Below are 144179 nucleotides of genomic sequence, written 5' to 3' on the forward strand. Positions count from 1 at the left end.
ATGGACAACTCAGAAAAACAGGATTAAGTCTCCAGCAAAGAGAGTGATGTTGGGGCTGTGCTTTGATCCTTGAGAAGAAAGGGTGGGGGTAGGGAGAGGAGATACTGGTGAAAGCAGGTAATATGTGCGTTGAGACTGGATTGCCTTGCTTATAAAAAAGCAATGAAAACCTCAGTTCCTCAGTTACGCTAGCCACACTTAAAGCACTTAATAGGCCCGTGTGGGTAGTACTTACAGTATTGGACAATACAGTGTAGAACATTCCATCATCACAGAAGGTTCTACTGGTCCAGACAGTACTTGGAACACAGTGGTTGCTCAATAAATATTAGCTGACTGGAAGAGTTGATGGAACAAAAGCTCTTTTCAGTTGGCGAGTGATCTGGGTATATTGGAGAGCTTCCATTTTCGTGATGGCTTCTAAACAAATACTTCCGTGGAGGACCCTTTGTTCTAAGGGTGCACAATGAATTTGTATTGTTGGTCATGTTGTAGGAATTTGTGTTTCCTTGTGGCCACTGTTACTGCAATTAAATAAACCTTTCTTTTTGACTATAGTAAATAGGGTGACTTTATATAATTCTATGATCCTGTTTGTTCTTTCTTTTTCCCAACAGACCCCTCAACCTTTTAATTTCCCATTCAAAACCAATATGGGACTACACCTAGGAACATTTTGTGAAATGAGTATGTGTTAGGGAAACAATGTGAGGGGTGTGTGTGTGTGTGTGTGTGTGTGTGTGTGTGTGTGAGAGAGAGAGAGAGAGAGAGAGAGAGAGAGAGAGAGAGAGAGAGTATGGGTTGGTTGTGAGCAGATTTGGCAGTCAAAAGATTTGTAATTCACTTGCAGTGGTTTCCCAAGCAACCTGTGTGGATGACAAAAAGCTGCTTTTAAGGAGTAAACGTCACTTTTCTTCTTCTTCTTCTTCTTTTTTTTATTTGCCTTTAGTTTGTATACTGTGTTTCTTATTTTTAAACTTCACTGCTAATTGATTCATTTATTAGTCTCTAAACTAATAATCACATTATTTAAATCAGTGCCTTACATTTGAATCCTTCTCCTCAGGTTACCCACAGTGTTTATCGATGTTTATTTGTGTTGTCTCACATGCCCTACAATGTTCTCGGAGGGCTAATAGGACAGATATAATTCTGCCAACTTCGTGGGAAAACTTCAGAGCAGAATATTTTGTGTGAGTGGCTCATTTCCAGTTACATAGCTTATAAGCAGGAAAATAGTGCTAGAACACGGGGCTTCTGACTCTGACTCTTTTACACTCTGCTGCCTAATTTGAAGGGAGACACAAGATCAATAGGTAGTAGCAGATATAGACATTAATAAAAGCCAGTTTCCTCAATGGCCTTTTCCAACTAGGTCATGAAGACTTATAAGAACATTAATATCATGATCTGTGGTCTAATATATACTTTTTGTAGTATGAACTGCAAGGCAGCTGACAGAGCACGGCTCTGCTCCTTGGACTTAGAAACTGCCTGAGGGATGAACATTCTCTCTGTGCTGATGATTTCTATTGATAAGTAACCCAAAGCTTTTGTTCTACAAGCCTGGACTAGAACTAGGACTTTCATAAATGCCTAGTCATAGGTCACCCATTGTTCTTGTAGCACAGTCCCACTTGCTGATCACTGAGTCAGCCTACCATTGCTGAATTTTTCAGTTGCCCCCATCAATCAGAAATTGGATTTTTATTGCTAGGGCCCAACAGAAAAGGTTGTTCTTATAAATGAAAACTACCCATTTGCTTACCTTCTGGAAGGAGATATGTCTATGGCTAAATCCATGTTAAAGGAACTTGAGAAACAGTGAATTTTGAGATTTGTGTTGCTAGCCTCTTAAATATATTTTATTATTCAACTAGTATAATATTATGAATATATTCAAATAAGAAATATTCATAAACAGACTAATCACCGATATATTCGATATGATTCCTCCATCTTTTTTCTTTTTCTTAAGTAAAGCTCTTTCATGTAACTTTAATATAAGAATTGAAATATAATTATTTGCTCTCTAAAGATACATTTATGATGCTATTAAATCACAAAACTCTAGACTAGGTCCTATGAGGTTAGCTTTAATTACTAAGTTAAAACCCAGTTTTGCATAGAGGTTTTCAAATGTTCTGGCTTCTCAAAGCTCTTAGTGTCTCAGTAACTTTTTTATGGCACTCCAAAAGAAATACCTAACATTCTGCTCATTACATAGTTAAATCCAAATGGCATAATACATATCTTTGTTCTAACAGCCCAGTGTCTTTGGACATTACAGAACTTTTTAAATGTTGGAATCGGATTGGACACAGTCATTATCATTTTGTGTTCTACATTAATTTTTGCATGGTACTTGCATTTTAACAACAACTGGTAAAACTTAGCTTTTTAAGATGTCATGGAAAGGAATGTAGTGATCTAATGCTGAAATTGTGAACTACCTCAAAGTAGTAGTTCACAGTGTCCAATAGATACAAATGGCATTTGGAATCTGACCCCTATTCTCATGTAAACTTGGCTGTCATTTAACATTATCATTTTCCTCACCTGCAAAATAGGATAATCAACTCTACACACAGAATATTGTAGGAACTAATTAGTGGAATCACTTGCATAATAAAAACTTGGCACATGGTCAGTATTATTCAAGAAACATTTTGGCCTACTAATTAATAGTAAGAGTTACTGAGTAGTTGAAGATTTTATTTGCACTCAAACTTGATAACTAAGTTGCATGACAGTGGTTGTATTTGAAATAAAAGTTTAAGTTATTCAGAATATTTCAGAAGTTATCAGAAACCAAAATTTAAGTGGAGGAACTATTAGGTTTAGATTTCAGTTTGAGTTTTACTACTCACTAGAAAAGTAATGTGGTCTCCCTTTCCTCATCTTCAAAATGGCGCAAACAGTATCATGACAGGTGTAATATTAGATATAATTTCCACTTTTCTGTAAAAGTAAAGGACACTCGATAAATGTGAGTTTTCTTTCTTCCTGTGCTTTAGAGATTGTTTTTCCAATGAGACTGAATTTTATGAGATGCTCAACCATTGAGCTACACTAGCTGGGCCAATCAACTTACTTTAAAAATAAGTACTTATTAACAGTTGTATTTGTTTTAATACAATTGAATTCTTTTCTTAAAACAGATTTATTTGTTTATAGATGGTGCACAGTTTTGTAGATTCCCCAATTGGGTAGCTCTAGTTCTTAGAAAACAGGTTCCTTAATTTTTTCAATAAGAATTTTTTTCAAAATGAGTTACTCCTTCTTGCCTGACTCAAATCTCCCTGGTTTTAATTTAAGTTTCTTAATCTCACATTCCATTCTTGAACTTGAAAAGCAGCTCTTCAGCCTTCTTGGTATAATCTTAGCAATGATTGTACAGAGTGTGTCAATCTTGGTATAATGGTATTGGTAGAATGTTATTTTAGTAAGATCTGCCTCTCTCTCTTCTTAACACCGTATTGATCTATAGAGCTCAGTGCTCAGAATGGGATCCTGCAACGGGAGGTGAGGCACACCAAATGGCAAGACTTACTCATGGAAAATAAATGGAAAGTAGGCAATGAGGGATTGGCAAGGGTAGGAAGTAGATATTTGGGGAATTCTCTTAAATTTGGACTCTTTACTAAGTCTAAAACTTAGTACTTGTTCAGTAATTTTCTGCATTTTTAAAAGAAATAGATAACTAGCTTTCTTTATGGAATTATGTTCACGTTCCATGCCTAGAGATAAAAAAAACAATGGACTAATGTTTATGTACAGTCACATATTCCATGTTATTCTCAGCATCGTTGTTTCTCTATCTTGAGATTTCTAGTTCTATTTAGGAATTATCCACAAATAAATAATGATTACATTAAAATCCATGGGGCAGGTGAGGAAGGAATGATGGAAAAGACAAATATCCATATCTTAATAGTAGTTGAACTTAGATGAGCTCTGTATGACTTTACTTTATAATTTCCACTTTTCTGTAGTTTTAGATTATCTTTGAAAAGTAAATGAGTATTTGTAAATCGAAACATGAGTTTGTTATATTTTATGTAATCAAAGAAATCAGATGGATGCATCAAGTACTATGGTCAGTCTGTTTCTTCAAACTATTTTTAGTCAAACACAATGCTGATCATATTAATACAATGATATGTAATACTTCTGAGCACAAATAGACACCTTAATAAAGATATAGAATAAAATCTTTTGTCAATCTCCTTTTTTCAATATGTAGCACAGAGGAGAATAATAATAAAAGCAACAACAAAAGTGCTTAAAATATATTACTATCTGAATGCTAATCATTTAATATTTTCTCTCTCTTTCTTTTCAGTCAGGTGATTGCAAAGTGCTTAAATATAATTAAGGAGAAGAGACAACAAATTATATAACCCTCCAACAGTATCCCACACTTTGATTTTAAGTAGAAATTTTATTTTATGCTTTGTTTTTCAAAAAATTACTAGTACAATCAATACTATATATGATTGTTTTGTTGTTATATAAGCTTTTAATAGATAATCTCTAACATATTATTTGGTGGCATGCCCTCTGTTGATTAAAGATAGGTTTCCTCATTAAAAAAAACACAACAGAAATAGTAGTAATTGCCTATATTAAGCAGAAATGTTAAAGTTCATAAAGCTTGAAAATCTTTTAGCAATAACATATATGCAATTACAATGATTACTCTTAAATGATTGTCCCTGGTTTGAAAGAGTTTGGTTTGCCATTTAATAATGAAGCCTTTTTGCACAATACCACCTTGACTCAGCAGAGCTGCAATCAGGTGTAGAACACTTTGGCTTTTAAATGTTAAAATATATTGGAGCAGATAGATGCATAAAATACACTTTTATAATAGGAATAAAAAACAGGTTAATAAATCCACATTCATTTTATATTTGATTGCTAACTATATAAAGAGATTTTTAGTTATGATCTGTCTCACATAGAAATTCTTATTTTCTAAATATAGACTTGATTTTAGAAGTAATTGCTTGCTCAACTCTGTTCTTTCTGGAAAACATTGCAAAATAGTGTGTGTCTGCAAGTTAAAACCATCTAATACAGCCGGCTGAAACTGAACAGAATTTGATTGCAGACCTGACTATATTTTTCTTGTTTTTTTTCATCAGAAACATATCTTGGTAGAATGTGTTCAGGATTTTTTGAACAGTCCATGAAAGGTGACAGGGATGTTAATCTCCACTTCAGCCCTGGCAACTTCACTCAAGTCCTTGGCGTTCAGAATCAGGAGATAAGCAGGCTTTTGTCCTGTTCCAGGGCTTACCACCACACTCAGAACTACACCTGTTAATCAGAAGTAAATAAAGTAATGTTGAATTTGTAAAAAATGCCCAGGGACATAGATTAAATGTAACTGAAATAATATTGGTCGTATTACATTGACATATAAAAAGAAAATGACAGCCTGGCCTGTAGGGCGTGGCTATAGGGTTAAACCTTGGACTGACCTGTTGGCAAAGCCACAAACAAGTCCCAGCTTAGAGGGCACAGTCCTATTAGCATAATTAAGCTTGACCTTATGATGCTCCCTAGATCTTATCTGGGTAGCTAATGGGCTGAGGGAGATGCAGCAAGTGCTTCCAAAACAAGTGAAACTCACAAGAACATTGTAACTATGGTGACCACTACCTTGTTTACCTGTGGCTATAAAATAAAGGCTCAGCTTGCCTCTGGATCTCTCTCTGTGGCCTCAGCCAGGCACAGGAAGATCCACCTAGACCCAGCTTATTCTCTTTGTCATTTCTTCATCCCTTCACCTCCCTCACTCAGGCTTTCAAACCCTTGGCTGAGCTGGCTGAGCACACTGGCCGGTGTGGGTCAGTGGTTGAGCATCAACCTATGAACCAGGAGGTCATGGTTCAATTCCCAGTCAGGGCACATGTGTGGAAGAGGCAGCCAATCAATGATTCTCTCTCATCATTGATGTTTCTATCCCTTTCTCTCTCTCTCCCTTCCTCTCTCTCTCTGAAATCATTAAAAACATATTTTTTAAAAAAGAAAGAAAATGACAATATTTTGTTTTGACTCTTCCACCACCTCACTATGTGTCCACCCTGAAGGGGCCTTTTAAACTCCTCATGTTTCCTAGATTATAAACTCTAGGAAGGGAGTAACCATATCTGCCTTGCCTACTGTCATATCCTGATAGCCTGCTACAATGATTAGATCGTAGGAAGTGTTCATTAAATTTTTATTGAATGAATTGATCTGTATTCTTATCTGTAACATAAGATATACCATCTGTTCTACCTACTACAAAAAAAGTGTTGCGACAAAAGAGAAATGTGTACTAAAAGACTTTGACAACAGTAACGTATATTATTTCTATAATTTCCAAGACCTAGCGGAAAACTTATCTCCTTAAAACAGAAGGAAAGCAAACCTTTTGCAGTTTTGACTGGATGGACTGTCTGTGTAAACTCATTTCACATGAAATGGCTCCACAGCTCTTTATTTTTTCATTTCTCTGTGGTTTTCCATAATTTCATCCCAGGTAACTAATAGTTAACTCAGACTGATGTTTGTAGTTGAGTTGCTGTTTTATAGGCTGTATATCTGGTCTCTTTCTAGCCCCAGCTTACTAAAAGAAATAAACAAAACTAGAGCCACAAAGCCACAGTCTCATTCTCTTTGATCTGGTAGAATACTCAATTTCCTTTCTCAGAACTTCTTTTTTCCCCTATAAATGTATGTAGGTCAAGAAAGGCAAAAGCCTAGAATTCATGCTGCTCGTTCCTCCCCCCCACTCCCTCATCTAGAACAGTATTGGTGTCCATCATGACACCAGATGGTGCCTTAGCATTTTTTCCAGTAGTAATCAAGGCAAACTGACCACAAGATTACACTTATTTTCAAAGACGTTTGCATTCAGTAGTATTAAGGATCATTTCTGAACATTAGGGAAAAATTACTATGACTCCCCTCTTAGTGAACTAACTACATGAACTCCAGTAAGAAGAGAATGTTCAGACACATCCAATGCTTTCATTACCATCATCTTCCTCCAAGGCCTCTGGGTGAGAAACAAAGATGGGTTCTGATGGATAGGAATCAGGCTCTTGCCATACCCAAGTTTCTTTAGTTTTGACATTCAACTTACAAAGCTGTTCGTTAAGAAAGAAAAAACCAATCAGTCAGTATGCTTTACTTGACTAGCATGTGACTTAAAGTACTGCTCTAATACCAGTAAGATGGATTCATTACCCTGTCTGGAACAAAGTGGTTCAAGCCAAGTCCATATGTGTAAGTATAAGGTTTCCCACCATACTTCTGGTAATTGATTTGAGGAAACTCAAACGCTACAAAATAGAGCACATGCTTAAGAAAACCCAGTTAATCTCTTTGAAATGAACATTTGTTCCCTCTCATGTGAGGTTTTCTTCTACATTATCTCACCTTGACGAGGCCCTGCAAAGAGAACCTCAGGTTCCAGCCAGATGGTCTCATCACTGCACAGAATTGCAGTGGCAGTGGTGTTGGGGAGTGTAACTAAATTCTTGCCTGTGTCAGCCTAAGAGAGAGGATAACAGAAATCTCAGCAAGCAAGAAAGAAAAACCAAGGAGCCATAAATCAAGGAAGGAGTCTTCCTGAGTTTTGTCTCCTGAGCTCTTTACTTAAGTTAACATGTAGGGAGGAACAGTGCAGAAACTCTGGAAGCAGAGCCCAGGAACATGACTGAGAAAGCTGTCTGGGCCTGTGTCAATGGGAAAGCCACATGACCTCTTAGGTCTTCAATCTTCTCAACTGTGAAATGAGACTGTTCTCAAATAAAAAGGCCTCTGAGGAGGGGCCTCTGGAAAAAAAATAAGCAAGTATTTCTCTGCAGAACGACAAAGACGTCACCTCTTAGGGATCCACTTACAGTGTTCATCTCATTTATAGTTAGGGCATATTTTGATTTTGTTAAAAAGAAGAAAATAGGAAAACTACTAGACCAGATGTTTTCTAAGATTTTTTTTCATTCCCCAACCCCCAATGCATATGATATTTATGAAAGGAATGGATACCACAAGCCCTTTCTAAGAATATATTCATTTAGTAATATCTGTATCAAATGCTTGAGTACATGTATTGTGCTAGGCTCTATTCTAGGCATTCGGGATATTTCAGAGAATTAAGTCCCTGTCCTCATGAAGCTTACATTCCAGTTTGGGGACATAGACAATAAATATAATTAATAGACAAGTGTATAATATGTCATAAATATGGGGAGAAAAAAATAGAGCAGAGTAAGGGGGAATCAGAAGTGTGAAAGGCAGGTGAGTTGCAATTTTAATAGGTAGTCAGGGTGGGCCTCATTGAAAAGGTGACATTTGAGACAAAACTGGTAGGAGGTGAGGAAGTTAGCAGTCATCTGGCTGTTCTGTTGAGACTTGGGAGGAGGGGGGCTGCAAGAGTGGACTCAGGGAAACCAGTTTGTTTTGTAGTAGTCTGGTCAAAAGAAAACAATGGTTCAAGCTAGGCTAGTAACACTGGAGTCAGTGAGAAATGGAAAATTGAGCCGAGAGGATTTCCTAATATATAGGACTAGAGGCCCGGTGCACAAAAATTTGTGCACTCGGGGGGAAGGGGGGTCCCTCAGCCCGGCCTGTGCCCCCTCGCAGTCTGGGACCCCTCGGGAGATAACGACCTGCTGGCTTAGGCCTGCTCCCGGGTGGCAGAGGGCAGGCCCAATCCCTAGGTGCAGGCCCTGGTCGGGCTCAGAGCAGGGCCGATTGGGGAGTTGGGGTGCCGCCCCCTGTCATGCACAGAGCAGGGCAGATTGGGAGGTTGTGATGCCACCCTCAGTCACGCTCAGGGTAGGGCCAATTGGGGGGTTGGGGCACCGTCCCCTGTCACACTCAAGGCAGGGTCGATGGGGAGGTTGTGGCGCCACCCCCGTCACGCACAGAGCAGGGCCAATCTGGGGGTTGGGGCACTGCCCCCTGTCATGCACAGAGCAGAGCCCATCAGGGGGTTGGGGCACTGCCCTCTATCACCCACAGAGCAGGGCCGATCAGGGGATTGGGGTGCCGCCACTCTCACACTCAGGGCAGGGCCGATGGGGAGGTTATGGCTCTACCCCGTCACACACAGAGCAGGGCCCGTGGGGGGAGGGGGTTTGGGGAGCTCCCCCCTATCAGGCACAGAGCAGGGCTGCTCAGGGGGTTGGGGCCCCGCCCCCTGTCACACACAGAGCCGCAGGGCAATCAGGGGGTTTGGGCGCTGCCTCCTGTCACGCTGATCCCGGTGTTGGGAGGCATATTACCCTTTTACTATATAGGGTAGAGGCCTGGTGCATGGGTGGGACCGGCTGGTTTGCCCTGAAGGGTGTCCTGGATCAGGGTGGGGGTCCCCACTGGGGTGCCTGGCCAGTCTGGGTGAGGGGCTGAGGGTTGTTTTCAGGCTGGGAGTGACTGAAGTTCCCAACTGCTCCTTTTTTTCTTTTTCTTTTTTATTCTGGGCCAGCTTTACCTTGAGGCTTGGCTCCAGCTCTTAGGCCTCCCGCAGCTGAAAGTAGGTTTCTGGCCTTTGCTTACAATGTTGCGAATCTGCTGGCTGAAGTCCAGCGGTATTTGTCACAATGTTTCTTAAACTGCCCGCTCAGAGGCCTGCAGCCTCAGGCAGGGAACGTTGGTTTCCTCCGTCACTGAGGCAAGCAAGCCTCATGTTAGTTTCAAGCTGCCTGGCTGCCGGCCGCCATCTTTGCTGACAGTTAATTTGCATATCTCGCTGATTAGTCAATGAAAAGGGTAGCGGTCGTACGCCAATTACCATGTTTCTCTTTTATTAGTGTAGATATGGGGTGGAAGAGACATGAAATTAATAGCATGACTCCAACATATTTGGCCTGAACAATTAAAGGTTGTCACAAAAGAGATTGGGCTTCTGAAGGTGGGGTGAATTTTTTGGTGGGGAAGAGGAGAAATGTAGGCTTTATCCTGTTAAGTTTGCTATGTCTGTTGGACATTCAAATGGAAGCATGGAGTTGGCAGTAGCATATATGAGTTGAAAGGAAAGTTGAGTTGAAAGGAAAGTTAAAAAAATAATTTTGGGCTGCTTTAAAGCATGAGTCTTTACAAAGGGAGTGAATGTACAAATAAAAGGTAGAACAGAAGGCTGAGTTCTGATGCCCTCCAACATTAAGAGGTCTACAAGAAGAGAAATGAGGGAATAGCTGGTGGGGGCAAGAGAAGTCAAGAGAAAGATTTTGTAAGAGGGAAAAATAATAGCATGATAGAGTGATCCAATGAAGAGGGGAGAAGAGTGATGCTATAGGAAAGAGGGGGAGTGATGTCCTTGAGTGGGTGAGGGAGGATGGGAACAACTAGTTCTGGATAAGATGATGGATAACTTCAGTATGAGTTACAGATGCTGGTGGGTGGATAGATGTGGTGGCAGAAGTCTACGTTCTTTTCTGATTTCCTTCACTCATTTCAGTGAAATAGGAAGCAGAGCCATCAGCTGAGTATGAGTGTGAAGGTGGGAGGTGTTAGAAGTTTGAAGCGCGGAGGGTGTGAAATATTTAACTATGAAAGTGGGAGAGTAAATGAAGTTGGGAAATGTTGTGGTAAGATTTGTGGTCATGTATTTTAAAACGAGCCAATTAACACGATTGTGTGTTTTCAACACTTAATTTCAGCCTCAGAGGCATAAGCACGGAGTGGGTGGGGTGTTTAATTTAACACGTTAACTAGGGTTGTGGTTCTGACAAATGAGTTTGATAAAATAAGAAAGAGACACAAGAAATAATGATCTATACAAGAGGATGCTTATAATTACTGACCATGGAATATTAATTGAATGAGAATACTTGTCTTTCTCTGACTGGCTTACTTCACTTAGCATAAGGATAAGTCCTCAAGGGAGTTAAGGATTATAAGAAGGTAGGAGATTGAAGGTTCCTGGTGAGAATTGCAGTAGAACAGGTGATTTTGAAAGAGGTGGTAGTCAGAATGTGCCACGCATGAATTTAAGATTATGGATGAAGCACGCAGAAGTCATAGGTAATGCCAATGTCAAAGCCATAAGAACAAGTGGCTGAGACAGAATAGAAGACAGGATCTATGGAAGAGGTCAAGGAACTGAAAGGCTAGATTGTTGGAGGAATCACTTCTGATGTGTATCTTGAAATTCCTGAGAGTCAGGAGTAGATCTGTAGATCTGGGAAGTGTGACATTAAATCAGAAGGGAGAGAGAGTGGTGGTTAGTAGATGACAACAATAATGAGAAATACATATATATACACAACACACATACCACTTGGCCACATAATGAGCTAAAATGAAATTTAAAAAGAGGATATTTTAGCCTGGCCAGTGTGGCTCAGAGTTTGAGCATGGACCTGTGAACCAGAGGTCCCAGTTTGATTCCCTGGTAGGGGGCATGCAGGAGGCAGATGATCAATTATTCCCTCTCATTATTGATAGTTTCTGTATTTCTCCCCCTATTTCTCCCTCTCTGAAATCAATAAAAACGTATTTTTTTAAAAATTGGGAGATTTTAAGGGTAGATGGAAGAAACAATGGTTTGAAAGCAACAAAGTGGAACAAAGGGGACCCCTTACCCCAATTTCAGACCTCATGGTGCAAGGGTTGTAGGAGAAACCACCTCCCCTGGAAATTGCTGCTGATGAGAACAAGGTTTTTGGGAATCAGATTTTTCTAAAGATAGAAGGTGGAGGGAACATTTGAGAAGAGGATGGTGATATATTATGAATTAAGAGGAAATGGTGGAGGATTTTCAGGATAGGGAAGGGGATGAGAGATAAGGAGCAAATAGAGGAATGGATTTTGTGTAATATTCTGGTTCTATCTGAAATCTATGTAGAGGATAGTTACCTTGTCAATATTCAAAGGAAGTACATATCTTCTAACTTCAGGCTGGGGAGCCTTGCTGGCGTTTTTCTTCACTTCTTCCCAGTTCTCACGTAAATTGGCTAAGTATAAGTAATTATAAACAAATTCAAACCTGCCAAGATAAGGAGTCAAACATGAGCACACATAATTACAAATAATTTCAGAGAGACATTCAATCTATTTAAAAGCCTGCCTGTTCTTTATTTCCCAACCTGGATACTGCTAGTGACCCAGGTATATTAAAGCCATTTTTTTTTCTGCCCACACAAGATGGGGTAAAAAAGAAACCTGCCTCCTGGATATACTTAAATAACATCAGCTTGACACTTTCTGTTCTGCTTCTCAATTCCCATCTGTCTGTGACTTTAGGCACTACTGTCTTTAGTGATCTGGCTAATTTGAAGAAAGAGTGCCTCTTTCTCCCAAACCCAGGATAGGTGGAGTTCAAGGTCCCTTAAGGAATCTTGTCAAGTTTAAGTGAAGTTGAGTTTAAGTTCACATATCAGTTCACAGAGCCTTATCTTTTCAGGTCTGGTTCATGGACCTGATGCGTTTTAAATCAGTAACCATGGTTTTAATGTTCAGTTTGTGTTTCTGGTTACCTAAACTATCTAAAGCTTTTTTCAATGATGTCTTGAAACTTAAAGCATACTTCTTACTTTTTAGAATGTAATTTAGGTTAACCATTAAGAGAAGCATCTTTGATAAAAAAAAAAAAAAAAGAAAAAGGCCCCTAATTTCCAGGAGTAACTAGAGATGTAACATTTATCCACTGTCCTTTCTTACCCTTTCCAACAACAGAGATCCACAATCAGAAACTCATTGTCTTCATAGGTATTGATGTGGTGGAAAAGGTTAAAAGGAGAGGTCCTGTATTTGTTACTGAGATACTTTCTTCTTTTTTTGTCAGCGACATGAAGCCAAACCTTGAACATGAGAAAAATATTTTGATGCATTTAATAAGGAAAAAAGAGTACATTATGAAGCACACCTTCTTCAGCATCATAAACCTGACAAATAAATGTAAGACTTACTCCCATGGTTTCATTGGACTCAAAACAATCCATGTAGTTGGCTCCCCAAAGACTCCATGAAGAGAGGAACTTGAACAGGTTAATTTTGACTGGTGTCTCCACAAAAACAATGTAGTTGGGAGTCAAGCCAAAACTGTTCAGAAACACAAATGGACTTGTGAGTGGGACAGACATATTCTCAAACCACAAAGAAATGTGTATACATGAGTGTGCTCAGTTACTGGAATAGACAGTAGCTATGTGACATTAATTATGTTTAAATTTAGGTTTCTTCAAGATAATGTAATCAGGATTGGTATAAAAGATAGGCAAAGCAGATATTTAAAATTAAGTTTTCCTGAAGATCCAGAGCAGCCCTTTAAGTTACCTATGGACGTAAGATGGCTTGAATCGTTCACTGCAGGGGAATTGTACAACGACTTCTGACTTGCTTATTGGATCTTCCTTGTCTGAAATAAAGTGGTTTTAAAAGGCTTTGGAACAGCCAGCCTTTCTTTTTTCTTGTTTAAAAATACAAAGCACGTAGAACATCTTATGCAAGTAAAGAAATACATTTTAAGATCTTGATTTTTCAGAGCTTATGTTCATTTCCTTAGTCATTGGCATTTCTTAGAGAAATTTCATGTGAAGCTGCAATCGCTCAGGAAAATCCAAATAGCAGCGGATTTGGGAAAGTGCACTTCCACAGTGTGGCAGGCAGAGCACAGTGTAGTCACATCTTACACCTGGAGGTGGGTTCTAAGTCAGGGGACTTACCACAACGTTAGCATGGTCACAGCCTTTCACAATACTGCCTACGGCAGTGGTTCTCAACCTTCCTAATGCCGCGACCCTTTAATACAGTTCCTCATGTTGTGGTGACCCCCAATTTCATTGTTACAAATTGAACATAATTAAAGCATAGTGATTAATCACAAAAACAATATGTAATTATATATGTGTTTTTCGATGGTCTTAGGCGACCCCTGTGAAAGGGTCATTCGACCCCCAAAGGGGTCTCGACCCTCAGGTTGAGAACCACTGGCCTATGGAGTAAAGAATATCTTGGATTGTGTCAATAGCCTGGCACAGTAATTATTATGCACATTAAAGTTCACTTACTACTGAGTAGTCTTCAAAACCTTACTGTATATCAAAATCCTATAAAGGACTTCTTAAAAATGTTATTGGGGCCCCACTCCCAGAATTATTCAGTTGGTTTGAGTGAGACTCAAGATTCATATTTCTAACAGGTTCCCAGGTGCTGCTGCTGGTGGGATTACACTTTGAGAACTATCTAAGCAATACTAAACAAAAATCCATATATATTCAAATAATTCTGTCATCAAGATGGTTATCAAATTTCTGACAATGAATGGAAGATGAATAGAAAATTCTAAAGAGTACTCTCTCTTCTCTTTTAATATTCTTTAGCTATTATATTAATATGAGTCAATAGGTTTGTTTGTAGTCTTGTGAGTTAAACATACACAAAATAGTACATTCTCATAAATGGGTGTATGTTATGCAGATGCATACGTTTGAATAAAAATTTAATTTCAGTTGGCACATGAATAAATGCCTAATAAATGTTTGTTACACTTGATTCCAAATCTTATGTAACCAAGTCTGCATATACACTACATCTTTGACACAGTGCAGAAATAGAACTTGGCCATTTGCTTTCTGTATTTTCAAGTTGTCATTCCCTGCTATTGTGCCCTTGGCCATTGGTAGGGTAGGGGTGAGGGCAGTTGTCCTGAAATCAGAGAGTAATTTAACTGCATATTGTGCTATTCTGACATTTTGATCTGGCATCCAGTATTTCCAGTAACTTTCATACAAGATAGATACTTGTTTCAAGAGGAATCAAATTGGTAAACTGACCTGCTTGTAGTGGAGGGATCTTTACAATATTGTAGGCAATTGAGAAATTTTTCCCGAAGCAGTTACCAATGTTGTACACAGTGCCATCACTTTCAATGTGGGGGTGAGCTGTGGCTCCATTGACGGAGACATAGTTGCAAAGGTCAACCTATGGAGGGAGAGCAAATGCCATCCATGTTAAGAGAAAGATTGTGTTACACCTTTGGTCCCTAGTTCTGACCTCATCATTACTTCTTGCACCCTCACCCTAAGTGCACTTCCTCTTTCCTTCTGTCTCTCTGGGTCCTACCCTCTCTGAAGTCTGCTTGAATTCCCATCTTCAGTGCAGAGCGCTCCTCTGACCCCATGCTGACCCCATGTGCCTCTGAAGTCTTGGGGTTCCCCCTGGCTGTGCTCTTTAATTGGCATGTACCGTACACTGCTCCAGTTAGTTATTTTCTTCTTGCACAGGCAGGTTGTCCTCAAACAATGATCAATTTGAATCCTGGGATTGCTTTATAGTCCCCTTTCTTGTATTAGAAGAATTGTGTGAAATTGCTGATATTTAATAATTTTAATTTTATAAAAATAGCAATTTTGTATGTTATAACCTAAATATCAAATACAGGTTATAGCACAGAGTATGAAACTGGAATTGGAAGGAACCCCAGGATTCATCTAGTATAGAAAGTCTTAACCTAACTAGATTTCAGGGAAACCATGAACCTCCTGGAATGAAATGCAAATATTTTTAGAGAGAGGATTTACACTTTAATTCAATTTGGAGTCTCATAAGAAATCCAGAACCACAAATCCTGCACAAAACTCTCAATTTACAGGAGAGACAGAGGTCCCAGAGAGGTTAAGCAACTTGTTCAAGGACCCAGAGCCACATGTTGGCAAAATCAGCACTAGAATTTCTACCTGGGACCTCCTCAGTGAAAATTTATTGAATGAATAGTTGATGGAGTGTATATTTATCTAACCAATTTTTTTCTATTTGATTAGGAGAATATCTTTTAAAACATAGGGAGTTTTTAGCATCTTTACTTCACTAATAGCCAATTCATTCATTCATTCATTCATTCATTCATTCACCATTCATTAAATACTCTTTGAGCTTCTCTTATATACCAGGCACCGTGCCAGGATCTAAAAAAAACAGAGGTGGTCCATGCTTTCAAGGATTTCAGTCTAGACTTTTGCTGTTCAATATTGTAGCCACATGTAATAATGTAAATATAAATTAATTATAAGTAGATAAAACTTCAAATTCAGTTCCTCAGTCACATTAGCCACATTTCAAGTGCACAGTAGCACTTGGACAATGCAGACACAGAATTCGCCTTCACTGTAGAAAGTTCTATTTGACAGCACTGTGTTGGGACAATAAGCTGGCATACAGACAGTGCTGTAAGTCTAAAATGGCACCTGTGGAGAAAGGCCATCTGGCCCAGCCAGACCAGGAGGTTAGGCAGGGCTTCCAACTAATTCTTGAAAAATGAATACAAGTGATTCAGGTGGACAAGGATGACAGTGTGTTCCATGGAGCAGGAACCCCAATGTGCAGGCCCAGAGGTGTGAAACAGCATGTGATTTTTGGGGACTTCTAATCATTCAAAACACAGTCATGAAGGGCATGAATGGAGGAGGGGAAATCAGCATGGGCCAGCCACAAAGGCCCTTGTTTGGATTTTATCTTGGAAACTATGGGTGCCCTAGATGGAGTAACACATTCATACTTGAATTTTAGAAAAAAAAATTGCTTCTACTGAAGTAAGGAAGTTGTATTACCATAAGAAATCCGGCAGGAAGCAAAGGCACTGATTAGGAGGCTATTTCAGTAATAGTAAACAAAACTTCAACTCCTAAAACTTAAATTTTTACATGAAGTCAGGATACAACACTATTCACAGTGGAACCTGACCTCTAATAAAGTCTATTCTGGAGCCATATCATGAACTTTATATTTCCAGTTAAATGACCATGACAGTTGGAATACAGATTCACTATCAGAGTCCCCTCCAGTTCTTCTCTAAGTGATCTACACACAGGTGATTACAAACATACATCAAAAACAAGAAAGAGCCATAGAGAGTATGTTAAGCCTTTGTAAATAGTCTGTTGGGAGTTATTAATCAGCTTGTGACAATGAGATCCAGGGTTGGAACTATTTTTCCCACTAAATTTCTGGTCTTGAATTCCACCTAACTGGTCTCCTAGCTCCCTTATCTTTCTTGCCCTCCCATATACATGGCAGATTAAATGTCCCAAAACACAGGTCTGCATATATCACTTCTCTGTGTGAAAACTTTCAGTAGCTTCATAACTTACTACATATTTTTGTCCATTATTCAAACTTTTAGTTTCACCCTACCCTTGACATTGCATGCTCTTCACTAGTTCTTAACTGAAAGTGATATTGCCCCCAGGGGGAGAATGCAAATGTTGAGGTACATTTGGGTTTTCCCATTGATTCAGGACATGACTGTTATTCAGTGGATGGGACCAGGAATGCCAAACCTTTTGCATGTGTGGGGACAATCCCCACAACAATGAATTATCTCCCACTCAATGCCACTAGCTTCTCCATTGAGAAATACTGCCAATCTAGTCAAATTAATTATTCTTTCATTTCCATGAACATATCTTTTCTTTTCCCACCACTATGCCTTTGATTATGTTACTCCCTTTACCTGAAATGTTCTTTTCCCAAATTCATTGAAGTTTCTCCCTTTTAACTTCTAGCTCAAATGCAAGCCTTTTTAATCTTCCTTAATCTGCATCACCTTATATCCTCCAACTACTGCCAGAAGTAATCTCTTTCTTCTTCCTGCTTTCATGGAAGGTTTTCCTTCTCCTAAAGGACTCATCACATTATGTGTCCCTATTAGAGTTAAGTTGCATATTTGTTTGATTTCTCCAACAAGATGTTAAACTTTCTAAAGACAAGTACAATGCCTTCAAATAGTTACATCTTAATAAATATTGGTTGAAAATGTGTATCCATTTCATTGAATGCTGCATGGAGATTGTCTAAGTTGTCAGCAAAATTTGTCTCTACTATTGCTGATCATTTTCTCTACGCTATTTCATTTAAAAAATATCTTAATTTCTAATAAGAAGTATCTATAAGGGGCAAATAGATGCAACATACTTGTCTAGAATCATGAATAGCAGGGTTTTCAACATTAATAGCTATAATTTTTTTGAACACCCAATACCCAATATTGGGTGCCAGGTTCATGCTAGCCTATAAAAGCCAGTAAGGGCAGGGACCATGCTGTTTCACACATTGATGTATCTGCACCCAGCATATGTTCTGGTACATGTCAGGGACTGAAAAATAGTGTCCCACAAATGAATGAGTGAATGCTTGGCATTTTATACAGTTTTATTTCAACCCATATAGTAAGTTTTTCAAATGTCATAGATGAAGAAATAAAAGTTTGCCCTATGTCACATAGCTAGTAGTTGATGACAAAGCAAGAATTTGAAAATTTGTCTGACTTTCTTTCTTTAAAAAAATTTTTTTTATTGATTTCAGAGAGGGAGAGAGAGATAGAAACATCAATGATGAGAGAGAATCATTGATTGGCTGCCTCCTACACAGCCCCTACTGGGGATCGAGCCCAAAGCCCAGGCATATGCTCTGACCAGGAATTGAACCATGACCTCCTGGTTCATAGGTCGACACCCAACCACCGAGCCACACCAGCCAGGCAAGCTCTCAAGTTCTTTCTACCAAATTGATTTAATTTTAATTCTAAGCTGCAATTCTAAATTCTTGGGCAGTGTTGCCTGAACACTGTATCCTACCTGCTTAATTGTCTCCAAGGTCTCAGGATTAATCTTTGTGATGAAGTTGGTCTCTGTGCAGGCATAGTAATCTTCCCCCACTGGGTAGATATTAACCAGGGCATTGTCAGTTATCTCTACTCCTCGAAAGTAAGAAAAAAACCTGCAGAAGCAAATGATATTTTTGGTCTAGTAACTTTTAAACAATGAGAGAAAAGGGGCTAGTGTAAAGTCTTTAATAACATGCAGTTAGGTGTCACTAACCTGGAAAATATATTCTTGCAGGGATCTGGGAAAGCACAGGTGCCAAATTCTGTTATGACGATCCTTTTCTCAGTCATTGCCCGCACATAAGCATCAGTGCGGATGAACCTGAAGGACATTAAAACATGGGAAAGGGTCATAGACAGGGACAGTGTGGTCCAGGTGGATCTTAGAATGGTCATTCTGTCCTTATGGAGTCAGAATAATAAATCCACAACATAAAGAATGAAGAGTATTGTCAGGTCACTTTCTCCTAGGGACCAAAGGGTGCCATGAGCTTACGTGTATGCCTTACAAATCTCACAGTGACAGATGCAGAACTCACAGTTCAGAGAAGTTAAGTGATTGGCATTTGTGGCAGAGCTGGGTTACAATTCAAGTTGGCCAGATATGAAAAACATGCATTTTCCTTATCACATCACGCAGCCCCCATGGTAGTTGACATAAGACCTATGATGTCCTGTAGCCTATAACCCATCAACCTACACTCAGTGGGAAAGACAGGGCATGGTATGCTGAATTATATTCCTTTCAAACTATTTCTTGTCCCGCTTGTGTTTTTCTTTGATTTTAAAGTTTATTTTGCTACTTTTAAAATTTGGGATCTCTTCAATCCAGTCTCTTGCACAGGCAGACTACCTGAACCATATCCCAGACTAGATGGCATACAGTGCCTAGGATTTCCCATGTGGAGAGCCAATGGAAATCTAATTTTACCCTTCCTCCAATCCATATAGTAAGTGTTTAGAATTGCATAGATGAAGAAACACAGTCATGAAGAGGAAAAAAATACCAAGGTCTTTAGAAGGCACATGAAAGCTTTGTCTACCTCCAAAGCAGGCTTTTTCATAGATAAATTTTGCTTGACCTGATCAGTTTCTCTTTTATTATAGTCCAAGTCATCCTGACTACTTAAAACCTCCATTTACTCTCCCTTTTGATGTCTCTTTAGAATGCCTGATGTCTGTGATTATCAACAAAGCCACTAACAGGTGAGAATATTAAAGCATAAGACAAATTACTTGTTGTGGTGTTAATGGGTGCTTCCTGGAGTGATGGCTTAGGCCAGGGGTGGGAACGTCTGGCCCATGGGCTATATAAGCTCCATGAAGTCATTTGGTCTGGTTCTGCCAAGGCATTAGGGATGAGTTAATTAAATGTTTGTCCAAAAATAGCAGGTTAATTTTAAAAAATATACTTTTTAAATTGATTTCAGAGAGGAAAGGAGAGGGAGAGAGAGAGAGAAACATCAATGAGAGAGAATTATTGATCAGCTGCCTCTGCAGGCTAATTTTTAAATTGATGGTTTTTGTATAGGCTATAAATGATGTTATAAATATCTAAATGGCCCTTGGCAGGAAAAAGGTTCCCCACCCCTGGCTTAGGCCATCAAGCCTTTTAAGCAACAATCTCCTAATTTTAGAAAACTTATCTTTTTTGTATCATCACCAGATATTTGGTCCTTACCTCCTTTGTGAAACCCCTCTCTCCTTCCCTGTGGCCTTTTTGATGATAAAAAAGGGGGGAGTAAAGAGAGCCGATGTTCTAATAATAATAACTATAATAATATTATTACTGAATATTCCTATGTGCTAGGCACTGTGTTCTTCTTTACTCCTTGTAATGAACCCTGAAGTAGATTCCATGATCTCCCATTTTAGAGATGACAAAACCAAGAGTTAGATATTAACATCTTTCCAATGTCTGTAAAAGGTAGATATAGGATTTGAAGCCAGACATGTTGAACCCCAAAGGCTAGTTCTTAGTTTCTTCTTTATCCTATCGCAGAGCTCCCAGGTGTCCATGCAGATGCATTGGCCCAAGTGGAGTCTGAGAGAAAGTGAGTATAGAAGTCCCCTTTTGGGTTTAGGAGGTTGAAAAGCCCAAGGAAGGGGGAGCTGAGCTAGGCCCCACCCTTAGTAGGGGGAGTGGGGCCTAGCATTTCTTTACCTTCTGTGGTACGTGACATGTCCCTCTTTAAAGTCAAACTTGTGCAGGAGGGCTTGCCCATCAAACAGGTGGTAAAATGGCTCAGATCCAACTTCAAAGAGTCCAGGCCCGCATCGAAGGAGGCTGCCGGTGAGCCAGAAGGGGATCCTGCCTGTGACAAATGTGAGACACAGAACATTGCTTCTTTCTCCTGCCCTTGGTTGGATTGTCCCTGGTCAGGCACAGGGATTATATTAGCAGCCTCATTGGGCAGTGATTGTTTATAAAGCTGGCAGTGATTTTCATTCCCAGCTCTACAGCTGGGCAGCACGTAGGAAATGCCTGTGGATCAATTCTTTTTTCTCTAGGAGATCAAGTAGGAGAGAATGTGGCAACACCTCAGAGTTTGGGTAACTGGTTGGAAGGAGACCTGGAAAAGCATCTTGAGGGAAATGGGAATCTCTACCTAACAGATTTCCCCAGATACCAATACATTTACCTTTTTCCAACATCTTATTTTTAAGAATTTCAAATTTCTTGATATAATTTGATATAGTGGGGGTAGGAAAGATGGATTAAGAGCAGAGATCAAAACACTAAAAATGATGGGCCTATAGAAAAAAATCATTTAAATGCTACAACAAGAATATTGGCCTTTTAAAACCTAGAGCTATATTCTTTCGAGGGTATGTGCTACTGTCTAGGTGAAGGCCAACCTGTTGTAGCAGAAATTGCACAAGGCTGGGGGTTAGGGACCTGGATTCTGGTTCAGGATTTGCCAGGTGACATCTCCAGGCCTTGGTGTTCTCCTCTGCACACCAGGGGCACACAACAAAGACCTTAAGGCCTTTCAGTTTAACCAATTACACTTGTGCCCTTTTAGCCCTTGAAAAGTGCAGTGTTTGGAAATGCTTGCTTAATCCTTACCAATGCTTTTATTTTTTATTTTTTATTTTTTAGCAAACAAATTATTTTCTGCAGCTCAGTCTTAGCAACCTATTTGATAAAGATTTATATTTCTGGTAAAATTTTTAAGAAGGTGTAGCTCAACTAAAAGGCACAGCATTAATATAATTGCCAGAACCTAGATTGTTAGCATCAGAATCTAGTTTAGAGTGTTTGGCTCATTCCTTCTAATTTACAGAAGAGGAAACTGGGAGAAAAGAGACTTGCCCAAGCTTTGGCCCTTCCCATGACACCATGTCCAAGCAAGTATGCTCTATGGGTTATATAATATCTTTAGATAGTGATAACAACAGTACTACCTACCACCTGTTGATCACTCTGTCTCAGATACTGGGTGGATCTTTCTATTTACATTAGCTCATTTCATCTTTACAACATCCCCATGAGGTAAAATTTGGTCTTTGGTCAGTGAGAGAATTGAGGCTCAGAAAGTTTAAGTAACCTGTAGGATCCACAGCTACTAAAATGAAAGCGCTGCCATTAGTGCCTATATTTGCCTGACTCCAGAACCAAGACTCTTCTGATATAATATACATAAAACCTACCACCTGTTAATGTAGTATTTCCGGATGCTGGTCAGCAGGTCCTCATTTATCCAGACACTGACAGAGCAGATATTTCAGGGCCTTTACTATCTGCCAGGCACTGAGCTAGGCACTGATGATTTAAAAATGACAAAGGTGTAGTCCTAATCCTCAAGGAATTCCAGTTAGGTAGCATTTTTTCTACATTAGAGAAATAACTAAAAGGTAAATGAGAAGAACTGGATTCTGGGTAAAGAATTCTTGAACCTCCAGATTCCCTTCTGTAGCCCTGAGGGGAGCCAGTAAGGAGAGGTGCCAATGAATAAGAAGGAAGAGAAGAGAGATCTTGAAGACAAAGAGAGGACGTCTCCAAGATCAGTGAGACCCACCTGTAACATGAGCTGTGACTGGCGAGGAGAGTTCCTCCACAGTTTCATACAGTTTCTTGTAACCACCAGCAGGATGCTCGACTCTGAAATGTGGAATCCCAAGGGAGAAGCCCATGTGAATACTCACAGGAGTCCATGGAGGCAGTACCAGGGTTAGGGACAAACGATACTTTCTGGCTCAAGGCCAAGTCACCCTACCAGTCCAGCTTCTGCCAAGGGAGCACATGGTGCTTGGGGGTTAAAAACATGCTCAGGTTTGCAAGAGGGGCCCAGGTCAGCACTCCTTCTTTAATGTCAGGAGAATTGACCTTTTTAATGTCACAGTGGACTTAGTCCTGCCCCCTGCAGTTTTCCCATAGTTCTGAAGATAAATCAACCAAACCTGCTGCTGTCACTTCTCTTCCTAACAGAGTCTATCCCATGCAATTACACTGACCAGTTGATACTCTCAGCTTACTCTATCAGGTACTCCTGCCTTACAGACAGTCTCATCCCTCTCCCTCCTATAAGTTTAGAGAAGACAGCTTTTTGGGTCAGTACCTCATCCTTTGTTCTTCACCTGTATTATACTAACATCTCTTACTGTCATCTCAGAGCCTCACTCCTCTCCAAAAACATTAAAAAAAATACTCAAGTACTTTTAAATAAATAGTCAGTTTTATATTTTTGCTTATTTTCTGCCTCCTCACTTTGGCTCCATTGTATAACTTCTTAGAGTGGGAGATCTGACCAGCTCCCTAATAACTAATGATAGTTATCTTTTATTAAGCACTTACTATATGCCATGCATCATTAAAAACAACTTTGTATGTTATTAACACATTTAAATCTTAGAACAACACAATGGGGTAAGTACTATTATTACATTCATCTTATATATGGAGAAACCTAGACTTTAAAATGTTAAGTAATTTGCCCCAAATCATACAGATGGGAAGTGGTTGAGTGAGATGTGGAACCCAGGTCTGCCTTATTGAAGTCCTCATGCTCACAGCTGCTTCTGAGGTCCATTCTAAGTCACATAGATTCCACTTGAATTCTCGATATTTGCTTCAATATATAAATAGGAACAAACTCCCTCAACAAGACCCAGGCCTTCCCTAAACAGGACATCAATCCTCTTCAGGAGCTCGTGAAATAGCCTATTTACCATCAACCCACCAAGGCATTTAAAAGAAATCTCCCAGAGATACTCACTGGATGGACATTTCCTCTCAGTGGAGGACTGAGAGTTCTGGCACCAACTGTGGAATGAGGAAGCGAGTCCTCAGCCAGGGCCCTTTATATGTCTTCTCAATCCTCCTAAAAGGAGTTGCGGCTTTGAGAACCCTCTTCTGCCCCCCGTAGCCGAGGGAAGGAAAACAGAGGTGGCTTTCAGCACTCAGATCCTCCTAATGCGTGAGCGTTACTTGGGCTTGCTGTTCCCATAACAGGTTTTTGGGCAATTTTCCAGAGACCTCAATCCTTCCCGAAGAGAATGAGAAGTGGATTAGAAAGAAAGGAGCTGCGTGGGAGTGGCTAGCATCAGGCCAGAGCTGATCCAGGTCACCCCAGTGGAACCTGGCACCATTCTCTGGTACACAGCTTCCTCTACCCCTTCTGTGCTCTCATCTTCACCCTGTTAGTGCTCCTTGTGGACATGCGCTCCTGGAAGCTTTCCAGCTGACTTACCTCTACCCTGTGCCTTCAACCGCAATGTCAATCCTCTTCAAGGCAAATCAGACCACATCCCTTCTACACTTGGGATCTTTCAAGAGGGCTGCATTCCTTATGGATAAAGTGCACTTTGGCACGGCTGTAAGATGCATACTTCTCAGTGTCATCATCTGCCACTCTCCCCTTTCATTTGCATGCCAGCACGACCACGCTGTTCACTGCTTCCCATTGATTTCATACCATTTCATGCTGCCCTTTCCTTAGAGTGTAGGCCCTTTGTTTTCTTCTTCCCCTTGTCCATCTGGGAAATGCCCAGTTTCCATCACAACCCTGATAGAGCATCACTTCCCCATTATGCTCCAGACAGGATGCTTTCCTTTGTAATTTTTTTTGAAACTTATATATGTTTATTTTTGTCTGTATCACAACATGCTGTTTGATTTGTTAGCATGTCTCTCTCTACTTATTGTAGCAACACAGAATTAATCACACCAGCACAATGGCACTTGGCTAAATCTTTCAACACCTGTCAAGATGGAGACTGGCAACCACCCCAGCAGCTCCCCCAAGGTGAAAATCAGACTAGCAAAAGCTCTACATTCACTTCTGCTCACCCCCATAATTACATGTGAGGTAACACATCCAGCCCCTCTGTCCCTCTGTCTTCCCACCACCCCCAGAACTTAGTTTGCTGGGCATCATTCAAAAATATCATGGGAAAGAAGAAATACATATAAACACTTATGCCCACGTATACTCTCTCTCTTCTCCTCCAGGGGACATCAGTGACATCTTGCTAGTGGGTCCTACCTTTCACTCAGGGAATCCCGCTTGCTTTGTACATACCAGTGTGTAACAAACATTTAAATTATGTGTGGTCTCAGGTTTGGGTGTGATGTATTTTGATATCTGATAGCTTTAAAAGGTAGAGCCTGACAGAAACTTTACTGTAATACTTATGCATCATTATGCTCAAGGTTTCAGTAAAAAGCTCAATAAAACTAATTTGTTCAGCCAAGTTAGTAGAAACCTTTAGAAAAACTGCCTTAACTGAGCACAAGAATAATTCCAAAATTGTGCTTATAAATGAGTGTTAAAGATTTGGGGTTGTTCCCCCCCTCCCCCCGCCAAAGAATTTGAAATATTTTACTTACAAACTTGATTGGATTCTGGGCCAGCACTATTGGATTAATGGCGTCTCAGCTATTGAGGGGCTCAGTATACTTTTAAGTTCTCAGCTTCTGCCAGTTGGTACACATGCAGAGAGGAATGGGCAGCTGAAATCTTTTAGAACAGACATTTTACCCCCTCTCTGGGCCAGAGAACTGGTGTATTAGACAAATACAAATTAGGAATGACTTATCCTCTTAACTACAAGGCACATGGACATCAGGAAAAGTGCTGTTCTAATAGCATTAGGAATCCTGCTTGTGCTGATCTAGTTTACAGAATTTTTAGATTATTTATGGGTCCTTCTCAGACAAGGGGAGAACAGGTTTTCTAACAGGAGAAAGTTAATAATAATTGGCTGAATTTCCTCTTCTGTTCCTCTACTTATCAGAGTGTATTACCTGTTGTTATGTTTGTTTTGTGAAAGCCATGGCCCTGTTTGTCACTATAACATAGAGCCCAACACCTATTAAGTAGTTATTAAATATTCTAGGCTATTGTATATTGCATTGCTTTTCTAAAAATTTGAACTTCTGCTTGCTGGGCACTAGTGTATATAAATACATTTGATAGTTGTATATTGATCTTTTATCCTGCAATCTTTCTAAACTCATTTATTAGTTCTAGTAGCCTTTTTATAGTTTCCGTCATATTCTATCTACATAGGTCATATTGTCTGTGAATAAACAGTTTACTTCTTCCTTTCCAATATTTTATTTCCTTGCCTATTGCACTAGCTAGAGCCTTCAATGTAATGTTGAATGAAAGAAGACCTTGTGTTCCTGCTCTAAGTAGAAAGTATTGAGTTGCTCACTAGTATGTTAGTAGTGAGTTTTTCACCATGATGTTAGCCTGGTATTCCAGCAGCCTCTGTCTCACTCAGTCATACTCCCTGCCGGCTTTTACAGCCTGACAGTATGGGGACTTCACTTGCAGGCACTGGAACTCTGAACCGGGGGCCTTGTGTGAGCCTGGAGCCCCTCACTCCTCAGAGGGGACCTCCAGAGCCAAGATATCCCTCCTGATTTTTACCCACCACACATGGGTGTGAGACCAGCCCATTCAGCATCCCTGCTCCTACCACCAGTCTCAGTGTGGCTTCTTTAATTCCCTGGCTGTAGAACTTCTATTCAGCTTGGGTTCAGGTGTTTCTGAATGATGGTTGTTTTGTAATTTAGTTGTAATTTTGATGTGGTTGTGGGAGGAGGCGAGTACCGTAATATGTGTTTTTAATTGGAATATGTAGACCGTTTACATTTTATGTGATTATTGATGTGATCGAACTTTGAGTTTATCATCTTATTTGTTTTCTGTGCATTTCTTCTGTACTTTGCTCTCCTTTCCTCTTATTTTTCTGCCTTCTTTGGATTACTCTTACTTTTTTGTTGTTGTTAATCCTATCTAATATATTTTTCAAATCAGACTTTGTGGTTTTTATACCTTGAATTTCTATTTGCGTTTTCTTTTAATATTGCCCATATCTCTACTTCTTGAATGTTTTAATGTACCTGTCTGATAATTATAATATATGTGTTAGTTCTGGGTTAGTGTCCATTGATTGGTCTTAATTATGGCTTATATCTTTTCTACTGCTTTACATGCCTGGTAATTTTTGATTGGATGCCAGAAATTTTAAATTTTATCTCACTGGCTGCTGGGGTTATTCGCATTCCTTTAAATATTCTTGAGCTTTGTTCTGGAACTCAGTGTTATCAGAAATAGTTTGATCCTTTTGGGTTTTGCTTTTAAGATTTGTTAGTGGGATTGAAGCAGGGCTCAATGTAAGGCCAATTTTTCCCAACACTGTATTATACAAGGATTACTACTCAATACTGAGTCAAGATTCTTCTGTGTTCTACCAAATTCTTCGTGAATCATGAAGTTTTCTACTGGTAGAATATTTTGGGCAGTGGGAAGGGGCACTAGTCTCAGCTCTGTGGGGGTGCTAGCACTGTTACCTCTAATCCATTTAAGCGGTTCTCTTGGCTTTGGGTAATTTCCTCATACAGAAGAACTGGTAAGTATTTCAACTGAATAATCAAGGGGAACACTCTGCAGTACTTCAGAGTTATCGCTCTAGATTTTCCCCTCTATAGGGCTCAGTGTGAACGCTAGTCACTTCATTCTCTTCACATTCTCAGCTCTATATCCTCAACTCAGGGAGTCTTTCCAACTCTATCTAGGTTCATTTACTGGGCATCACACTTAGAAGCTTTTCATAACATTAAGTTGGTGCAATCAGATGGCTTGCCTTATTTAGGGATCATTATTCTTTAATGGCTGATGTCCAGTATCTTGAACGCTTTTAAAAATTGTTTTTAATTATTTTTTTTTAATTATTTCAGGCAAGAAGGTAAATCTGGTCCTGCATGCTTAATTTAGATTGGGAGCTGAAGTTCACCAATTGATAAATACTTGTTTTGAGGTAAATTTCAGAGAACTTCCTGAGCATCATATAGAACAGCCCAGGGCACTTGCATTGTGTGTCTTTGGAAGTTGAAACATGAGATTATGGAATTTCATGACTGAAGGCATTAGGTGTGATATGGTGGTTGGGTAAAGCAAGAAGCAGGAAACTTAAGAAAAACTACTGTTAAGATGAAGAAGAAGTAAATAGTGTCATATACAATGTAAATGAAAGTAAATAAAAAGACAGGGTCCCTTTCTTCAGCAAAATTCATCCAATGGAGAGATAGGCAATATAACCCCTGAAATACACAACATATGATATGTTACTTTATAGCTTTATACTTCTATCATAGCACTTGTTACATTATATTATAATTGACAATTTATTCATCTCTTTCTCTAACAAGTCTGTGAGCTTCTCTGCATCAGGAGTAGAGTGCCTTATTTAGACTTCTCTCCTCATTGTCTAGCACCATACAGAGCACACAGCAAATATTACTGAATGAATAAATAAATGGATGTATGAGTGAATGAGTGATATAAAAGTTTTGTACTAGGGTTGACTGTTAAAGGAGTTATTTTGGATAAATGGGTTTTTTGGTTACTTTTAGATCACTGCCCTGGCACATATCAATCAAAATGGCCAACATATTTATTCTCAAGCCCAACTGAAAGTGGTATGTAATAATAATAGGTTAAGTGCTCAGTATATGTTTTGTAAAGTTTAAGTACTAATCTTCTATTGAGAACTTCAAGTTTTTTGCTTTTAAATTTAAAAGAAAAGAGAACAATAGCACTTTCTAAATTTAGAGCACTGAGATGCTAATTATGCGTCCACTTGAGTGTTACTCAGTACGTCACAATGTGGGAAAGGTAGCTCTGTGATCTTCCCATGTAAAGGGGGAAAGCAAGAGCAGTAGTTACCTGTGGACCATGTCTACGGAAGAAGAATCTTTGAACGTGTTTCTAGTATCTAGAACAATACCTAGAAGTGAATGAATAAATAGATGAACAACTCATCCTCTCAAGTTTAATTCACCATCAGCAAAATGACTCTGAGATAATAGCTGAAAAAAAAGAAAGAAAAGATAAACCCATTTCCAAAAATAATATCTATATCTGATGAGGGTGCTATTATGGTTTATGAAAAGAATTCTCATTTCCCAAAGGATTTCTTCTAAAACTGTCTATTCAATAAAGTAGATATTTTATAACCAAATGGGCTTGGGCCTCTGCACAAATGGGCAATCAGATCGTTTGTAGAATATCTGTGGAATCTAATGCTTTAGCTCCGGCCAACCTATTTAAGCCATGATTCAATACCCTGAATTCCAATCAAGTTTGTAAAATGAGGTCAGATTGAAAATCTCTGTCAGAGTTAAATTGCTTCTCAGAAGGTCCTTCTGTGTAATCAGCAGACTAGGACCAGGGCACAAAGGGCAAGAGAAGGAGAAAAGCCTCCCACAAAAGCAAACGTGGTACAGTTATGCATAAGTTATAATGCTTTAATGATATTTTATAATTAAACATTTGGCCAAATATTTGATAAGACATCAAATATAATTATGAAAAGGAGATACATCAGAAAAGAAACCATTTAAGATGCCTAAATAAGACTTGTTGAATTACTTATTTCCAGTCTCTGCTTATCTTGCATACAGGGAAAAATAAAAAGCTGAGGGAGTCAAAAAGCAGATGATTAGATTCTAATAGCTCTTCTTGCAAGCTGTGTCAATTCGTTTGCAACTGCTGATAATGGCACAAAATATGCATTAGAGTTGTGAGATATTCCATGAAGCTGCCATGATGTCTTTTCTTGGCATCAATCATAAATGCAGAAATCCACAGTCAGATTTGCTAGTGATTTTTCCCCCACTGTAAATCTCTCATAATCTTTCTTTAGTTTTAGCTAAGTGAACCATATCTGCCACAGTTGTGTGTTGTTGAAACAATTATCTGAAGAATCTTGGTCTACTGGTAAAAATTTTAATCTCTAATGTTTATAATTTCATTTTTTACTTTTTTATTTTCAATTACAGTTGACATACAACATCATATAGTTTCAGGTGTAACACCCAGTAATTAGACACAATATAACTGACAAAGTGATCACTCTGATAACTCTGGTACCCAGCTGACACCATACCAGGTATATATTACAATATTGACTATATTCCCTGTACTGTACTTTACACCCCTGTGACTATTCTGTAACTACCAATTTGTACTTCTTGATCTCTCCGCCTTTTTTACCCATCCTCCCAACCCCCCTCCCATCTGAAAAACATCAAATTGTTTTCTGTATTTATGAGTTTGTTTCAGTTCTGCTGATTTGCTTGTTTTGGCCTTTAGATTCCACATATAAATGAAATCATTTGTTTTTCTCTGTCTGACTTATTTCACTCAGCAAAATACTCTCTAAGTCCATTCATGTTGTTGTAGATGGTAAGATTTCATTCTTTGTTAAGGCTGATAGATATTCCCTTTTATTCATGCACCACTTTATTATCCATTCATCCATTGATGAACACTTAGGTTGCTTCCGTATCTTGGCTATTGTAAATAATGCTACAATGAACATATAGATGTATATGTCTTTTTCAATTTAGTATTTTGGGTTTCTTCAGATAAATACCCAGAAGTGGACTTGCTGGGTCCTTCTTTGTCTCTTGTTATGTAGCCTTAGTTTTAAAGTCTATTTTGTCTAGTATAAGTATTGCTGTTTTGTCTGGTATAAGTATTGCTGTTCAGCTGTTTTTGTTTGTTTGTTTACTTTTTCATGAAATATCTTTTTCTGTCCCTTTACTTTCAGTCTCTGTGTGTGTCTTTTTTAAAAAATATATTTTATTGAATTTTTACAGAGAGGAAGGGAGAGGGATAGAGAGTTAGAAACATCAATGAGAGAGAAACATCGATCAGCTGCCTCCTGCACACCCCCCACTGGGGATGTGCCCACAACCAAGGTACATGCCCTTGACTAGAATCGAACCTGGGACCCTTGAGTCCGCAGGCCGACACTCTATCCACTGAGCCAAACTGGTTAGGGCTGTGTGTGTCTTTTGATCTGAAATGAGTCTTATGTAGTCAGCATATGTAAGGGTCTTGTTTTGTTATCTACCCAGCCTGCATATGTCTTTTAGTTGGAGCATTTCATCCATTTGTATTTAAAGTAATTATTGATAAATATGTGTTTATTGCCATTTTGTTATTCATATTTTAGTTCCTTTTTTCCCTTCTTCTTATAGAAGACCCTTTAACATTTCTTATAATATTGGTTTGATGGTGATGAACTCCTTTAGCTTTTTCTTGTCCAAAAAGAAATGCACTTTACATGTCTTTTCAGTCTGAAGATAGCTTTGCTGGGTAGAGTAATCTTAGTTGTAGTTCCTTGCTTTTCATCACTTCGAATATTTCTTGTCAATCCTTTGTAGCCTGCAGAGTTTCTGTTGAGAAATCAGTTCACAGTCTGATGAAGTTGAGCCTTGACTGTTGTTGGCATGTCAGTGGGAAGGATTTCCATCCAGTCCAACTGGCTGTGACCACTGTGGAGGATCAGTTGTGCAGGGGTCCACCCCATGGAGCAGGACTTACTTCAGTGGGGTTCTGGCACTCATTGAGTTCATCCCTTGAGTGTGTCTCTTGTGAAGTGGTTGGTGGTGCTTCAACATGGTCTGAAGCTGTCGACTGGGTGCACTATTTCTGGGGCCTCCTGGAAGGTACAGGCCAAGGTTAGCCACCACCTGTGCCCTGCTTGAGGCCACCTGGCATTAGCTACAAAGTGATTTGTAGATGGTTGCTTCTTGTGCTGGGCTTAGCGGTACCCAGGAGATGCCAAGCTGAGAACAAAGGCTGGCTTCCCCAGGACACTTAGCAAGGAGTATGCAGCATGCTGAGGCCAGATGCTGCTTGTTTGAGAGATTTTAGGAAAGTCTGAAGCATGAGCCAAGATAGGCTGTTTGTATGGAAAAGCCACTGGAAATGTCTTGGATTGGGCCTATAGCTGGGATGGTGCAGAGTTTCAGGGAATCACCAGAGTGGGGCGAACAGTGTTAGCCTGGTTGATGGACACTCAGATTTGGCACCCATCTGCTGGGGGAGGGATCAGAAAAAGAATAATGGCTTCTGCCAGCACTTCCGTCAGGGAGAAAGCTGCTACTCTAGCTCTCACCCCAATGTGAGACAACTCAGTTCTTCCCCATATGAGCCTGGTGCCCCAGGGCTGGAACTCACAGTGAGTGATTCCAAGTAAATCCGTGCACAGGCACTTTAAGATAAATGCAGCCCTTGGTCTCACTCAGCCATAATTTCCCCTGGTTTTTACAGCCAGAAGCGGTATGGTGACTTCTCTTCCTGACACTGAACCCCTGGGCTGGGGAGCCTGGTGTGAGGCTGGGACTCCTTGTTCCTTAGGGAGAACTTCTGCCTTTAGTATATTATATTATAATGATGTGTTTATGTGTTTGCTGTCTTGCAAAGTCCTTGAGAATAGGGAGTGTGCCATGCATTTGTCCAGCATAGTACCAAGCACACAGTAAGGGCTTAAAAAATGTCAGATGAATGAGTATCACTGAAATTATTTATTGATTAGCTAATTATAGGCAGGAGAAAGGAGGCAAGTGAATTTAAAGGAGTTTTTATCTTGAGTTGTTAAGAAAGTTTGGTAAAGAACAGATTTCTTTGCTGAGCCTGGAGGAGGAACAGCAGACAGGGCAGAGATGAGATGAGATGTACATAATGCACAGGCAGTGATGATAAGAGCCAAAAGCACTGAAAGCTTCAGGGCTGCTCCTCCTGGTTGGGGTGCTTTTGATGTGTGCCTGCTTTGATCCCTGCTGAGTCGCTGCGGCCCAGGATGTTCTGGAATGAAGAAAAACTACTTACTGTTCCCTGTTCCCAAGATTCAGGTGTGTTAGAGAAGAAGCACTTGGGGGAAGAGGTTGGCTTTTCTGATGGCAAAATAATATCATTTCCCAAATGTAAAACATGCCTCCAGCATGTCAGAGCGGAGGCAGAAGAACAGGATGCAGAGAGAGACACTGCAGTGTGCAGGAGAGAAAAGCAGAATGCAAAGTAAAAGGAGAGAGAAGAGAAATCACAAAGTGCAGGAAGGCAGCAGCCATGGGTGTGGTCAGCAGAGCTGTACTGGGAATGGCAGCAATGAGACACTAGGCCATATGTGGAGGGATTTTGTCAGACTCTTGGACAACACATGGGAACATAGGTAGTGACATTCATGCATCTTCACACTAGGAAAAAGACAACACTGTTGACAGGTCACGACTGGGAAAAAGAGACACAGAAACACACTGCCCCTCCTCTCTGGATGGAAGGCCAAGAGGAACTCCCATTGGTGTAGTTTATTTTTAGAAGCATAAAACCTGTCATGGATCTGTCCAAGTTAAATCATCCTTTCTAAAGTGACCCGAAATGTGGACTCAGCTCTTTCCCAAAACTGCTTTTTGAAACAGAGCTTCCGTTTTGGGAATTTTCTAAGTGTGTGAAATAGTCAGATCCTATTAACCATCTCAGGCTATATATATATACGAGGGAAAGTGAACTATTATTAGTTGGGGCATATTATATGCAGACTCTGTGCTTAGGCACTTTATACATGTTATCAAATTTGAGCTCTCAAAGTTGCCATGAATTAAGTATTATCCCCATTTTATAAATAAGAAAACTGCATCTCAGAGAGGTTAAGCAAATTTTTTTAATGTCACAGAGCTAATAAGTTACAAAGACACAATTAGAATCCAGTTCTGCATGATTCTGGTATTCATGTTCATTCCATATATATTGTGCATCCTATACATTATGTTTAATATTTTGATTACAAATGTGGATATGATAGTTGATATTAGCTCAATGGTTTAAAAATTCCTTATGGGGATCTGTACCTGTGAATTCACCCTTAAAATTGTGTTTACTAGTATTGCATACTTGACATTATACTAGTAAAGCCATAAATATTCAGTAGATTCAAATCCCTTTTTAAAGTTAAATTTATTGGAGTGACATTGGTTAATAAAATTATGTAGGTTTCAGGTGTACAATTCTATAATATGTCATCTGTATATTGTATTCTGTGTTCATTACTCAAAGTCAAGTCTCCTTCTATTCAAATCCCCTTTAAGAAGGAACCTGGACACTAAAAAGAGCTGCATCAAATGAGGCCTGCAGATGGCAGTGCTGCCCAGGAGTCACTGGAATCTAACTTCAGTTTTCTTACAAAATAAATATACAGGGTCACTTTAGGAATTTTACAACACTGATTCCAAAAGTTAATTTTCAACCAACATTTGAGTGATTTTTGAATTGTGTAATAATTCCTTCCAATTTATGGTGTGATGTTAAAATTTAATTTTCAACTTAATGAACAATGAGTTTGTAATGCTTAATAGCATTCCAGCCTAGCAACAGGCAGACCACAAATCTGGATGGAGAGGACACATGACTATCAAGCTTGGGAAGAGAAAGAGATGTGGACTCTTTCCTTGAGCATAAGGTATTGCCTGACAAATCAGATCACTTAAGTCAGGAGATGGATTGGGGATGCTAAAATCCAAGTAGTCTTTAGAATTTCCAAGTTGTAAATCAGAAAGCTGATGAAAACCCACAAATACTGAAGTCTGACACATTGTACATAATGAACAAAAATGCAGGTCTTTTTACTGTATTTTAGCTTTATTACACATTTTTAAGAAAAATTTTTGCTAATCTCTAATCCTAGCTAATCACACATGCTTTGGAAGACAAAACAAGAGCTACTTTTTCTTAGGTCTTTAAGAGGCATACAGTTCTGGAGACAGAATATGCCAAGATTTTCATATGATTTGATTGTATGTGATTGATAAGATTATAGGTGATTTAAATGTTCACTTCCAAGTCATCCTATATAATAAAAGAGAAACCTGGTAATTAGCCGTAACTTCGCTACCCTTCCCATTGGCTAATCAGGGCGATATGCAAATTAACTGCCAACCAAGATGGCGGCCGGCAGCCAGGCTACTGACGCAAACAGGAGGCTTGCTTGCTCTAGTGACTGAGGAAGCCAACGTTCCCCGCCTGACTCCTGCCGCAGCCCAGGTCTGAGCTGCTCTCTAAGAAACATTGTTACAAATATAGAAGCTAAACAAAACCCCAGAAACCTGCTTTCAGCCAGCCGGGATCTCAGGGTTGGAGTCACAACAAAGTTTCAAATACAGAAGGTAAACAAAGCACAGAAACCTGCTTTCAGCAGCCGAGGTCTGAGCTAAAGCCGGCTCTCAGCTCCAGTGACAGCCATAGAATGTAAATAAATCCCAGAATAAAAAAAAAAGGAAAAAAGGAGAGGTTGGGAGCTTCAGTCACCCACCAGCCTGAAAACGGCCCTCAGCCGCTCACCCAGACTGGCCAGGCACCCCAGTGGGGACCCCCACCCTGAAGGGGGTGTGACCAGCTGCAAACAGCCATCATCCCCTCACCCAGGCTGTCCAGGCACCCAATTGGGACCCCTACCCTGATCCAGTACACCCTTCAGGGCAAACCAGCTGGCCCCTACCCATGCACCAGGCCTCTATCCTATATAGCAAAAGGGTAATATGCCTCCCAGCACTGGGATCAGCGGAGCTGGGAGGCCTCCTAGCACTGGTATCAGTGGAGCCGCGAGGCCTCCTGGCCCCTGGAGCAGCATGACAGGGAGCAGCGCCCAAACCCCCTGATCGCCCTGCGGCTCTGTGTGTGACAGGGGGCGGGGCCACAACCTCCCTATCCGCCCTTCTGTTCTTGACAGGGGAAGGCGCCCCAACCCCCTGATCAGCCCTGCTCTGTGCCTGATAGGGGGGAGCTCCCCAACCCCCTGATTGGCCTTGCTCTGTGTGTGACAAGGTACGGTGCCCCAACCCCCCATGGGCCCTGCTCTGTGTGTGACGGGGTGGAGCCGCAACCTCCCCATTGCCTCTGCCCTGAGTGTGACAAGGGGGAGTGCCCCAACCCCCCAATCGGCCCTACCCTGAGCGTGACTGAGGATGGCATCACAACCTCCTGATCAGCCCTGCTCTGTGTATGACAGGGGGGAGCTCCCCAACCCCCTGATCGGCCCTGCTCTGTGTGTAACAGGGTACGGAGCCCCAACCCCCCTGATGGGCCCTGCTCTGTGCGTGACAGGGGGGATCTCCCCAACCCCCTGATGGGCCCTGCTCTGTGCGTGACAGGGGGGAGCTCCCCAACCCCCTTATCAGCCTTGCTCTGTGTGTGACAGGGTACGGAGCCCCAACCTTTTGTCTGGAAGGTCATCTGGTTTAATTAGCATATTATACTTTTATTATTATGGATATTAAAAATCCTGGTTATGGGTTATATATATATTTTTTTTTCTTTGCATGTCTGGTAACTTTTGGTTGGATATTGAACACTGTTTCTTACATTGTTGAATGCTGGCTCTTGTATTTCTTTCAAGTATTAGACTTTGTTCTGGCACACAGTAAGTTATAATATGAACATTTTGAGGCTTGTTTTTTAATATTTACTAGGCTGAATCCATAGCAGTTTGTACTCTTGTGGTGGGGATAATTTGGCCCCACTACAAGAGTACAACTCAACTCTTCTGAAGATGCTACCCAATGCCTCAGCTATTAGCTCTCTCAGTTCTGGCTGGTGGAAACATGAGCTATTTCCAGCTCTGTGAGGTCCAGCAATTGTTTTGTTTTCTGCTTTCCAGTTATTCTTTCCTTGGCCTTGCTGATTAGTACTCAACGGACTTCCTTCACCCTGCCCTATCCCAATTAGCACTCAACAGAAATCTCTAGATTACACTGCAGACCTCTGGGGCTTTTTTTGTTGTTGATTTGCAGTTCCCTCAGTGATTCGGACTCTGATCTCTATCTAGCTCTTTAACGAAGTCAGACCCTGGGCTTTATTTTTGTTTTTCTTCCCTGCACTGTGGCCTGGCAATTGCCTCCGGGCAGTAATCTCAGGGCAGTCACAAGGCTCACTACTTTGATTGTAGTCTAAGGTCTAAAAACAGTTGTTTCATGTACACTGGTTTTCCAGCTGCTTATGGAAGAAAAGGAAATTCAGAAATCATCTGATATATTTGAGGCTAGGTTTTGATACAAAAATTGTTTTTATAATGAGCAAGAGTCAACACTACTTAAACTTCTGTTATATATTCAGTGTTTCTTCTATACGCATTGTGAGGTTTTCAGGGAAAGAAAAAAAACCAGCTATTTTGTACATTTTTTTCAAGACTTAAAAATATGTATATACTAGAGGCCCAGTGCACGAATTCGTGTACATTGAAAGGAAATTAATTAGAAAAAATATTTTAATATCGCTATTCGCCCTTTTTCTATAATATAAATGTCAACCAAATTCACTATCAACAATGACAGATCGAAACACATGCATGAGATTGGACCCAGCAAGAGCTTTATATGTATCATGCATGCACAAGTCAACTAGCCCTTTATAGATATAGAACAAACTTTCTTAATTAGACCTGCTTTCTGATTTAGCTAAACTTTTTCCAGCCCAGTGAAGCACCCCAACTTCTCTTTCAGGTAATTGTCAGCAGCACAGCAGTAAATGTCAACACGAAGCACATTATGATTGTAGATCACACAGGGAGAGCAAAGAGTAAAATATTTAACTGCAGCAGTGTTTAAATATATTCTGCGCAGTGAGAAAACCTGAAGTCATTTTCAAGGTCCACCGTTTCTTACTTCTTTTCAGTCGGGTCAAGTTTCTAAGCTTTCTAAATCTCCGTTTTCTGGCTAATGAAAAGAAAATACGATTCCACTGAGTATCCTATCTACCTACTCCAGGACTTCTGTGAGGATCAAATGAGATGAGGCATGGGGAAGTGCTTCACAGACATTTGGTTAAAGTGTGAAATGTTTTCACCTGGGTATAAAGCAAGTAGAGTTCCTGGGCTGAAGAAACTGCAAGGAGGCTAGTCGTTGCTAGGGAGAGCAAGCTGGGCATTGGTATGTGATGTCATTCCCGGATGGACACTTAGCATATTAGCCTTTTATATATATGTATTTTATTGATTTCAGAGAGGAAGGGAAAGGGAGAAATAGAAACATCAATGATGAGAGAATCATTGATTGGCTGCCACAATGGGGATTGAGCCCACAACCCTGGCATGTGCCTCCTGGTTGATAGTCTACACTCAACCACTGAGACATGCCGATAGGGTAGAAAACAAAATTTTTAATTAATAGAAAAGATTCTTAGTTGGTGTGCCTTATCACATTTAGAACTGTTTATTTAGAGAAATGACATTTTGTTTCATTCGATTTTAAGTTTAATATTAAACTTAAAATCCTTCATTTCTCTCCTAGGAATGCTTCATTTCAACAATAAGACTACATACATACACAAGCACACAAGCACACACACACACACACACACACACACACACTAAGTGGTATTGAATGTCAGTAGAAAATTTTCAAATCTGTTCTCCAGCCGTGCCCCAGTTAGAGTTCTCTGTAAACTGACAAGAGATCAAGGATGGGGTCAAGGATGGGTAACAAGGCATAACACCAAGTTTCCTACTTCCTGACATCTGTGAATCAAGGCCCTGATTAGACCCTTGTAACTGTGATCAAGGACGTTTGTGGTTTCTGTGAATAAAAGCTTGCCTAGCACCAAGGTCAGGGCTGCTGCAGGAGGAGAGCTCCCTGTGTGGAGACGCCTGTGGCAGTCGCTGGCCAGCTCAATAAGTCCTCGCTTGCTGCTTAAGACCTAATTGGAGTCGGTGGTCTTACTCTCGCGAATGTTGGCCCATAACAAAAGCAATTGAGAGCATTATGTTTTTGCAAGACCTCATCTAGTCCTTTGATTCTAGGTGGTTTTAATAATAACTACTAACATTTATAGGGTGCTTATTCTACACTAGATACTCTGCTAAATGCTAAATACTTCACATGCATTATTCTATTTAATCCTCACAACAATCCTAAAAGGTACAATATCTTACAGATAAGAAAAAACTAGGACTTAGAAAGTAACTTGTCTGAGGTTACATAGTAATTGCACAATAGGATTCCAAACTGACTTCAGAGCTCACATTATTAAAGTGTTACACCATATTTATTTTGTAATCTCAAGACTAATGCAGATGAAAGTTTACTGTGTCTTTAGAATATTTATTTAATATCAATAAATACAAAGACAAAAATTGTTACAAAACCCATAATTTTTATCTCAATATGCAACGTAATTCACATTATTACACACCTTTAAACAGAAAAACTTTTAGCACACAAACACCTTGGAAAGAATTATAATCTGATCCAATACTTTTCATAACTATTCTGGGCAAAATATATTTATTATTTTCTGTCCAAATTTTTAATAAAAAGACAGTAACTTCAAATAGAACATTATCATTTTATAGTACATTACATTGAGAAATCAAAAACAGTCATTGAATAAGTGTTTACTACATCCCAGGCATTATGTATATCTTTACACTTAAGAAATGGATATTAAACAATCTTGCAATAAAATGGGGAAGGAAAACTGCTTCGAGTTTGTGCCAAATCAAACCTATATTTGAGAATTTTGTATTAACACATTGCGTACCGCATAGAAATCTCTAAGACATATGCCAGGGACCGCACGTTTATGGGCAAACTGCACGTTATTTAAATCATCATAATGCACTTTAGGTGTTGTTTTTCAATAATTATAACATTTTTATTTACAAAAACAATTAAACAATTAAAGTTCCTAGTACTTTTTTAATGTATGGTAATGCATAAAACATTTTCCTCTATGAAGAGGGACCAAACAAAATTTACACAAGTATCTAGATTTGCTCCTTTTTCCATGGGCGTGAAAAACGAGGACACTCGTGAGCGGTCTGTAACAGATGGCGCGCGAAACACGAGAAAACTCCTGAGCGGTCCGAAATGTGTTAAGATGAGAGGCATTTATATTGGTACTAGAGGCCTGATGCACGAAATTCGTGCAAGGGCGTTGGCCCTGGCCCCTGCCCACCACCGCACTGTGGCTGGGGGTCTCTACTGTGGCCCTGCCCATCACCACAGTGGCTTTGTCTGGAAGGAAGGACATCTGGTCTAATTAGAATATTACCCTTTTATTATAGATTTTCTTCTAATAAAAAGCCAGTGGGCCCCAGCATGACATTTATTTTACAAAGTGTTTTGGGCACTGATTCTCAAAGTTGGCTGAATACTGGAATCACACAGAAACTTGAAAAATACTGATACCTATACTATATACCACCTATTTTCAACCGGTATGCCATAAGAACTCTTAAAACATGCACTATATGACTATTTAGTCAGGGGCACTGACCTCTCTTCCCTTAGGTTGTCAAATAAAAAAACAACAGCCAACACAGCAATAGCTGTCCAGAGACTGAATCAGAATTATACCCTTCTTTTTGTCAGTTTGGCAAAAATATAATAAGATTTTTCAGTGTGCCACAGAATATTATAATTAGTTTATGTGTGCCATGAGATGAAAAAGGTTGAAAATTGCTGCTATATACCATCCCTCAAAATTTGGATTTAATTGTTATAAGGTAGGGCCTAAGAATATATTACTAAAAGCTCTCCAAGTGATTCTAATATGTAACAGTTTGAAAAATACAAAATACTAGCTTAGAGAACTGTCTCATAATCAAAGAGGTCAGTCTTCAGCTGAAGGACTCCCCATGACTTGATTTTTGGGGGGTGGGTGTATTGTTATTTTTAAGTATCTGTTAGGTGTATCTCCCTTAATTAGAAAATACTTTAAGGGAAGAGGTTTTATGTTATTCATCATTGTCTCTCCATACCTAAAATAATGAAAGGCTCATAGTAGTTGCTAAATAAATATCTTATGAATGAATACATGATTGTCTTACATATTTACTGAAAAAAATGATGACTGAAGCAATTAGGATACATTTTTAAGGCAAACCAAAGTCTATATATACACATTTTAAAAACACATACATATATAAATAGATCAAAAATAAAAATAATGAGTGCAATATTTAGCAGTTGAGAATTCATTGAGTTTTCAAATATTCTTCACATTCTTAAAAACAAAAGTAACCCTACACAACTAATTCTTTAAGCTAATATCCATATGTACACATGCTGAGTTTTCTTTTGAAAATAGAATTAGAACTTAATTTTACTGAACATGTCAGTTTTAAAATTCAAGTAAATATAATTTTAGTACACACGATGATAGCTTTTCCAGATAGTTCTATAAAAAAACAAAGATTGATTTCTATTAAAATATCTGGTATCATCTATTATTATTTTCTCTCAGTTGGGATCCACTAGTTTCTTAGCAATTTCACATTGATAAAAACTATTTTGGCACTTCCTTGTACAATGTGCTTTGTTTAGGAAAAAACTAAATAATAAACAGGCTTCCTTTTTAAAAAGTAGCTGGATTCTTAGATATGGCTTTATTTACTTAAGTTTCATAAGTATTATATAATTTTTAATTCAGTTATTATCTCATACTACGAAACTTTGGTTTTCTTAAAATTAGCATTGGTTGCTTGATTGTAGGTTTGTCACCAAAAAGTGCTGCTTCACTTTCCGTGGTTGGAAATCTTTTCTGATATATCTGTGGATATTCCTTCTGAAACTTAAAAATGACATAAGGACTTAGAGAGTTATTTAACATTATTATTCTAGCTGAAGCCAGTATATATTTTAAATTAATTCTGTGCTTTCCTCAAAGATGTAGAGTGGAACCTCATTTCTTGAACTTAATTCAGTCAAGGTTTCAGAAGCCTATTTGAGAAGTGATTTGTTTGAAAACCGAATCATTTTTTCCCATTAGAAATAATGTAAATTGAATTAATCCATCCCAGACCCCCAATTGATTCCGTTTTAACCTTTCTTATATACAGTACATGTCTAAGTCTAAAGTACTGTTAACCTATAAATAAACACTTATTTTCTTAAATTTATGGAACCACGCCTACTAGCCTTAAAGGAATTTGTTATATACCACTGCCTCTAAAATGCTGTCACCTGCTAACTGCTTTTCCTTTATCCAATCAACAACAGCTTTTCTACCTATTCATTTGCTTGTGGTTGTTGTTTAGTGAGCACTTTCACACCCTTAGCAACATTAGCACTCTTGATGGCCACTTTATGTTTTAAAATTGTGCTAATCATCATCGCAACAAAAGCATTCTCTCCTTTGTTGCCTGAGAGACACTTTTTGTCATGCTGAGTTGTCAGCATGAAAGGGCTGTCAGGGCAAAAACTGAAGTTTTGGTTGACAATTGAGACAGTTTTCCTGTGTTCAACTTGGTCCAGAACCCAACTGTTGGAGATGGGAGACATTCAAGAAATAAGGTTTGACTGTATTACAGAGATGAATACCTTTCAACTTATCCTTGTTCTCCCTCTGCTTTGTCATATATAAAAGGTACACTGTAAGATTTCTTAAGATTTCAGTATTAACTTTCTAGGATTCTCTTCTGCTAAATCTCCCTCTAATCTCCAGATCTTCTTCCTTCCCACTGATAAAGCCTATGAAGGTTACAGGTGTCTATTATATTTCAGGGACTTGAAATTGAACTTATCAGAATCATGTGGCGACTGGTTCTTGATGTAGAGCTAAAAATTCTAAATGGTAATGATGAGTCACTAAAAGTTATGTAATATAATCCAAATTTTGTAATTGTTTTACCATCCTAATCCAAACTATAATCATACAGAACACTAGAAGTAAAGGAGTGTAACTGTTATTATTATTATTAAAATTTAAGAGCAAAGAGTAAAACCAGGCAGGTAGTCATATGCAGCTTATATATCCAATATTAAAAAAAAATATTAAAGCGAGAAATTAAATGCTAAGTGTTATTAAGTAATAATCAGCAACAGCATTTTAAAAATTATTTACATGATTGAGAACTTGCTCATCCTCTTACCTGTTTTAGTTTTTTCCTTTTCTCCTTTAAAGGCAAACTCTTGCTTTTAATAATATTCTCCAAAAGTTCTGCAATTGCATCTTGAGAGGTAGAAACTTTTTGTTCATCAAACTCCTGAGCACTAATCTGCATACAGTATGAATATGTTGGCAAAGGAGCAATCAGTCCATCTCCAGGATTTTTAATCTGTAGTGAACAAAATGATGGTCTATTAATTCTGGTCATGTTCCTATTTGATAAAGTGTTCTTTTGATGGCTTTTAGTACCTATTATTTTGCCACCAAACATTCAACACTTTAAGGTTTAAATTTCAGCTTCATAACCTACCAGTTTTGATTCAGTATTTTAACTTTTCTTGGTGTGTGAAGTGTCCCTGATTCCATGAAATAATATATAAAAAGTGTTTAGCACACAAGAAGTATTAAATAAAAGTAGCTACCATCATTATAACTATTAATCATGGATTTTATTATTTTAACTACAAAACATTAACTGAAGTGGTATTTTAATGCATCTTAAAACATGAGTATTTGACACAGTAACAGTTAAAAGTACTCTTCTACTGTTTTTGAGGTGCAATGACGGGTTGAGCCCATAACATCCTGTTGGAAAAAAAAAGAAAGTATAGGGGATAGTTGTAATTGTAAGCAGGGCAATGTTAGAATGGTATGTATGGGAAGAAACATGAATATATGTGCTGGGCAGCCAAAGACTGAATGTAGTAGACATCTGTTGTTTTTGGCTGCTCAGTACGTCTTCTCTCCTCCTTGGAAACAGTTCCTCCCCATTGTACACTCACAATCCTGACCTTTTTTGAAGAACAAGGTCCTTTCTCCAAGCTACTCACTCTCAATCACCCAAAGGTTATGCATTTAGATATCCTAGATTGGGCCAGAGTCCATACTAAGAACTTTCAAATTGGAGATGGAGGATTGCTCTTTTTTCCTTTGGATTGCAAACATAAGTTTGTAACTCAAGAGCTTTAATCAGTCATATTCCCATCAGATTGTTGAAGGGCCATTTGTCAAATACAGGACCAAAATGGAAATAAGAAACAGAAGGATGAAAAGAGAGTCCTATTGCTATTTGACTCCCCAGATTCTGTCTACAGTCCTGACTTTTAGAGGTTATTAATGTAAGCTGATAAAGTGTTCCATTCTGACTAGGCTAGTTTGAGATGAGTTTGCCACTTGCAACTGACTTAATGCAGAGAATATTTTTGTTTGTTTCAAACTATAAGAGATAATTTCTTTGAAAAACCACAGAGGTAGAAGTAATTCGTATAAGAAGTGGGCTTAGGAACCACGTTATAGAAGCAAAGGAAGGGCCCTTGGAGCTTAGAAGTGTGGAAGGTAAAGGTGAGGCACCTAGGGGAGAAGGGAGGGGTTGGAGGAAGGGAGAGGCGGCGCAGGGTATGCACCTGGGAAGGAGAGCACCTAATGCAGATAAGTTTGACTTATATAATACATACAAGGCCCCTTTTTAAGTAGTCAAGATGTTTCTCCACTGCAGCCTGTAAGTAAGAGGGTACTTGAAGAATTTCCTGATGATGATCCATTAAGAAAGAAACTAATCTTGCAGCAAGAAGCTCATCAAGATCCACTTCTTCGGCACAGCATAGCACACATCGAGAAAACGTGTGTATCATCTAAAAACATATTAAGAGATGTGAATTTAAAAACCTAAGGTTTTATATGCTATAATAACAGTAATTTCTGGGTAGCACATGATAAACAGGCTTCAGATTAAAAATGAGAAAAATAATTTTATTAGAAAGGTAAGAATGTCTATTCTTCTTTTTAAAGTATTTGTTATGTATTTCCTTAATATTATTCCACTATGAAAGGCTTAACTTTTAACTTTGTTACAATTTTGTCAGCAAAGACCATAGGTCCCATTAATACCATATAGATATGGTGCTTAAAGACTATTAGAGAGCAACGACTTATTACATTAATCTCACAAAAACACAAACCAGGAGACTATCTATAATAATAAAAGTGTAATATGCTAATTAGACCGGATGACCTTCCAGATGAAGCCCAGACTGTGAGGGAAGCCCGGGTCCTGGAGGGGAGCCCGGATCCTGGGTGCCAGAGGGAAGCCGGTGCCAACATCTGGGGGGAGGAAAGCCTACTCTTGCACAAATTTCATGCATCAGGCCTCTAATATAACATAAATGTTAATGGTTACAAAGAGTCTTCAAATTCTGGAATACATTTTATATTTCAGAGCTCATTTACTCTTATTCATATCTGAAAGGGCGAGGGCTACGCCCTCCATCTTGCCCCAGGGTAAGGGCTACGCCCTCCATCTTACTTTGGCCATGTGCTCGGCAAGGCTTCTTCCCGGAAGCCCAAGCCTCTGCTAGCCACACCCAGGACTTCTTTAAACTAACCAATGACAATCAAGGGACGTGTGTGTTATAGATATGACCACATCCTGTGTAACAAGACCCGACTTGCACCTGGCCAATCGGCAGGGCCCACAGTCATCTCTCCTCCCCTCACTCCACCCCCCTATTAAAACCCCTTTTTTCCCACGGGGCTGGCACTCTCGTCTCGCCGTTGCGTCGGTAGAGGCTGGGAGCCAGACCCGGGTCTGTAATAATAATAAAGACTCTCTGCTTTTGCATCGGACTCGGCTGGCTCCCCGTTGGTCAATTGGGGATCTTGAAATCTGGGCATAACAATATCCATATAATCCACTAGCTTATATAACTCACACACATGCATACCTCATTCTAAAATAATTAGAATATCAGAATTCTGTTTTAAGTATTTTTCACATAATATATGATGAGCATACTGAATTGGAATACTTTTGGTTTTATTCCTGCATATCAGGCAGGTTTCCTATCTCCCTCCAAAGCTTAGTACTCAGTGTTTTCTTCTTCTTTCTCAGCTTTGTAGAGCTCATTTACTCTCATAGCTTCAACTACTACCTCTTCCAAAAATCTGCCTTCTGCCCTGAACTTTCTTCACCAGACTCACATTTCCAACATTCTGCTAGATAAATTTCACTCAGATGTCCCATAACCTCGCACTCAAAAAGTGTAAAAACAAAATTATCTCCTTCCTACTCATGTCTCTCAAATTATTTTCATAAAATACTTTTTTCAAAAGGTGGTGCTACAATTACTCAAGAATAATTCTTCCTCCTTATATTAGGTCTATCATTGTAAAAGAACTGTCCCTGATGAGTGGAAAAATAGAGATTAGCTCCAAATCCCTTGGTACAAAAACCTCTTGTAAATTGAAACTCCATTGTGAGGAGAGTTAGCTCTGGGGAGGAGGAGAAGAGAGGGGAGGGGAAGAGAGGGAAGGACAAGAGAAGGGAAGGGAAGGGACGAGAGGAGACTACATTCAAGAGTTCATACTGCAATCAATATCTGCACATAAATACCTCTGCCCTCATCCTCATATAGAACCTGAGATGGCTACATAGTAGTCTCTTTCAACTCCTTGACCACAATGATGTGCCATTCTAATTCACATAATTCATCAAATACAGCTTACCACAATCTCTGAAACATTAAGATTTACTATACATGCATTTCCATTAACTTTCTGCTTCAGAGTTAGTACCCTTAAGCTTCCAACAACACCTACATCTCCTCTTCCTTCCCACCAAACAGAAATGCCACATAATATGGTCCGACTATGAAGTGATACAGGATGAGTGAAGAGGCAAAATTTTCAGACTAAAGATCAAGATGTTAAAGTATAACAGACTGGGCACAAAGGATTAATATGTCAACATTTTATTTCTAGGAAATGTTAGACTTTTAAGAGCATTTCTAACCTAAGAAACGAGGATGTCAAGACCATGACAACACTCAAGTAGTATTTTTAGATGGTTTGGTTTCCTTTTTTTTGTTTTGTTTATGAACCAGGGCTTATTCTTTCCTTAAGAAATCAACTTACCAGTGATCTTGTACCCATTGCATCGTGAAGTTGGGGCATATCAACATTTTGACTCATCCGAGAAATCATGCGCATCAGAAGTTGAAGCTTTCTACGATTTGGTGGGGGAAGTAACAAGCAACATAACTGTAGTGCATTGATGGCAACCCTCTCTAAATGAGGTTGCAGCAAACCTAGAAAGCAAAGTCCCCAACCCCGAAAAAAATAATCAATAACATTAGTTGCTTTCATACTATTAGCATATGGAGTTACTTAAAGAAAGTAAAATAATATTTCTATATTTCATTTCTTTTAACTAGAAATTTCCACATTCCTCAAAAGCATGATTAAGATTCTCATTAATTTCTTCATAACTTATTTGAGTATTAACATCCTATAGTTATTACAACTAAAATGAGTCAGAATAAGTGAAATTGAAAAAAAAGGAACTTAAGTGCTTTAGGTAAGTAGAATAAATCTTGGTTATATCATGACAAGTCTTTTACAGTAAGAAACTTTCTTTTTGGAGGGAGAAAAAAGCAATTTCAGAGAAGAAAAGCCAGGCAAGCAAAAATAGTTAGTAAATAGTAACAGTTAATATTACGTGCAATGAAAGCATCAACCTTACTTTGTGTGCCAGTCAACATAGAAGAGGCTGAAGGTAAAGAATTTCCTGAAAGTTCTATTGTACTTTTGCAGAGTCTTTTATTGATTGTGGCACTAAACTCTCCATGTTCACCTTCCATAGCTGTTTGCACACTTGTGCTGCCTTGTCCAAGATTTGGTTTCATGATAATTTCAGCCACTGGCATATTGATATAACTATTCCTCTTCGTACTACTTCTTAAAAGTAAACTCTGAGATCTACAAAGCTGTCTTGACTTGCTTTTCCCATTATATAACTCCTCTTGGTCTTGAACAGTCATAGTAGAGGTTCTCTTAAAACCAACACAGAGTGGCTTTTGAATACTTTCCTCTGAATGAAGATTCATTATGGATTCCTGTTTGATCTCAGACTCTAAAAATTGTTTATTATTTTGTCCTTCTATATTCAGAATAGATTGATGGATGACATTGGAGACCTCTTTACATGAACTCCCTGGCAAATCTATAATTCCTTCTAAAGAATAGCACCTTGGTTTGATGTTAGAGGATAAAGCATGCATACTACTTAAGCCTATTAAACTATGACAGCTTCCTCCTATTATGTCATTAGCACTGGCTCTTCTGTTTTTTAAATCAACTAGCTGCACTTTCTTAACACATTTTTCTTGAAATCCGTGATCGCTTATCTGCAGTCTCTCAGTAGTATTTGATTCTTCTTTGTTTTTGTCTTTGCGAAGCAGACTGAGAAGAAGACACTCAGTTGATTTGAAGGAATTCAAACTGTTTAAGTGAAGGATTTTTGAAGACTGTAGATCATCTTGGATTTTATGTATCCCACTGGGTCTATCTGAAACTGTGATGTAGCCACAAACAACTATCAGGAAATGAAACAAAAATTAAGATGCAACTGTATGACAGTGGACAAAAATAAAACAAAAACAACAGTAAAGTTAAAAAAATAAAGCATCACTATAGTACATATTGTTAGTATAATACAAATAGCAGTTGCTGAATTCAGAAGCCACTTAAACAGGACACATGCAACATTCAGTTACAAAGTGCAAGACTGACTAGAGGTTTTCAATTTGTGATACCAATAACTAAAATTTATTTCAACAATTGAATTAAATGGATTGAGTCAAATACATTAAAATATCTGCTCAAAGTCTAAAAGTATTAAAAAGCTCTAATTATAACTAACATATAGTATAATAAAATATGTATTTGGTCTTTGTTTCTGGTTCTTGGCAGAGAGCTCCTAAAATCCTTGGAATTTCTGGAGTGAAAGGAATCTTCTGTTATTCATAATAAGCCTATTAGAGCAATCTGAGTTTATGCTAATGAGGGGACTTAGGGCTGACCTTGTTTAGAAGGTTGGAATCCTCAGCCCTAACTCTGACCTCCCTGAAGGTGTTGGAGAAGTAATGTAATCACCAACAACCAATGAATGAATCAATCAATCATGCCTATGTAATGAAACTTCGGTTAAAACTCTGAAACAATAAGTTTAAGGAAGCTTACGGGTTGGTGAGCACTTGGATGTGCTTAGGAGGGTGGCACTCTTGGAGAGGGTGTGGAAGCTTCGCACAGCCCATAACTTACCCTATGTCTCTCCTTCCATTTGGCTCTTTCAGACTTGCATCCTTTATAACACACGGTAATCATTAAGTAAAGCACTTCCCAGAGCTCTGAGTCCCTGTAGTGAATTATTCAACCTGAGGGGTTTCATGCTAATTCCTGAATTGGCAGTTAGCCAGAGGTGGGGAGGGGTGGAGAGTGAGTAAACCTGAGGACCTCATTTGCAGATAGAGCCTGAAGTTAGAGCAGCCTTGTGGAACTCAGCCCTTAATCTGTGGAGTCTGCACTAACAATGGGTAGTCTGTAACAGACTTTTTCTTTAACTTGTGGGGTCTTGGCTAGTATCAAAAATAAATTGAATTGTAGGACACCTGATTGATGTGGAGAATTGGTGTTGGATTGATATATATAAATTATTGGAAAACAATACAACAGCAATCAGAATATTTCTGAATTTAAAAATAGGTTATAGCTTGCTGCCTTCATATTTACCTATATTTTTTGATATTGTAAATTATGGGAGACTTGAAAACTTTAATGAAATAAATTTAAACAATAAGTAAAATCCATACATACCCAAAATGTTCACAAATAATTCATAATATTCAAAGGTAAGTAGAGGTTCAGGGAGATCTAGAAAATAATCTGCAATTGTTCTAAATACATCTCGTTCAAATCCAACGTAGGTTGGATTATTCATATCATTACTTCTTGGCCCTAAGAAGTAAAAGGCAAAAAAATATAAGTGATATTTATAAACAGATTTTTAAATATAAAATATGAAACCTGTGTTTCATGAAGGAACTATGTTTAACAACAAATTCTGTCACAGTTCAAACATTTAAAGGGTTGTGCACACCTCATTCCTTCTCATCATCTTTTCAGCAGAAGTCACTGCAATTACTATCATTTTTTAAATATCTATAAGCCCGAAAAACTGCATATAAAGCAAAATTTGAAATATATATTAAAAGCATTAGGGACATTTATTTTAATGGAATTTTACCACAATTCATTTTAAAAAGCAAAGAATATTTGGATAATACAAATAATTCCTACAAATTGTCTTTGCAAATTTACATCTTCATGAATAAATTTTGCCTGATTTTATTTGTGTTACACTTATTAATCTGTGCAGTTATTCAATGTCTGGTAAGTTAATGCTCAAGAAAAAAATATTAATTTTCATTAAAATTTCTATTATTTTACGTTAACGATTATTCATTTATTTCAGCCCTTTGTATTCAGCATGTCTCTATCGAAATAAACCTACATTTCTATGAAAATTGAAACTTTTGGTTTTTTTGCAGCCCACATAAACTTAAGCCTTGTTTATTTGGCCCATGTTAGTCTTTGAGTTTGACATGCTTGCCTTAGCTTAGAGCAATGTAAAGTGAGAGCAGCACCCAGGACCTTGAGGTCCAACATTTCAAGTGTGGTCCATGGACTATATAATGGAAATCATCCCATGTGCCTATTAAAAATAAAAATTCCTCTATACAGATGAGAATCTATGGAGGGGGAGCTTGGAATTACTGACCTAGAAATGTTTGTTTCTGCTTTACTAATCTAGTAGTTTCTAAACACTGATCTGGGCTTGCCTTAAGGATCTGGAGGCATAGTTACAAAAAAAAAAAAAAAAAAAAAAGATTCCTGAGAGGTTAAATCTTGCCTAGTAATTGAGAGTCAACGTGCTATCTTTCAAGTTAAAATCCTTCTCTTCCTAAATCCAAATGATTTATTATTTCTGCTTCTAAACTTCTGTATGGCTCCACATGTGTGTGTACACACACTAAAAAAAGGATTAAAGAAAACAAATCATATATTACACACACATTTAATAGCAAAGGCTAATATGGGTTTTATTAGCAAAATAAACTTTTTTCTAAGGAGGATATAAGAAATATTCTTAATATGTAGAATAAAAAATTAATAGAAATTTTCTAAGATGAAACATTTTACTGGAATTAAAACTATATAACTTATAGTTATAGAATCTATGCATTAGAATACTTTTCTAAGCCTAGGTTTTCTTTCTAGAAAAAAAAATGTAATAGTATACTGACCACTAATTCTTATATGTGACAGGATAACTGTGGGAGATTAAATAACAAGTAAAAGTCTTAATACTTGGCTACATATACTCTCATTTAAGTGGAATTCAGTAAATTACATTTTTGGTATCATTTAGGTATAACATGGACTCTGAAGAAAGGGAAGACACAAATCTCTCAAGATGGGGCATCAGAGAAATACCTGGAAGTATGCTTATCTGACCTGCAAACCATGAGCCAAGGTATGAGAGTGGAGGGCAGTGAGGTAGGGGGAAGGTAGAAAGAAAAACTCAAAAATTTTAAGATTATGACCAAGATCTTTACCTTGATTTAATAAATAAAATCTTTCTATAATATACATTATTGTTCTGTTATTTTGTCATATTGACACCCAGTGGACAACAAGGGAATATATACTTATATTGAACATTAGTAAAATAATTTTATAAAGACTAGAAAAATACCTTTGTAACAAAATATTAAAATATTAAACAACTTTTGATGATTTAGACTCACACACCTCTGTAAATTTTTCAAATTGCTCTTGAAAGCAATTAGGTTTTTGTACCTGATTGGAATCTTAAATTATAAAAATCAGTTATCATTGATCACTGTGAAAAAAGCTTGATGACAATGTTAAAAAATAATTTGCTGATTAGTAACAGATTTTTTTTCACAAGTCTCATTAGTATATCCCGGCAATTTTCAACCCTTTTCATCTACACATAAACTAATCATTAAAATTCTGCGGCATACCATAAAATATATTTTTTGCCGATCTCACAAAAATATATGTATACTTTTGATTGACTTACAAAAAAATAATAATAATTACCCATCCTTTTTGCTCCAAAGTAACTTTTAAAAAAATTAAGTGCCTATACTTGTATATAAGGATTTCTGATACCAAGAATTAACCAATCAGACACAACCTTATTATGAGATGTGCCCAATAAGATACAACACTACTAAATGATCTATATATTTACAGTTCAAGAGAGGGCATTCACATCAAATAGCTATTCCTGTGTTGACTATTATCATTTTTTTATTTGACAGTTTAAGGGAAAAGAGGTCAGTGCCTCTGACTAAATAGTCAGGTATTGCATGTTTTAAAAATTCTTGCAGCACACCTGTTGACCATCCCTGGTATATCCTATAGAGTAGAAGCTTGTTCATGGAACATCTGAATGTTATAGCTGTGTACAATGGCAAGGGGTTTGAAGTGGATTTAATGAGACTTCATTTCTGATTGAAACTTTCCATTTATAGCTGCTTTACCTACAAGTTGCTATTTGAACTCTGGTTCTTACTGAGACAACTGATGTAGATTATACCAAAAAATCATTTGAGATCTTCTAGCCTATGATTTTATGATTTATGAAAATTGAACTATAAATTATGAGCTTGAATTATAAAATCACCATCTGCAAAGAAAAAATTAAGGGCTCTATAACATACTCCACATGGAAAGAAATGTAACCAGTTCTACTAGATTTTCATTTAAACATCAAAATAAATTATATACTTTAATTTTATCAGAAATTTAATATATTATTTAAAAAAAATTTCTCTGTTCTTATTAAACACTATCAATATAAAACATATATACATATTGTATAACTTACAATTTGCTAGACACTTCATGGCAGATAATACCCAATGAGGAAGATCATCTACACATAAAAAAATTATGAACATTGTTTAGTAATTCACGTTTTTGATAGTATATTTAAAACTTAACACTTACCCCCAAATCAAGGATTAATTATTTTATGGGAGGTGGTTAGGAATAAATTAACATTAATCTCTACCCATTACCACCATCTTTACTTTATCCTCATTTCTGTTCTGACTATAGCTATATTACATTAATATTACTGACTAGAGAGAGACCTATAATTGAAACAAGGTATATTTGAATATTAGTGTGCTTTCACAGTGAGGCCTGCTTCAAATCTTTTCATTATCACTAATTGAAATATGCTGCATAAAATCCAGCAGTTTTTTGATACAAACATAAAAACCATACAAACACTTGACTTCAAAAGTTTATAGATATAAAGAATAGAAAGCTTGGATGAGAGCATATACAGTTATTTTACAGTTATTTTGGACCACTGGAATGGTCCAAAGCCAAATGCATATGTAACATAACTCTTAAGTTTTGACATTTACTATTTGTTCCTACAATTAAAACCTCAAAGTTCTTGCATACAAAAAGAAACTCAAAGTAATACATTTCAATTAATTCTATAAATAGCAATTGATTATTAAAAAATTACTCAAGCCCTGGCTGGATGGCTCAGTTGATTGGAACGCCATCCTGTGCACCAGAAGGTCACAGGTTCGATTCCCGATAAGGGCACATACCTAAGTTTGGGGTTTGATCCCCCATCAGGGTGCATATGGGAGGCAACTGACTGATGTTTCTCTCTCCTCCTTTCCTCTCTCTCAAAAATCAATAAACATATCTTCCCATGAGGATGAAAAACAAAAAAGACAACATTTTGAGTGCATTTATTGATATACTTTTTGTAATATTTTCTAATGTATCTGCCTTGAATTATTTCCGATTTTCCTATCTTATATCTGAAATCAATACATTATATAAATGTATATAATAATATAAAAAACATATACATAATACAAAGCCAGTGCTCTTTAGAGTACTGGTGTTAAGAGGTTGGGCTTATTTTATTGTGTTACTTCAGTTTTGCATATGTCTTGACCCCTTTAAATTTATATGCTCATGTAAGCTCCAGGAAGGCATGGCCATTCCCTCTTGTTCATCACTAAATCTTGGGGACAATGCCTGGCATATTATAGGTCTTCAATAAAATGTGACTAATCAATGGTTTTAATTATATTTGTATTAGAGGCCTGGTGCACTGATTCATGCACTGGTGGGGTCCCTCGCCTGGCAAATACCCTCTCACAATCCAGGACCCCGTGGGGATGTCAGAGAGCCAGTTTCGGCCCCATCCTCACAGGTCTGATCCAGAAGGGAGGGAGCCTGATCCCCACAGGCCTGATCCAGACAGGAGGGAGCCCAATCCTGTGCATTGAGCGTCTGTCCCGATGGTCAGTGCTTGTCATAGTGACCGCTTGACGGGTTGTTCGGTTGCTTAGGCTTTTATATATATAGATACCTTTTTTTGGATGTTTAACCATGCCATTAAAAAAAATCATGAATCTATCCTAAGAGCTAAAATAATATGATATTGACTTAAAAAATATTCCACTGTGATTGCTAAAGCACCTGTGATAAAGCAATAGTGTCCCTGATGCTCTTTCAATTAAACTATTCTGCCTTCTACACTGTGGTCTCTGTGCACCCCCACAAAAGCTATCACCTTTGTTTGCAAATTTAAAAAGAGTCCAACTTCTTTTATTGATACGAACCTGATTTGTCTTGTAGTACAACTACTCCATGTTTACTTGTATTGGTCATGTTGTACATTATATATTGAGGAATCACTTGTTTTGGGTTTATGACTTCTTCTAGGGATGACACCCCTAGAATGGTTTGAAGGCTAAAGAGAAGAAAGAACACAAACATTTTTCCTCCATAAAATAAGTACAATAGAATATAAATATGAAAGGGTATGGCAAACAAATAAAGCCCTCAGAGTATACTGTTTTTGTTTTTCCTGAAACCAGACTTCGAAGGCTTATATTTAGTATCTAATTTTAAAAATATTTATTTTTATAATTTTTAAGGATTCCAATATATATTCTAATATACAGCTACAATTAAAAAACACCACCACACCAAATCATACTGAAAACATTCTATTTCTACTATCCTAGAATTACAGCAAAAACACTAAGAAACACATATACAGGTTAAGTTCTAAGCTTTGAGAATTAAACTGCTCTTTTGCTTTAGCATATATGGATGAAAAAAGAAAAATTAAAATTCTAAACATCTGTGGAACTTGGTTTGTTTTAGCTTACTAGTTCAGAATAATGTATCTCCAAACTTCTTCAATATCTTTCTGACTTATTTCTCTATTATCAACTGAGTTTTCTTGATCTTCATTGATTATTTCACAGTTCATGTTTTCAATATTTTCCTGAAAAGAGAATTACTTTGGGTTAATATGTTATGCTCAAATTAAGGATATTTTGAACTGACCCCACTCCATGTGGATCTCTGAGGTAAGTGTTACCTGATGAAATAATGTAACATAAAGCTTTTGGTTTTGCAGTTGGGCAAATCACACTCAAATAAATTTAAAATAAAACACACTTAAATCATATAATTACTATTTCAAGTATCTCTCACTACCACTTTTTATTACTGTTTCTATGAGTTCCACACATTTTTAAAGTATAATGAAAGTTAAGAATGTCAAATACTGGCTACAAATATTAAAAAAAATCATTTACCTTTAATGATTTTATTATTAAACACATAGTAGTTATATTTAAACTAGTGATTAGTAAAAAAGATGTCTTACCTGAGAGAATTGCAATCCATGCTTTTTAGGAGTTCTACGAGATAAGTTTCGTAATTTAAAAATACTGTCTTTATCCTTGGAAAAGTTCTCTATGCTGTTTTTTCTCAATTCTGGATGCCTTCGTGGAAGAGTTTTAAGTGGAGAATTTGCAGGAAATCTGATTTAAGAATAATATGCAATTTAATAATGTAGATCAGAAACAAACTTACTGCTTGTTTATCTTAAAAATCACATAAAAAACTGATTTACATTATCAAGAAATGAAAAGTCTACATAGATTTTCCCATTAAACCTTTAAAGTTACTTTAATAGTTTCCTGCTTTCTTTAGTACACTGGCTATTTTAAATTTATTTCTGGATAATTCAAGATAATTATTAAATCAATTATGTTGGGGAGGTATCATTTACATATAAAATAGTTTAGAATGTTACATTTTCTAATATTTTCCCCAAGTTATCTAATTTGTATATATTTTCTGCTCTAATTTCCAGAAGTTGGTCTCTGTTACTTTTTTTTTAAATGCTTTTATTGATTTTAGAGAGCGAGGGAGTGATAGAAACATCAATGAGAAAGAAACATTGATTGGTTGCCTCCTGCACACTCCCTACTGGGGATTGTGCCCAAAACCTAGGCATGTGACCCCACTGGGAATTGAACTGGAGACCTTTTGGCTCATGGGTTGACGATCAACCACACCAACCAGGCCACTTATTATATAGCTTTTTCCTTTTATTTTAATATAAATATTTCAAATATACAAAAACATATATACAGAAAATAATATAAAACATCTATGTATGTAACCATCAACTAATGCAATTAACATTTAACCAAATATTTCATTATGTGTTTTTTTTTTAATCCTCACTTGAGGATATTTTTTCCATTGCTTTTCAAAGAGAGTAGAAGGTAGAAGGGATGGAGGGAGAGGGAAAAAGAGAGAGAAACATGATCTGAGAGAGATGTGACTGGTTGCATCCCTAACAGGGGCAGGGAGCGAACCTGAAGTCCAGGTACTTGCCCTTGATGGGAATCAAATGCACAGCCTTTTGGTGCATGGGCCCACCCTCTAACCATTGAAAAACACCGGCCAGGGCATCTTTTTTTTTTTAATGAAAGAAATTATTTGCTTCTTCTAGTTTTCTCTTCCTAAGGGAAATCATTAACCTATAGTTAGCTTATTTCTTTCTTGTTCATGTTTTATACTTTTAATAAACATACAAAAACAGTATATGGTTTGGTATTTTTTTCACTCAGTGGTATCTTTTATCATACATTTAATTTATGCATAAGTTTTTAAGTCACCTTAAAAGTTCTTTCTTATTCCTCCATCCTAAAATATTTTCTTATATTATCTCATAAGAGTTGTATTTTCATATATAGTTATTTAATTCATATATGTTATGCCAATTTCTCATATATGTATATGTATGGGTTTGTATTCTCAGTTAATTGTTTCAATTTAGGCCCAGATACCAGGTTAAGGCAATTCTTCCCTCCTTGTTCTTCAAAATTGCCTTGGACCTTTACATTATTAAGTAAATTTTAGAATCTGCTTGTCAAATTCAACAAAAACAATTATATAGATAGAGGTCTTGAATAAAAATGCACTGAATTTATCAATTTATGAAAAAGCGACTGTGATACTAAGTCTTCTCATTCATGAAGAGGATATCCTTCTCCATTTATTATCTTCAATTTTATAATTTCCCCCAGAAAGGTCTTATACATTTTTGGAAAACTTTATTATGTACTTTATAGTTGCTATTGTAAAATACTAACGCAGAGGGTCTAGTTGAAGAGTTATGTAGAATTCCAGTTAAGAGAGAATAATGGTCTAACCAAAAGAACATTCTTAGTGGAGAGAAAAATGGACAGAACAGAGAACTATTGAGGAAGCACAATAGAAATCGTTTTATAATTAATCATATTTAAAGAGGAGAAGGAGGGAGTCAAGGTATCTAAAGGGAAGACAGTGCCATTCTTTCGATGATAGTGATTTTCTATTTGCTATATTTGAAGTGCCTAATAGGCAAAAAAAAAAAAAAAAAAAAAAAAAAGTGGCTAAAATTCAGGAGAGATATTTTGGCTGGAGTTTTGCAAGTCTTAAGCAGGTGAAGGCATAGCATAAGATTACTTAGGGAGAGAGGTGGAGAAAAGTCTAGGACCTTGCAAACCAGTAACAACTAAAGGATGAGCAGCAGCCAAGGAGCCCACCAAGGTGACTAAGGAGTCCTTAGAGAGGAAAGATTTCTAGGGTGTTATACAAAATGAACTGTTCATATAGCCCTTATTGCAGTTTATTTGTACGGCATAAGTCATCTTTGATAACATAGGCAAGAATCCATTTCTAAGATATTTCATTTGAAAAGTACCAATTCTGCCGAAACCGGTTTGGCTCAGTGGATAGAGCGTCGGCCTGCGGACTGAAAGGTCCCAGGTTCGATTCCGGTCAAGGGCATGTACCTCGGTTGCGGGCACATCCCCAGTAGGAGATGTGCAGGAGGCGGCTGATCGATGTTTCTCTCCCATCGATGTTTCTAACTCTCTATCTCTCTCTTCCTTCCTCTCTGTAAAAAATCAATAAAATATATTTAAAAAAAAAAAAAAGTACCAATTCTGCAGAGGAAAAAAAACATGGATATTAGAATCCAAAGACCTACTTTAAGGGAAATATAACAAAGAATCCTGGGTGCATGAGAGAAAAAGCAATTATGTGCCTGAGAGACTCAGCAAGGCTCCATGGAAAAGGCTACAATAGAGCTGACATGAGAAATGTATTTAGTAGTTTGATAAGTGGGTACAGTGTTTCAAGGTGGAAGAACATACTCAGACAGAGGTAACATGATTTGTTAGAGCACAGTCTCAGCTTCCGCATCTATAAAAAGGAGCTAACACCTACCCTTCTTAACTATTACAGTGACAAATAAGAAAACATGTAAGTCATAAAGCAGGGTCTCTGATACACAATAAACACTTAATTATTCTCTTTAATCAGTGGTATGTTTCTTCTGTTATTTATTATATAAAGTTTGCTAATATTTATCTTATCACATGCATTCTTAAATTATATAAGATCATGGTACTTGAAAACAAGGATCTGTGACAATTTCTCTTGTAATTCTTAAATCTATGAAATTAAAGGTTAATAATGATCTGTCCTTAAAATGTTATAGAGCTTTCAGAAGTGCTAATATCTCACTTTCCTCCCAATTCCCTATTTTATTATATATACTAACTAACATTTTAAAAGTTTGAATTGTGCAGCTATTAACTTTAACTTCTCTAAATGGTCTTAATCAGACTAAGCACAGTTTCTCTACAGAAAAGAAGCTGCTGTTTTAGTAACAGTGTACTAGAAGTGGAGTTAAACTTTAAGTAATTCAGTTTTCCAGTTATTTCTTTATTCAGTACCTGAATAGATGACCGTTGTCATAAAGATTTTCTGATCCCCATCTCCCTTTGATATCTTCAATGACATGATTCTTAAGAAATTTTCTCAATAATTGGATAGTCTGTTGCCTTGTTACTTCGGGACCAAAATTATTATTATTTCTTAATAGGTCATAAAGCCAATCCACTGCTTCTCCTGCTGTGAAACAATTGCCATATTTTTTAAAGTGTTGCCTGTGTTTTCTTAGAGGCATTCCTGCTCGAAAAGATGTCGTAACTTCATTCCACTGCAAAAGAAGTAAAATATTTTTAAAAATCAACAAAAAATGAAATCTCTTACTGATTTAAAATAAATTAGACAAAGGAAATTCTTTCACTTACATCTGATTACATCATAAAATTTCATAAAGAAATCATTCACCTTATTACTGAAAATTTGGTATCTCATACAGATTTATTTTAATTAATTCTACTGTTGTGATAATATTTTCATATTAGTTTTTTGAATAAAAACACTTCATTGGCTGGTTGGCTTATTTAGGAAACCTAGGAATAATAAAGAGCTGCAATGAACCTATCCTTTAGTTCTCTAAAAAGAGGAAGTATTTATTCCTGTGGTTTTTTAAAAAACCACCTCAATTAATACTAATAATATGGTGGTAGCATTTGTGTTGGACGCTACGCTTTACATTACTCATTTCACTTTAATTCTTGCAATTCTATGAACATTATTATCCCAGTTTTAGATGAGAAGCACAGAGAGATTGATAATTTGAGGAATGTCACACAACTCAGTGATGAACCCAGGTATTCTAACCCAGGTTTGATGGACTCTAGCACCTGAGCTTGTAACTACTAGGCTGGCCACAAACGAAACTCATGGCAGGCAGTAGTTTCACTGGTGAAACACCTTTAATATTAAAATAGCTTATATATTTATTATAGCATCTCTTATGTGAAGATTCCAATATTGAACATGGAACAGATGGGGTGAATTAAGTAAATTTTAAGTCCATTGTGTATTTAATGACACTGTGATATATCTACAGTTTTAAAAGGCACATTTTCCAAATGGCCCTCAAATCACCCAAACTTTTAGGTTTGTGGGGCATGAACGTGGTGGGAGGGGTGGGCTAAACACCCACTTTTTATTTGAACAACCTTACAGAGGTCAAGAAATCTTATTTGTAAGCCCGACCTAGCCACTGCTGGCTATGTGATCACGGATCTAACCTATGCGGCCCCAACAGCACCACGCAAAATCTCACCCACCGCTCAAAACACAAGGTCCGCATTCCCTGCTTCCCACACCTCCACATTTCACTTACTTAATTCAGCAAACATCATGAGCTGCAACCGATCCTCTGGATACGATGTTTCTTATTCTACATATCGTAACACACTTCCACATGCACGTCCTCTCCAGAGCCATCATAGGGTGGACATGCATTATCAGCCCCACATTTTACCTGGAAACCGAGGCTCCAGAAGTCAGGCGACTCCCCTAAGGTCACAGAACCAGGCGATGCCCCCGCAGTGTTCCGGATGGAACCTCAAATGTGCCGGGCATATTCGTTTTGACAGGGTCAGCTGCTACCTACTGGCATTCGGCTGGTCCGTCTGCATTAAATTCTACAGAGCCCGCCACAGAACGAACCTGCCAGGTTCGGGCCCGCGCCCCGTCTGACCCCGCAAAGCAGCGGAACTCCTAGGGATTCTTCTCGGAGCCCGTGGGTGCAGGAAACCAGGCGTGGGGGGCGGCTGCCCGGGCAGGAGCCCTAACAAGGCGGGAGTAGGATGCGCCTTCGCGGGGTACTCGCAGCAACCGAGGGGGACAGACTTGCCCCGCGGCGGTTCCGCGATCCCCCTTAATGCTGTTTCCATCTCCCTCCAGCGCACCCAGCGGCTCTGGGCGCCCTCCCTCCGCCCAGGTAAAACTACCAACACTCTCCCGTAAAGATGGTGGCGGCCATCACGCCGGCGGGCTCTGCTTACCAGCTTGGTGGCCCGATAAGGCCCCGGAGGCACACTCCGATTCTCCATGCCTTCCCCCTCCGGCCCGGAGGTCCGTCAGCGCGGGGCGCGGTGCATGGCGGTGGAAGGTGACACTACGGCCGAGTCCAGCCGACTGTGTGGCCAGGGTTCCGCCGGCCGCGCCGCCGATTTGAATAACGCAGTGGCTGCGCTGATTGGCTACGCCTCGGGTCACGTGACGCGCCGCGGCCCCGGCGCAGCGGGCGTGGGCGGCGGAGGCGTTTCGGACCTTGGAGCGGCGCGGGTGCCTGGTGCCTGGCACTCACCGCTCTGCGGGGGCCGGGCTGCTGGGACGGCTTCCCGGCCTCGCCCGCCTTCCTTGGAGCTGTTCCTTTCTCCCTCTCCAGGTCGTGGGCGAGGCGGAGTCAAGTTCCCACACTCAGGAAGGGTGAGGCGGGATTCTTCCCAGACCAGATTGTTTGAAGCCCAGCCTTTTTGGTTTAAGGGAATTTGAAAATTGAAAAGAAAAAGCAAACCTTGGCTATTCAAGGATCTTGAGTCGTGGTTAGCATGCAAAACACCGCATCCCAGAGGCATAGCTTTCACCCGAAAAACCGCTTGGTTTTGCTTCTAAAAATCTTCCGTGGTATTTGTTGCAGTACTGTCAGCCGGGTACCTTTACGCAGGTGCCATAATTCCGTTCTCCCCAGTGCAAAAATGTAGGTTTACCCCCTTGCCCCCTTTATTCAGTGCATGAGGCGATTTTCATAAGTACACACAGTAAGGACTTTGGGAAGGTTATGTGGAACTTGCCAAATTGCTTCCCCTAAGAACATCTACTTACCATCTATAATAATAAAAGGGTAATATGCTAATTATACCTGACATCTTCCAGACATCCTTCTGAACGTCCTTCTGGACAAAGCCACCGTGATGTAGGCAGGGGAGAGCAGTCAGGGTTGATCATGCCAGCAGGGGAGGGCAGTTAGGGGCAATGAGACTGGCAGGCAGAGTGGTTAGGGGGTGATCAGGCAGGCAGGTGAGCGGTTAGGAACCAGCAGTCCTGGATTGGGAGAGGGATGTCCGGCAGTTCGGACATCCCCCAAGGGGCCCCAGATTGAAGAGGGTGCAGGCTGAGCTAAGCGACCCCCTCCAAACGTGCATGAATTTCGTGCTCTGAGCCTCTAGTCCAGTGGTTCTCAATCTGTGGGTCACGACACCTTTGGGGGTCAAACGACCCTTTCACATGGGTTACCTAAGACCATCAGAAAACACATATATAATTACATATTGTTTTTGTGATTAATCACTATGCTTTATGTTCAATTTGTAACAATGAAATTGGGGGTCACCACAACATGAGGAACTGTATTAAAGGGTAACGTCATTAGGAAGGTTAAGAATCACTGCTCTCGTCTATAATAATAAAAGTGTAATATGCTAATTAGACTGCACATCTTCTGACATCCTTCCTGTCATCCTTCCAGACAAAGCCACAGTGGCGGGGGGCAGGGGAGAGCAGTCAGGGGCAATCAGGCCAGCAGGGAAGAGCAGTTAGGGGTGATCAGGCTGGCAGGCAGAGTGGTTAGGGGCGATCAGGCAGGAAGGTGAATGGTTAGGAGCCAGCAGTCCTGGATTGGGAAAGGGATGTCTGGCAGTCGGACCTTCCCCAAGGGGTCCCAGATTGGAGAGGGTGCAGGCTGGGCTAAGGGTCCCCAGAGCCTGTGCATGAATTTCATGCACCAGGCCTCTAGTCTATAAAAATAAAAGTGTAATATGCTAATTAGACCTGGCGCCCTTCCAAACGACCTTCCAGATGAAACCAGGGCTGGAGGGAAGCCCGGGTCCCGGGTGCCAGAGGAAAGCCCAGGGTCCAGGGTGCTGAGGGAAGGAAGGACTACTCTTGCATGAATTTTGTGCATTGGGCCTCTATTCTATCTATATAAAAGGCTAATATGCTAAGTGTCCTTCCCTCTGACCAGGTAATGACGTCAAGTAGCAACACCTTGATTCCTCTCTCTAGCCTCATTGCAGTTTCTTCAGCCCAGGAACACAGCTTGCTTTATAGCCAGGTGCAAACATTTTACACTTTAACCAAATGTTTGTGAAGTGTTTTCCCATGCCTCATCTCATTTGATCCTCACCGAAGTCCTGGAGTAGGTAGGTAGGAGACTTGGTGGAATCTATTTTCTTTTCATTAGCTGGAAAATGGAGATTTAGAAAGCTTAGAAACTTGACCCAACTGAAAAGAAGTAAGAAATGGTGGACCTTGAAAATGACTTCAGGTTTTCTCACTGTGCAGAATATATTTTACCCTTTGTTCTCCTTGTGTGATCTACAATCATAATGTGCTTTGTGTTGATATTTACTGCTGTGTTGTTGACAATTACCTGAAAGAGAAGTTGGGCTGCTTCACTGGGCTGGAAAAAGTTTAGCTAAATCAGAAAGCAGGTCTAATTAAGCAAGTTTCTTCTCTCTATATAAAAGGCTAAGTTGATTCACGCATGTGTGATACATATAAAGCTCTTGCTAGCGCCAATCGCACATGTGTGTTTCAATCTGTCATTGTCGATAGTGAATTTGGTTGACACTTCTATTATAGAGAAAGGGTGAATAGTGATATTAAAATATTTCTTCTAATTTCCTTTCAATGTGCATGAATTCATGCACCAGGCCACTAGTATCTTTATAAGAATCCAGGTTATCCATTCATCTACTGATGGGCAATTGAGCTGTTTCCAGATATTGGCTATTGTAAATAATGTTACTATGAACATATATTCTTTCTGATTGGCATTTTAGCTTTCTTAGGATATATTCCTAGAAGTGTGATCCCTGGGTCAAGTGGCAGTTCCATTTTTAAATTTTTGAGGAAACTCCACAATGTTTTCCATAATGGTTGCTCCAGTCTGCATTCCCACCAACAATGCACTATGGTTCCCTTTTTTCCACATCCTCACCAGCATTTGTCATTTGTTGATGGTAGCCATTTTAATAGGTATGAGGTACTTAGTTGTCATTTTAATTTGCATCTCTCTGATGATTAGTGATGTTGAGCATTTTTCCATATGTCTCTTGGCCATTTGTATGGAGAAATGTCCTCTTTGGAGAAGTATCTGTTCCTGTCTGCCCATTTTTTAATTGGATATTTTTGTCTTCCTTTTCTTGAGTGGTATGAGTACTTTATATATTTTGTTTATATATTTTGAGTACTTTATATATTTATCATTGGCAAATATGTTCTCCCCAAAAAATGGGTTTCCTTTTCATTTTGATGCTGATTTCTTTGCTGTGCAGCAGCTTTTTATTTTGATGTAGCCCCATTTGTTTATTTTCTCTTTTGTTTCCCTTGCCCTAGGAGACGTATCAGCAAAGATATTGCTACGAGAGATGTCTGAGATTTTGCTGCCTACATTTTCTTCTAGGATTTTTATGATTTCACAACTTAAATTTAAGTCTTTTATCCATTTTGAGCTTATTCTTCCGTATGGTGTAAGTTGGTGGTCTAGTTTCATTTTCTTTGTATGTACCTGTGCATTATCCCAACCCCATTTATTGAAGAGACTGTCTTGACTCCATTGTATGGTCTTGCCTCATTTGTCAAATATTAATTTAGCATAATGGCTTGGGTCAATTTCTGGGGTCTAGGTTCTATTCCATTGACCTATATGTCTGTTCTTGTGCCAGGACCAAGCTGTTTTAATTACAGTGACTTTGTAGTATAGCTTGGTATCTGGTATTGTGATCCCTCCAAGTTTGTTCTTCTTTCTCAGGATTGCGGCGGCTGTTCAGGGTCTTTTTGCATGTACATTTTTGGAGTATTTGTTCTAGATCTGTGAAATACACTGTTGGTATTTTAATAGGGATTGCACTCAAGCTATAGATTGCTTTGGGTAGTATGGACATTTTAATGGTATTAATTCTTCCAATCCATGACCATGGTATATGCTTCCACTTTTTTGTGTCTTCCTCTATTTCTTTTTTCAATGTCCTATAGTTTTCTGACTATAGATCTTTTACCTCCTTGGTTAAGTTTATTGCCAGGTATCTTAATTTTTTTGTTGCAGTGGTAAATGGAATTGCTTTTTAAGTTTCTCTTTCTGAGAGTTCATTATTGGTGTATGGAAATGCCATTGATTTCTGGGTGTTAATTTTGTATTCTGCTACATTGCCGAATTCATTTATTAAATCTAGTTTTTTTGGTGGAGCTTTTAGGGTTTTCTATGTACAATTTCATGTCATCTGGGAATAATGACAATTTTACTTCTTCCTATTGAATTTGGATGCCTTTTATGTTTTCTTTATGTCTGATGGCTGTGGCTAGAACTTCTAGTACTTTGTTGAATAAAAGTGGTGAAAGTGGACCACCCTGTCTTATCCTGTTCTTAGGGGAAATGATTTTAGTTTCTGACCGTTGAGTATGATGTTGGCTGTTGGTTTGTCAGATATGGCCTTTATTATGTTGAGGTGTGACCCTTTTATTCGCACTTTGCTGAGAGTGGTACATTTACACAATGGAATACTATGCAGCCGTAAAAAGTAGGATCTCTTACCTTTGAGATAACCTGGAGGGGTCTGGAGAATATTCTGCTAAGTGAAATAAGCCAGTCAGAGAAAGACAAGTATCACATGATGTCACTCACATTTGGATCTAATGAACAAAATAAACTCACAAAGAAAATAGATCCAGTTACATGGAAGCATGCAACAGACTGAGGATTCTCAGAGGGAAGGGGTAGGGGACCAGAAGAGACAACCAAAGAACTTATATGCATATATGTGTAATCCCTGGATAAAGACAATAGTGTGGTGGAGGCCTGGGAGTGGCAGGAGTAGGTCAATGGGTGGGGGAAAGGGGGGCATCTGCAATATTTCAAACAATAATAATAAAAAAGAATCCTGGTTATGTTTAGATCATGATTATACACTTATGGATTTTAGAAATCTGCTGTAAATCTCATTTCTCAAATGACAAAAACTAAGATCCAAGCGTTAAAGAGTCTTGTCCAAAGTCTTGGATCCTGTCAGCAGATTCTTAGAAGTAATTTTCTTTCTCTCAGCAAGTTTTTAGGAGTCGCTTTATCATCTTTTTCCACATTCTGCTACATCAGGATTTCTCAGATGGGTTATATACCACCTGCATTAGAGTCACCTGATATACTTGTTAAAAATGTTGATTCCTTGGCTTCTGCAAACAATTTGGGGGGAATGTGTGTATATGGAGGGACATGGCAGCGTGTGTACAGAGTATATTATGGATGAAGAAGGTTGGGTCTCTGTAGACTTTGTGGAGTAGAACTTCTAGAATGCCCACAAACTGCTTACTGTGGACTTTTATAAGAGAAAAATATGAGCCTGTTAATTTACTCTTACAGTTGAGCCTAATCCTAATCGACAGAATGAATGTTACAAAATGCAATGCAATGCATGCATCACCTCTTAAATATGATGAAACAAAATTTTTCCACCTAGATAGAGATTGTCTGTCTCAGAAAGCTTTCTCCTCTCTGCCCATGGATTCGCACTAGAATGTAAGTTTCATGGCAGAGACTGTATCTATAAGTTTATCCCCTGTTATATCTCTAGCTGCTTACCAGCATGTGGTAGGAATTTAATAAATAGTTGGTGAATTGATAAGTTTTTTTCTAATCACTTAAAAGAAAGCTTGTATATGGGTGATACAATCCAATTATTTTTCCTTCCTCAGAAACTTTTTATATTCTTTCTGCATGTATGTAAGACTTACTTATCCTTGAAATTCAGTCATTCTACCATGCTGTGCCTAGGTATAAGTCTGATATCATGAATCTTGACTAATACTTGGCCTGAGAAAATTACTCCTTTTAAATTCTCCAGTCTGCTGTTTTCCTCCCTTCTTTAGAAGCTTTATTGATTATTTGGTCTCCTGGATCTATCTTATTTTCTAATGTTCTTCTATAATTTTATTTCTTATCTCTTCTTTTCTTTTTTCTTTCTTTCAAATTTCAACTTAGCTTTAAACTCACTGGTCCAATTTCCTTTACTTCCTTATGTTTTATAGAAACTCACTACAAAGTACTCAAAAAGGACCCTCTTCTTTGAACTGCTGGTTTTTTTTCATTGTGCGCACTGATTTTCTTTAATTTATATATCCTTATAAGAAACTTAAAAATTTTACCATGAGTAACTGAACTGAGTCCCAGTAAAGACTGGCTAAGTCCATGCAAATATTTTAAAATAACTACTTTTTACTTTTCCCAGATCCTCCATTCTTATGTAGACAGCTGCTATAGTTTAGAGTTAGAAGTATAGTTTACATTCATTGTTTTGTCTGGCATTTGGCTCATTTCTTTATGGAATACAGACCTCCTCATTTGGAAAACTGCTTCTCCTACTATAGCGTGTATTCTGAATAGACTCTTCCATCTTCCTTGTTCCCAGGAATGAGCACAATATCCAACTGCTGAATTATAGCATTCTGCTCCTCTGACTCACTGAGGTGGTCCCATGGCCAAGATGTGTCAAACAGAGTCCTTTGAGATTTCTCCCCCCCCCCCCCAAAAAAAAAAAAAAAAACTGGGTAAAGAGGAACGAGCCTTCTCTTTCTGGTGATTAAATTGAGAGGATATGAACCACAGCCAGTGGTGTCTACAGTTACAGCTGAATGGAGACTTCTGGTCTGGTAAAATGCATTGATGCCTAAGAGAAACAGAAATGAGAGTTAGAAAGGACTAATTTTAGTCTTTCTAAGGATCCCTAGAATTTAATATATATTTGTATGTATATTTATATATATAATTTTTTAGTTTGTATAGATTTTTGTCACTTACCATCCAAAGATCTCCAGTAAAAGAGATTTTTTAAAGACTATTAATGACAATGATATATCTCAGGGAGGATGCTATTTTACTCCTTGGTAAGGTTTTTATCATTATAGTATGTTATGGAGTCCCATATAGATAATCAAGAAGCCATATAACTACATTGCGGAGAGTATCAGTATTGCTCAGAACCATGTGCTGGCCTTTCCGAGGAGCTTCTCAGATGTTTGACAACTAAGCTATTTTTGACACCTATAACTTTTTATGTTTAGTGGTAAGTTTGGCCTCCCGAGAACTCTAGTGTGTATGTGTGTGTTTAGTGCATGATAATAAAGCTAATATAGTTTTATAAATTATATTCTGCCATTAATGTAGAACTTTAGTTTTTTCCTTATAGCCATTCAGGAAATAGTTTTCTCTTATGTCTTACTTCACTGTATTTACCTTTTTCCCTTTATCTTTTACTCTTCTGGCAGAAAGGGAGGAGGTTGTAGGAAATTCTAGTTATCATATCATATGTGCCATTTTATAGACTTCTACTTTTCTTTAAACTTTAATGCCAATTCATTATCCTCTTTTAACTCTGTTTTGTCAGGGTTTATACTACCGCTCAGGGAGTGAAGTTTATTAATGAATATCAGTCAGTGTACGTTGAAAATACTAATGTAATATGTGCCATTGAATGTCTGAGTTTGTCCTTTTTAATGTGATTTTTATGTTGTTGTTTTTTCAATTAAAGATAATTCATTAAAAATCAGTTGGATTTTAGCTATATAATTATACATGTCTAAGACATAAGAATGTTTGTATGTATGTACAGGGTGTGGCAAAATAGGCTTACAGTTGTTCATATGAAAATAATACAATTAATAAATAATAATACAAGAATATATTCTGTTGTTTGTACTCACAACTGTAAACCTACTGTTGCGCCACCCTAACATATGCATGTATGTATTACCAAATCAGAAAAAAAATCATTTGGTGAACTGCTCTGTAACTATCTGGTAAATTCAGTGTATGACCATGACAGTAGTAGAAGGGGATTTATAGAGGAGAGGTCAGTTTCTGAATTTTTTGGTGAGAAAAGACTGCATGAAGTCTGTAAATGATTCTGCCCTGAAGGAAATTCATAGATCATAGGAACATTATCTCCTATTGTATGGACATTTATAAATTGTTTCCCTTATCCACTTTCCATATAACATCCAGAATTTTTTTGGCATTTCACCTCATTCATGCATGATCCATAAGTTTAGGGAAATACACTGCTGCCCATTCTGGTGGTAGACCTGATTGCCTTAAGGTAATAAGTACATGAATTGGCGCTGGATGCAGTTAGTGTGGTTGGATTTAAACCAAGGAAAATGTTGAATCTTCCATATTTTATAAAAGTCCTTACAGCTCCTATAGGAAGGTTTTGGAATTAGCACAGCTGAGATAGCTAACAACTACAAGACATTTGGCAGATACCATTAGTGAGGGGCAATAATCCCAAAATATAATAACAAGAATTATTAGTGGTATGTTCCAGGAGCTTAACCTGTAAGATTCAAGGATTTATCCATGAAAATATCGCTTCCTTTAACTTTTATTCTTCCCCATTTTGTAGACTGTTAAATTGAAGGACTATATGTTCCTCAGAATACCTATATTTAATAATTCAACCCAATTTTGAAATTATTTCTAAGGCAAAAATTAATTCCCAGTTCTAACCACAAGTGATTCATAAATATATTTTTAAAACAAAATCCATTCATCAGTTTAGAATTCCTTTTATCTATGAGAGGCTTGGTAGTATGTTAGAAAGCGCACTGCTCTGGGAAATGCTGCCAGTGGAAATAGGGTTCTTCCATGGAGTTCTGAGAAAGGCATTTCAGGGACCCAGACATAGGAGAATAAGGTGTAGTGGTAAGATTTATTGAAGCAAAAACAAGAGAATGTTCCCTAGGTGCCCTGTGTCTCATTTACAACCATGTACCTCAGCTCTGTTCTGCTGTGGCATAAGTCCAGTCTCTGGGGCTGCTATCCTGCACTTGTCCTCACGAAGCCCAGGAGGATCAGGTCCCAGCGATGCAGAACTTCTTTGTGTCTCATTTCCCCATCTGCACAGCTGTGCTTGGGCCATCACCAGTGCTATACTTGGGCATGGGCAGCTGCTACAGAGAGAGAGGGCACAAAGGAAAGGGCAAAGAAGGAATAAATGCGTGTTACTCAGACAGGCCTTTGATTACATTACCTTGGGCTTGTGCAAGAACAAGCTTTCATTCAAACTAGCCAGTCTCATTCCTAACCCTTCCAGGGCTTGTGCTGGGCCTTCCCCCTAGACCTGGACCTCCCAGGGTTCTGTGTCCCTTATCTCATCTGATTCCCTTTTCCAAGTTTTCCAGGCTAGACTCTGCCCCTTTATGTTATTACTAGAGGCCCGGTGCACGTGCACCGGTGGGGTCCCTCAGCCTGGCCTGTGGGATCGGGCTGAAACTGGCAGTCTGACATCCCCCAAGAGATGTAGTAGTGCGCCAAGTGGCAGGCAGCTGGGAGTAGCCTGAGCCTGGGGTGGGTACTGCACTGCTTCTGGTCATGCTTGCAGGCCCTCTGTGCCTGCTGCTGCCGCTCTGCTGCCATCTCTGTGCGCTGTCCTAGGGCAATACCTGTGCACCCATGACTGATATGTGGCTGCCCACTCGCACCCAGTCAGTCTGGATGCCGTCCAGATCCCCATCAAGATGGGGGAAGGGCGTGCAGGGGGAGTGTCCACAGGAGAGGCTGCTGTCACAGCAGTGCTCCCCAGCCATGAGCTCCGCCTCTGGTGCCTTTCGGTCAGCTGAGCGGTGCTCCTGCTGTGGGAGTGCACTGACCACCATGGGGAAACTCCTGCATTGAGTGTCTGCCCCCTGGTGGTCAGTGTGCGTCCTAGCTACCGGTCGAACAATTGGAGGGGCTATTAGCATATTAGGCTTTTACATATATAGATTTTGGCTCCTACCATGCATGCCTGAAAGAAGGAACACTCCTGAACAGGAGTAGCTTATACAGAGTCATGGATGTATGTGAGTATGGAATATTTGGGGAACTGCAAATAATTTTTATGTGATTAGTATATGTATGTGGTGCAAAGAAAGGAAGGGTGAGATGAAGCTGGAGAGGTAAGCGTGGGTCAGATCATGAGGATGCTTGTATGCTGTGAAAGGATTTCACATTACACCACACCTCAAGCTATTCCTGATTAATCTTGCTTCAATAACGTTTAAAATCAGAAGCAAGACTGATTAGTATTATACAATTGTATATTTGAAACATATATACTTTTATTAATCAACATCACCCCAATAAATTCATTGTCCTGAAGACAGTCACATTGCAATTGGATATTTACATACCCTATTGTCGCCCCATAGTTTGTCCTTCATAAAGTACCCAGTCACCTTTCCACTACATAGTTTCCTTTGTTATCTCCCCTAATATTATAATTATCTCATGTTTTATATCTACATCCATTGGGAACCCCATAAGATATGTTATAATTGCTTTCAAATATTAAACATATTTAAAAACAATACAAGATATGAATGATAATTATATTTATCTAGATATTTACCATTTCTGTTGGCATCTTTTGGGTATTATTTACCCTCTGTCTGAAGAAGTTCCTTCAGTAATTCTTTGGGAACAAATCTGCTGGCAGGAAATTCTCTTAGTTTATTTACCTTCATCTGAGAATATTTATATTTTACTTCATTTGTAAAATATACTTTCTCTGGATATGGAATTCTGGGTTAATAATTATTTTCTTTCAGCATTTTATAAATGTTCCATTTTCTTCTGGCCTCCAGGAGATGGATGTAGTCATTAGAATAAATGTTTCCCTACAGGTAATGCATCATTACCAATTACTAACCACTTTATGTGTATACATCCTAATAAACCAAGTTTATTATAATGATTCTTGATGGCATCTGCTGGCAGGTTTCCTTTACTGTCTTCTCATCTTGTAGCAGATCCATGGATCTATTTGCTTGTCTTGCAGTGTTATTTCCAGAGCACTTCCATTTATCTTATCCTTTATAAATAGAGGATAAGAAATATCAGCTGTAAAATGTCCTTTGAAATGTCAATTCCATTTTTGTTAGATTCATCACCAATTTTATCTTCAGTTTTCCAGACAAATCACTATGACTTTTAAATATAGGGTGTAATAACTTTATGTCTCTGCTGGCTTGTTCTCAGATATCTTTTGATTCCTTTTAGCATTGTGTCCTTGGGAGTTTTATTTCTGAGTTTTATTTATGCCTTCAAGTTTGTTTCAATACATTCCACATCAGAGAGAGACAAAAATAAATAATCTTGTCTGGCTGGACAACATGAATTAAAGGAGAGGAAAAGAATCCATACAGGCCAAAGCCTTCAGGAGAGAGAGTGACTGAAAGGTGATGTTGAAAATTAATATTTCTATCTTCATGGACAAGAGAGCTTTTGGAGGTCAAGATAATTTATTTCCAGATGAACTTTAGACCTCCAGAAGAGTGACAGCACATGGAGACTTAGGAACGGATGGAGAACCTGAATATTACAACATGTGTGAGTAGATGGGCTTAGAGAATAACGGAAGTTGCTTAGGTTGTACTTGACTGGCCATAGTCTGAAGGATGCATTGAGCTCAAATGTTGGGATATGCTTATTGGACTGGATTCTCTGAGGGAGTTGGCTGACATGCTGTGGCTATTCAAAACATCCTGTGTTCTGATTTAAGCAACATAGCATAAACCGCAATAGTTCCCAAAAGGCAACCTTGTTTGTCTCTTTAGAGAGAGCTAGGTTGTACTCTCATGCGAAATAAAATGATATTAGTACCTCTGGAGGTTCTTTATGTGTGTTTGTGGTTGGGTGGGTAGTTTGGAGAAGTGTTGGAGGGAGAAATACACTTGGTTAGCATTTGGTCCCTCTGAACATAGCCAGTTTTATGTAATATAATCTAAAAAGGTTTGTCTACTCTGAAATCAGGGGGCCATCAGGAATCACTACATAGAGCTGAATTTACGTTGTTTTTATTACTATGAGAACTTACTAGGTATGCCAGTTAATAATGCGGATTTTTTTCAATAGATGGAGTTACACATATGTTGATATATATGTGATTTGATATGTATGCTATTTTGTTGTATTGACAGCAAGCTTCAAAACTTCATATGTCAAATTTGCTGAAGGTGTTAACATTATGGATATTTTTACACGTAAAAATGTCAAATATCGTGCCAAAAACAAAAGTATTTGTGGGAAGTTTTAATTTATTACTTTATTTTGAAGAAAAAGTTATCATGTACTTCGGGAAGCTTATGGTGAACATGCTCCATCTCATGATACTTGTGAACGCTGGTTTAAATGCTTTAAAAGTGATGATTTTGATGTGAAAGATAAAGAATGTCCTCCCGGGCAACCGCAAATGTTTGAAGACCAACAATTACAACCATTATTGGATGAAGATGCGTGTCAAACTCAAAAACAACTTGCAGAAAGTTTAAACGTTGCTCAGCAAACAATTTCTGATCATTTATAAGCAATGGGAAAGATTTTAAAGGAAGGAAAATGGGTGCCACATCTACTGAATGAAAGACAAATAGAAAACCGAAAAGTCATCAGTAAAAAGTTGCTTCAACGGCACAAAAGAAAGTCTTTTTTGCATCGAATTGTGACTAGTAATGAAAAGTGGATTTATTCTGAGAACCCCAAATGCACAAAATCATGGGTTGATCCAGGTCAACCATCAACATGGACTGCAAGGCCAAATCGCTTTGAAAAGAAGACAATGCTCTGTATTTGGTGGGATCAGGAAGGTGTGGTGTATTATGAGCTTCCAAAACCAGGTGAAACCTTACTACTAATCGCTACCGAAACAAATAATCAATTTTAACCATGCTTTGATGGTAAAACGACCAAAATGTTCCAGAAGACACAGCAAAGTAATTTTGCTTCATGATAACGCACCATCACACACTTCAAAACCAGTTAAAGACACATTAAAAGATCTTGCCTGGGAAGTATTAACCCACCCACTGCATTCACCAGACCTTGCTCCTTCAGATTACCACTTGTTCCAATCGATGGCACATGCACTTTCTGAGCAGCACTTCAAAATGTACGGAGAACTGGAAAATTGGGTCTCTGAATGGTTTGCCTCAAAACAAGAAAAGTTCTATTGGGACGGTATCCACAAATTATCTAAAGATAGGGAAAATGTGTAGCTAGTGATGGATATTTCTTTGAATAAAACACTTTTGATGTTTCTCTTGAAACTATCGTGTTCTCATTGATTACAAAATCTGCATTATTAACTGGCACACCTAGTATATTGTTAATGTAAAGCAGCAAGTAAGAATACCGTCTGATTAACTCCCTAGGTACAAGGGAGAGGAGGTTTGTAGAAAACAGTAGTGAGAGGAGCTGCAGCCGCAGTAGCAGAGGAAGAAGTAGGCTGGCGTTGGGCTCCTTAACCTGCAGAGTTGATCTCACTGGAATGTTTGGGGATGGCACTCGAAAGTGTACAATATGATGTGTTCACAGCTGGCCCGGAGTTCTAGGCAGGGTGGACTTGTGTGTTGGAAGCTTGTGCCATGGCCCAGCTCCAGTCAGGTTTTAGGTAAAGTTGGATGGAGAAACCCAGGCTTTTTAGGGCCAGAGTGGAGACATTCCTTTCCATTTTTCACTATGAGATTTTCTCTTTTGCAGGGATTTTCCTGAAGCTTGGAGGTTTTAATTCGCCATAAACAAACTCCAATTTCCTGGAAATAATGCTATTGTACATCCTGGAAAATAAGATTCTGAAAAGTTGACCAATTGTTGCTGGTGGTGAGAGATGATATGGTGGAATATTCTAGATGTATAATAGGTTATTGGAGAGATTAACAAATTACATGGGAGCAGACATTTAATTTTGCTTGGAGCTAATGGGAAGATAAACTTGACTTTGATATTGACCTTAAAAACCTTCTTGTACATTTGTATCTTTAACTTGAGTGAAAATTATTACAATTATAAATAAGTGCATGATAACATAAACCACACAAGAACTCTAGTGGCAAGGAGATTGTTGATGAAGTTGGAGTTAGAGAAAGTTTCTTAAAGCAGGTGAGTTAATTGTTTCTTAAAGGAGGTCATAAATACAGATTATTTTCTACTTTGTATTGAACAGCTCACTTAATCTTATAATAGGCTTTCAACATTTATCCTCTCACATTATCTAGACAGAAATTAGCATTTATAATACCAGTTGAATTAATGAGGAAACTAGACTGAAGTCAAGTATTATCTTAGGGCAAATTTTGTTAACTGAATATCTGAGACTTGAACTCAAATCTCTAGAGTTCTGAGCTGTGTTATTTCCACAGGATATAGTCTCTTTCTAATCTCATCCCTCATTATATAAATAACAAATAATAGTATAGAAAATCATGGATATTCTAATATTTTTCTCATTTTAATTAAAAGTATAAAAATGCAGGGACAGCAAACTAAGGAAACTTAAGCCATTAAGAGTAGAGTAGTTATTAAAAACTTATTATGACATTTCTGAGTTAGTCCCCCCAAATTATGGAAAATCAATTCTCACCAAAATCAGGTCAACTTGGGCAGCTAAAGTGCACTAACCAATTTATTTTTCTTAATTCAACATAATATTAACCTTTCAAAGTTCTGCTCATGAGCCTTCATATAGAAAGCTTTGTTTTATTTTATATCAGTCTGTTCTAAGTGATGTGTCAAGGTTTTTGCCCCCCTGTGACAAGGTTTTTCTTGGCATGCTGTGTCTGGAAATGGAATTAGGTGTGATGTGCTGGTCCTGGGCTGTCATCCCTGAGTCCCAGAAACGTTAGAGAGGCAGTGAATTGTCTGCATTAACTGTAGATTGCTTTCTTAAAATCAAGGGAGCTTGGCTCCCCACTAATTCTTTCTCATGTGGCTGTTGCCTTTGATAAGCTACTACTCAAGGGCTAATTAATGGATTGTGTGCCCAATAGAGTACTGCCACCATTTCACACATTGTCATCATTTCAAAAAAATTTTTGGTCGGATTTAAAATTTTGAAATCTCTCTCTAATCATAGCCTCCTCTTCCCTCTAATATCATTGCTTCTTCTGAACTTGCACTTCATATTTGGCTTTTAACCTTGTCCAGATATTTTACTTATTAAATAATGAGGCCTCTGCTTTTGGAAAAGTAAGGGCAAGAGATACAGTTTTATTTCTCAAGGTGCTCATAGTCTAGTTTGAAAGACAAAAAAGGAATCGGATAAGGAGAGTAAGTACTATGTGGCAAAAGTTGTGTCAGAGATTGCTTATTTTTAGTAGTGTGTCTTGGTCCAACACATTCCTATAAGCATGGATTTGAGACACAATAGAAAAAGCCCCAGTATATCACTTTTCTATTGCTATGTAACATTATCCCAGAACTTAATGGCTTAACACTGTGGTCGGCAAACCGCGGCTCGAGAGCCACATGCGGCAACTTGGCCCCTTGAGTGTGGCTCTTCCACAAAATACCACGTGTGGGCGCACACGTACAGTGCGATTGAAACTTTGTGTCCCATGCTCAGAAGTCAGTATTTTGTGGAAGAGCCACACTCAAGGGGCCAAATTGCCGAATGTGGCTCGCGAGCCGCGGTTTGCCGAGCCGCAGTTTGCCGACCACTGGCTTAACACAATACTTGTTATGTGGAAGTTTCTGTGGGTCAGTAGCCCGGGGCTGGCCTAGTGGGTTCTCTGACTCAGAACCAATCAAGGTTGAGTTCTAGTCATCACCAGGTTTGTCTGGGGTCGATCAGCCTCTAGGCCAGCCGTGGGCAAACTACGGCCCACGGGCCAGATCCGGCCCGTTTGAAATGAATAAAACTAAAAAAAAAAAAAGACCGTACCCTTTTATGTAATGATGTTTACTTTGAATTTATATTAGTTCACACAAACACTCCATCCATGCTTTTGTTCTGGCCCTCCGGTCCAGTTTAAGAACCCATTGTGGCCCTCGAGTCAAAAAGTTTGCCCACCTCTGTTAGGCACACTGTTGTGGTTGTTGGCAGGATTCAGTTCCTGGTGAGTTATTGCATGGAAGGCCTCAGTTCTCTATTGCTATTGCTTGGAGGCCACCTTCAGTTTCTCACCAGGTGGACCTCTCCATGGGGCAGCCCATAGTATGTCCACTGGCTTTATTAAAGTGAGAAAGTGAGAGGGTGAGAGGGGAGTGCAAGCAACATGGGAGTCATTAAATTATAATGTAATGTCAGAAGTGATATCCATCACTTTTGCCCTGTCCTATTTGTTAGAAGCAAGTCACTAGATTAACCCCTCTCAAGTGAAATAGATTGTACAAAGGCATAGATAGCAGGAGGTGGGGATGGATCATTGGGGGCCATGTTAGAAACTGCCTGCCACAGCCAGGTTAAAATATCTGTCAACAAGCCATGAACCTTTCCTAGGAAGAGGTAAAAGCATATCACTTAGGCCAGAAAGTGGCTTAGCATTAATTATTGAGTTGACCAAGTATCTCATTTCTCATTAGGCTCTGGGTATACTGTATTGGATGCAGCCAAAAAGGGCTAAAGAAACTGAAGCATGGAGAGGTGACAAGACGTTATCATTTAGTGGAAGGTTGTGTGCAAAAAATTGTGTGGGGTGCCTCCATACTTTCATGTAACCTTCAAAAAATGCTGCATGAGATAGGAGGCAGCCTTAGTGGCAGGACTGCTGTACAGAGCGGCGCAGGTCTCTCAGCCTTAGTTTCATCATTTTCAAAATAATGAATCATCATATTAAGTACTTCTCAGGATTGCTATGAGGATTAAATGAGTTCTCATCACCATCATCATTTATTCAATGCTTCCTAGGATCCAGGTACGCTAAGTATTCTGAATATATTGACTTTGACAATAACTCTATAAAAACTGTTTTTCATGCTCTTATTTTTACTTATAAGGAATCTAAGGCACGGAGGGGTTAAGTGGTTTGCTTACTACTTGGAGCAGAGCTGGAAATGGTTCCGCTCCAGAATCCGTGTATTTAGTACCTGTACAAGATATACTGCATCTCATTCTGGAGTCAAAACCATAGCACTGCGGCCAGCACTTAGTACACGCTCAGTGTTAGCTCGTATTTTACCTCCATTTCGCTAATGGGAAACAAAGGCTCATAAGTGGTTAAAAGCTTACCCAACAAACTCTTAAATGGGACAGCCAAGATTTTAATCTATAAACGACCAGATCCAAGGCACATGGTGTTCTTTGTTGTGCTTTGTTTTATTCAAAACATTATGCCAACTCTGAAGTGGTCCTAGTCAAAAGGAAAACTACCTGAATAGCTCCTCAGGGCATTGACACTTTACTATACTATTTGTACTGTAGTATAGCACAAATACTGATGTTTGTAATGATGATTCTAGACTATCTAGGAAAGGATACATTTTATATCTTCTATAAGAAGGACTAGAAGTATGTAATATATTTTAGGTTTCTACTAAATTCAGTAAAATAGAATCAGTTCGATATAACACTGGGTAAGCTTCAACTACCTGAAAATTGATTTATGTTGCACACCTCATTCCTGAGCAGTGTCAGTTAAGTTAGGTATGACAATTTAAAATAAAAGGGATAGTGAATGCAATAGTTTTGGACTACAGTCTTTGTTCAATTGCCTGAATGGTTCTGTAAATCTAGAATATGCTGTAAGTATCCCATGAAATTAATCAGGCTAAAAGAATGTGATCTGTACAGTAAACTTTTATTTTTGAAAAGGTATATATGCCCATTCAGTTGTTGTATCTTTTCCATAAAGGGGTGTGTGTTTACAAAGTTATTAATTATGTACTCTATTTTGTGCTGCTATTATCAATGAATAGAGACTGGAACTGAGAGATGAAGTATTATTTCTTAAAGAAAACAAGAAATATATCAATCACCAGCAAAATAGGTGCTATTATAAATTCATGTTCTCCATCCTAAATTGGCTTTCAAGACTGTTGGGGGATAAAAAAAAAAAATACAGCACAAAAAGAAACTCTTATATTTCTGTAATTTTCTCACTGTCCTCATCTGACAAAATATCTAAATTAATCACTTTTTAAAATATATTTTTCTGGTTTGTATGATTTAGTGTTTTTCAGAATTCTCCTTCATTATGTATCTCTAAAGGATAACATCTATTTTTATACTGTTGAAAATGTTCAGAAGGCAGTTTAATGAATTCAGTTAAGCAAGTGACCACTGGAGTCAGGACTACTTTAGTTTGGATACCTGTACTATTGTTTACCAGCTGGGAAACTGGGGCAAGTTCATTAAAGTCTCTAACTTTTTCCCTTCTATATAAAATGGACAAAAAAGTGGTACCCTTGGTACATCAAGATGTCCTAAGTATTAAATTATATAACCCATATAAAACTCTTAGTACTGTGTCTGGAAAATAGTTAGAGGCCAATAAATGTTAATTGTTATTGTTAATATTATATTTTTGTTATTATTTGTCAGTTCTATCATTTTATTTATTTATTTTAGGTATATTTTTATTGGTTTCAGAGAGGAAGGGAGAGGGAGAGATAGATAGAAACATCAGTGATGAGAGAGAATCATTGACCAGCTGTTTCCTGCATGCCCCACACTGGGGGGTCAAGTCCGCATCCCTAGGCATGTACCCTGACTGGGAATTGAACTGGGATCTCCTGGTTCATAGGTCGATTTCCAACCCCTTAGACACACCAGCTGGGCGGTGCTATCATCTTAAAGTACTGAGGGCTTCCAAATTTGTATCTTCAGTTAAGGTATCTTTTCTGGGATTCAGGCTGCTTAAATTAAACCTCACATCTAGCTTTCAGCAACCCATCTACTTAACTCCATTTCTGTTGCTGATAGCTTTGCTCATGACTTAGGCCAAACACTGGGGAGAGCAAGGCCCTTCACTTTGCCTAATGGAATTGTGAACAGTCTGTTTAATATTCCAGGCACTTTCAGTTGTTAGAACAGTACCATTTCAGCATTTAACATCAAGTCTCATATATTTTTAGACGACTGTCTCAAACTCTATTCAAAGCTACCTTTTCTCTTCAAAGCATAGCTAAGATGATCTGTCTTCAGCAGCTAGAGCAAAGTTTTCCATCTGCTAGGTGCTAGCTTCTATCTCAGAACATGGTGAAGAGGAAAGAGAGGAAAAAGGCAAACCTGTCTTTATTGAGCTGTGAGTAGAAGCAATTACTTGTGAATTGAGGAGCGGTCTCTGGCTCACATTGGTTAGTTTTTTCATGGGACTCAGGAAGGCCCTGTTCAGATTTCCTACTGATTCCTAGATAAGGGAGATCTGTCTCTGTGTTTTCCACCCCCTGTACCGTTAGCTCCTGGCTTGTCTCACAGCATCTTGCTGCTGTGGTTCCTTTTGTGAGAAGCTCCTGAGAGATAGCTCAAATCCAGCTGCCTCTGAGGTGTTCACTGCTCCAGCCCTCACAGTCAAGGTGTAGTCTCACTGCTTTCTTCTCTTAGCCCCATCTTCCTTCTCTCTTCCCAGCTCATGGTGACCCATGAGAGCAGATTAGTGACTCTGCTGGTTACACAAGTGTATAACTGGGGAACAAAATGCTTTTCTCCTTCTCCTGTAGAAATTCCACTATTGTATAAGTGATTTTCATGAAGCTCCCTATTTCTAGTTGATTTTAGAAAGAGAAGCAGTCCTGTAGACTTGTGTTGAGAAAGAAAGAAAATAGTCTTTCTCCTTGGATACCATGTATCTGAAAAGGCAATTCACTCTCTTACTTCCAGTCTTCTATGTGTTTTGATTGTCAGAGATGATGGGCATTCGGTGTGGTGGAGGAGATTCTTGATTCTTGCCTCTCATTAGACCTTGAAGATAAAAGTACATTGCCCCAACTACTGGTGAATCTCTGAGTTTAGAATGCAAGAACTTTGCATGTATTGTGTATAATTTTGAGCCTCTGCAGTTATTCCTGGAAAACAGGACAAAATCTCATATGAATCTGTTACACTTTACCAAAATTGCCAATACCACAGAAATGGGGCCATTAGTCTTTGTTCTCACTTTATATTCCAGTGTCGAATATATGATCTTAAAATAATAGGTTTTCAATAAATGTTTGTTGAATGAATGAAAAGCAAATTACAATACATGGAAAAGCTGACCTTAAGCTTTATGGCACACAATAGATAGAGAAGACACAATCCTGGAAATAGGTACCCAGAGAAATTGCTATCATCATCTTAATAGTTTATAACACCTAATCTTCTTAAATTGGTCCATTTGATACCATTGTGTTTATTGTGTAGATTTTCATATGCTTTGGTTTCACTTTCTACAAATTAGTTAAATAATTACTTTATGAGAACTGGAGGAATAAATTTAAATCTTTATTGTGCTTGTGCAGAGAGTTCTGCTATAAGAAAATGACATGAAATGATCTCAGGTCTACTCAGGATTATTAAAAGGTACAGTCCAAGAAATATTTTTTATTTTTGTTCATGCTTTTTCAAATCACACTAAAACAGTCCCTTTTGCACTTAAGTGCTTTTGTAAGAGTTCTATACTTAGTTTAAAATGGCTGATTATTTTCCTAGATTTAAAATTTTCTTTTCTAAAAAATTGATTTCTAAGCAAAGAATTTAAGAGAAAATTTAAATCTAAATTGTAATTTAATTTAGTGTGCCAGGACATTTGATTAAAATTACTGAATGATATGTTTTATTCCTTAGAAATTTTGAGAATATTACTGGATTCCCAAGTAAATTTTCCTTAGCGATAAGCCATGAGTCATCTTGAGATCTATTAGTTTGATCACTTGGTATGAGCAAATTCCTACATTTCTTTATTAAAAATACAAATAAGAATAATCATAAGGTTCTGTTCCAGTGCATTTTAATAATATTTAAGAAAAAGGAAAAAGATATAATCTTTTGAAGAAATCTGTTTAAAAAATGGCTTGGAATTTATAGAGATTGCTAAAACATAACTTGTATTCTCAACCAATTGCTTGGCTATTTCAGGTACCTATGAGAAATGGGCTTAGTAAGACAAGTTACCAGGGAAACCTTTTCCTCACTGGAAAAGAATAATTGTGTTCTGTGAGTCCATGCATAGCAAGGCTATAATCTTGCTATGCTTTCATTTCATCTAGGTTAGCCACAGAGGAGCAAACATTGTAGAAACTGGATGCTAGGAATACAGAAGAGCAAAAGCAATTTTATAACCTTAAGTTTATTATTCATACTAATAATATTGCTAACAGTAGTACTGATACAATTAATTAAAATAATTATAAAATTTATAAAACATTCTATAGTTAAAAAATGCACCCACTTAAGTTAGTCTTTTGGGAGACAGCATTGTCATGTCCCTCATATTGGAAATGAGGAAACTAAAGTGAAGTACATGGCCCGTCGCCAACAGGGTTTAAGTAGGAAGGAACTTGTAAGTTGTTCCCAGCTTCCTTGATTCCAGAGCATTTACACTTTACGCATCACCCATTTTTCTAAAATAATCCTAATTCTTATTCTTGCTTGTGAGAAGATGCAGAGGTAGGTTTAGCATGAATTAAAGAAAACATAGTTTCAGGATCCCTCACTTTGCATGGGCTTGTTCCCAATTCTTGGGAGAGGCCCTAACAATGTTCATATATTTTTGTAAATTTGGGCAATATTTTTTAAAAGCAAAATTTTTTCAATCTATGATCAGTGTTTCCACTGCATACTTCTTACTTCCCCTTGTATTGAGTTGGCATTCAGGTAGTTGTGGGCAGTTTTGGGATCTGGCTTAGAGGAATTGATTTGCAATATATTTGATGTAATGAAATTTATTTATGTGATTGGCAGTCATTCCCCTGCATAGTTAAATTACTGCTAGCCATGTTATTGCAAAAATCTTTTCTAGGAATGTTACTGTAATCTGCTCTTTTGAATTTATCAGGGTTGAGACATAAAAGTGCATCATAGATAGTTTATGCTATGAATTCATTCTACAGCCTCAGTACACAAAATATGTAGAAAGAGGAGAACAAAGTTGGAAATGTTCAGATCCAGAAGCTAATTTTAGTAAAATGTAAGTAGAAAAATGGATGCTATCAAGACTTAATCAAAAACACTTCTCTTCCAGACTGAAGTTTTCAGAAATATGACAGCATATTTTGCAAGGTTCTACCAGTAACTAATTGTGAAACTGAAAGTGAATTTAGTAAAGGAAGTTAATTAATAGAAATGTTCCATCTTTAGATTTTATGTTTTAGGTATTGTATAAAATTTGTAATTTGTGGTGATTTATGTTCTTATTCAAAATAAATACTTTCCTAGATGATTTTGAGAAAAGATGACCCTTTCTCCCAAATTGTATAAGAGTAAGATGTCGTAAAGCCAGATCCACCACTGAGATATGAATGCCCAATGAATATTTGTTGAATAAATAAATACCTTCAGGAATCGATTTTGATGCCAAGGTGACTTGATATTCTGAAATTCTGACCTTAAGGACTTGTTGGTATGTTTTTTTCTTCAAGGCTGGGACATAGACCCTATACTTTATGAAGCTGTGCTTAGTACAGATTTATTAGATATCTACTTCAGTACTTGCCAAAAAATAACTACCTGCATTCTTCATTCAGAGATTTTAACTCATCCTCCTCCTCCAGCAACTTAGCCTCTTGCCTTCACAGGATATCAAATAGAACCTTTGTTTTTTAAAATCTAGGCTCATCAGGGTAATGGAAATTGATTGTTTGGGGCTGAGAAGGATTCCAAGAAAGTGGTCCATCCTGGAAGAGACAATGTTAGTTAGAGTCCTTGAGTATGGGTGTCACTGATGGTAGAAGGTTGTTGAGTAATAGGAGCCAGCATCTTGTTCTCATCATACCCATAATTCTTGGAAGTCCTGGTTTTTCTGTAATACTGAATGGATTGTGGCACTAGAAGTCATTGGTTGAGACACATTAATAGTTCCTGTAGTCCTAAGTTATCACAGAGGGGGGCAGAAACACTACTCTATAAAGGGATGCTTGGATGATTGGACAATTGATATCACAGGGATAATTCGTGTCACATCTAGAATTGAAGACTCTCTAATTTGTTGAACTATGTAACCACTCCATCCCATCACTCCAACCCAGTGATATATGATCCTAGGGTAGTAGTAATTCTTAAAGTGTGGTCCCCTTCTCACATATCAGAATCACCTGTAAACATTTTAGAAATACAAATTATCAGGCCTACAAATCAGAAACTCTAGGGAGTAGTGCTGTAGAACAAATTTATATGTACTGCATGTGGATTGATCATATTTCACATAAGTTGGGAACAGGAAGGTCATTTGGGCCTCATGAGGGATAGGAAACAGAAACAGAAAAGCCATCAGGAGAGGAGATCCAAGATGGTGGCAGAGTATGTAGAAGCTACATTCACATCCTCCTTGGGCCAAATTGGAATTACAATTAAATTATAGAATAATCACCCAGAACAGTGGTTGGCAAACTCATTAGTCAACAGAGCCAAATATCAACAGTACAACAATTGAAATTTCTTTTGAGAGCCAAATTTTTTAAACTTAAACTATATAGGTAGGTACATTGTTATTAACTTAATTAGGGTACTCCTAAGCTGGCCTTTGCTAAAAACGTCCTCAATCTGATTGAGGTCTGTTCGCTGAGGTCGACCCCTTCCAACTCTCCCATCCACATTCGTCTTGTAGCCAGTCTCACTCAACTGGTGAATCACACGCACCTCCCCCACGCTGCGTATCCCGCGTATCCCGCGGCCCGCCTGCACCGCATCGCCAGTTGCTCAACCGACAGACCGACCCCACCCCCCCAATTCTTCTAAAGCCACTTCTTCAAAATAGACTCGCCCAGGCCAAAAACCAACTTCTGCGCATGGGCCACGAAGTTTCAATCGCACTGTACGTGTGCGCCCGCATGTGGTATTTTGTGGAAGAGCCACACTCAAGGGGCCAAAGAGCCGCATGTGGCTCGCGAGCCGCGGTTTGCCGACCACTGACCCAGAATAACCAACAGAAGACTAGCTGAAGAGAAGTCTTATAACCAAGGATGCACAGAAGAAGCCACATTGAGACCTAGATGCCAAAAGAGCTGGCCCCACTCCCACAGGCTGGCAGCTGAGGTTCCAGAGGGCTATTTTAGCTGTGGGGGTTCCCTCCGAGAAGCATGGGGTCTCAACGGAGCTGGGCTTCCCAGCCCAGATCACCAGAGCTGAGAAGAGGTGCCCACATAACTTTTGGCTGTGAAAAGTAGCAGGGTTTCTGTCCACCAGGGAGAGACATAAGTCTGGTAGAGACACAGGCACCCTCCTAAAGGGCCAACACAGAATTTTGCTCACAGACACACACCCTGGGCTCCAGCAGAGGGAAGGCAGAGTGTACTAGAGTTTCCTGAGAAGTCTGTGGTTTGTGGCTCTGGGGAAGGAGCTAAAGGGTCAGCTGCCAGGATCCCTGTGCTAAGTCACTCTGTCACACTACAGATGCCATCTTCCTTGGGTGGAGCACTCCCCTCCATGTGGCATCAGCCTGGGAGAAAGCAATAGCCCCGCTCTCTGGACTCCCTGTTGACCCCCTGCCGAACTTACACACTGTTGGAAACACAGTCTCAAATAAGATGAAGCCAAAGAGGCCCACACCAAGACACATCGTAATTAACATGACAAAGGTTAAAGTCAGAGATAGTCCTAAAAGCCATAAGAGAAAAATAGTCACCCACAACGGAGCTCCCATGGGACTGTCAGCCGATGTCTCAACCGAAACATTTCAGACCAGAAGGGATTGACATGAAATATTCAAAGTGATGAAAGCGAGGACCTATGAGCAAGACTACTTTACCCATCAAAGATATAATTTAAAATTGAAGGAGAAATAAAGAGCTTCCCCAACAAGCAAAAGCTAAAGGAGTTCATTACCACCAACTAGTATTACAAAAAATGTTAAAGGGCCTGCTTGAACAAGAAGAAGGAGGAGAAGAAGAAAAAACAGAGAACATAGGTAAAAGAATAAAATGGCAATAAATGTGTATCTATCAATAATCACTTTAAATGTAAATGGCATGGTCTGTCTTGGCCTTGCTCTGAATCTTCTGAATTTTTCCTTGTTTAAATATTTTTCTTTCTACTTCCCTATAAGTAGTCAAGTAACCCTTTCTTAGCGTTACAAGTACTTAGTTAACAGAGTCTTATTAATGACTGGGGAGCCTAATTTTAGGAGAAAAATTTGATTATCTAACTTTGGATGGCCAGGCTGACAGGATCGTTTGGGACAAGCAGGGCTATAGGGGGCTCAGGCTTGTGTGTTGCTATTTTACAAAAAGGGGGCTCATATATCTATCTATATGATGAATATCAGGACTCATAGACTGAAGACCAGTAATATCATGGGTTTCCTTTCTAATTTTTATTAGATTTCTTGCCCACAGTTTGATTCTTTTGTATTTTGACTAAATTCTAGGCTCATTTCTATATGCCTGGATATGTGAAAATAAATTGGGTTTGGCAAGAAACTTAAATTTCTGTTGGATTTAGAGGTCATTGGAAGTTTGACTTTCATGCTGGGGTTTTTATTGACTGCTTAAGATATAAATTGTATTTCCTCTAAAGCTCTAAAATAGCTTAATAAATAACTAATAATATTACTGTTCAGGCATTTTAATTAAGCATCTTTAACTTTCGCTACTATAATATTTAAATAATATATGATGCAATGAGCCTTTTTGGTTGCAAAACTGGAAGCCCTCCAATAATTTAAGCAACAATTCAAATGAATTTAATTTTGACTCTAGGTAACTAAGAATTATTTTTTCTAATATCTAAAAATAATCACAGATTTGTTATACCTTCAATCTTCTTTTGTTTTTTATTGTTGATAAACATAGTTATTTCCAAGTCCAGGTTTTTATTTATTATTTCCGTACAGCTAATTATGCTGACTTCCCAATGCCATAATATAAGAAGTGGTCTTCAGTCATAAAGACTTCAGGATATATTCTAGAAATTGGCAAACATTTTCATTTAAGGGCCAACAGTAAATATTTTAGGCATATGGGCTTCATATAATCTGTCACATCTCCTCCTCTTCCTCCTCCTTCTCACTCTCTCCTCCCCTTTCTCCTCTTTTTCCCCTTCTCCTACTTCTTTTGCTCCTTGTCCTCTTTCTTCTTTGTAACCTATTCTTAGCTCAGGGGCCATTCAAAAACAAGCTGCAGGGTGAGTTTTCCAACCCATGATTTAACTATTTAAAAAATTTTTTTATTGATTTCAGAGAGAGGAAGGGAGAGGGAGAGAGAGACAGAAATATCAGTGATGAGAGAGAATCATTGATTAGCTGTCTCCTGCATGCCCTCCTACTGGGGATTGAGTCTGCAGCCTGGGCATGTGCCCTGGCCTGGAATCAAATCGTGACCTGCTGGTTCATACCCACAGCTTTTTTATCCACTCATCTACTGATGGGCATTTGGGTTGCTTCCAAACCTTGGCGTAATTGTAAATAATGAACATAGTTGTTTATATATTCTTTCAAATTCGTGTTTTTATTTTCTTTGCATACATTCTGAGAGATGGAATCACTGGGTTAAAAGAAATTTTACTTTTTTTAGGTAACTCCTGTTTTCCACAGTGGGCTGTACAAAATCTGCAATCCCAACAGTGCACAAGGGTTCCCTTTTCTCTACATCATCACCAACACTTCTTTGTTGATTTATTGATGATCGTCATTCTAGCTAATGTGAGGTGATATCTCATTGTGGTTTTGACTTGCATTTCTCTGATGATTAGTGATGTGGAGCAACTTTTCATATATCTATTAGCCATTTGTATGTCCTCCTTAGAGAAGTGTCTATTCAGGGGTTCTGTCCACTTTTTAATTGGGTGGTTTGTTTTTCTGATGTTAAGTTGAACAGAGGAATCTTTTACTAATTTCTCTTCTGTAAGATTCAATTCTTCCATCATTTTTCCCCCCTGTCTTTTATTACACTGACCATTAAATCTTCCTTTCTACTTGGTATTAATGTAATGCTCTCACTAAATATAAGCAAATGAATCCCATTGTTGTAAACTCTGAACTATGTAATTCTCATTTACTAGTAAAGAATTATATACTAGTTCATTATAAAACCATTTTTCCCTCCTTGGCCTTGAATCCTAAGGTAAATTTATTAAAAATATCATAATAGAAAGTGAAATTGAGAGCAACTTTAAAGGAAGTTCAATTGTGTTTCTCTATTTTTTTCTTTCTAGTGGCCTTCAATGAAAGTCAGTGAAATAATGAGAAAGCACAGGTATACGCAGAAATCGTTAGTAGTTGTTGAGTGGGTGGGGTAAAAGGAAACTAGAGAATGTAGTGATCCAGTAATGCTACTTTTAATAAAGCTTTGCCTAATACATGGATAACATTTTAGGAATCTTATAAAAAATTAGAAACTAATGTAGTCCTTAAAGCATATCTCTTATATAACATCTCTGAAATCATGGTCTTTTAAGAGCAGGGAAATAAAAATGAAGAGAAAATAAACAGAGTACCATTTTCCAAAATTGGTGCCATGAAAATGAAAGTAAATATACCAATAATTCCCTTTAAACGAGGAGTGGGATTGTTGGGCTAATTGAAGAAACTTTTCTGGGTTCAGGTTAGCACAGAGGAGAATCACATGAGCTGAAAGAGGAATCATACAGATGTTTTAAGAAAACAGTCAGTAGATGAGGCAAAGTGAGAGACAGTATTATCAATACCTCTGGTGCAATGGTATTGGCAATATTCTGGATTTCAGATGGTGGTTACTTCATGGCTCTCTGTTTTATTGTTATATTTCCTAACTTACAATATGTTACATGTATGTATTAGTATTCTGCTGCTGCATAACAAATTATTCCAAAACTGAGTGACTTAAAAAAATATTGTCCTTAGAGTTCCTAAGTCAGGAATTCAGAAACAATTTAGTTAGTTTGAGGTCTCTCAAGAAGTTGCAGATAAATGATCAGTAAGAGCTACAGTCACCTGAAGGTAGTCTACTCAAATGGCTGGAAAATTGGTGCTAGTTTTCGGTGGGAAGCCTCAGTTTCTCCCCATGTGAGCATCCTCACAGGCTGCGTGAGTATCCTCACAGCATCGTGGTTCATATCTCCATGACTGGTGATTCAGTGCCTTTTATGACCTAGCTTCCTAAGCTCATGTTATCTCTTCTGCCATATTCTATTTGTTAGAAGTGAGTCAACAGTCCAACCCACATTAAAAGGGAGGGAAGTTAGGCTCCAACTTTTGATGGGATAGGATCAAAGAATTTTCAAATATTTAAAAATCACCATAGTGGTTTTTGAAGGTTTTAAATATTAAATAACAATTTTAAAAAAATCATGAGCTCAGATCTTAAGAAATCATCGAGAAAAGTAAAATGTTCCCTGAAATGATGATCACATGTGAATAATAACAGAGAACAGAAACTGTTGTTGAAAACACAGTAAGAGTGGGAGAAGCTACCAAAATGAATTGGAAATGAATAAGTAATTAAAGAGAGTTTATAGTATTGAATAATGGCCTCAAAGAGATCTAGATTCTAATCCTTGAAACCTATGAATGTTACCCATATGGCAAAGGTGACTTTGCAGATGTGGTTAAGCATCTTCAAGTGGGGAGATTATCCTTGTGATTGTCAAAAGTGTCCTTATAGAAAGAAGACAGAGAGAGATTTGACTACAAAGACAGAAAAGGAGAAGGTGATGTAATGACAAAGAAGAGGTAGATTTAAAGATAATATGTTGTTGACTCTGAAGATGGAACAGATTATCTCCTAGAACTTCCAGAGGGAGCACAGTCCCACCCATACCTTGGTTTTGGCCCAGTGAAACCCATGTCAGACTTTGACCTCTAGAACTGTAAGAGAACAAGTGTGTATTGTTTTAAACCAAGTTTGTGGTAATTTATAACAGTAGCCATAGGAAAATAATAAAAGGCTAGAGAGACATGTATAGGCATGGAAGAGATACAAAAGAGATCCAATTACTCATAATTATTTTGACTGGAGAACAGAACTGAAAATATACATGGAGAGAATTATTTCTAACATTGTTTTTCTGCCTATGGTGATAGTTGAAGGATTGACTCTTAATCAGAATTATTTTAATTAAATCCTACCTATTTATCACTTTTGATATGTTTGATCCTGCTTGTGAGCAAATGATTTTTAAATATGTGAACCAGTTCTCAGATCTGTCGTTGAAAAATTTAGACTTGGTGTGGAATTTCATATCTATTGTATGTTAATACCACACCAAAAGGTTTTTGTATAAACTGCCTGCTACTTAAATGTAATACAAAGCATTACTAGTGAAAAACAGTACACCTTGATAAAAATTTCTGTTCACTATGAAAATATAAAATTGTAAACTTGCATGTACCTAATCTTTTACTACAAAACCAAATGAGAAAAGAATAAGAAAAAATATGATAGATTTGTTTCACACAGAAACACACACACAAATAAATAAATAAATAAATATTAGAGAACAGAATTCATCCAAAGCTAATGCATCATTATGAAATTAGATTTATTCTAGGAATATGACATCGGTTTAGAATTAGAAAATCAATGTTTTTCACTCTAATAACAATTTCAAGGACAAGAATAATACTGTCATCTCAAGATATAAAATATAATTGAAAAAATGTAATACTAATTCAATATTAAAATAAAAACTCTTAGAAAACAAATTATAGAAGAGAACTTCCTTAGCCTGACAAAGATACCCACAAAAATTCACACCAAACATCAATCCCTAGAGAATTTTCTTAAATTTGAAACAAAACTCAGGTGTCTGATATTACCACCTTAATTCAACATTTTCTTATCAGCCTTTTTTTATAAGTCAATTAAAACAACCTTTGGAATACATAGGAAAAATTTGAATTATTATTTTCAGCCAATATAATTGCCTACTTGAAATTTAGGAATTTCAGAGGAATTTACAGAGAAATTATTAAAAGTAATGAGAGTTTTTTCAAGGCTATCCTATATAATAAAGAGGTAATATCCAAATTGATGATCACGCCCTTGCAGAAGATGTCCACCCCATGTAGTCACAAGATGGCCACCACAAGATGGTCGGCAGGAGAGGGTGTTGTGGGTGATCAGGCCAGCAAGGGAGGGCAGTTAGGGGCGAACAGGCCAGCCGGGGAGGGCAGTTGAGGGGGAGAGGGACCAGCTCAGCAGGGGAGGGCAGTTGGGAGCAATCGGGCTGGCAGGGGAGCAGTTAGGCATCAACCAAGCTGGCAGGGGAGTGGTTAGGGGGTGATCAGACTGGCAGGCAGAAGCGGTTAGGGACAATCAGGCAGGCAGGCAGATGAGCTGTTGGGAGCCAGCAGTCCCAGATTGTGAGAGGGACGTTCTACTGCCGATCCTGTGGGATTGGGCCTACAGCAGCAGTCGGACATCCCCTGAGGAGTCCCAGATTGGAGAGGGTGCAGGCTGGGCTGAGGGACACCTCCCCCACCTCCCGGTGCATGATTTCATGTACCAGGCTTCTAGTAATATATAATATTGATACTTAAATCAATTTTATTTTTATATTCTATCACAACTAATTAGAAAATGTAATTTAAGAAGATATCATTTGCAATAGCCACACAATGTGTTTTTTTTAAATATGTTTTTATTGATTTCAGAGAGGAAGGAAAAGGGCTAGAGAGATAGAAACATCAATGATGAGAGAGGATCATTGATTGGCTGCCTCCTGCAAACCCCACACTGGGGATTGAGCCCACAACCTGGGCATATACCCTGACTGGGAATGGAGCCATGACCTCCTCATTCATAGGTTGATGCTCAATCACTGATCCACGCCAGCTGGGCTGTTTTTTGAATGTAACATAAAAGTTTAAGACATCTTATTGAAAGATATTATTAAACTAGAGGCCCAGTGCATGAAAATCATGCCCAGGTAGGGTCCCTAGGCCTGGCCAGCAATCAGGGCTAATTGGGGCCTTCTGGCTGCCAGCAGGGGCCTTCCTTCCCCCAGCTGCCAGCTGCTCTTCCTTTGTTCTGCACCATCCCCTGGTGGTCAGCACATGTCATAGCAAGCAGTCAAACTCCTGGTCCGTAGAACTCCCAAGGGGACAATTTGCATATTAGCCTTTTATTATTTAGGATTATACCTAAATATATAAAAAGACATCATGTTTATGGATTGAAAACTCAATATTATAAAGAAAGCTCAGTATGATATTTTGAAATGACAAATTAGTGAAGTGTCCTGACTAGGATTGCTAATTACAGAGACACAATTCCTTATGTCCTATATGAACCTCTTATGTCTCCAGTAATTATGATTTAAAAGAGGTAACTAAACATGAAGACAAATTTAAAAGACATAGCAGGGTAAATAGCACCAACATTATAATGCTTAATTTTTGTTTAGTCTTCTCTAATTCTGCATTTTTCCTTTAGTTTTCAGGCATTGAAAACAATCCCAAACATGAGCCCCTAACTGGACCAAAACTCTCCTCCCTCCAGCTGTTGATGGATCACAGGTCGGTCCCTCTCTAAGATTACCCTTTGCAGAAGGGAATTGTCTTGCATAAGGTTATACCCCTCCCTGGCTGTATTCAGTGGTTGATGTGGGAATCCAGAGTTTCTGATCTCAGCACTGAAGGGCTCAGAGTTCCTTATAAGATGTGTTGAGGCCTTTGTTGGAACACCATTACCCTGTTATAGGTGTTGTTCCAGAAGGAGTAAACTATTATCTTTGCATCTTAGTTTCTCTAAGTAAGTAAAATGGGGTATTAATAATTATAGTAGGGGTTGTTGTCAAGAGCAATGAAGATAACACATGTGAACATACCTCATAATATATAAAAAAAAAATCTAGCTTTGCTTGTTTGTAGAGTTCTTTGCTTGCTTGTTTGTTTTAGCATCTATGTTGCAGTAAAATCAGCAATACTTTTCTGGGCTTTCAATTTTTTCTTTGTTTTTCTGATAATGCACAAGGAAACAGGAAGCCACTACTAACAGTGTAACTTAAGTGAGAAAACTAATTACAGTTTCTTAACTCATATAAATTTTGCCTTTATTATAATTGCAAATTATTTAATGAGAGACAGAAATTTAATGTAAATATTGTAAGAATGAAGATGCATTTGGATAGAATTTTTTGTGTATTTAAATTTCATTTCTAACTAGAACTTTTTTAAAAAAAATAAATTTAATCTCTTTGCCACATGATGGTAGTGTTGCTTCTCTTGTTAAGCCACAAAAATAGATTTCAGATGCCAGTTAAAATCGTAAAAAAATTATATTTCTCCAAGGAGACCTAACAATAAAACATTAGTTTCATAAAGAAAAAAGACTCTTACACACTTATGTTATTTTTAAAGAGCAGGAAACATCAATGCCAGTGTTTCCTGAGGAGAATTGCCATTTCTTTTTTAGGAAACAGTTTTATTTTGCATATCAGGAACATTCTCATCATCTGTCTTCATAAGGGAATCTTGTTTGAGGCATTGTCTTTCAAATTACTGCCCCTTTTGATTGCATTGACCAACATAATTTGTTATTTTGTAAGTTGATATATATATATATATATATCAACAAGAAGAGAAATTTTAAATGGTACTCATACTGATTGTAGTCTACATAATCTTTTATAGCACGTTTAGAATTAGAAAAAAAATGAATTGTGAAAAAAAAAAAGAATTAGAAGTCAACTTGGAAATTGTCTAGAGTGACCTTCTATTTGCATGCAATAATTTCTTCTGCATCATCCAGAACAGATGGCCATGCAGTTTCTCAAGTGTCTCTAAGGATGTCCTTCAAGGCAGCCGCTATTCATTGCAGGACCCCTAGAAAAGGAATTGGTTTGCTATTATGGTTGCCTGGAAGCTGGGAAGCTTCTGTTCACTCAAATTCAAAACCATTTCATTTGTCTGAAGGCAACCATTTTGTTGAGAGAATGAGTCATAGGATAAAATTATGAAATGCAGTTTGATGCATACTGTAGTCAGTTACAATCTGTCCCACAGATTAAGAAACACACACACACACACACACACACACACACACACACACAAAACACCAAAGAATATAACAAGCTACATTTTGTACTTTGAGAGATTTGGATTTAACATGTCAGAAGAAATTATTTATTTTCCTCATGACCATTGTGGATTTACTGAAATATTCTGATATCTAGGATTTTTGGTTGCCCCGTTCCCAGAAGTACAGTTCCTATTAATAGCAAATTTTACAATAAACAGGTTTAGTGGAGGAAATAAATTTCTTTAACACCTTGTCAAATGGGGTGGTGGTGTGTTGAGAAGGCAATCCTGCTTCACCAGGGTTGTTGCTGTTTTCTCAGAAGACGCTTTTCTCCCTGCCCAATAACCCAGTGAATCTTTGCTCTATTGAAGATAAGATGAGAAGAGAAAGAGGCTTGTGGAAATATTTAGACGGAGCTTACAGAGTCTGAATGACAGTGGGACCACCGTGCATCCATGATGCATTCCTCATCAGTTCAGCAAGGGGCTGATTATACTCTGGGGGATCCCACCATGCTAACTGATCTCAGAAGAGAATTCAACACAAACCTGAATCATTTGTTACATTTCCCATGATAATTTTACCTGGCAGATAGTCTCTAGTGGCCATTGCCCATGTCACACCATTTTAGTGGGTATATTAATATCAACTCCCTGAGGGGCATTATGCCAGGTATACAGGTGAATCAGAACCCCATGGGATATTGTACTTCTGCAGATGGCTAATTATTTCCATTTTGTATTCATTATTGTTGGTTATAATTTTAGAAATATTCAAAGTGATGAATAGCAGGGGCCTACAACCAAGATTACTCTACCCAGCAAAGCTATAATTTAGAATTGAAGATCAGATAAAAAGGATATTCTTCAACTCTGGATTTTTCTATTTACCTCTCTCCATTCACTGCCAAAGTACTTGAAAAAGTGGTGTATATTAGAGCTTTCATTTTCCTTATTTAATATTAAACCTTTACTCCAAATGAGGCTGTCTGCTGCCCAGTCACTCTATTGAAACTGCTATCAGTAAGGAAACCAATGCTCTACTAGTTATCACAACCAAAATCTACTTTCTGTCTTGAGTATTGGTATGGGTTCATAGATATAAGCATTAGAAACTATCTCTTGTTGACATAAACCAAAAAGAAATTTATGAGAAGGATTTTGGGTAGCTCACAGAACCAATAGGAATTCTAGAGAACTGGGACTAGACAATGGGCAAGAAGCAAAGGAAACTGAGTAACAGGTCTCATGGCCAAGTCATATTTCAGTTAAATGCTGGGGAATACTGGACACTTTCACAGCCACTGTGTATGAATTATAAGTTGTCACTATACATTTGAATCCTCACTTGAGACTGAAAAACCCTGGGTGGAATATCCAATTGCCTGAACCTGGGCTACTTGTCTCAATAAACCTTGGCTATTCTTTACTTTCTCTAGTGGAGACCTGGTCCTTTGCTCTTCACTTAAAGCAGAGTTTTTCCCCAAATAAAAATAAGTGCTTTAGATGTTGAGCAGCAAAATACAAAGTTACCCCCATGATCACTCTGTGGCCTTTGGTACCATTGTCTACTCCCTTCTTAAAATCTTTTCTTTATCTGACTTCTAGAAATCTCTCCTTTTTTTAAAAAAAAAATCTTGCTGTCTCCCTATTACCAATTGGGTAGATATAAAATCTTGAACTTGGGCATTCAATGCCCTTCATAAAAATGCCTGTTGGATTTTGGGATTTTATATCTCCCTTATTATTTCAGCTCCCCATTCTGCCATAAGCTACCCTAACTATTTTTAATTGATGAAACAAACGATTTATATTTTCTCAACATACCCTACACTTGGAGATATCTGGAAGAGCCTTTTGTCCTCTTTGTCTTTGTATTTATCCTTCAGGATTCAGATAAATTTTGTGAAGTCCTCTGAGCTCAATTAATCTCTCCCTTCTCTGCCTTCCCCTGATACTTTATCTAGTTTGTTTATGACTCTGTCTTCCAAATAGATTCTTCAAAGGAAGACCGTATCATATTTATATTCAGCACAATCCTGGTTGAATGAATTTTGAATAATCTTAAATCCTTTTTGGACATATTCTGGATATAAATTATACGGTAATAAAAATACTGTTACAGTAGCTGTTATTTATTATCATCCAGGCTTTCAATTATTCAAAGGTCCATTGTTCCATGCATAATTAAAACACTCTTGAGGATCTTTCTCCCAAAGCTCTGGACACATTTCAACAAATAAAGATAAAGTCGTCTGTTGTGCTGAGGAGGCCACTGTGGTGAAATGGGGGAGGAGACTCTTTTTATTGTGTTTCTGTTATTTTCTAGGACAACAAAATAATCCTTATGTTGCGAATAGCCTAATGTGATTGCTGGCATAAAGTTTGGCAGTGTCTTTTCAAAATGAGCTTAGCAAAATTCTACATGGGCAACACCCCTACCAGCTGCTATAAAAGCCCCTAAATTGCTACTCATGCATAACTCTTAATGTTGTGCTGACATGTGCTGGCCATGGTTTGCCCCTTTCCAGACTGTATAATAAGCTGCAAATGTACAGAAGGTCCTTCCATCATTCTGGAATTCTCCTCTGCCTACACAATTCCAGCATCTCAAGTAGGAGGCAGGATTAGACCCACTATAGCAGGAATATACATATTAGGTAGGTGAATGCCATTCCATACTTAACCAGGTTCTATGTCTATCAAATATGTCCTGAACTCAGGGGAAGTATTTTCTAATGTTCATAATCATTCTCAGATCTTAAATTGCTAAGTAGTTTTGAATGATATGATGCACTACATACACTATATAATGTTCGCTCTTGGAAAAGAAATACCAATGAATTGGGAGATTAATGAACCTTCCACAAAGGAAACTAAGTGTAAGCAACTGGTAAGATAGTGGCAATGAACTCTAAAAATTAAGTGGTTCTACATTTTAGGCTCTAAGACAATGGTACAAAAAATTGTGAATGACTGAAATGGGCAAAGAAAGATTATTGGGTCTTCTCTTTTATGTATATTTCTGGGTTATCTCTGCCTTTTCATCTGTCTGAACTATTTTACAACTCTATAAAGTTGCACAATACAAATAGTAATACAAATTATTCTTGTCCATAGAAATGCAAATTGCATTTTCTGGGAATGCAGTTGATTATTGTTCTGTGGGCATTAACCAGTTTTGCATCTACTAAGCAAATTCATTTCAGCATTCCTTATATTCTACATATGTGTGGTTCTTTCAGTTCTCTTTTGTACCATTTGTAACATTTTATTGGTTCCCTCATTTAATGAGTTAAATAGAATCTTTGGCACATGTGTTCATTTTATAATTATATGTATTTTGCTTCTTAAATGTCTTTTTTACTTATGCCCTTATGATTTTACTAACAACAGCTTAATATTGAATGGCATGGTGGTTCTCCTCTGTCCCTTCTGTTCTTTCTCTTCCTTTCCCTGTCCATCCCTTCCTTCTTTCCCTTAACGAGTATTAGTTGGGTGCATACTGTGTGCCAGGCATTTTACAAGTCACTGGGTATACAAAATACAACCAAAATCTACCTGTGACTTTTATATTTTTTAATTATGATCTATAATGGCTTTCATGGGGACAAATAAGACTATATGAGATAAAAAATAATAATGCCTATAGGTTTATGTAGACTTGGATTTAAATTTGGGTTCTACCTCTTTTGTATTATGTGACTTCTGGCAAGTTTCTTAACTTTTCTGAATGATATTTCCTTCATTTTAAAATGGATTTATTAACAGTGAATGGCTTTGAGTTTTGGCTAAGCAGAATTCAGAGGCAAGACTCAAATACAAGTCAAAGTTTATTTAGGGAGTCACAGAGGTAGAAATAGCAGTAGAAATAGCTGGGCTGCATAGGCTAAGAAAACAAGTTACAAAGGTGAAAGAAGGGCCCTTGGAGTTAAGGAGAAAGAAAGGCAAAAAAAACACACCTGGAGGAAGGAGAGGGGAAAGGTGAGGGAGTGTGCACTAGGTCCTTTGCCTTAAGGGTTTTTTAAGGCAGGGATTTTAGGGGAGGTCTTGAGAGAATCTCAATAGAATATTCATCAGCTTTCCAGGTGTGTCCTTTCAGGGTCCTTGTCTCTACTGATTGATCCACCCTATGGAAGGAGTCATTAGTCATTGCAGCTGGTCCTGATGTCAGCCACGGTGTCACTTCGTCACTTTGTCTGGTCTTGCTGCTTTTCTGGGCCTGTAGCTGAAACACCACTGAGGCCTAAATGTTATCTCTAGTTTGATCAAGACTCTGCCTCTGTGGCCAACAGACCTGAGGCTTCATTCTTAATATTATTTGATGCAGCCCAAAACCTCATTGTCCTGAAGGCTTAATGCTTAAGGGATGGTTGTTCAAGGGCTTGTCTGAGTCGTATGAGGCTATTCTCTGGCCCTCTTGTTCCTCCAAATGACTAGTGACATGCTAGTGGGGGAGGGAGGGTGGAAAGTCACATGAGGATCCGAACCTCATGTCCAGTGATATGAAAGGAGGTCAGGGGTCTAAACTGCACGGACAGCTAGATGCTGGGAGAGGGAAGGTTATTCTGGGGGCAAGGTCCCACCTTACAATTGTCTGCTGCTAGGCACCTGGGACTTTCCATGCTGGTGATCTTCTGTACCTGGCTTATTGTTCCTACTCTGCTCATGTCTGTCTAACTGCCTACTATACCAGGTTGTGCTCATTTCAGTCAGTTAAAGTTGTTGGGTAAATTAAGATTATGTATGTCTCTGCTTAGTACTTAGATGGCACTAGGTTCTTAGTAGGTACTCAGGGACTCAGTGAATGTTAATTCCCATTCTTTACTCCATGCTCTCCATGCTCTCAACCTCCTTTTTTTCTCCTTTTAATTTTTTTTTTAATTTTTGCCACTGCCCCCCACAAGTTATTATTTCCTTTTTAGGATTCTGGAATGACTAGGTGAAGCTCAATAGATAAGAATCTCGAGTACTCAAAGTCTCAATTCAGTACTCAGCTCAATGAGTCATGCAAACCTAAAACAAAAAAATAAGTTCACAACCAGGAAGCCCTCTAAATGTTAAAAAATACCACTTATGGTTAAGGAACTATTAGTGTTTAAAAAATGTGATTACAAGAATGACCTTATTGCAGAAAGCATGATATTAGTCCACCTGGATAATTACAGATCAAAATTTGTGAAAGCCAAAATTGCCCTGTCAAATCCCTAAAAGCAAATGCTCCCCTTCCTGTCATTGAGGGCCCACAACATTTATTTCCCCCCCAGTGAATGTTAAATGCTCTCTCTATTATTTTTCTCTCCAACTTTGCTTGTCAGTTCTTTTTTAGCAGCCAGACTGTTTGCACCCTTCTCTTTTAATCTTTTACTGGGTAGTTTAAAATTTTAAGTTATTTACAATCCAAATGAATATTTAATGGAATATTCATTATGCACCTTCCAGTTGCCACTTTTCTATTACTGCAGTGACACTGAAGGATGGCGGGGATGCAAATGCCTATTTCTTGTGAGTTTAATCTAAGCTCCTTGTGTCCTGATATATCTTATCATTTTGTTTGGTAATTAGACTTCTCTGATGATGCTGTAAAATACATCTCAGTTGTGAAGGGAAAAGTCATTATTTATCATTAGACGGTGTTGAATATGCTCATTTTTCACTGCCCTTACCTGGGTAGCAAGGACACAGTGATGCAATTTCAGCTTGCAGGCCTGTGCTTGATGTGATTCTGGGATGGAACAAATAGCCATGAAATTAATCTGAGAATGTTCAATCATTCTCTTGCCAGGACTTGGCTGGCATCATCTTGGTATATGAAGTATAGCTTTCCAGGCTCTCTGCTTCCTCCCGAGCATGAGCAAATCAGGGGAAGATTTGTCCCTGTTACACATCGTCCATAAAGGGTGAGGATTGGGACCAAATGGAGATGAATTAATGAGGGGGGAAATGTCTTTTGAAGCCAAGGGACTATAAATAGTACAGTTCTGTCAACATTGTATTTATGAAGCAAGGCTGTTACCTAATGTGAGTTGGAGAATAACTTGTGTAAGTATAGTCCTGGGAAAAGGGGAAAAAAAACAAGCCTTGACTCACCGGTTCTATATCATAAGGAAAATGAAAAAAACTAAATGTTGGATTGAGGTCATGGATTTCCAAAAGAGGACAGTCTCACTTTATGTTCACTCATTCAGCGAATCCTTATTGAGCTCAAACTAAATCCCAGACACTTTCCTGAGAGTAAACATTATTCTGAAGTTTGGTAGTTTTAGAGAAAAACTTTAGTGCATTCTAAGAGGGTTAGCTCATTAATTACATTTAATATATACAAAATTAACCCTTTTGATTATTTTATTGCATTTTGTGTTTTCCTCTAAGTTGTAAAATATATTGCTTTTTTTCTTAGGCAAGATGATTCATTACATCATCTTATAGCTAATGCACTGTTGCTGTAGACTTTACATTTATTGTTTATAAATGATATAGATATAATCCTTAATAACATCAGAAGAAGCCTTAAAGAGCAACAGATAGTTCTATACAAGTTGTGAAGTGATTAGTATCTTATCGAGATGCACAAAAATCCCTCAGAAAGGTGTCCTTGCCTACCCAAGGTTAAGTGAGGAGAAACTGTGATGATCTGCCTCTGAAGAAAGCTCTGTGAATTGCCACAGAGGGAAAAGTCAGTAATTCTGACTTTACTCAGTGTTGTGATGTTTTCTCATGCTTGTTGATATCAAATACATCATATGGGTGAATACGTACCAAGTACCTGGAGGAAGATCTGGGACTTGGGAAACAGGCAATGACCTTATCATTATTGATAACTGTAGACCCCTGAATCTCAATTCCATGTATCCCACTCTGCTCAGTACCTCTTCTTCTTTTGGTTTCCTTCTTCTAATCCTCCAATTCAACAATCTTTCAGACCCACTGGGATCTATATTACTTAAAAGTTGGAATCTGACCACCTTTTCCACTGTCCCTCACCCTTTCATGATGTCACTTTCCTTTTTACTCAGCTTAATTCCTATTTTCATTCATTATGGTCATTCCCCTGTGCACACAGTAAACTCTTTTGCTTTTTTCCTTACTCTGACACATACTTTTGTGAAATTAATACTGGTAAATCTAAGATAGGGCTATTTGCGCCTATATACATGAACAGGGCAGGAAAAAAAAATCAAAGAAAATGGCTGACTGCTTTCACAAAATTCATGATGGGGACCTTTAATGCTGCTTGTCAGTCACTATACTTTCTGATCCAGTCACTTTCCCACTTCCTTAGTTAATTATCTCATATCTTCTTTTTCCTCAGACCTTCAGCAATCTTTACTCTTAGCTGTTGACTTTCAGAAAATGGTTTTCACATCATGTCCAGTGTGGCTCAGTTGGTTGAGTGTTGTCCTGTGCACTGAAATGTTGCAAGTTTGATTCCTGGTCAAGGGCACATGCCCAGGGTGCTGGCTGGGTCCCCAATAGGGGAATGCAGGAGGCAGCTAATTGATGTTTTGCTCTCACATTGATATTTCTTTCTCTCTCTCCTTCTCCCTTCCTCCCTTCTAAAAATCAATAAAATATTTTAAGACAAGACAAAACAAAAAAATGGTTTTTACAACCTCCCATAATGAGACCTTACTACCTGCCATCATTTCTTTATTCATATACTTTGCTTTGCACCTGTTATTATAGATGACCTGTTCTACCTGTATCTAAGGACAGCATCCCTATTTGTGGGCCAGATTCTTTTATTTCTTCTTCCTCAAGGACATGGTCCCAGCACTTCTCTCCACTTTCTCCTGTGCTAACACTTTTCTCCTCTTTACTGGGTCATTGAGATTAACATAAACATATGCTGTTTTTTTGTTCCGTTTTAACAAGAAGCTCTTCACCGCACCTTTTCTTCCTTTTGTAACAAAATTCCTAGCAAGAGTTTAATATCTTCATATCCGTTATTCCTAGTCTATCTTAAAGGCACTTCATCAGGCTTTACCCCTAATCACTTTACCAAAACTGTTCTGGCCAAGATCCCAATGACCCTCCAATTGCTGATAATTCTCAGTTTTCATTTTACTTGAATCATCAGCTGCATTTGATAGTCTCAAATCATTTTTCTAACATCAAATACTTCTTCACTTTTTGTTCACAAAACCACAAGTTCCTGTTTTTTTCTATCACCTCCCTGGCTACTACTTGTCAACTTCCTGTGCCAGATCCTTATTCTCTTCCTCCTTGACCTCGGAAAGTTGTGTTCCTGGGCTCCATCCTTGATCCTTCTTGTTTATCTATACCAGCAATCTGAGGCAAATGCCCCAAATCCAGCCTCTGCAGCTGTTTTGATAAATAAAGTTTTTATTAAACATAACCATGCCCACTTATTTATGTTAACTATGACTGCTTTTGAGCTGCATTAGATGAGCTAAGTAATTGTAACATAAACCAAATGGCCCTCAAAGCCTAAACTATTTCCTATCTGACCCTTTAGAGGAAAAGTGTGCCCATATCTGATACACACTTACTCCTTCCACTTCCATGAATGCATCAGAATCATGGTTCAGGTCCTGTGTACTAATATTTCTTCAATTTGTATTTCCAGATCAGACATCACTTCAGAACCCCAGGCTTATAAATCCAATTGCTGATGAGACAAGTATACTTGGATGTCTAGTAGTAAAAATAGTAAACATGCTTGAATTTAACATGTACAAAATGAAACCTCTTAGCTTCGTCTCTAAATCTGTTCCATATAAAGTTGTTTTAATCTCAGGTAACTTTCCAGTTGCTTAGATGAGTTATCTTTGCCTTTTATGTCATATTCCATGTTCAATTTGTTTGGAAATCCTCATGGCTCTACCTTCAAAATTTGTGCAGTATCTGACCACGTCTCCCAGTCTGGTACAAGTCATTACAGTCTCTTTCCTAAATTGCTATAATCACCTGCTATTTGATTTTTCTGATTTTATCTTTTCTGCCTCTCCCTATTTGGGCTCTTTGCAATATGGAAGCAAGGGTATTCTTTTAAAAATAAAAATAAGCCAAATAATGTTATTCCTTGCTCACAGTCCTCCTTTAGTCCTCTTATTCAAAAGAAAAGCCAAACTTCTCATAATAGACATTCAAGTTCTATAAAATCTTGCTCCCATGCTACCTCTTTAAAATTACATACTACTTCTCCCTTTTTGCTCAACTTTAGCCATACTGAGCTGTTTTTACTTGAATATTCCAGGCACACCCTCATTTTCAGAGCTTTTGTCCTAGTTTTCCCCTATGCTACTAGGAAAGCTCTTCCCTCAGGAATTTGCAAGGCCTGGTGATCAAAATCATCTATAATAATAAAAGTGTAATATGTTAATTAGACTGGATAGCCAAATGACCTTCCAGACGTCCTTCTGGACGACCTTCTGGACAAAGCCAGGGCTGCAAGGGCCAAGGCAGCCACTGCGGCTGCGAAGGCTGAGCCCCTTGCACAAATTTTGTGCATCGAGCCTCTAGTTTCTTAACTAAGAACTAACCAAACACCCTTTTTAAAATTTCACATCCTTGCCCGGCTGGCATAGCTCAGTGGTTGAGCATCGACCTATGAACCAGGAGGTTGCCAGTTCAATTCCCAGTCAGGGCACATGCCCGGGTTGAGGGCTCAATTCCCAGTGGAGGATGTGCAGCTGATCAGTGATTCTCTCTCATCACTGATGTCTCTATCTCTCTCTCCCTCTCCCTTCCTCTCTTCGAAATGAATAAAAACATATTTTAAAAAATATTTTCACATCCTCTTCCTTTCCAGCATTTTCCTATCACCCTTATCCTGCTTTATTTTTCTCTATAGCTCTTAACCACCTTCCAATACTATAAATATATACTTTAGCTAATTATATTTTTTAATCTTATGACTCTTCCCCAGAATATGAACTCTATGAAGAAGGTTTTTTTGGTCTGTATTTTTTTTTAAATCTTAAATCTTCAACACCTGTCACCGTGCTTGGCACACAATGAATACTAAATAAACATTTATTGACTACACAAATGATAGTATTAGCAGCTATAATCTTATGTTTTCCAGAGAAGTATAAAGAATATTTTGTATTTATTAATTAGGCACAGTATTTGAGTTTTAAATGCATTTTTTTTTGTAGTGAGAGATAGACATTTATGGGTTGTTCATTTGAGGAATGAGGATCAATGTATTGGTATTAGAAGACTTCAAATATTTCCATCACTAAGATTCTGTAAAATTTGTATTATAGGTTACATTAATATATTGCTTTAAATGAAAGTTAAATTGGAAGAATAAACATTGAGCTAGTAAGTAAAAATGTTGTGCCCTTTTATTTCATTCACCACAGTACTATGAAAATGTTTCTAAAACACAAAACTGTCTCTATATGTCCCTGAATAGAATAGAATAGAATAGAATAGAATAGAATAGAATAGAGGAATAGAATACCTAGAATAGAAGAAAACATTCCCAAGAATCTAAGTTTACTTGTATTTCTAGTTTTACCACTTTGCCTTTTTTCCAATCATATCAGCCCAAAGTTTGTGGGAAATCTATAGCCTCTTATACATGTTTTTAAAAATTCTTTCTGAAGGTTCAAGCTTTCTTCTCCCATAAGTAGCATGTTATTAGGCTTATCTTAAATGTTATATGCTTTCTCATGATATAGTCTTTGATCTGCTCAGTAGTTAGTCCTTGGCTTTCATAAAAATCTATATCTCTATTTACACTTACCACATTGTAATACTGTTTTGTGTGTTTTCTTTCCTAATAGATGACGAGTTCATTGAGATCAGGACTGATCAATAATCCATTTTTTCACCTTTTAAAATTTTGTGATAGATTTACATACGTTACAACTTCACCCAGCTTTCCCTTATATTAACATCTTACATAACCAAAAACATTTACTAAAACTAAGAAATTAATCTTGGTAAAATATTATTAATTACATAATTCACTTGAATTTTATCAGTTGTTTCTCTGATATTCCTTTTCTCTTTTAGGATCCAATCCAGGATTACTTTTCATGTTTTCTTATTCCTTCAATATTGAGAGTTCTTCAGTCTTTGTATTTCATGACCTTGGCACTTTTGAAGAGTACTGGCCAGTCATGTTGGTACAAACTTTAAATATCTTTAAATTTGAGTTTGATGTTTTCTCATTATCAGCTTTCGTTATGCATTGTTGGAAAGATTACCACAGAGGTAATATATCCTTTTCAGTGCATCACAATAGGGATCTCACAATGTTGAAATGTATTAGCAGTGACGTTAACTGATATCTGTCAGGCTTCTCCAAACATTCCACCTTTTTCCCTTTGCAATTTCTAAGTATTGTGAGGGAGATAATTTGAGACTATGTGTATATCCTTTTTCTCTTAAACTGCCCACTAATTCAGCTATTAGTGGATTTTTCCTGAAAGGTATATATTGTTGTGTTATAACAGTGATTTTTTTTTATTTCCTTCATTCTTTACACATTTCTTATTTGGAATTATCCTATAAGGAAGATTTTTAAAAAATCTTCAATTTATTCAGTATTTAGTTATGGATATATATATATGTGTATATTAAATATTGGTTTATAATCTAGTATGATCATTATGTATTTTATTGTTCAAATTATTCCAAATTTGGCCATTGAGAGCTCTTTCAGGTTAGTTCCTTTATAGTTGTACCAGTTAATAATGCGGATTTTGTAATCAAAGAAAACATGATAATATCAAGAGAAACATCAAAAGTGCTTTATTCGAAGTAATATCCATCACTAGGTAAACATTACCCCCATCTTTCAGGTAATTTGTGGATACCGTCCCAATGGAACTTTTCTTGCCTTGAGGCAAACCATTCAGAGACCCAATTTTCCAGTTCTCCGTACGTTTTGAAGTGCTACTCAGAAAGTGCGTGTACCATCGATCTGAACAAGTGGTAATCTGAAGGAGCAAGGTCTGGTGAATGCAGCGGTGGGTTAATACTTCCCAGGCAAGATCTTTTAATGTGTTTTTAACTGGTATTGAAGTGTGTGATGGTGCGTTATGAAGCAAAATTACTTTGCCGTGTTTTCTGGCCCATTCTGGTCTTTTCATGATCAAAGCATGGTTCAAATTGATTATTTGTTGTCGGTAGAAATCAGTATTAATGGTTTCACCTGGTTTTAGAAGCTCATAATACACCATACCTTCCTGATCTCACCAAATGCAGAGCATTGTCTTGTTTCCAAAGCGATTTAGCCTTGCAGTTGATGTTGATAGTTGACCTGGATCAACCCATGATTTTGTGCATTTGGGATTCTCAAAATAAATTCACTCTTCATCACAGTTTAATGCAAAAAAGGCTTTCTTTTGTGCCGTTGAAGCAACTTTTTACTGATGACTTTTCAGTTTTTTATTTGTCTTTCGTTCAGTTGATGTGGCACCCATTTTCCTTCCTTTAAAATCTTTCCCATTGCTTGTAAATGATCAAAAATTGTTTGCTGAGCAACATTTAAACTTTCTGCAAGTTGTTTTTGAGTTTGACACACATCTTCATCCAATAATGCTTGTAATTGTTGGTCTTCAAACTTTTTTGGTTGACCTGGACATTCTTTGTCTTTCACATCGAAATAATTACTTTTAAAGTGTTTAAACCAGCGTCCACAAGTATCTTGAGATGGAGCATGTTCACCATAAGCTTCATGAAGTATACGATGACTTTTTCTTCAAAATAAAGTAATGAATTAAAACTTCCCGCAAATGCTCTTTTTTTTTGGCATGAAATTCGACATTTTTAAGCGTAAAAATATCTATTATGTTAACACCTTCAGTAAATTTGACCTATGAAGTTTTGAAGCTTGCTGTCAATACAGCAAAATAGCATACATATCAAATCGCATATATATCAACATATGTGTAACTCCATCTATTGAAAAAAATCCACTATATATATATATATATATATATATATATATATATATATATATATATATATATACTGGTACACCTAGTATACTCGTTATACATGACACACATCTACATTTATTTTTGCATATATGCATCCTTCTGTATGTTTGTGTAGATACTTTTTTAAAATGACCACTCCATATGAATACTTCTGACTTCAGTCCTCACAGTGTTCGTTTTAGCCTTCTGTTATTTCTTATTTTTAATGTCTTTAGTTCAACATGGAACTCATTTTATGTAATATATTATACAAATAATAGTATACAAATAAAGAACTTTGAGAATTGGTAGCATATACCCTTGTGAAAAAATTTTTCCATTATAGGATGGTGTTAGTTTCTTTTGCCTTTAGCCTTACAGTATCTTGTCAAAAAGCTGTTTTCCAAATTATTTAGACTGGCACCTTCTTTCCTAGTATTTTTGTAGTTACTAGATTCATTTGTAGTAAAATTAGATTCATTTGTCACAGTCTGCATTCCATCTTTTTCTTGACATGCTGCTTTCAAATAACAGATCACTTGATATATCCCATACATTTTTTTACATATGGTTCAAACAGAAAATACATTGCAACTATTTTTGCTTTGGACAATCACATATTTTTAGAGCAATTAAAAGTAAGAAAATATTTAGATATTCCTATATAGGGTACATATATGTTTACCAGGGTTTATCCTTTTTTAGGTTGATCGCTTTAGTATTGTGTAGTAGCATTTTTTGTCTCTTTTCATGGCCTTTGCTGTGAAGTCTATTTTGTCAGATAAAAGTATTGCTAACCCAGCTGCTTTTTTTTTTTTTCATTTCCATTTGCATAGAAAAAAGTTTTTCCATCCCTTCACTTTCATCCTATGTGAATCTTTTATTCTGAGATGGGTCTCATGTAGACAGCATATATGTGGGTCATGTTTTCTTATCCTTTCAGCTACTCTATGTCTTTTGGAGCATTTAATTCATTTACATTTAAGGTTATTATTGATAGGTACTTATTTATTGCCATTTTATTCTTCATGCCTATGTTTCTGTTTCTCTCTCTCTCTCTCTCTCTCTCTCTCTCAATATGTCTTTTTTATTTCAGAGAGGAAGGGAGAGGGAGAGAGAAATAGAAACATCAATGATGAGAAGGAATTATTGATTGACTGCCTCCTGCACATAGCCCTACAAGGGGTCGAGACTGCAATCCAGGCATGTGCCCTTTACCAGAATCAAACCCGTGACTCTTCAGTCCACAGGCTGACACATTATCACTGAGCCAAGCGGGCTAGGGCTCTCTCTTTATTTCTTCTTCTTATTATTATAGCAGTCCCTTTAACATTTCTTGCAATGCATGTTTGGTGGTTATAAAATCCATTAGCCTTTTTGTGGTCTGGAAAGCTCTTTATTTCAGCATCTATTTTGAATGATAGCTTTTCTGGATATAGTAATCTTGGTTTTAGATCCTTGCTTTTCATTACCTTGAATACTTAATGCCATTCCCTTTTGTCTTGTAGTGTTTCTTTTGAACAATCAGCTGACAGCCTTATGGGAGCTCCCTTGTAGGTCACTGACTATCTCTCTCTTGTGGCCCTTAAGATTTTCTCTTTGTCCTTAATGTTTGCTATTTAATTATGATGCATCTTGGAATGGGTCTCTTTGGATTCATCTCAATTGGCATCCTCTGTGCTTCCTGAGCTTGTGTGGCTTTTTCCTTCACCAGCTTAGGGACGTTTTCCGTCATTATTTCTTCCAACAGTTTCTCTATCCCTGGCTCACTTTCTTCTCCCTCTGGTACCCCTATGATATGGATGTCTTAAATGTAAGTTGTGAAACCATAAAAATCCTAGAAGAAAACATAGGCAGCAAAATGTCAGACATCTCATGTAGCAGATTTCTCATAGATACAGCTTCTGCACAGCAAAGGAAACCACCATCAAAATGAAAAGGGAACATACTGTATGGGAGAACATATTTCTAATGATACATTTGATAAGTGGTTAATTTCTAAAATATATAAAGTACTCACACAACTCAACAAAAGGAAAACTAACAACCCAATTAAAAATGGGCATAGGACCTGCACTTCTCCAAAGAGGACATACAAATGACCATGAGACATATGAAAAAATGCTCAACATCACTAATTATCAGAAAGATATATATTAAAATGACAATGAGGTACTACCTCACATCTGCCAGAAAGGCTACTATCAATAAATCAACAAACAATAAGTGCTGGCAAAGAAATGAAGAAAAGGGAATGCTAGTTCACTGCTGGTGATAATGTATACCGGTATAACCACTATAGAAAACATAGTGAAGTTTCCTCAAAAAAATTAAAAATGGAACTGCCATTTTACCTAGTGATCCCACTTCTAGAAATATATCTTGGGAAGCCTGAAACACCTCAGAAAGAATATATGCACCCCTATGTTCATAGCAGCATTATTTACAATATCTAAGATCTGAAAACAGCTCAAGTGCCTATCAGTAGATGATTGGCTAAAAAACTGTGGTACATTTACACAATGGAATACTATGCAACTGTAAAAAAGAAGGATCTCTTACCCTTTGAGACAGCATGGATGGACCTAGAAAGTATTATGCTAAGTGAAATAAGCTAGAGAAAGACAAGTATCATGTGATCTCACTTATATGTGGAATATAATGAACAAAATAAACTGATGAACAAAATAGATCTAGAGACATTGAAGCATATGAATTTCAGAGGGAGGAGGTGGGGGCTGGAAGAGATTAGCCAAAGAATTTATATGCATACTAGGAGCCCAGTGCACGGATTCATGCACCTGTGGGGTCCCTCGAATAGGCCTGTGGGGATCGGGCCAAAACAGGCTCTCTGATATCCCCTAAGGGGTCCTGGGTTTCGAGAGAGCACAAGCCAGGATGAGGGACCCCACTGGTGCATGTCAGGGCTGGGAAGGAACTGCGGGAGGGCCCCAGGGCATGTGCAGCCCATCTTGCCCAGTCCTGATCAGGTCAATCAAGGCTGATTGGGGCCCTCTTGCCCAGTCCTGTTTGGGGCCAGTCGGGGCCAGCCAGTTGGGGAGGGGCCACGGGAGATTGACCAGCCGGGGAGGGACCACGGGAGGGCTCCAGGAGGTGTCCAGCCCATCTCGCCCAGTCCTAATCAGCTGGACTCCAGCAGCAAACTAACCTACTGGTTGGAGCGTCTGCCCGCTGGTGGTGAGTGCATGTCATAGAGACAGGTTGAATGGTCAAACAAATGGTTGGACACTTAGCATATTAGGCTTTTATTATATAGGATATGCATAACTCATGAACACAGACAATAGTGTGGTGAAGGTCTGGAGAGGGAGCTGGAGCAGGATGAAAAAAGGGGACATTTGTAATACTTTAAACAATAAAGATAAATTAAGAAAAAAAGAAAATATTTAAAAGTCAATGAAATATCATTGTTTATCTTAATCTCTGTTCAAACAGTAATGCAAGTCTAGTAACTTGCTGAAAACTGCATGTTTTTAGTGTGTTGTTTTATCCTCATAATGTTTTGAAGTACATGATAGCTCTTTTTATACAATACAGGAATATATAAAATTAACAGGATTTAGATAAAAAAAAAGTCTTTTTAACCCATTACTTCATGTTCCTTTTTTGACAACAATCTAAAATACAATAAATACTATTGAGAACCTAAAAAAAATAAATAAAAGAAAAATATTTTATCTTCATTTTGTTCCCAGTGTTCTATTCTTTGTTTCTTTGTGTAGATCCCATATTTAGTCTGCCATCATAATCATTCTGCCTGTAGAACTTCTTTTAACATTTCTTGTAGTCTTCTAGGGATGAGTTTCCCAAGCTGGGGTTTATTAACGGAAGATTTTTCCTTTAATTTTTAGGAAGGAATAGAATTCTGGATTGACAGGTTTTTTTTCCCTTTCTTTTCCTTTCAGAGCTTTAAAAATGTCACTTTTGGGATATGTGTTCTAGCTTGGTCAGATGAGAAAGTTTGTATAATAGCTTTATTCTTCTGTACATAATATCTCTGTTTAAGTTTTCTTAAATTAAACAACCAAGAAATATAAATCTCTAACTAGCAGAGAAAGATATTTCTTTGTCTTTGTTTTCAGCAATTTGGACCAGAAACCCAGGCATAATTTCAAGGGCTTTGTGCTAGTCAGTGTTCTTCAGAGAAACAGAATATATATACAGAGTGTTCCACAAAATGTATCAGCACTTTACAGCTAATAGCTCAATTGTGAAAATGAAATGTATTTTAATAAGCATTGCCTTTATAATTATTCAAAGTGTGTGTGTGTGTGTGTGTATTTTTTGGGACACCCTATATTTATGTATGAGAAAATTTATTATAGGAATTGGCTCATGCTATTATGGAGGCTGAGTGGCCCCACAATCTTCTGTCTGTAAGCTAGAGACCCAGGAAAGTTGGTAGTGTAATTCATTCTAAGACTGGAGGCCCAACAACCAGGGGGCTGATGGTATACCAGGCTGAGGGAACCAGGTCCAAGTCTGAATGCCTGAGAACTAGGACTGCCAGTGTCCAAGGGCAGAAGATGGATGTCCAGCTTAAGCAGAGAGCCCATTTGCCTGTCCTCCACCTTTATGCTCTATTCAGTCTCTCAGCAGATTTGATGAAGCCCACCACCTTGGTGAAGGCAGCCTTTTTTACTCAGTCCACTGATACAAATGCTTATCTCTTCCAGAAACACCCTCACAGACACACCCAGAAATAATGTTTTACCAGCTATTTGGCCATCTCTTTAACCTGCCAAGTTGACACACAAAATTGGCCATCACAGACTTGATTAAACTTGAGGATATGGACCAATTAATGTGAAATTAAGGCAGGGCTCCATTACTTACAACATATTAAACTCCCCAATAATTACTAGGTCCATAAAAATAGTACATATACTTTTTTAAAAACGCATTGTAGATGTATAAAAATGGGAAAAAAAGTGCCCGCTGATAGGATTAGAAGAGAACAAAGGCCAATATATATATGAGATTTCAGAGTAGAAAAGGTTTAGGTGTAACAGCTCAGGAAGAAGCAGTAACATAAAATCACACTGAAAATGTAAGAATGAAAAGACTCTGAATGTTAAAAAATAAGCAAAATATAAAGCAAACACAAATAGAAAATATTTGCTATGTCTATATGTGGGAGAGAAAAGTCATCAATGAATAAAGAATTGTTAGAAATCAATATGAAGAAAAACAAACAGGATATTTCCCCACTGAATTTTAAAGAGAGTGGAAGGTGGGGAGAGAGAGAGAGAAACATCAATGTGAGAGAGACACATTGATTGGTTGCCTCCTGCACACACCCTGACCAGGGCTGGGGATCAAGTCTGCAACTGAAGTATGTGCCCTTGACTGGAAATTGAACCCACAACTCATTATTCTGTGGGCCGATGCTCCAACCACTGGGAAAAATTGGCCAGGGATAAGTCTTTTTAAATGGAAGAAATAGTTCTTTTTATACACCATCCTCAGCATCACTCTATTTTTCCACTGTGATTAATTTAATATATAAATTGCCAATCCATTTCTGCACCTTTGTATATATTTTTATTGTATTCATTTTATAATTGGAAATTTGGCATATTGGATATGCTGTTAGAAGAAACCAACTCCCACAATTCAGTGGCTTACAACAAAAAAGGCTTATTTCTTGGCACTGCTCCTTATTCCCATATTAGTACAAATGTTTTCTTGATTTCTATGTTTCTTCTTTCCTCTTCTAAAAGAATGTAGGAAGGCCGGTGTTAACTACATAGGCTCAAATGATTACCCTATACCATAAGCTGCTTATTTGAGCCCATTGCCTTCTAAAAATAGTGTGATTTATTTTCACATTCCAACTCCTTCATACACTCATGTGAATGTGCCAAGAGCAGGTAAAGATTCTTGAGTCGGCATTAACAACTGTCTGCCAAATTTCTGTGGATCAGCTTTTGTTCGTGGGCTTTTATCTGCTGCTTCCCTTGCATCTCAGTTCCAAGTAATCTCCTTAGGATGCTCTGGTTGGACTCTATTTTTGATATACTTATTTGGGTCAGCCTTGGAAATCAGCTTCACACACCATATTCCATATACAGCCTCAAGGCTCATTATATATTTGGGTGGGGCCACAGCAGAGGCTGTTACTATTTGTTGAAAGCAGTTGTTGAAAGATCTGCCTTTCTTTGTACCTGCTTTCTGTGCAAGATGGACTGGCCAGGCCTGCTTCCTACATGATCTTGCAGTCATGGAAGGGGGGAACATGGTTGAACTTAATCCTGAACTCTTATTTATTCTTAAATAATATACAGTGGGGCCTTGACTTACGAGTGTCCCGACTAACAAGTTTTTTGAGATACCAGCTGTCTCTCAGGCCGATTTTTTGCATTGAGTTGACAGAGTGATTTGAGTTAACGAGCTCCTTAACGAGCTCGGTCTCAGAACGAATTAAACTCGTAAGTCAAGGCCCCACTGTATTGCTACTTAAAATTATGTATGCAACACCCTATAATTTAGCAAAGTTTTTATTTTACATAGGGGGGTATAGTAATGACTTCTTTCTCTTGATATAGAGGAGACTTTTAAAACCAGAATATCTTCCATGCTTATAAGCACTGTGAGTTTGATGTGTTTGAACATGGAACCTCTATATGTCCAGATTTGGGTGGGAGTTATCCAAATTTGTCCTCCTGATAGGGGCAGAAATAGAATATTGGGGACCAGCTATAATTGTGCGAAATATTAATCATGCTCTGTTAACCGTGATGGTTTTGTTCTGATTAAAGAAGGCACATTCTAACCTGGCTGGGGGTTGCATGTGGGACCTGGGAGCTCACCTGGAAATGCAGCCCATCCTCCCCACCCTGGAACTGCCTATTTTCATGGAAAGATTAACAACCTTGTTGCAGAAACCAAAGTCGCTACCTCCTTGAAGACCCCTCAGCCTTTGTATTCGCAGGCCTTTGCAAATCTCCAGCCCCCATGACCTGTAAACTGCCCATTTGGCATACCCTTTTGCCTACTTCCCCATGTAATCTTTGTCCTGCTACCCAATAAAAGCAGCTTGCATATGGTGGGGTGCAGAGGAGATTTTTGTGGATGAGCTGCTGCTCTCCCATACTGCTGGCATGACATGGCATTATTGGAATAAACACTCATATGTGATTCAACCCTCTCTCTGCTTAATTGGCTCAAGTAGTGACAGACAGCCCGGACCCCTTGGTTGTACAGTTACACTCTGAATACAGAGTTGTCCATTTTTGACTGAGGCCATGCTGTCTGTTCTTCATTCCAGAGCATGGCTGAATCTGGAGACCTTGCTCCCCACTCCACCCCACCCCACAAGGGAATGTGGTTCTAAGTCCTGCTGAATTTTGACGAGGTTTCTTTACTTCCCTCAGAACTGTATTATAAATGCATTAGTTCTGCTTGGCTAGCAACTTTACTTCTCTTCCTTTTCCCCCATCCAGCTCCTCATCTTCTTGTTTTATTTATTGCCAACCAAAACTCGATTCCTACCACATTTTCAGCAAGTAAAATAGTAATTTTTCTGAATTCTCATCAAAGGAAAGGGAATATTGCAACTGAACACTTTGAGACTCTAATTGAAATTTATTCAAAAATGTTGTTCCCCAAATCTGTTAAAGACTAGGCTATTTTTTAAACGTTATTTTCTGAACTTCAGTATTTCAAACTTAGGTATGTGAACTGCTTGTCTGTAGCCTAAAGTGGATGAATTACTGGGGGGAAATAAGCTGATGAAGTCTCTCTATGCTGTGACAAGTGACTGTGATAATGCACACAGTTTCCCATAATGCCAGAAAGCACAGAAAATTACTGCAGCTGCTCCTTCGATGGGGGTTTTTTTTTTTCCTAATTAGTAGCTTCTTTTGTATTCTCAACAGAACACATGTGACTCTCATGAACTTTTTTTGTTTTCATATTCCTCGAGCTGTGAGATATTACAGGTACATGTGAAGTTATTTTGACTGTGGCACAAGCTCTGGGTAAATTAACACACATTTTAAAAGAGTGGTAGGAACAAAATGGATGAGTTCTGCAGTATCCAAGTTTAGCTCTAGGCTTGCCAAAGTTAGAAGCTTTAATCAAAAACACAATAGGCTTTTGTGTCTTTTGCACATGAACATATGTCTGAACCAAAAGAAAGAGGTACAAAAGAACCCTTGATTCTGTTATTTGGGCTTGATTGTATAAAGCAAGTTGATCTAGGAGGAAGCTGTATGTGCCATGTTTTATTTGTGAGTCATCTGCATTGCATGTGTCCATGGTGGTGGGAGGGGCACCTAATGTTTCATCATGGTGAGACTCTGGTTACAGAAGGTCCTTGTGAGCTTATGTCAGTGTCTTTGATACCAGATATTGAATGGTTCCGAGGCCACCTGTCACTACCTGAGTCAAATTAAGCAGAGACAGGGTTGAATCAGATATGAGTGTTTATTCCAATAATGCCAGCAGTATGGACAGCAGCAGATCATCCTGAAAATTCTGCTTTAACATCTCCTACTAGCCAGCTGATTAGGGATAAAAAATAAGAGCTACATGCAAGGGGGACAGGATAAGGGCTACAGGGTCTGTGGTCCCTGTGTCTCCTTCCAGGACCTTGACGTCTGGTAACAAGGTAGTTAATTTTCTATAATGTTAAAAACAGCTCAGCCTGTTCCTCGGACTGGAGAATGGTCAGTGTTCCTGAGGCAAACTCCCGATGGGGTTAAGGTCCAGGCACAGCAACCAAATCAAAGCCTGTCCTGTCCTCTGTATGTTCTTAAAATGTATTTTCTTTTCTAAGGAATGTACCCATCCGGGCTCTGAGGCATCTTATCATTTTACAGCCCCATTTTTCTTCTTGCAGCCCATCCTCCAGTTTCCCAGGTCTCTAAGAAAGCCTATCATGCATAGGTGGTAAGGTGAATAATCATTAAACAACTGTGGTTCTGTTCCTATTACTTGCCCTTCCCCTATCCTCTTTCCTCCACTGCAAATCTCATCAATCAGTTGGATCTAAGAGAAATGAACTCTTGCAATTATGTAACATGAAATTTCCCTTAAGAGCATGTTTGAAAATTAAAAGTTGAGCTGTGCTTGGGAGACTTAATTATTCCAAATTCAGACTTTGACACCATTGTTTCAAACCCTGATTCTGCCCTCAGGGGAGTCAGCAGGTCCTGCTTTGTAGCTCTGAATGCTTGGATTTACTCTAACATCAATTTGTGGACACCTGTGAGCATGAGTACGGACTAAGGGGATGGTTGTCCAGTAAGGGGATGAGGAGTGGTTTTTTTAAAAACATATATTTTGTTGATTTTTTTTTTTTTACAGAGAGGAAGGGAGAGTGATAGAGAGTTAGAAACATCGATGAGAGAGAAACATTGATCAGCTGCCTCCTGCACACCCCCTACTGGGGATGTGCCTGCAACCAAGGTACATGCCCTTGACCGGAATTGAACCTGGGACCCTTCAGTCCACAGGCCGATGCTCTATCCCCTGAGCCAAACCGGTTAGGACTGAGGAGTGGTTTTTACAAAATCACAATTTATAAAGCTACTGAAAAACTGATCTATCTGCCTTCCAGCCAGGTTCTGTGTCCATGTTCTCTTGCTAGGTTCTCCAGCCAGGTTCTGTCCAGGTTCTCCAGCCAGGTTCAGTCAGCAGGTTCTAGTCAGGTTCTCTTGCCATGTTTTATCCAGGTTCTGTAGCCAGGTTCTGTCTCTAGGTTCTTCAGCCAGGTTCTCTCGCTAGGTTCTGTCTCTAGGTTCTGTGGCCAGTTTCTGTCCAGGATCTTTTGCCATATTCTCTCCAGCGAAGTTCTTCTGTCTCTAGGTTCTGTGTGGGTTCTGTCTTCTAAGTTCTGTGTTGTTACATCTGTATTTATACCAGTTGATTCCAATCCTATCAATCTCTATTCCAACGGTTAGGGCGTTTCTTATCTCCATTCCAGGGAGTAAAGATTATGTAGCTTAAACATGATTGTTCATAGTTAAAGTGATTAATTACCCGCCTGGCACTTAGTTAAGAGGTTTTATTCCCTCCCTAACTTCAGGGGAAAATCCCTACCTGGGGAAACAACCTTTCTCAGAGACCTTGGTTAAAACACATAGTGCCAAGAAGGTGAGCAAACATATTAAGAACAGTATGCCATATATGCCAGGTCCCTTGAAACGACCAGCTCCCGGCACCTTCCAAATCTAAAGCTCATTGTCATGTGTATAACTATTATTCAGAAGTCAGAAGTAGATAATTTTTATTTGGAGATAGTAATGTAAGTTCCTTGATATTCCTTTGATGCAAATGTTTTTCACCTACAAAGAAAGAAAAATAGTATTTACCTCTTAGAGCCATGGTTAAGAACTCAGGCTCTAGCATGAGACAAACAGACCCGTTTGAATTCCAGCCTTGTATTTTGCCAGCTGCTTGATTTGGGGCAATTACTTAACCCTTGTAGGACTTATTTCCTCATTTAAGTGAGGATACCAATATTCCCCACCTTAGAGAGTCATTGTTTGCGTGAAATGAGATAAATTAGGTAATAATGTATAATGTACAGTGCTTGGCCCACAGTAAAGACTCAGAGATTTTAATTCTATTATGAAGATGAAATGTAATGAATTAAAAATACCTTGGATTATGTCTGACATTAATAGGTCTTCAAAAATATTAATTCTGTTTCTCTTCCTTTTTTCTTTTTGCCCTTACAGTGGGAGAGCTAGGGGTGAGGTTGGCAGAATGTGGAGATACAATGGTAGGAAGAATGTTCACTAAAATTTTTTCTTTAGTTTTTGAAAACTGTTAAGTAACCCTCCCCTCCACACCACCCCTGCCACCCACCATTTCCCAGGTATTCAATTCAGACTTGATGTCTGTTGGGCTGGGTGTCGTGAAGATCTGACTCATCTTTCCTCTAATAGCATTGGTCTTTATGAGGACATTTACGCCATCCATCCCATCTCTCCCTTAGTGGGTATAGGAGAACGATCAGATTGTTCCTGAGCATCTGAGTGTGATCATGAATGCCTCTCCTCAGTATCTCCCCCGCTCATCTGCAATCCTCCCTCTTGCTTTCTAATTTCTCTCCCTTTTCCTTTTCTTCTCTTAGCACTATGATGAGAGAAGATTCTGAGTAAATGTTAGGTTTGTACTATTATGTTGGGATTGAGGGAGTACAAGATTCCATTTTTAGTCATGGTCAACTAAGTGTGGTTTGCCTAATTACAGTATTAATGTTTTTGCTGATTTTTCAAGTTAGCCTTATTTGATTGAAAAAGGCAACATTTAGTGTCACCATAGGTTTTCTTCTTACTAAGGAAGTTTTTTAGTATGGCTCTTATAGATTATGAGTCATGAATGGATTTCAGTCACATAAGACAAGTGGCTCCATGTATGAAGTTCTGAATGCTTTTTAAGTGACTTCTCAAATGATTATGGGATGGATTACAGTCTCAGTTTTCTACAGTGACCTTGCAAAGTGAAACAATTAGCTGGAAAGGCAGCAGTGCATAGTAATTAAGTAACTGAGAGACCACTTTAATTGAGATACGTACTCTAATTTCTTATCTCAATTTAAAAATACAAAAAGGATGAGACTGGGATTTATTTTTCAGTTGGAACCACGTGTTTACTACCTATTGCTACTATAGCAAATGATCACAAACATAGTGGCTTAACATATCACAGATTTATTACCTCATAGTTCAAGAGGTCAGAAGTCTCAAATGGGTCGACAGGGCTGTGTTGGTCCTGAAGGCTCGAGGGAGAATTTTCTTACTTGCGTTTTCGGCTTTTAGAGCCTGACTATATATATCCTCCATCTTCAAACCCAGCAGCATAGCATCATCTCTCTTCTCTATTATTTCATCTCTCTTTCTTTTATGCCTCTCTCTTTCCCTTGTAAGGACCCTTGTGGTTATATCAGGCCCACTTGGATAATGTAGGATAATCTTCCCATCTCAGGATCCTTAATCAAATTCACCAAGTCCATTTTACCATGTAGAGTAACATATGTTCTGGGGATTAGAACATTTTAGACATCGTGGGTGGACCATTATTCAGCCATCAGGACCATTATCAAAATTCTGAACACTTTGTGGGAAAAGAGAAAAAAAAAGTTGGTGAAAGTTCCTAAGAATCAAGGTTACAAAAGGCAATTGAAAAATGATGAGGCATAATGAGAACTGACAGGTAGAAAATAGCAATAAATAACATGTTATAAGGCAGCAGCATATTTTTCATGTATGTAACAAGGATGACCACCCAAAGATATTTTTGTGGATTACCAACAGCAATACAAAGGGAACAGTAAACAGGTAATAGAGTGAGAGATGGATGGGGTCATGAGAAACCTGTCAGAAAGGTGACGATGAGAGAATGGATTGCCATTACTGTGAGATGAACAGAGCAGCACTTTTCTATTCTTAATTTTCACTGGTGGTCAGATAGTCGACCTCAATGATAAAAAAAAAGTCAGGTATCATGTAAGAAATACAGTATTGGGATTCATTTATTGTTTACACAAGTGTGTCTTTATCTTTGGAAATGGGAATTTAGAAAGTTAAATATTCTGGTGAGTTTAAAACTTAAATGTTTATTTGGAAACTATGATTTATATCTATAAAGCCCACTTAAATGTACACTAATGCGTTGCCCAAGAGATACATATACATATTAGAAGACCATAAGATTTCCTTTGGCAGTAAAACAGAAAGGTGACTTTTCTGCTCTTATTTTCCGCTGCCTCTACCCGCTCCCCACCTTGTATAAAGCAATCTGTCTCTATCCCCACTGCTGGCTTCAATCCAGACCTTTATTTCTTGTCTCCTGGAATATTCTGTCAGCCTGACCAGTCTCTAGATTTTTTTTTCTTCTCTCTCTAATCTACGTGGTGTCACACTGTTGTGTTAATTGATTATGCCCTTCTTTGCTTAAAAACATTTAATTTATTGCTGCAGAATAAATTCCACATCCTTTGGCCTGACATTCGAACCCCTCTGAAATCGGGTGGCCTGCTATGAACAAAGGATGTGGTGCAGTGGAAAGATGTGAGGAGCTGGTGGACCTTGGCTTAGGCCCACCTCTGACACAAAACTGGGCAAAGCAGTTAACGTCTATGAGCCATTGCTATTTTGCCTTTAAGTTGGAGAGGACTGGAATGCCTGGATTAAAATGTTGCTATGAGAATCATCATTTTAAAACAGTGAATATGAAAGCACTTTAAGCAGGAAGCAAAATGTTATTTTTGTTTATTATTCTTTCCATCTTTTCCTTCATTGATATTCTTAACAAATAGCACACATTTCTTCATTTGCCTCTGTGTGTGAATTTCTTATTGCCCCTGGAACAAGTAATCACATACAAGTGCCTTAAAACAATATAGGTTTACTATGTTATGATTCTAGAGGTCAGAGGCTGAAGTGGGTCTTAGCAGGCTGGAATCAAGGGGCTGCAGAGCTGTATTCTTTCTGGAGGCAATGGCGGGGATGAGGGGGTGGGGGGTGGGGAGGAGAGTCTGCTTCCTTGCCTTTTCCACCTTCCAGAGTGCGTCACTCTGACCTCCACTCTGTCATCAGATCTCCTTTTCTGGCTCACATTCCTGCCTCCCTCTTATAAGAACATGGTGACATTTAGGGTCAACTTGAATAATCCAGGGTCATTCCCCATTTTAAAACTCAACTTAATTTGCTCTGCAAAATCTCTTTTGCCACTTTAAGGTAACGTAGTATTGATTCTGGAGATGAAGCTGTGGGACACCCTTGGGGCCCATGTTCTTCCTCCCACACTTGACTGCCTCTCTTTCCGTCTTGGGTTGCTACCCACCCTGACTAGCACATGTACACACTATGTTTAAGTGTCCTTCCTGCCATAAAACCTTTCCCAATTACTCCTAACCAGAAATAATGCCCTCCTTAGTAAACTCCCTGTGATAGGAGAAGCATTTTTAATGTGTTCACAGCTTTTCTCCAATCGTCAGCCAAATATTTTGAGTTTTGCCTTAGCTATTCCTCCTTAACCCTGTGAAGAGAGAAGGGGGAGCAGCTACATGGGCGGGTTCCGAGAGAAGACCCCCGAATCAGATGCTGAGCTGTACTTCCCAGGGTTCTGCTGGTAGTGAGGCCTGCAGTGATGTGTCAGAGTACTCCTGAGTGAGGGGCATCCTACTGGAGGCCAAATGCTGAAGTGAAAGACTTTCCTCTTCTGGAATAGGAGAGCCAGAGCCTCCCGGTGTTCATCACAGTGCTATCACAGGAGAGAAGAAGGCGTTTAATGAGTTGGCAAGGAACAGCTGCTTGAACCCTCTTCAATATTTTGAGAAAAGAAATCTGCAAGAACAAATGTGACCACCAGTTCTGTTTCTGTTTCTCTGGGAAACTCTGCCTAGAGATTTGGAAGCCTGGCTTCCATCATGAACTTGATTCATGAGGGCAGTGGGAATTGTAGGATAAAACTTGAGTCAACTCGTTCAGAAGACTTAATAATAAATATTTTCTATTGCATATTTTTGTACTGGTAGTATGGAAGCAGAGTATGTTTCTTTTAGACATAAAAATGTATGATACATACTATTTATATTTTGTTTTGAAGGTTGCCAGTATTGTTTTCTAGCTAAATGCAGTTTTTTTTAGCATTAGAATTTCAGGTTAATATAATGGTGACTAAAATTACAGTTCAGCAATAGGAAGATGTTAGCAGACTTTTTTAAAGATATATTTTTACAAAAAAGTTCTTAATCACTTCACAGGTTAGATTTTTTTAAATGGAGGACATTTTTAATTAAAATATCTTCCTCTATTTGATGATAATTGATAATTATAAAAACAATCACCTAGATAATACTTACTGACACTAATGCATTTAAGAAGTGATTATTGACAAGGACAATAGTTGTAATGCTTAAAAATAAAACTAAAAATCTCTCAAATAATAGAATAAAAAGAGGTTATAAGCTGATCAGAATTCATTAGCAATGGGGTTTAATTCCATGGTGCTGCGCTGTTATCTGTCAAACATTCTTACAATTAAGAGAAAATATCTCCTAGCGTTTCCATGGTGCTAGAGCATTCCAGTAGAACAGTCAGCCCACACAGGGCCGAGAAGCTATAAAATATTAATTCAGTACAAGTATGCATCCGACAAATTTAACAGTTATTACAGGTTACAGTAATTTTACCCTAACAAGTGATTCAGTTAAAATGAACACTGCCAAATATTGCAGAATAGGGCATGCCTTCCCACCTCCTGAAAATGCATTTTTATCTTAAGATAATAAAAACCATTTGCATGATAGAGAGCTCTCTACAATATAATAGGAGATAAAGAACTTAGTGAAGGTTGAACAAAACCCATTGGTAAGGCAGCTATGGTATGCTGCATATAAGGGGCAGGAAGGGAGTTTTGAGGGGACACAATTGAAATAAGTTGGTTTCCTTAAAACTTATCTGTTCAGGAACCAGAGAACTGCTGAGTTTTGAGATAGAAGGGAAAAGCTTTTTCTTCTAACCAATTTCAGAGGAAGAATACATCCAAAAGTGAAGAAGGGAGCCTGAATCCATTTTGACCAATGGTAATAGTGGCTCATCAGGGTGCCAGAAATAACACCACTCAGTCAGGAATCACACTGCCCATTGAACAAACTAAAAATGTAATTTCTATCCCCAGTTAGAGGAATGGCTTCTTATATGGTTTTTATAAATTAAACTATTCTTATATTAGGATAGGAATATTCATAACTTGTGAATGAGAGAATTCATTTACCAAGTTTATTTCCCCCACAAAATTATCTTTATTGTTAAAATATTGTAATGTCATATAAGGCCAACCTTTAACTCTAACCCTAACAAGTATCATTTGTTATAGATGATCCCAGTTGTATCTTTAGGGTGACTCATTTTGGCATTAGTCATGTCATTAACTATTATTGCTGGGAAATGCTATAGTGAAGAAAGTCTGGTGTTTTAGATATTCCGGGGAGCTATATTAAATTAACACAGTGCCTTATATGCAAAGTATGTTGGAGGTCAAGGAAGATAAACCAAAATGTTCTCAGCCTTTTATCAGTGATTATTTTTCCACTCTTTCTAAAGTGACTGCTTTTTCAAATTTTCAGATACTTATGATCAGTGTCTATAGGTGTTGCCATTTAAATAGTGAACAGAATATGGATACATAAATATATATGTCTTAAATGAGGAAGCACACATTTCAAATAGTAAAATCTCCTTTTTTATGATTAAAAATGGCTACTCCCAATAGAAGAATGAGTACAAGGAATGAATTATCACAATAGTGAGAGGAACAGAGTTTGGCATCACCAAAAAATGCCTTGATTTTTCCAAATTCTAACCTAACCTCTAATACTACTTCAGACATTAACCCTATACTTCAAATGTAACCTTAACACTAACCCTAAACCTAACTCTCATGTTAACCTAGTATCATAATTTTAGCCCTAACCCAAGCACTAACCCTAATCCTAAACTTAACCCTAACAATAACCCTTACCTTAACATTCCAACCCTAACCCTAATTATTACCCTAACCCTAGCACAAACCTATTCCCAACAAACCCTAAACTAAACTTTAACCCCAACCAGACACCTGATCTTAACCCTAATCCTAACTTTAGACTCAATACTAATCCTAACCATAACCCTACCTAGTCAGGGAAACAAAATGCAATTATAGACCATTTGATTTTAGAGCCCAAGTTTTCACAATTGATCCAAACAGATAAGAAGAAAAATGGAACTCCCATTCGACCCAGTAATCCCACTTCTAGGAATATATCCCAAGAAACCAGAAACACCAAGCAGAAAGGATATATGCACCCCTATGTTCATAGCAGCACAATTTACAATAGTTAAGATTTGGAAACAGCCTGAGTGCCCATCAGCAGATGAATGAATTAAAAAACAGTGGTACATCTACATAGTGGAATACTATGCTGCTGTAAAAAAGAAGGAACTCTTGCCATTGCAACAGCATGGATGGAAATGGAGAGCATTATGCTAAGCAAAATAAGCCAGTCAGAAAGATAAAATCACATGTTCTCACTCATATACGGAATGTAACGAACAACATAAACTGATGACCTAAAATAGATCCAGACACATAGAAGCATCAAACAGACCATCCGACTTCAGGGAGAAGGTGGGGGTATGGGAGGGAGTGAGAGATCAACAAAAGGACTTGTATGCTTGCATATGAGCATAACCCATGGACACAGTCAGTAGTGGGGTGAGGGCATGTGCCAGAGGGGTGGGAATGAGCGGGGAGAGGTCAATGGAGGAAAAATGATTCATATGCAATACTTTAAACAATAAAGAATTTTAAAATCATAAATAAAATGAGTAGCCTTGCAAAAAAGAAAGAAAGAAAAGAAAGAAAGAAAGGAAGAAAGAAAGAAAGAAAGAAAGAAAGAAGAAAGAAAGAAAGAAAGAAAGAAAGAAAGAAAGAAAGAAAGAAAGAAAGAAAGAAAGAAAGAAAGAAAGAAAAGAAAGATATCTGAACTACCTTATGACCTAGCAATTTCATTTCTGGATATTTGTCAAAAAAATCCAAAATACTAATTTGAAAATACATATGCATCCCTATGTTCATTGAAGCATTATTTACAATAGCCAGGATATGTAAGCAACCTAAATGTCCATCAATAGAAGACTGGATAAAGATGTGTTACACAGTATATACAATGGAATATTAGCCATAAAAAGAAAGAAATCTTATCATTTGTGACATGTGGATGAACTTAGGGTATTATGCTAAGTAAAATACGTCAGACAGAGAGAGAATAATACTATAAGATTTCAATTCCTTAATTTTTTTTTCTTTATTGATTAAGGTATTACATATGTGTCTTTATCCCCCCTCCATTGCCCCTCCACCCCTCGGCCCCCTCAAGCCCTCACCCCACTGGTGTCTCTGTCCATTGGTTAGGCCTATATGCATCCATACAAGTCCTTTGGTTGATCTTTCCCCCTCCCCCCACTCTCCCCACCTTCCCTCTGAGATTTGATGGTCTGATCGATGCTTCTCTGTTTCTGGATCTGTTTTTGTTCATCAGTTTATTTTGTTCATTATATTCCACAAATAAGTGAAATCATGTGATATTTCTCTTTCTCTGACTTATTTCACTTAGCATAATGCTCTCCAGGTCCATTCATGCTGTTGCAAATGGTAGAAGTTCCTTCCTTTTTACAGCAGCATAGTATTCCATCGTGTAGATGTACCACAGTTTTATAATCCACTCATCTGCTGATGGGCACTTAGGCTGTTTCCAAATCTTAGCTATGGTGAATTGTGCCACTATGAACATAGGGGTGCACATATCCTTTCTGATTGGTGTTTCTGGTTTCTTGGGATATATTCCTAGAAGTGGGATCACAGGGTCAAATGGGAGTTCCATTTTTAGTTTTTTGAGGAAACAGCTATACTGTTCTCCACAGTGACTGCACCAGTCTGCATTTTCACCAGCAGTGCACAAGTGTTCCCTTTTCTCCGCATCCTCTCCAGCACTTGTCATTTGTTGATTTGTTGATGATAGCCATTCTAACAGGTATGAGATGGTACCTCATTGTCATTTTGATTTGCATCTCTCGATGATTAGTGACTTTGAGCATGTTTCCATATGTATTTTAGCCTTCTGTATGTCCTCTTTCGAAAAGTATCTATTTAGGTCTGTTGCCCATTTTTTGATTGGATTGTTTATCTTCCTTTTGTTAAGTTGTATGAGTTCTCTATAAATGTTGGAAATTAAACCCTTATTGGAGATAACATTGGCAAATATGTTCTCCCATGCAGTGGACTTTCTTGTTGTTTTGTTGATGGTTTCTTTTGCTGTGCAGAAGCTTTTTATTTTGATGTAGTCCCATTTGTTTATTTTCTCTTTAGTTTCTATTGCCCTAGGAGCTGTATCGGTGAAGATATTGTTTTGGCATATGTCTGAGATTTTGCTGCCTGTGGATTCCTCTAAGATTTTTAGGGTTTCCTGTCTTACGTTTAGTCCTTTATCCATTTTGAGTTTATTTTTGTATATGGTGTAAGTTGGTGGTCTAGTTTTATGTTTTTGCATGGATCTGTCCAATTTTCCCAACACCATTTATTGAAGAGACTGCCTTGACTCCATTGTATGCTCTTGCCTCCTTACTCAAATATTAATTAAGCATAGTGGTTTCAGTCGATTTCTGGGTTCTCTATCCTATTCCATTGATCTATATGTCTGTTCTTGTGCTAGTACCAGGCAGTTTTGAGGATAGTAGCTTTGTAATATAGCTTGATATCTGGTATTGAGATCCTTTCTACTTTGTTCTTCTTTCTCAGGATTGCTGCATCTATTCGGGGTCTTTTTTCATTCCAGGTTAATTTTTGGAGAGTTTGTTCTAGGTCTGTGAAATATGCCATTGGTATTTTAATGGATTGTATTGAATCTATAGATTGCTTTGGATAGTATGGACATTGTAATGATGTTGATTCTATCAATCCATGAACATGGTATGTTCTTCCATCTGTTTATGTCTTCCTCTATCACTTTTTTCAGTGTCCTGTAGTTTTCCTAATACAGATCTTTTACCTCCTTAGTTAAGTTTATTCCTAGGTATCTTAATTTTTTTTTGGTGCAATGGTAAATGGGATTGCTTTTTTAATATCTCTTTCTGTAAGTTCACTATTGGTGTATAAAAATGCCATAGATTTCTGGACATCAATTTTGTATCCTGCTACATTGCTGAATTCATTTATTAAGTCGAATAATTTTTTGATGGAGTCTTTAGGGTTTTCTATGTACAATATCATGTCATCTGGAATAATGACTGTTTACTTCTTCTTTTGCAATTTGGATTTCACTTCTTTGGGGTATCTATAAAACAAAATAAATGAACAAACAAAACAGAAACACACTTAGACAGAGAAACTGCTGATTGCCAAATGGGAGAGGGAATGGGGGGCTAGGTGAAAAAGGTGAAAGGATTAAGAAGTACAAATTGGCCCTGACCTGTTTGGCTCAGTGGATAGAGCGTCAGCCTGAAGACTGAAGCTTCCCAGGTTCGATTCTGGTCAAGGGCATGTACCTTGGCTGCGGGCACATCCCCAGTGGGGAGTGTGCAGGAGGCAGCTGATTGATGTTTCTCTCGCATCGATGTTTCTCTATCCCTCTCCCTTCCTCTCTGTAAAAAATCAATAAAATATATATTTAAAAAAAGAAGTACAAATTGGCAGTTACAAAATAGTCATGGGGGTGTAAAGTATAGCATAGGGAATATAGTCAATAATATTATAATAACTGGATATAGTGCCACGTCAGTACTAAACTTTTTTGGGGGATCACTTTTTACTTTATATAAATATCTAACTACTATGCAGTGCACCTTAAACTAATATTGAATATCAATTGTACTGGAATAAAATATTTAAAAAATCAGGTTGCCGAAACCGGTTTGGCTCAGTGGATAGAGCGTCGGCCTGCGGACTGAAAGGTCCTGGGTTCGATTCCGGTCAAGGGCATGTACCTTGGTTGCGGGCACATCCCCAGTGGGAGATGTGCAAGAGGCAGCTGGTTGATGTTTCTCTCTCATCGATGTTTCTAACTCTCTATCTCTCTCTCTTCCTCTCTGTGAAAAATCAATAAAATATATTTTTTTAAAAAAAGTCACTTTAAAAAAAAATAAAAAAAAATAAAAAATCAGGTAAAAGAAATATGTCACTTTCTCTTTTAGTCTGTATTTTTACTCATATTTTCAAATAATCCTTCTCCATTCTAAAATCAGGGAATTATTTGCTTACACTCTCCTTTAGTTCTATATTTTTTGTGCTGGTCTTCACACTTAAATGTTTCATTAATTTGAAAAATATATTGGTGTATAATGGATAGTAGGGCTAAACTTTACTTTCTTGCAAATAATGACAGCGACTAAGTATTTGAGGAAAATAACTTTCAAATATAAAAATGATACCAGATATAAAATGATATTTTGTTTTCTTAAATGTATTTCATAAAAGGTGGAAAAAAATTTTCTCATTGGTTATTCAGTTGTGATGCTTAAAAATCCATTTTTAATAGGTAACTTTTAAGTTAAAATGTCCTTTTTTGTTTCTTTTTGCCCATCTGGGCATGTTGGTGCTATGACTAAGATTAGATGTTTCTATGACTGCAGATGACTTTTTTTTTTTTTTTAAAAAGAAGGGAGCTTGCAATTATCTTTCAAGTCCTTATACAAAAAGCCCAGGAACTGGCTCACTGTATCCTATAAATACATTTCGCCAACACTTTGTAGTGTATTTTCAAACAGGAAGTAGAGAACCAAGAACTGAAAAAAAAAAAAAAATAGGTACCCTAAATACACTGTTCAGAGATTAACAGCAGCAAAAAGAACCATGACAGTTCTTCAGTTTTTTCTTTGAATTACAACCTTTATGTTCTGACCACATAGAGAAGGGAAAAGAAATTTCAGGCCTTATGGGGACTTTTCAGATGAAAAGTTTTTAGAGGACTCTTGTGCAGAGCAGCTTAATGAGGTGAAAAAGACTTAGGCCATTTCTGAAGACCTGCAGTGAAAACAAGAACATGGTAATCATATTTAGAGGTTGGGAGCCTTTTAAATTTATATAAGGGACCCCAGGGCTGATATTGTCCCATTACTGTAGAACTAGCTTAGCCTAAGGCAGCGGTTCTCAACCTGTGGGTCGCGACCCCTTTGGGGTTCAAACGACCCTTTCACAGGGGTCGCCTAAGACCATCGGAAAACACATATATAATTACATGTTGTTTTTGTGATTAATCACTATGCTTTAATTATATTCAATTTGTAACAATGAAATTGGGGGCCACCACAACATGAGGAACTGTATTAAAGGGTCGCGGCAGTAGGAAGGTTGAGAACCACTAGTCTAAGGGGATACTCTTCGTGCTTTGGATCTATAGGCCTGGGTGGTGAATGGACTTCACTGTGTGTTCTTCAGTGTATGAGGATCTTTATGGAAATGACAGTTCAATTTAAATTTGAAAGAGTAAGTAGGAATTGTAAATAGATATGTTGGGATACTTGAAAGCTTTTTATACAAAAGGATAAAGTGGGCCTCTAATGTGTACACGGCATTAAGAAACCTAACCAGGAGCAATGAGTAATGGCTACTCCAGTTGATTTTTGCCTCTAAATTTCATTTGCATCCATCTCACCTATTCATTTATATGACTTGCTTTAGGTTAGTGCAGGGGTCAACAAACCTTTTCTGAAAAGGGTCAGGCCCTAGATATTTTAGGTTTTGTAGGCTATAGGTCTCTGTTGCAATTACTTAACTCTGCTGTTATAGTGTGAATATGTGAATAAGAAATATGTAAATGGATTTTTGTGACTGTGTTTCAATAGAACTTTATTTACCATAAGAGGTGGTGGACTGGATTAGGCCTGTGGATTATGGTTTGCTGACTCTTCATTTAGACTCTTAACATCTCTCATCTGAGTTGTTGTAATGATTTCTCTTTCATATGATCAGTTTACTTAATTTTAGTTTCATAAGAGTTTATTATTTTAGGCACTCACAATATAAAGATGAGTGAAGCAAGATTCCTGTTCTTAAAGAACTGGCAGTACAAAAGAAATACAGATATGAGAGCTCATAACATTCATGTAATGAGCTAGGGATGCTCTCTTCATGCAGGCAGAATGGGCTTTCTATAAGAGATGACTGTTCCCCTTTCTTCTAAAATATATTTAGTGGTATATATCTTAAAACAGCATCACAAGTCCTTGATGGGGCATTTAGGTCTCTGATTATCTGCCTATCTGGCCTATAACTGTCTTCCTGGACTCACCTTTTTCACTTTCCACTTCCACATCTTATGTTCTAACTTCAATAAATCTTAGTACTAGCTATGGCGACAACACATATCGCTGTGCTTTTATACTCTTTGTCATCTGCATATGTTGTCCTGGAGTGACTTCCCTTCATTCCCCCATATCCAACTTAGGAAGAATTTTCTATCCAAGCTGTTCAAGGATTGTTATGGGCTGCCTTCTAGGGTTGTTGTGACCAATAAATATGGTAACATACGTCAATCACTCAATATCGTCCCTGGCACAAAGCAAGTGTTAAATAAATATTATCATCACCAACAACAATAAATTCAACATCAACAACATCTTCACAAAGATGTCTTGTAGGCTTTCATATATATATATATATATATATATATATATATGTAGATCCTGTGAGATGTCAGGATTGGAATAAAAGTGATATTTATTAGTATTGAAATGATGATCAAATATGAGGATAGATGAGTTTGACAGCAGAGGGGAAAATCATACTTTAGAGTAAGTTTTCTAAAAGAAACAAACATTTCTCACAATTATGGAGGTTGGAAGTCCAAGATCAGAGTGACAACATGGTTGTGCCTGGTAAGCACTTTCTTCCTGGTTTGCAGATGGCGATTTTTCTTGCTGTGTCCTCACATGGCAAAGATAGACAATAAGCTCTTTGGTGGCTCTTCTAATAAGGATACTAATTCCATCATTAAGGCCCCATCCTAATGTCTAATTACCTCCCAAATGCCTGTCACATCGTGGATAAGGGCTTCAACATATGAATTTTGGGGAAGCACAAAGATCCTGTTTATAACATATTTAAGCAGTACTTTTTGTGGACCAATGTAACACCTCTTTTGCCTTATAACAGCCATTTTCAACTTTTTTATCTCATGACACACAAAAACTAATTACTAAGATTCTGTGGCACATCAAAAAAATGTTAATTTTTTGCTGATCTAGCAAAAAATTGGTATAATTTTGATTTACTTACACCAGACGATTATTGTATTGGCTGCTCTCATTTTTTTTATTTTACAATCTAAGTGAAAAGAGGTCAGTGCCCCTGCCTAAATAGCCAGCTATTGCATGTTTTAAAAATTCTTGTGGCACACTGGTTGAAATTTGGTGTCTTATAATTTAATCAAAGGAGTGACATTTTTACCACCTTTGATATATGCTATTAGTTAGAAGCAAATTGTAAGATTCACACTCCAGGGGAGAGAATCATACAAGCACATGTCTCATTGGAGTTACCTTCGAGTGTGTACACTATAGTGATGGTGACACACTCTTTCATTAAGAGATGAGGTCCATTATCTTTCTTTCCCTTGTGTCCTTTTTGTGACTTGCTTCTATCACATTAGAATGGGGTAGAAGGGCTGTTATATAAGACTTCTGAAATCAAGTCATAGAGGACTATGTGGCCTTTCTCTCTCTGTCTCTCCTTACCTCTCTCTCTCTCTCAAACCATGTGCCTTTGGAGCCATGAACTGTGATGTATGGGCATGCCAGCCATTAGATGATTTCAGTTCCCTGTCTTTTTTTATATTTAATACCCAAGCCATTAGCATAGATAAATTATCTCTATTGTGCCCTATTTGAATTCCTGACCTATAAAACCATGAACAAAATAAATGGTTTCTCCTTGCCACTAAGTTTTTTGGTAATTTGTTATGTGGTCATAATAACTGGAACAACAATGAAAAAAGGAAATTTAAAACTAGCTACTCTACTGTATATAATGGTTCCCAAACATATATCAAGACTCTCCACAAGAAGACTTTTATTGGACATTTGTTGTCTTAATTTCTGGCTTTCTACCATCCTGTAGAGATGGTCTCCTTCCTTTCGATTAGAATGACTTGCAGAGGTCCTGCCACTTCCTACTTGAAGTTCGGACATAACTTCTCAGGCTTTCAGTAAGGAAAACCATTATCCTAAAGAAGGTATGCATTCTGGATATTTATAATATTATTGCCAGCAATGAATACATTGCCAGCAATGAGTACAATGACATTTCTTGAGGACCACATAAGCACCTCAATATCTTACACTTTTCCATGCCATTATGGGTTCTTGGCTTATTTTCCCTAGCCAAATTATGTGTTAAATTGTCTTATTCTAAAACAAAGATCCAGTCTTTTCTTAGAAGTGAATCAAATCCTGATATCTAAGGAATGAGAAAAACTATTTACTTCTTTAAAAATGCCATTTCCACCCCCTCTCCCATGTCTCAAAAATATAAAGATCAAAGCTCAAAGCTCAAATTAAAGACCTGATGATCTCTCTCTCTCTCTCTCTCAATCTCTCTCTCTTTCAATCCTCCTCACCCAAGGATATGTTTATTGATTTTAGAGAGATTCCTGACCAGGAATTGAACCAGCAACCTTTTTATGCTACAACCAACTGAGCTACACTAGACAGGACAAGACCAGATGATTTCTCTGTTATTTAAGATTTGGTTTGGTAATAGGGATAGGTGGGATATGTTCAGAAGAGACCTAGCCTATTCTATATTAAGAAAATAAATTCTTGAGTGTTCTTAATGCAACACTATACCCAAATTAAGAAGAGTTGTGATTTCTTAAAATATATTTTTTATTGGTGACAGTATTAAGGTATCTCCCATTTCCCTCCCCCATCCTCCATCCCCCAGCCCCTCCCCCCTCCCCACTCAGATCTTCACTATCGTATCGCCTGTGTCCATAGGCTATGCGTATAAGTATTGTAAGTTCTTTGGTTTATCTCTTCTTTGCCTTGTAATAAAATAAAAATGATGAAATTCAGCAAGCAATCCATATTCTTTAACTAAATTACTCCTGAAGGGTATTTGCTATTGGCAAAGCTTTAAACTTAAAATGTAATTTTCCTGGGAATTTTTCTTCATTTTTAAAGTAGTGAATTGTCTGTCACCTTGTCATCTGTTTCTTAGAATACTTTTCTTAAGTAGTTTCTGACACCACAGAAAGTACTGATTAAATTGTTTGCCCTTGTTTATATGATTCTCAAAAACAGGAACCCAGGGGCAGTTGGGAGGAAAAATAAAAGAATTCATCCTATATAATAAAGAGGTAATATGCAAATTAACCCTCACACCCTATGACCAGGCCAGCAGGGGGGTTAGCAAGGGATGACCAAACGACTGAACAAGCAGGCTACATGGGGCAACCAGGCTGTCAGGGGGGTTAGTGAGGGACAACCAAACGACTGAGCATCAGGTTGCGTGGGGTGACCAAGCCAGTGGGGGGGGCGTGAGTGGTGACCAGGCTGGCAGTGGGGGCAGTTGGGGGTGACCAGGAAGGCAGGCAGGTGAGTGACTAGGAGCCAGCGATCCAGGATTGTGAGAGGGATGTCCGACTGTCATGTACCGGGCCTCTAGCCTATCTTATATTCTACTAGAGGCCCGATGCATGAAATTAGTGCAAGAGTAGGCCTTCCTTCCCCCGGCTGCTGGCACCAGCTTTTCTACAGCACCCCGGACCCAGGCTTCCCTCCAGCCACCAGCACCTAGGACCCGGGCTTCCCCCTGCTTCCCTCAGGCTACCAGACCCGGGCTTTTCTCACAGAGGAAGACCCTATCCACCTGCTGCAGCCTGCTGGCCTGTGGCCTGGGCCTCCCTCTACAGGGTGATCATGGGGCAATGGCTGGGCCCCTGACCAATCGCATCGCACCCACCTTGGCTGGCCTGACACCAGTGGGTGTCATAGCGTGGTCCTGGATGGTCGTCCGGAATGGTCGTTCCACTGGTCAGCCATTCGGTTGATTTGCATATTATGCTTTTATTATATAGAATTAAATCACTGGGTGGTATGTTTTTGGCAACATCCATACCATCTGGTCAGTTAGAAATGGGTTTAATAAATATTCTAGGTGATACCAACTGCCTCTCCAGATTTGCTCAAGGGACTAGTGCTCAGAATTTCAGAACCTTCCCAGAACTCATTAATATACATTTGATGGCGGGACGCCCAGTGACTTCATGATGCCCATAAGGAATTTGCAGGTTATGGAGTTGAGATGCTGTCCTCAGGGAATTACAGTTTTGTCCTATTCTTCAGTGTTGACTTCCCCCTATGGTCACTGCCAAAGAGGACCTTTCCCTGCTTGCCAGCCTTCTTTCCCTTTGCAGAGTGTGAGCCATTTTGATTAAGCATGCAGCTCTCTGTTTCAGAGAGACCTCTTCATTCCCATGTTATGAAAACTATAATTGTCTTCAAGGATTTTGGGTTCTATCATTTATCCCCAAAAAAGATATTCTGACCAGTTCAAACATAATACAGGGTTGTGACTTGCATCACAATAAAGAATAGCATTCCGTATACTTGCTGCAGATATTTTCTAGCAAACATTCAGTACTTTTAAATCTTAAATTTCCACTTAATCAGTCTGTCTGTGAATTTTACTGACAGAGCATTTTTATTGGTGGAGGTGCTGGTGGCAGTGGTCATCAGGGGAGAGCATCCTTTCTATTTTCTAATGCACTAGATTTTTTACTTATCTGAAGATACTCAAGAGACAGGTTTAAGATTTTGGCAAGTGCAGAAGCTGTTTTAGCAGATTAGTCAGAATTAATCAGTCTTCCATGGAAAATTTTTCTTAAGAGGAAAATCTCATCCATTTTGGTCAGACTATTTGCCTCCTAATGCAAATGTTTCTCCGATAAGCTTCTACCTTTTACATTGGATTTCCATTCCCAAGTGTGATTCATTTTAGTTTTATTCTCAGTATGGTTACAGTTTTTCTCTATGGACATTGTTGTATTCTTCTCCAAATATAATTACCTTGTGGCACAATTAACATTAATATCAAAATGAGTAATCGGGATGACATTTACTAATGATGTTTAAGATCTAATTGTCACTCCTCCTTTGTTTTTCTTTCTAATGTACCTTGTATTTATCATGTAATTACTGTGAACCCCATAAGAGGAGGACACTGGAGGGGGAGGCAGGTACTCACATACTCTTGATCCAGAAGGGAAGGAATAGACTAAAGTTGCATGTGTTTTGGACATGACATAGAGAATATATTATCATTGGTACTGAAGACATAAAGTACTGATTTTTTTAAAAGAAATAATTCAGCATAGTGTGTTACCTGGCACCTAAGTATTTCATTAAATGCTGTAGACAACTCTTCAGTAATCAGGTGTTTAAAAGGATTTAGATCTATATAAAAGATGTCATTTTCACCTCTTTTTCTTTCTCTGTTGCTCCAAATATTGATCTAAATATAAAGTAATGTAATTTTAAAAGGATTGATGAGGCTTAGGGTATATTGCTAAATCATGCTTTTTCTTTTTCCTCTATGAAAAGGATCCTGTTTTCATAAAAATCCACTTTCATTTTTGTTTCGATTTAAGCTGCAGTAGGACTTTCCTGTTCATGTTTTCTTTTTAGGTTTTATATTCCATGTCTTAGCAGTTTTCTGTAGCATATATTATCTGTATTACACATTTGATATTTATAGTACTTGAATCAATACACATTGATTGTCCTGATTTTGTTGAAGGTTTACTTTATGTATGTAGACCTGTTTTCTCCAACTAGACTGTATACTCCTTTTGAGAACAGGGATACTACTTATATTTGTTTATATTCTCAGCAGTGCTCAATACGATGCCGGTCCAAAGCAAACATTCAATAAATGTGTTGGTTGATTTATTCACCTCACCTTCTAAATGCTATTTCAAGTCAGAAATGCTATCTTAACATTATGGTTTATTTCTTTGTAAAAAGAAGTATTTAGGATGGACTTTTTCCCATGAAGCCATGCCATATAATGACACATGGGAGCATGTAATGGTTAAGAGCACAGTTTTTAGAGTCAGCTACTTTGGTTTGAATCCTAATCCTAGCCTTTGCTAGCTGTGTAAATACTTTGCTCAACAAATGATTTACTTCTTCAGCTTCTCAGTTTCCTAATTTATAAAGTGGAAATCATAATAGTACCAACCCATAGAATTATGAGGATTAAATGAGTGAAAATATGTAGTGTACTCAGAAAAGGGCTTGACATGGAAATAAGTGTTATATAAGCGGTGTTTATATATGAAAAGTGTTCAGTTTCATAGGATTCTAGAACATTGGAATTGAGAGGAATTTTTTACCAGACTGGAAAGAAAATAGTCATCAGAACTGGCTTTGAGCTCTAGTTGTAACACTTCTGAAGTGACTTCATTTATGAAGTGGACATGATAAATAATGTCATTGTTGACTTAAGGGTGTTTTGAGGATTAGATAGAAAAATATACCCATGATCACATTATAAATGAAAAATACTTAGCATGTTTGTTATTACTACTATCACAAATGAGAAAACTGAAGTTCACACTATGGCCTTGGGTACTTATTCTTTCAGTGTTCACACCTGTGAAGTATGAATAACAATAGAACCCAGCTCATATGATGATTGCAAGGATTTAATGAGTTAATACATAAAAAGGTATAGGAAAGTCCTCTAGATATTATATGGTAGTATGAGTTAGCTATTATTTTTATTTATTTTCTGTCACCATTTATCCCTTCTATGAGCTATTATTTTTATATTCATTCAGTAAGTATTTATAATCCAGCAATAGTCTGTGGTTATTTACAAAGCTATGTGGAGTTACTGTTTAAAATACCCCTCAGCTAAAGATTTTGATTGGCAGTTTTAGGATAGGTATGAGAGGGTGGATAAGAAAAATCTTTATCAGAAAATTCTCAGCTCAGTTTTCCTATCCTGATTTATTGATTTAAATTCCTTATATGTGCACTTAGACCTATTATGGGTTATGTTAGTTTTTTTGTCTTATATGTGCTTTTCCAATGATTCTATGTAAATGTAAACAAACAGTAAAGGGCATTTTCTATATAGACAAAGACTTGTAAATATAGGTTTAGAATATATTCTACTCCGGGTTTATTTTTTCACTATGGGAGTATCTTTTAGTTTTTCATATTATAATTTTCTTCTCCAGGGAAAAACTGTGTGGCATGTAAGCACTTAAGGCAATTGATATTTTTATTCAAGATGGTTTCCTATTTTATGCTCAAATATATCTCAGAGGGACTAGTCTTATTGAACAGTCTAAACTCTAAACCAATAATTTTCTAGATGTAGGAGCTACCAGTTTTGAGGCATTTCTTTATGAGTGGTATGAGAGAGTGCTTTATATTTTTATTAAAAACGAGTCTAATTCTTTTCTTTGAAAAAGTCTAATTTAAGCCTATTCTTTCACTTGCCTCTTTCACTTGCCCTGTTGGAACGGGGGGGTCCCTCGGGGGTGAGGACTACGGAGCCCACCATGCTAGGGCGTTTGCATGCATGACTCCAGAGACCAGGTTCAGAGACACAGATCTAAGTTTATTGAGGAAGTACAGTCATATAAAAAGGGGGAAGCAACCAATAGGACAGGGACACGCTTGCTGTGTTATCCAATGGGCGTGAGGGTCGGGGCAAAGTGTAAGTGGCTCTTGGAGATTTGTCAGGCGGGCGTTGCCACTTCCTGGTGTGCCAAGGAAGCATGTTTGCTGGAGTGTGCTCACAGCATTGCATCGGCCACAGCACTGAGATAAATCTCTTGAGCTCTGCCCACACCCTCTCAACATTAAATCATTCTTATTTTCAACACTTGAAGGATTTGGAAGAATTCCTGATTAGTTACAAGTCATAGAAACCTGAACGTAGAAGTTGTATCTGCTTTAAACATTACCTTGGTAGAATTACTTGCAGGTGAATTTTCAGTCCAATGGTCTTTGATTCACCTTTGTTTTCTTGACATAATGTGGATGTCTGGTGCCTATTAAATTTCCAATACATATTTAATGAGTAATATTAATGGCTTATGTTGTGTCAGACATTATGCCAAATATTTTATTTGCATTATCTCTTTTGATAATCTTCACCTGATGAGGTAGAACTGTTATTATCTTTATTTTACAAAGGAGGAAACCGAGGTACAGAAAGCTTGAGTAACTTCTAAGAGGAAGTGAGTAAGATACATTGAATCTTTTCTTTCCAGAGAGAGACTAGTTCTAAAAAATCTGCCTTTTATTAACCTATGAATGAGAAATGAATGTATTTGACTTATGGTGTCTTTTGGAAAAAAAATGGACATGATATGAATTTTATGTTTATAAAACTATAAGAAAGTAATAAGGCTTATCAAATATATACGCACATACATATATACATATATGTGTATGTGTGTGTATACATATATCTCCAATCAGTTACAAAGGGATGGATCTTACTAGGCAAATCCTAAGGATTCTAAGTTTGGAATTGTTCTATTATCCAAGAAAGAGAAAATAACCCAGTCTACATGGCTCAGTGGTTGAGTGTCTACCTATGAACCAGGAGGTCACAGTTCGATTCCTGGTGAGGGCACATGCCTGGGTTGGGTTGCAGGCTCACTCCCCAGTGTGGGGCATGCAGGAGGCAGCTGATCAATGATTCCCTTTCATCACTGATGTTTCTATCTGTTTCTCCCTCTCCCTTCCTCTCTGAAATAAATTATATATATGTGTGTGTGTATATATATATTATATATATATATATATATATATATAATATATATATATATATTCTATCTAATAATAGAGAAACATGGTAATTAAACATAACTTCACTACCCTTCCCATTGGCTAATCAGCAAGATATGCAAATTAACTGCCAACCAAGATGGTGGCCGGCAGCCAGGCAGCTGAAGCGAACAGGAGGCTTGCTTGCTCCAGTGATGGAGGAAGCCAAGGTTCCCCGCCTGCCGCTGCCAGCCTCTGAGCTGCAACTCTAAGAAACAATGTTGCAATTATAGAAGCTAAACCATCCCCAGAAACCTGCTTTCAGCCAGCCGGTCTCGGAACTGGAGCTGAAACAGTGTTTCAACTATAGAACCCAAATAAACCCAGATCAGTAGCCGAGGTCTCAGAGCTGGAGCCGAGCCTCAGAGCTAAAGCCGGCTTTTAATTCCAGTGACAGCCATAGAAGGTAAATAAATCCCAGAATAAAAAAAAAAAGAAAAAAAGGAGAAGTTGGGAGCTTCAGTCACATGCCAGCCTGAAAACAGCCCTCAGCCCCTCACCCAGACTGGCCAGGCACCCCAGTGGGGACACCCACCCTGAAGGGTGTGTGACCAGCTGCAAACAGCCATCATCCCCTCATCCAGGCTGTCTAGGCACCCAAGCGGGACCCCCACCCTGATCCGGGACACCCTTCAGGGCAAAGCAGCTGGCCCCCACCCGTGCACCAGGCCTCTATCCTATATAGTAAAAGGGTAATATGCCTCCCAGCACTGGTATCAGCGGAGCCGTGAGGCCTCCCGGCACCGGGATCAGCGGAGCAGTGAGGCCTCACTGCCCCGGGATCAGCGGAGCAGGGAGGCCTCCTAGCACCGGGATCAGCTGAGCAGCGAGGCCTCCCTGCCCCGGTGTCAAGCGGAGCCGCAAGGCCTCCCAGCACCGGGATCAGCGGAGCCACGAGGCCTCCTGGCCCCTGGAGCAGCGTGACAGGGGACAGCGCCCAAACCCCCTGATCGCCCTGCGGCTCTGTGTGTGACGGGGGCGGGGCCACAATCCCCTGATCCACCCTGCTCTGTGTGTGACAGGGGGCGGTGCCCCAACTCCCCTATTGGCCCTACTTTGTGCGTGACCGGGGGGGGGGGGGGGGGGGGGGGGGGGAGCTCCCCAACCCCCTGATCAGCCTTGCTCTGTGCGTGACAGGGAGTGGTGCCGCAACCTCCCCATTGACCCTGCCTTGAGTGTGACAGGGGGCAGTGCCCCAACCCCCCAATCGGCCCTACCCTGAGCGTGTCTAGGGGTGGCATTGCAACCTCCCGATCCGCCCTGCTCTGTGCATGACAGGGGGTGGCGACCCAACTCCCCAATCAGCACTGCTCTGAGCCCAACCAGTGGCTTCACCTAGGGATTGGGCCTGCCCTCTGCCACCTGGAAGCAGGCCTAAGCCAGCAGGTCGTTCTCTCCCGAGGGGTCCCAGACTCTGAGAGGGCACAAGTGGGGCTGAGGGACACCTTCCCCCTCCCCGCCAGTGTACAAATTTTTGTGCACCGGGCCTCTAGTATGTGTGTGTGTGTGTGTGTGTGTGTGTGTGTGTGTGTGTGTGTGTGTATATATATATATATATATATATATACATACATATATATAGGAGTAGGAATGTGAGGCAAGGGAGACATTCCTGAAACATGATCCATAGAACATATAGGAAAGGCCCAGAGAATAGAGTTGTTTTGGAGTAGACTACTCTTACATGCTAAAGAAAACTTGTCACAAATGAAACAGATAGATAAAGAACCATTTAAAATTATATTTTACAGTCAGTTTTACTTTTGTATTAAGATAGGTGTAAAAACAGAAACAAGCTGCTGTCCCTTTCTCAAAGAATAGGTGAAAAGAGATTGAGGATTAAGCATTAATGTGCTAATGGCCACTTCAGTCCTTAAAAAGTGGCTTGAAAGTAACTTCACCAAAACTCAGCAAGACAGTGACAGAGAACAGGGAGAGGCAAACGTGTAGGGTTTCTTTGTAGTATATGCTCTGCTGAAATAAACATTGTAGTATTACGTTTCTTTGAAGATCAGTAAACTTCATAGAACTGTATTAAGAAGAAAAAGTTTCTGACACCATATCTCTGAGTGGTTATGTAAACACCAGGGTCAGGTATTTTCCTCCCACAAATCCACCGAATCACAAACTCAAGATAATTGCATTTCCTCACTTACTATCTGACACAAATGCTATAGAGAACTGGCATAAGTCACAGCACAATCCTTTCGCCGGCATTCTTTTTTTTTTTTTTTTTTAAATTACCAGCATTCTTAGTACATGATTTTTAAAAGAAAATTTAACCACTATGAAACAAATATATGGCATAATTTGCACATTATATAACATAATGTAAGTAGCAAAGGTTTCACAAAATCTCTGTTCTTGTTAAGTATCTCCAAATTAAACAATTGCAGTTGGAAGGAAATTCTAAGGGAGAGAAGAACAATAATTTCAAAGCCAGAGATCTGAGTCCTACTGTCTTGGTTTCCTGCATTCCTTTTTCATTATTTTTTCCTTAATGATTTGTTTTCTCCCCAATTATAGTGGATCTTCTATTATGACCTCTATTCTATTTCTTTTTTTGTAATGCAACATCTTGTATCTTGGTCCTTATCCAAAGGTTTCTTTTTTTCTTTTCCTTGATTTATAGAAAGTTATTTACTTTCAGATGCTAGAGGCAGGATGGCAAATGAAGAATTAAAGTGCTCACCAATATTTGTATTCTCCTTTTCTTCCTAGACCCGTACTTTCCTAGTCCTCTCACACCTAGTAAGTGATAGTTCTGGCCAATGGAATACAGAGTACTGAATGTTATGTGTAGGCTGGCCCCTGAAATTTTTGCTGAAGTTCCTCCACTATAATTTTAACTTCCCTGGTCTGATGTGGTGGCCGGTCCTCAAGCAAGGCTGTCCAATTGAAATATAAAGTGAGTACATATATAATTTATAATTTTCAGGAGACACATTAAAAACAGTAAAAAACAGGTGAAATTAATTCCCTAACATAGTTGTTTAACACAATGTATTCAATATATTATTATTTCAAAATATAATCAGTGCAAGAATTATTAAAAAGACAGGTATTTTGTTTTTTTATACCACATCTTCAAAATCTAGTGTTTATTTTATGCGTATAGCTAATCTCAGTCCATACTGAATCCACATTTCAAGTGCTCAGTGGCTATTGGATTGGATAGGACATTTCTGGAGAATGACATGGAGAGAATGGCATAGCTATTAGATGGAAAACCCTGGGTCACTGAATGACTGTAGAGAAGTGTTGCACACCACAGATCTATAGTGAACTGTAATGTGAGTAAGAAATAAACCGTTGTTAAAGTATAGAAATTAGATTAGATAACTGTGCAGCAAATACTATCTTTCCCTGTTTCTTCTCTTGAAACTCCATGAGAGGAGCACACTTTCCTGCTTCATTGATGTCAGGCTTGGTCAGGTGATTTTCTTTGGCCAATGGAATGTTGATAGTTGTAAAAAAGAGTACAGACAGTCCTCGGGTTATGTAGGACTCAACATATGTCAAACTCAATGTACGTCGTTTCCTGGTTATGTCGCCATCTCCCATCCTATCTAATAAAAGAGAAACATGGTAATTAGCGTACGACCGCTACCCTTCCCATTGGCTAATCAGGGTGATATGCAAATTAACTGCCAGCCAAGATGGCGGCCAGCAGCCAGGCAGCTGGAAGCGAACATGAGGCTTGCTTGCTTCAGTGAGCGAGGACTCCAGCGTTCCCCGCCTGCCTTGCTGGCCTCTGAGCTTGCAGTTTAAGAAACATTGTAACAAATATAGAAGCTAAACAAAACCCCAGAAACCTGCTTTCAGCCTGCCAGGATCTCAGAGCTGGAGTTATACATTGTTTCGATTATAGAACCCAAACAAACCAGATACCTGCTTTCAGCAGCAGAGGCCTCAGAGCTGGAGCCAGAGCTAAAGCTGGCCCAGAATAAAAAAAGAAAAAGAAAAAAAGGAGCAGTTGGGAGCTTCAGTCGGCCTGAAAACAGCCCTCAGCCCCTCACCCAGACTGGCCAGGCACCCCAGTGGGGACCCCCACCCTGAAGGGTGTGTGACCAGCTGCAAACAGCCATCATCCCCTCACCCAGGCTGGCCAGGCACCCCAGTGGGGACCCCCACCGTGATCCAGGACACCCTTCAGGGCAAACTAGCCAGCCCCACCCATGCACCAGGCCTCTATCCTATATAGTAAAAGGGTAATATGCCTCCCAGCACCCGGATCAGCGGAGCAGAGAGGCCTCCCGGCACCGGGATCAGCGTGACAGGGGGCAGCGCCCAAACCTCCTGATCGCCCTGTGGCTCTGTGTGTGACAGGGTGCGGCGCCCTAACCCCCCCCACACCCCCACGGGCCCTGCTCTGTGTGTGATGGGGTAGAGCCATAACCTCCCCATCGGCTCTGCCCTGAGTGTGAGAGTGGCAGCGCCCCAACCCCCTGATCGGCCCTGCTCTGTGGGTGATAGAGGGCGGCGCCCCAACCCCCCCCACCCCACGGGTCCTGCTCTGTGTGTGATGGGGTAGAGCCATAACCTCCCCATCGGCCCTGCCCTGAGTGTGACAGTGGCGGCTCCCCAACCTCCTGATCGGCCCTGCTCTGTGGGTGATAGAGGGTGGAGCCCCAACCCCCTGATCCACCCTGCCCTGAGTGTGACAGGGGGCGGTGCCCCAACTCCCCTATCAGCCCTACTCTGTGAGTGACAGGGGGGAGCTCCTCAACCCCCTGATCGGCCCTGCTCTGTGCATGACGGGGTGGCGCCTCAACCTCCCCATCGACCCTGCCTTGAGTGTGACAGGGGGCGGTGCCCCAACCCCCCAATCGGCCCTACCCAGAGTGTGAATGAGGGTGGCATCGCAACATCCCAGTCTGCCCTGCTCTGTGCATGACAGGGGAAGGCGCCCCAACTCCCCAATCAGCCCTGCTCTGAGCCCGACCACAGACTGCACCTATGGATTGGGCCTGCCCTCTGCTACCTTGGGAGCAGGCCTAAGCCAGCAGGTCGCTATCTCCCGAGGGGTCCCAGACTGGGAGAGGGCACAGGCCGGGCTGAAGGACCCCTCCTCCCCCCCCCCCCCCCGCCCCGAGTGCATAAATTTTTGTGCACTGGGTCTAGTTTATTTATAAAAAATTTTTTCATCATTTCGATGTATGTACATTTGTGTTATATGTTTTTTATTATTTATTTACCACAAGTAAAGGTCAGGAATTGTTATCTTTCTTTCTTTTTTTTTTCCAATATATATTTTATTGATTTTTTACAGAGAAGAAGGGAGAGAGATAGAGAGTTAGAAACATCAGTGAGAGAGAAACATCGATCAGCTGCCCCCTCACACTCCCTACTGGGGATGTGCCCGCAACCAAGGTACATGCCCTTGAGCAGATTCAAACCCGGGACCCTTCAGTCCACAGGCCGACGTTCTATCCACTGAGCCAAACCGGTCAGGCTGTTATCTTTCTTTTAAACTGTTTTTACTGTCTCACTTCATTACTGCTGTGTATGTGCTCCATGTGAGTGATGTAGGTGCTTATGTAGGTGGGTTCCGACTTACGGCAAAAATCGCTTTACCTCACACCTGCCATAGGAACGGATCTCGGATGTAACCCGAGGACCTACTGTACTGGTTATATGTCTAGGCCTTAAGACTTTTTATGTGATTTTAATTAACATTCTTTGAGCTTTTTTCTCTCTTAATTAAAAAAGAGAAAGAGAACCAGATGATCCACTGCCCCCAAAAGAATGAGAAACATATTGAGCAGTCATGAACTAAACTTGTGGTCACCAGTTAAACCCAGCTGAGACTAGCTGGATCAATTGAACATTAGCCAACCTGCAGATATATGAGCAATTAATAAATGCTTTTTGTTGTATGCAGCTGTTTTTTGCCATGGATTTTTGTACAACATTATTGTGATAATAGCTGACTAATGGAGGAACTACCCTAATACGATTTTATTTCCCATGGATGAATCTCTATCCCACTAGCAGTCCATAGTCCTCCCTTCCTGTGGTTCTTTGTTGCATCTCCTCTTCCATTTCTTTCTTACCTTTCATGATCACCTAATCCATACCTTTCTGTGTTATCAGCCAGTGCTGGTCTGCCTTTTGTTTTATAATTATTTCCATGTACAACTGAGAGGTTAGCCAATGTCTTCTTACAACTTGAGATCTGAACATACAATCATTCATGCAATTATCGGAAACTTTTTTTGAACTCAAAAGTTCCAGATACTGTTATAGTCTACAAAGACACCGTAGTGAACAAGAAGAGCTGTTCTTATACTTACATTTTTATATTTGTAGGGGTGCACATAGACAA

The 144179-nt window shown here is 38.4% G+C and overlaps 2 protein-coding genes across 5 annotated transcripts; both read right to left on the bottom strand.

The window, feature by feature from the left end:
• Positions 1-5016: 5016 nt before the first annotated feature.
• On the bottom strand, positions 5017-23837 carry RPE65 (retinoid isomerohydrolase RPE65). The gene is made up of 14 exons (XM_036351999.1): positions 23827-23837; positions 22630-22712; positions 20772-20922; positions 18822-18929; positions 18579-18720; positions 14781-14928; positions 13282-13363; positions 12915-13047; positions 12667-12806; positions 11863-11992; positions 7438-7552; positions 7246-7340; positions 7034-7145; positions 5017-5325 (listed from the first exon to the last, which is right to left on the bottom strand). Exons 1-14 carry the CDS (start codon positions 23835-23837, stop codon positions 5174-5176), a joined length of 1602 nt encoding a protein of 533 aa, XP_036207892.1. The 3' UTR covers positions 5017-5173.
• Positions 23838-39644: 15807 nt separating this feature from the next.
• DEPDC1 (DEP domain containing 1) lies at positions 39645-60914 on the bottom strand. Of its 4 annotated transcripts, none has more exons than XM_036351726.1 (12): positions 60771-60818; positions 58797-59062; positions 55382-55538; positions 54876-54994; positions 54321-54451; positions 52544-52591; positions 49438-49578; positions 47306-48157; positions 46699-46871; positions 44244-44420; positions 42773-42958; positions 39645-41472 (listed from the first exon to the last, which is right to left on the bottom strand). In XM_036351726.1, exons 1-12 carry the CDS (start codon positions 60816-60818, stop codon positions 41335-41337), a joined length of 2436 nt encoding a protein of 811 aa, XP_036207619.1. In that variant the 3' UTR covers positions 39645-41334. The 4 variants fall into 4 exon arrangements, with proteins under 4 accessions (XP_036207619.1, XP_036207621.1, XP_036207622.1 ...); XM_036351728.1 differs by lacking the exon at positions 60771-60818 and adding an exon at positions 60104-60121; XM_036351729.1 differs by lacking the exon at positions 44244-44420 and having other exon boundaries at positions 60771-60914.
• Positions 60915-144179: the final 83265 nt, after the last annotated feature.

This window comes from Myotis myotis, unplaced genomic scaffold, assembly GCF_014108235.1.
Source record: "Myotis myotis isolate mMyoMyo1 unplaced genomic scaffold, mMyoMyo1.p scaffold_m19_p_2, whole genome shotgun sequence".
NCBI classification, from domain to species: Eukaryota; Metazoa; Chordata; class Mammalia; order Chiroptera; family Vespertilionidae; genus Myotis; species Myotis myotis.

Bases quoted from the DNA above. Each gene is read 5' to 3' on its own strand.
- RPE65 (XM_036351999.1), bottom strand. The intron at 20,923-22,629 runs GTGGGTCTCACT...CATTTGTCACAG, and splicing joins AGTCACAGCTCATGTTACAG to GCAGGATCCCCTTCTGGCTC. The intron at 14,929-18,578 runs GTAGGATACAGT...CTCCCTCCATAG, and splicing joins CCTTGGAGACAATTAAGCAG to GTTGACCTTTGCAACTATGT.
- DEPDC1 (XM_036351726.1), bottom strand. From the start codon at position 60,818: ATGGAGAATCGGAGTGTGCCTCCGGGGCCTTATCGGGCCACCAAGCTG. The intron at 55,539-58,796 runs GTACTGAATAAA...TTCTTAAATCAG, and splicing joins GACAACGGTCATCTATTCAG to ATTTCCTGCAAATTCTCCAC. The intron at 41,473-42,772 runs GTAAGAGGATGA...GTCATTTTTAAG, and splicing joins AAAGGAAAAAACTAAAACAG to TTTCAGAAGGAATATCCACA.